This window comes from Schistocerca cancellata, chromosome 3 (assembly GCF_023864275.1).
Source record: "Schistocerca cancellata isolate TAMUIC-IGC-003103 chromosome 3, iqSchCanc2.1, whole genome shotgun sequence".
NCBI lineage: Eukaryota > Metazoa > Arthropoda > Insecta > Orthoptera > Acrididae > Schistocerca > Schistocerca cancellata.
The window spans coordinates 793141823-793261700 of NC_064628.1; the positions used below are offsets into that span (position 1 = coordinate 793141823).

Here is a 119878-nt window from a genome sequence, read left to right on the forward strand (position 1 = left end):
TTTTCTTTAGATTTTTGCCAGACTGACTCCACGTGATTTGTGGTTGCGTTTGTAAAGGGATCGACAAAACAAAGCGAATGATTAACAGTTCATAAATAGGTACTCTTCTCGTGATCAGTGCATGTACCCTCTAAACCGCGTAAGTGCTCAGTTTCCAAAGGAACAAGTGAGGTATACAGTTTCCGGCATTGAATTTCAACCATTCAGAAAGATAAGAGTGTTTCGCAGAACGGTATCGTAATTTAACTGAGGAATCTAGTGTTGTTTGTTACAAACAGGGTAAAAACTATTTCAAGCTTCTCGAAATAATTTCTATTGAATCAAGAAGAAACTGGTAACGACATTGCATTTTGAATTAATGACTGCAGGAATATTACACTATTTCTTCAAACATATAAATTTTTCACCACCAGATGACTGGACGAAGCAAAATCTACTTTACCTTTTCGAACGCAAAATGCGCAACACAAAACAGGGGCAACAATAAGTTCTCCCCCAGCCTGTGTTTGAAATACGAGCGCTTTACGGGCAATCAAAGATTCGACTGACGTAAATCCATAGACTGTGCAACACCAATCGAGCGAATATTCTGCTGTAAAAATTATTCGTTTTGTAGCCGAAAAAAATTGTAAATACTATCTTTACCTGTGATAAATCTACTTTCCTCACTAACTGTTATCCTACATTTTGATTAATAAATAAGTAAATTGGTAGTTAATCTGACATCTTTGAACAGGGTTGAGCACGTGGGTTTGTTTATTTGTTAGTGATTAGCAGTGTAGCATTGTGGTGAAATAGCAGAAGGAAAATTGTGTGTGTGGAACAAAGTTAAAATGAATTCCGTTCAAGAGCGTCATCGACCTGGTGTACTTAAGCAACAAAATAAATCCCATAAACATGGTCGTCATCGGAGTAAAGGAGCTATTCACGATGCTCTTAAGGGTAGGTAAATGTTTTCGTACTACAGGCAAGATAATTAAACGCCTTGCGACTTGTATAATGGATTTGTACTGAGCAAAATGTGAGCGTGACGTTGTAATCGAGGGTACTAGTTTGTCACTATTATTCCAGCGTATGGTATTCATTGGTTTACATTTGGAATCCGAACTACAGTAAGGTTTCTCGTATCGATTTAGTGAATGCTTTATTAAAGAAGTTCATAGCATGATCAGCTCTTGGCAAAAACTGCAGTACGTCATGTAAAAACAGAATTATACAACACAGTAGACTATTATTAGAACATATGAATCTATATGATTTTTTGCAGTGTTCTACAACTTATAGGTAAATAGGCCCTATGTGAGAAAAGAATATTTTTGAAATCATAAATACCAGACGTCCTTACATACAGTATATCATTGGTTGTTAGTAATGATGCGTATTATTATTTCCAATCAACGCATGCATAATTTTCGAATAAGTGAATGAAAGAAACAGTAAGTATCAAATTTCAGATTTTTTTCCTCCAAGTATTAATCTTAGTAAAAATCATGAAACTATACACTTAGGAAACAATTGTTTCAATGCATAGAGTAGTATGACAGAGTTGTAGCCATGGGGTAACACAAAGTATGATATGACTGTTAACACAATGACATAGGTTTCCCAGATCGTCTCTCTTATTATGTACATCACATATTATAGATGCACCTACCTGCGGGAAAAGGTCAGGGCATGGGGTGCAATGGATGATGCCCCATCTCCAGGGGGCATCATACATTTAAGAGTGGACAAAAAATCTATTTTATATTAATGACAGTCTTATATGCTTGCATTGTCAAGGGTTTTACAAATACTAAAACTCAGAAAATATTTTTTTTCCAGTTTGTTGTTGTTGCTATATGCGCGCGCGCACACACACACACACACACACACACACACACACACACACACACACACACTCTCACTCTCACTCTCTCACTCTCACTCTCTCACTCTCTCTCTCTCTCTCTCTCTCTCTCGCTCTCGCTCTCGCTCGCTCCCCCCCCCCCCCCCTCCCCCCTGCATCTACAGTACTACATTGGTGATCCCTTGATGTCACAGAATCAAAAGCTTCTATTCTCTTCTTCTCTAAACTATTTATTGTACATGTTTCACCTCCACACATGGCCACATTTCATACAAATACCTTCGGAAAAGACTATCTAACACTTAAGTCTGTATTCAATGTTAATAAATTTCCCCTCTTTAGAAATGCCATTGCCAGTTCTACATTTTATGTTGTCATTACTTCGGCCATCATAAGTTATTTTGCTGCGAAAATAGCAAAACCCATCTAGTATCACCTGATTTAATTTGACTACATTCCATTATCTTTGTGTCACTTTTATTGATGTTCATCTTGTCTCCTCCTTTGGTGAAAACGTTCCCAGCTTTCTTTTACTTCTTCATTTGTTGTCCTCGGTGTCGATGTCCTGGCTGAAAAAACAGGCGGTGGAAGTGCATTACTGTCTTCTGTAAATGATGTAGCAGACAGATGCACAGTTGCGTCTCACAGTCTTTTACTTTCACTGTTTTATAAAATTTGTTATATTGCTCACACCACAGTGACTGTTGGGCTACATCCTTCATTGTCACACTGGCTTTGCTCATTGTTCACAGACTTGGCAGATCATAGGCATTGTGAACAATGGAAAAATGTCATTTTGATGGGTTAAGAGGTAGAGTTGTGTTTGCTGAGTATCCAGTTAGCAGATGACTTAAACTACCTTGGTATCTCATGATAACTGCAAGAGTTCCTCAGCAGGGGAAAATGTGGTGAGTGAGGCTCCTCTTCACCCATAGTATTGTTGAACCCAAGAACTACTTCATCATTCTGTTTTGACACTTCTGTACTAGTACCATTTGCTGTAGATCCTTCTCAGTTATTCTTCATATGCAGAGCAATTGCCTTGCCTCACTGGACAGTCAACATTACACATTCAACTTGACACAGTCAAATGAGCCTGTTAGCTATGGGGCTGTAGAACAAGTATTCCTTTTTAAACCATATGCCTTGTTTGTACAAAATTTTATCAGCATCTCAGCAGTTTGTAAAAATGTAGGAAGGTCTTTCTACTTTCGTTAAAACCTGGTGCCCTTTCCACTGTAATTATGATATTGAATATCCACCTTTAGGTTTACATTAGTCTACTTGGCAGGAAGTATTTTCCACTATGTACTGTGTACAGAAGACTATGTTTTTGTATAGTAACATAGTTACACATGTAACATGTGCCCTTTCCACTGTAATTATGATATTGAATATCCACCTTTAGGTTTACATTAGTCTACTTGGCAGGAAGTATTTTCCACTATGTACTGTGTACAGAAGACTATGTTTTTGTATAGTAACATAGTTACACATGTAACATCATCTTGTTGTATTAAGTTCGTGCATAAGTTCATAGTGTTTTTTCATAGGTACAGTAAACAGAACGCACATATACACATAAGACACTTAAATCATTAGTAGTATATTTTCCTTCAATATTTACAATAGTCTACCAACGCTATGATAACATTTTGATTCTGTGACTAGAAATCTTACTCATTGTGCCATATTTGGAGCAATCATCTGGAAAGAAGTTCCTTGAAGGCTGTTGGATATTGAGTGGAAAAGGTGAAAAACTGAGAGCACAAGATCAGATGAATAGGGTGTTTGCGAAATGTTATCCCAACCCAACTCCTGTATAGTGATATTTATAAGTCTAGCAGAATGTGGTTGGGCATTATCGAGGAAAAGCATCACCTCACACAGTCGTCCTGGTTGTTGTTCTGGACTGTGTCTGCAAGACGTCTCAGTTATTGGCATTAAATGTCAGTGTTGATGGTTACAACTTGGGAAATCAATTCATAGTACACCACACCATTTGTGTTTCACCAGACGCATAACATTATCTTTTGTGGATGCGCGCAATTCTTAGCACAGGTAGTTGCTGCTTTGTTTGGGGTCAACCATTCCTTTCTATTCCTTATATTAGCATAAAGACACAGTTTCTCGTCACCAGTAACTACATAGGATAGGAATGCCCAGTCTTGTTCACGAGCTAATTGATGACAAGCAGAGTTGCATATAGGGCCTATCGCTGATTTTTGTAGTTTTAGCTTGGAGTTTGTGGTACCCATACACTAGATTTTTTAATCTTTCCCATTGCATGCAAATGTCTCATGATAGTGGAATGATCACAATTCCTCACATTTTCCGATTCTGTAGTACAGAGACCCATTTAAATCATCTCCATCTGACCCTGAAGGTCTTCCTCAACGTGGAGAGTCACTAATGTCAAAACAGTTTGTCAAAACCATTTTGTTGCTATGCTCTGTCCAAAGGCATTATCCCCATACACGGCAAAAATGTTTGTGGCGGACTCCATTGTTCTCGCCTCTCTATTGAACTTGAGCAGAAGAGTATGTCAGAAATGTTCCAATTTCTCCACTTGGCACTCCATTTTCTAGAGTCGCTCACTATCTCCAAATTGCAAAATTACAATATGTGAACTCAAATAGCATGAGGAGACTACAAATAAAAAATTACATTCGATAAATAAATTCACAGCAACTGGAATATCAACATGCAAAACTAGAATGCTACTGCTACTAACTTATACACCAACCTAAATTAAGTACAGGATTATATGTTTCATTGTTACAAAGGTGTAGGAATGTTTTCCATGCCTGAATGGACAGAAAGGCATTATTTGTGCCAAGAAGATAACAGATCAGTCAGCTTTAGCAGTATAACTGGATTAAGTAACTTTACAATGCCTTGCATAGTTACAAGTGAAAGAAAAATATTTATTTACTCACATTTTGGGCACAACTTTCATTGTCAATAATTACATTACTCTGTGTATCTGCTGTACATTTCACCCAAGTCATTTAGTGTTGCTGGTTACTGATGCGGAGTTCCCACTGATCTGGAATGGGATTCATTCAGCCTTGAGAGACCAGCTGAGAGGCTGTTTGATTGAATACACTGTGGTACTGAGACACACAAAACTACGGGAATGAGAAATTGGAAGGCTTGCGCCAGACTGAGAGTAACATACTGTTTGTTTATGTGTTTGCAGAACAGTATACATGAAGTGACTTAATATCATCATGCTTCACTGCACTACACCACTAGACACACTACAGAAAACACTAATAAATCTTATGTTATTTATCACTCTCCTTACCAAGTCATGTAATAATGTACTGCACTTTCACTCACCGTGCACAGAAAGCTGGACATCACATGGTGTGAAGTCAGTGTGACTGCAGCATCAAATGGGGCTGGCACCACAACGAGTCAGTTGAAGGAATGGGAAAAGATAGTGTGTGTGTCAATCAGCAAGTAGTCACAGTGCACTGTCGTGGTGTTCTTCATTACAACATCATCTGGAGACAGCATTTGAATGACTTCACATGGGCAAAAATCATTGGGAAACTGGGAGGACAAGAAAATGTGACAGGCACAGCCCAGGAGTATGGTATTGCTCACAATATTGTTGCACATGCATGAGGAGTGTTCTGAACCATGGGCACTGCTGCCTAAAACAAATGAGATATTGACCACAGTTCACTACAGCACCAACTGATCACTAAATTGTGCAACAGGCAAGAAGGGACCTACATCAAACAGTGGTAGCAATTACAACCACATTTAACAGAACTGCAAAGCATGCAATCTGAAGCTCCCCAAAGGCAGGGTGACTGCATATGGTGGTGTCTAGCACTGAGGTCCAGTACATATTCTGTTGACATCAGCACATTGTGAAGAGCATAGGAATTGGACCAGCAAATAGTGGGGGTCACATGCTTGTCTCGCATGATAGCATATTCAGTCTGAGTAGTAATTCTAGATATACCCTCATAAGGAGAGATGTGGGAACACATAATACACCAAGTAACATTGTCAAGTGTGATTGTTTTTGTGGTCCAGCTGTTACGGTGTGTGAAGACATAATGCTGCACAGGCGAACTGGCCCTCAGATCTTTGAAAACTGTACACTCGGCTGTCATCGTTGTTGTGGCGCTTTACTGCTTTTCCACGCATGTCTTTTCGGGGGTGCATTCATCCTTAACTTCATTTTTATGGATGATACTGCACAACCACATTGAACAGCACAGGTGAAGAAGCTCTTTCAACAAGAGGATATTCGGCAAATGAATTGGCCTTCCCGTTCCCCCGACTTAAATCCCACCAAGCATGTGGGAGATGTGTTGGGGGGACATATTACAGCATGTCCACATGCACCAGTGACCATATAACAGTTGTCAACCACACTAGTGGAGAATTGGAACACCCTACTTTAAGGAATCCTTACCGACCTTGTGGCCAGCACTGTAACACGTTGCAGAGCACGCATTGCAATTCATGGTGATAACACGCCCTATTAATAACCATTACCTACTTTGTGTAATGTACAGGTGGCCATTATGAACTGCAGTGACTTCATTGTAATTATTGGTTTTGAATAAAAGTGTCATTTCTTTTCATTGAATTGTATATTTCTTTCAATTACCTTTTGCACTATACTGTTGCAGTTCTTTCTATGTTGGTTTAAATTTCATCAAGTTATGTCACCTGCCAGCGACATATGATGCAGAACTTAATTTGTCCTTGAAGTTTTTCACGCCAGTGTTTAATAATATTGTGAAAGAAGAGGAGGATTGTACATTATCAGACTTTAAATCCAGTAGAATGTCTGGTATATGAGGATATGTTGGATGGAAATCTCTGGATTTCAGAGAAACTAGTACCAAGTTGTAGGATCCAAATAGCCTATGTGGTGCACCAGTACTTAGGTCCTTAGAGTCATGCTATAATTGCTGTCTACTTTTTCAACACAATTTGCTTCTACAGTGAACTGTAACAGCTTAAGTGACAGCCAATGAAAGTGCCATACCTGAACACCAGCAGCCATGGCCAGTGTCCTACTGACAGAAGAACCCTCTTGTCTTGTGCCCACTTCTCTTGTCATCACACTTCCACATGCAGATGACCTGGGATGTTGAGTGGCCTCCAGGAAGCTTCTGCAATTTGACAGACATCGGTCTGTCAACAGATAGATGCTGCTCATCGACCTATGTTCCAGACTTCTCTGCAGTGGTACACACAGGTGCCACCCTTCCACGAAGTCAGTGCTGCATTTAAACCCCAGACCAGCAGAGTACGTCATGATTGGCATGACAGGGCCACACTCAACACCTGCTGCATGTTGGCCATTGCTATGAGTCTGCTGCTGCAAGTCTGGAGTCTTCACTATAACTCAGATGCCACTGGGCCATAATGCATAAACCCCCACATACCTGTACAGCATGAGCAGCCATCACATCACCAGCTGCTCACTCCTGCTCTTCAGCAGTGGTCCAGACTTTGAGTGTGGCCAACACCATCGCCATGTCACTGAGATGCCGCAAACTGCTACAAAGATTAAGATGTTGCTGCCATCAAATAACAGTGCCAAGTCAGCATACTACTGTATGAGCAACTCGCATCACTGGGCCTCTGGTCATTGCTATGCTTGCCGCTATCATGCCTGAACATTATGTGAAGACGGAAACACACAAACTCAGGGCTGCACGAGTTGGATGGATTAATTGAAGACTTGTTTGTGTTCATCCTCATGCCTGTCCGCAGCCGCTTCTGACAAGTTACAAGGTGGAGTCCAGTAGTGACATCCAATCAATGTGGTAGCAACATTGGATTCCAGACCATGAAGTTTAGTTAGTTTGCTAGAGTGTTATTGTTCCATGCTAACACACTGTTCTGTGTCTGCTTGTTGAGTAATTTAGTGAAGTTACTCACCATTTTACTGTGTTGTTCATATTAACTAATCAGCTGACAAAGAAAGAACTATCTGGTGCATATTATCGAAAAAGAAAAGCATAAGAAAGGAAGGGAAAAAAAGAAACAAGCCAAGATCACTATAATTGTGTCTTCAAGAGTTGAACCATTGCTGGTAAAGGTAAGAGCTCATGTTGCGTAATAGTTGCTAAATCAGGTTTTTGTTTCTAAAGAATTGTGAACTATATATGAAAATAGTATTTTATTAGCGAAATTCTTTATTATTACAATCAGCAAATAGTTTGTTATCGAATAAGTAAAATTAACACGATCTTTAAGAAGCGAAGAAAGTATGAAGTCTCGAGTATGTGGCTAACAACCATCCAACCCTCCACACTACACAGCCATCAGCCTTAAAAAAAAACACAGATTTTTAAGTGCATTGTGAGTTGGCACCTGCTTTGATCCCTCAAGTACAGTGTGCAAACCTGTTGCATAATGAAAAGGGTGGATTTCCCTCTGTACCATGTCCATCATTTCACACTTCATGTAACTAAGTTAAACATTATAACATTTGTCTTAAAATGTGTGTATTATTGGCTTTGCTATTCTGTAATCTGTTTTAAAACATACACTGCAGTTTATTAAAGTTGGTACTAGCTTGTACGAAGAGGTTATAAGGTATGAATCTGAGTAGTTTTTCTATAACAAAAACATCAATGATCACATGCAGTTCCATTTGTTGGGTATATTGACCATCATCAGTAGTAGCTATAGTTTCTTTTCACAATTTTATTGGCATGTTTGGTTCACAATCTCTTGTATTAGTGCTGACATTTTCAGCTATGTTTCTCTTCACACTTTTGGCAATCCTGACATTAGAGGTAGATGTTGTTGAAACACCAGGAAACAGTTGATGAGAGCCAGTTCCTTAGAAACAAACTTGCAGAGAAATCTCCATCAAAGGCTATGAAATCCTGACTGTTTTTAAGTAAGTAGGATATATTTTTATTGGTACGTATGGTTCAGGTAATGACAAACTATAGAATTTTAGCTTGTTGAACTTTTTTTGTCCAGCCTGCCCTTTTGTGATGTTGTTCCAGAGTGTCCATAGTTCATTCTATGCTGACAATGATTTCCATTGCTCCTTGATGCCCCAGTATTGTATTACCTGCCATATGTTGCCATCCCTTTTTGTGTAACGTTTTTGGTGCTTATACAAGATGTTAGTGTTTTGGAAAAATATTTATTGTGACAGTCTCAGTTGCAATAAATATTTTTCAGGATATACAGTTGTGGCATCTCTCATGACAATATATTGTATATTGTCAAAATTGTGTTGGTTTTTGGGGTCATAAAAATATTTTTCACACATGGTAGTATTTTATCATTACCAAAGAATAGTTTTTGGTGCTATACACATCAGTTTCATTTGGAAAACATGACAAAGTTAGTCCCCAAGACCACATTTAAAACAATGCAGCAGGCTTGTCCAGGGAGCTCTTTAGCTCAGCAGTGTAGAGTCATATTAGCCATAACATCTGCAGCTCGTGATTGATATCAGCACACCATGCAGCGGGCACAGATAATGTTTGAAGGACACCATTTAAACCTTTCCTTGGTCTTGGACAAGGCTAATCTCTATATAGTATATTGTTCTAAAAGTATATACTACATGAAAAATAGGTTCAGATTGCTCTGGCAAAACAAACATACTCACATCATTTTATTAGACTGTTGACTATGCTGCCCTTTGATGTCCCGGTTTTTAGAAGACAGGACATAGATTGAATCCAATTGTCTGTTTCCAGTTTGAAGTGTCACCAATGCCAGTGACTATCTTTCGTCACCAGCATCAGTCATTTCAGAGGAGTGGCAAATGTCATCAATGTGCATTAATAAAGAAAGAACTTGTGTGACCAAGTTAATATTAGCAAAAACTAAGCGTCATGTTTTACTTATCAAAACTTGGCGTCTGTTGTACACTGCGCTTTAGTGTATGAACTACTTCTGTGGAAAATTTTGTGATTTAGACTCCGGCGTGTATAAGAGAAAGAAAATCCCCTGCAGTGAAAAGGGCATCAAGCTTATACAAGTTGTCATTTATGTTCTCATCATTCAACAATATAAGTAGGAACTCTTTCTTGGTTTCGCAGTTGCAGTAGAGATGCATGGACAAATCCTCCCTCGCCACTCTCTCGAGGCATATACCCTAGGTACTCATTAGTACACACATCTCATGTAGTACTGTTGGAGTAGCCAGCAGTAAGTTCCCTGTATACCATCAATCTCGTTTATCGGTATTGCTGTTACTCATTCAGGGGCTTAACAAATGATGTGCAAGGCTACAGTCTGGGTTTTCAAACTTGACTTCACTGAGAGAACAGTTCTCTTCATGCTGTGGGTATACGGACTTTCTTTGAATGGGCAAATAAATGTTTAATTACTTGTTAGAATTAATTTGCCCATTTATTGAGTAAAAAGAAACATTTATACAAAAATGTTTACATATCATGTGGGGCACCTGTAGGTTTCTTCATTTTCTTGCCCACACACTTCTCAGTTTTGCGTTTAGTATTAAAAAAGAATTTCAGCTGTGAGAAAGTCAACTATATTGAAGGAGGAAAAGTTTTGGACGTTATTTGCCAATTAGAAAGAAAGGTGTAAAGGCTATAAGATGCCTTGTAAATATTGTTTGATTTGTTTGTATGTACTTATTTTCTTGAGTAAATAAACAGTTATGTTTAATAATGTTTGAATGACACTTTTTGTCGCCTGTCAGTTTTCAGCTGTGTGGAGGGATTTACCTTGTATTTTTATCAAGAACATTCACCATGGACATGACTTTGTTTATTAACAAATTATATTATCCTTAATGATGTTACTATATTCTTTAAAAAAAAAAAATAAAAAAAAGCAGTCCCTACCTTAATTTCACAGCAAACAGTACTCGGAACACACGCAAATTTTGGCACCAATGTCTACTAACGAGGACAGCAGTTTATATACTTTTAATTCCCTCCCCCCCCCCCCTCCCCCAATCCCTTCCAGCTAGGTTTTCCATGGTTTCCATTTATCGCTGTATGCAAATTCTGGATCTGTTCTTTTGAAAAGAACATAACCACTTTCCTTTCACATCTCTCCACCTTCTAAGCTTGTACTCCATCTATAATGATCTCATCACCAAAGGGATGTTAAAACTTAATCTTCCTTTGCACCTAGAGCAGGGGCAGTTGTAGGACACATCGTTGGATATAAAGTCCAACACATACCTGTTCATAATTGCAGAAGGGCAAAAGAATGCTCAGACCCTGACCAGCAGGGGCAGTAGTTGTGCAAAATGCTCTATTAATGTTCGTGTGATTGATCAATATTTGTTATTGAATTCTATCAATAATGTTACTCAGTCTTTACATTGAATAAGCAGCAGAGAATACCAAGGAAAAACGTATGAAGGGAATTAGAGTTCATGGAGTAGAAATAAAAACTTGGAGGTTTGCTGATGACACTGTAATTCTGTCTGTAATCAAAGGGCTTGGAAGAGCCACTGAATGGAATTGATAGTGTCTTGAAAAGAGCTTATAACAAGAACAGCAACAAAAGTTAGGCGAGGGTAATGCTATGTAGTCAAATTAAATTGGGCATTGCATAGGGAATTAGATTAGGAAATGAGACACAAAAAGTAGTTCATGAGTTTTGCTATTTGGGCAGCAAAATAACTGGCGATGGCCAAAATAGAGAGGATATAAAAATGCAGACTGGCAGTGGCAAGAGAAATATTTCTGTAAAGAGAAATTTAGTAACACATAATATAAATTTAAGTATTAGGTGGACATATATGAAGATATGTGTCTGGAATGTAGCCTTGTACAGAAGTGAAACTTGGACGATAAGCAGTTCAGACAAGAGAGAACTGAACCTTTTGAGAATGTGGTGCTACAAAAGAACACTTAAGATTAGGTGGGTAGATCAAATAACTAAAAAGTAGGTACTGAATTAAAATGGTGTGGGGGGGGGGGGGGGGAGGAGATATATACCAAGGATTTGTCAGTTTGGTAATGGATGGGAGTGATTGTATTTAGACCTAGCTAGGCATGAATGCAGGAAGCAGGTTCGAATAGATGTAGGTTGGAGTAGTGATTCAGAGATAAAAGAAGCCTGCACAGGATGGACTTATGTGAAGAGCTTCATCATGTGGTCAGTCTTCAGACTGAAGACCTCGGTGGCAGCAGCATATAACTACACATTACTCACATTGGCCTTTACCTTTATTGCAGCTGCCTCGATAATCGCAGTAGAAAATCATGTATCTGCCAGTTCAAGTACACTGCAAACCGACCACCCTTACGTCAAAACTTTATAAAAGCTGTCACTCTTTCATAGCCTACTATGTTATGATTTATGAATATTTATTTCGTTTCATTTACATCTACATGGATACTCTGAAAATCACACTTAAGTGCCAGGCAGAGGGTTCATAAAACCACCTTCACAAAAATTCTCTTTTATTCCACTTTCGAACAGAATGCTGAAAAAATGAACACACTTCTTTCTGTGGGAGCTCTGATTTCCATTATTTTATTATGATGATCATTTCTCCTTATGTAGGTCAGTGTACTTTTACATTTGGAGGAGAAAATTGGTGATTGAAATTTGATGAGATGATTTCGCCGCAACAAAAAATGCCTTTGTTTCAATTATGTCCATCCCAAACCGTGTATCATGTCCTTGACACTCTCTTCCCTATTTTGTGGTAGTACAAAATGTGCTGTGCTTCATTGAACTTTCTTGATGTACTCCGTTAACCCTTAAGGATCCCCAACCGAACAGCAGTACTTCAAAAGAGGACAGACAAGCGTAGTGTAGGCAGTCTCTTTAATAGTATTTAAATGGAAAGGGATCACTGCTGTCAGTTGCAGCAGGAAGTTAAGCAGAATCAGCAGCGCCAAGTGAAAATGTGTACCGGGCTGGGATTTGAACCTGGGATCTCCAACTGACTAGGCAGGTGCAGGAACCACTGTGCCATTCAGAACACAGTGTGGCACTCGGTGGGAGTGTGGATTGGCCATGAGGCATACTGAGATATTCCGTGCGGTTGCAATAAAACTGTGTCCCGGATGGTGCAGTGGTTACCGCACCTGCCTAGTAAGCAAGAGATACCAGGTTCGAATCCCAGTCCGGTACACATTTTCACTTGGTGCTGCTGATTCTGCTTAATGTCCCACTGCAGCTGAAAGCAGTGATCCCCCTTTGATTTACATATAGTGTTTCACAGCTGTGGGCTTGCATGGTGTCTTGTTTTTCAAAGGGACAGACACCATGCATTCATAAAAAAAGTCTCTTTAGTAGATCTGTTACTTTTTCTAAGTGTTCTGCCACAGTATCCAGTCCTTGTTTTGCTTTTCCAACAACATATTCTACATATTATTTTCAATTTAAATTGTTTGTAATTGTAATTCGTAGGTATTTAGTTGAATTTACGGCCTTTAGATTAGAATGATTAGTTATGTAACTGAAATTTAATGGATTCCTTTTAGCACTCATGTGGATGACCTCACACTTTTCATTATTTAGGGTCAATTGCCAATTTTTGCACCATTCAGATATCTTTTATAAATCATTTTGCAATTTGTTTTCATCTTCTAATGAAATTACTAAACGATAAATGAAATCATCATTTGCAAACAATGTAAGACAGCTGCTCAGATTGTCTGCTAAATCGTTTATACAGATAAGGAACAGCAGAGGGTTTATAACACTACCTTGGGAAAACTCAGAAATCAGTTCCGTTTTACTCGATGACTGTCCATCAGTTACTACGAACGATGACCTCTCTGACAGGAAATCACGAATCCAATATTCCATAAGCATTCAATTTCACTACAAGTTGCTTGTGTGGTACAGTGTCAAAAGCCTTTTGGAAACTTAGAAATATGGAATCAATTTGAAATCCCATGTCAATAGCACTCAACACTTCATTTTGCTTTGACATTATGTCCTATCATTGCGAGATCTGTACCGCAACCCAGATGGAACTTCCACAGGACTCATTGGCTGAGTTTTGCTAACCACCTAGATGAATATATCTGTTTCATTTCATCAGGTCCTAAAAACTACCCTTGCTTCATTGGGGCTGTTATTACTACTGCTAAGTAGTTGATCCCTCATGGATACAGAAAGGAATAAATACCAGACTGGAATTAGCATTGTGAACAACTTTATGAACAGTATAACAACGACTGGCGACAGCGATATTGCAGATGACCTCCTCCAAAGTCTTGCTGCTGCTAAAAGAATATGATGGTGTGAGGTGGTAGAAAATGTAAATTGACTTCAGAGATTCAAGTTGAAAGGCATGCAGTCTTCTGCGTAACCTTGGTGGAGCATCCAATAAATTTGGGCAGAAACCTGGTATTTCAGGCAACCAAATCGCTGACCATATAGTTGCAACATCTACATCATTCTGTGACAAACAACATACCTCCAGAATAAAAGAACAGCTCACGTCTCTAAAAGCTCAGTGCCCAAATGAATTTTCTCCATTGACACTGACTGAATTGGACGAGACCTTGAAACAAATTAAACATGGTAAAGCACCTGGTCTGGATAATATACAGATGGAATTTCTGATAAACATGGGTAATGGTAGGAAAAAATTGCTGGTCCGCTTCTTCTCCAACATCCTAGATAGTGGATCACTGCCAACGAGCTAAAGAGAAGAAATATACTGACAATTTTGAAACCAGCTGACACCCTCATAGTTTCAGACCAATTTCCCTTTTGAGCTGTACTTATAAACTCTTAGAGAGGCTCATCTATAATAGAATTAGCAGATTTATTCTGGAACTTATCCCAGCTGAGAAAGCAGGTTTTGGGCCACGCAGAAGTTGCTGTGACCGGGTACTGGTCCTAACAACTTTCAGGGAGGATGGTTTCCAAGAAAACATGAAAACATCTGTTACATTCATAGACCTAACCGCGGCATTTGACACAGTCTGGAGAGAAGGGATGATGTACAAATTACTAAAAACAATCCGATGCTAAAAAACTGTAACTCTCATGAACACCATGATAAACAATAGATATTTCTGTGTTTACTTTGGAGAAATTGTGAGCAAGGAGAGGAATTAAAGTAATGGTCTGCCACAGCGCTCTGTCTCAGACCCTCCATTATTCAATCTACATATCTCTGTTCTCCCCAATACCAGGTCAACAAAATTTTGCTCTGTGGACGATATTGCTGTTGCTTGGATCTTGAATGAGTGGAGACACTTCTCACATAAGATCTGACTGTTGTGAGCACCTATTTTAGAAAGTGCAACATAAACCAGCACAAGTGAAACTGAAGTATGTACATTCCATCTGACAAACAAGCAAGCTAATGTGGAGGTCAGACTAAAACTTAATGGACACACTCTTTGCCATAACAAGTACCCTAAATACCTTGATGTCACCCTTGACCACACACTTTCATACAAAAAACATCTTGAAAATAGTGCTGCCAAGATAAAAACTCGTAACAATATTATTCAAAAATTGTGTGGAATGACATGGGGAGCTTCAGCAGATACCTTGCGTACATCATCCATTGCGCTGGTCTTCTCAGCAGCTGAGTATTGTGCCCTGGTGTGGCTAAACAGCTGCCACACCAACTTGACATCCAGTTGAACCACACTATGTGGTTAATAACTGGGGCAGTCTGACCAACACCAATTTATTGGCTTCCTCTGCTGAGTAACATCTATCCACCCGCAATCCGCAGAAACGAGGCATTGCTTAAGGAATACCGCAAGCTCCAGGAGAATCTAGATTACCCATACAGGAAAACATACCAAGTTTATGATGAAATAGAGTCCGTTCGAACAAACCCACCATTACGACAAGCAGAATGGCTAGATGCCAGTAGTACTGGAGTGAGAGACCTGTGGGACCAGAGCTGTCAACTTACTGAAAATCCTGAAGATTACACTTTCATATAAAAAACATCTTGAAAATAGTGCTGCCAAGTGAGTGATTTTGAAAGTATAACTGTGGTACTGCTGGCACAGAACTCAACAGTGGGTCAAATTGAACAGATGTGCAGACTCTCTTTACAAATGGGGTGCTACAGAGTCTTCTGTTTGTGACTGTGGGGCTCTGTACCAGTCAGTCAAGCACATTAGAAATGAATGCCTACTAGGGAGTTGGAGAAACCTCGTGAAAAATGATGATACGACTCTTATATGGATTAGGAACCTAGATATTGACATTTAGTTAGTTTTATATGTAGTTTTGTATTTCCATATTCCTGTTATACATAGTATTACTCCCCCTGTGGGCCCGAGGGTTAGAATAGGCCCCAGGTATTCCTGCCTTTCATAAGAGGTGACTGAAAGGAGTCTCACACCTTTTGGCCTTTAAGTGATGGTCCCCTGTAGGGTTTGACCTCCATTTTTCAAACTTTTTCCCAAAGAGCGAGCCAATTGGGGAAGGGTGCCTTACATGGTGCATCGTGTCCATCGTGCACAGAGATCTTTAGCCCACTTTCTTGTCGTGGAATTGCAGTCCCGCTCATGCAGTGTCGTTTTCTGCGCCAACGATGAACATGGAATTCTTTGCACCTCATATCCAGCATGGGAGCCAGTCTGTTGTGGGGCTGCCATGTACCCTGTTGGTTGGAGCCCCCTGATTACACAGGAATCGCTCTGCTGGTGCCTGTGCCATTAACTCACTATGTATGTCAAGGAGTAGATGCCTGTCACCGTGGGGCATCGGTACTCCCGGCAATGTCCATCGTGCCAGGTGGCCTTTGCTGTGGCTAGGTGGCACTGGTTGGGAGGGGCACTGGTCGGAGTGGGTTGCATCAGGGCGGATGACACACGATGAAGCGTACCACGTCATCACTTGCTGGTGATCAAATGCCAGCAGTCTCTAAGCGTTCCAAGTCTCATTACAATGCAAGGAAGTATGATCCTAAATCGTTCCCCTCCCTGGCCTCACCATGTGAAAAATGCCAGGCTAAGGATGCCAGCGAACCCTATTCGCCCCGGTACCTCGTAAGTATGAGAGCTGATGGGGACTCCTTTATCTTGATGAAGCCTCAGTTTTTTGTAGAGCATTTAGAGGACAAGTTTGGGGAGTTGGAGGGCTTGTCCAAAACGTGGTCAGGGTCAATTTTGATAAAAACGGCATCCTCTGCCCAGTCACAGGCATTACTTGCTTTTGACAAGTTGGTGGATGATTGCGTCGCCTCATATGGTCCAGAGTATTATCTTCCACAGGGACCTTCTTTTGCAGTCTGACAACGAGCTGCGCGCCAACGTAGAGTGACGAGGAATTCATTTCATCCGGTGCGTCCATCGGGGTCCAAGGAATAATCAGGTTGCTGCCAGTGCCTTCATCTTGACCTTAGAGGGTGACACATTACCCAAGAAGGCCAAGGTGATAGTCTAACGCTGTGATGTCAAGCCATATATCCCTCCCCCAATGCGGTGCTTTAAGTGCTGGATGTTTGGCCATATACCTTTCCACTGTACTTCCAGCATCACATGTCAAGATTGTGGACGTCCATTCCATCCCAATACTCCATGTGCCCCACCTCCCATCTGTGTCAACTGCAGAGAGCACCATTTGCCTTGCTTGCCAGACTGCAGGATTCTCCAGAAAGAAAGGAAAGTCATGGAGTACAAAACTCTGGACCGACTGATCTACACTGAGACTAAGAGAAAATTTGAACGCCTGCATCCTGTGCGTATGACATCATCTTACACTGCTGCTACAACAATTCTGGCACCATCAGCTCTGCCAACCCCAGTCACCCCTCAGAACTGGAAGAATACACCTGCCCCCTTGATTGTGGGGGGCATTTCCCTCCCTGTAGCTCCTGCACCACCTACTCCGGGAGCAACACCGCCCACTACAAGAACAGTTGTAGCCCCATCAGTTCCACAAGTTCCAGTTGGCTCTCAAAGCTGGAAGACTACACAATTGTGGGGGGGGGGGGGGGGGGTGTCTTTGCCTCCCTGATGCTCCCGCACCACCTACCCCTCAGGAGCACTGTCACCCCAACCATCGGGGCGCCAGTCCCCACTTCCCAGCCAGAGAAGTGTAAGTCTTCTTCAGCTCCTCTCTCTAGGAATGGGTCTCTCCCTTCCCGGTTTTCTGCTAGTAAGAAAGATGACACCTGCCACTGGCTGAAGAGCCCAAAAGCAGCTGGTCACAGGGCTTCACGATCATACTCAGTCCCAGAGACTGAATCAGTGAAGTCCTCCCAGCCAGAGAAACCCAAAGATCAACGAGAGAAATCCAGAAAGAAGACCCCCCAAGACCAAGGGAATTGCGGTGGCACCTTCACCACAGCTGCCTAAAAGCTCTGCGTCTGAGGATGAGATGAAGATTGTGACATCCACTGAGGACCTAGATCTCGCCATACCCTCAGACACAGTTGACATAGCCTGTTCAGGAAATAAGTCAGTGATAGCAGTTGACTCCGAGGCGTAGACTGCCTCATTGAGTATTTCATGCCTTCCCAGTCTCATGATCACGTCATCCTCCAGTGGATTTGTGGCAGTATTTTCCTCCACCTGGCTGAGCTACGGCATCTGTTAAGCTTTACACCTGCTTTCTGCATTGTCCTTCAGGAAAGCTGGTTCCCGGCAATGCAGACCCCTGCCCTTCGCAGCTACAGGGCATGTTACAAGAACCGTAGCAACTACAATAAAGTGTTAGGTGCCTCTTGACGCTGTGGCTGACAGGATATGGACGACGCAGGAAATAACGGACTACAACATATATCTCCCTCCAGATGGTGCGGTACCCCTGAACATATTGGCTGCACTGATTGATCAACTCCATAAACCTTTCCTACTTTTGGGAGATTTTAACAGCCATAACCTCTTGTGGTTTAGCACCATGCTTACTGGCCATGGCAGAGATTTCGAAAATTTACTGACATCCCAACTCAACCTCTGCCTCTTAAATACTAGGGCTGCCACACATTTCAGTGTGGCTCATGGTAGTTACTCAGCCACTGATTTATCGTTTTGCAGCCCAAGACTCTTCCCGTCTATCCACTGGAGAACACATGATGGCGTGTATGGCAGTGACCGCTTCCCCACCTTCCTGTCACTCCTCTGGCGTCATGCCCATGGACGCCTACCCAGATGGGCTTTAAACAAGGCAGACTGGGTAGCCTTCACCTCTGCTGTCATCTTTGAATCTCCCCCACATGGTGCCATTGATGTTGTGATTGAGCAGGTCAATACAACAATAATTTCTGTGGCGGAAAAAGCGATCCCTTGTTCTCTAGGATGCCCCCTGTGAAAGAGAGCCCCGGTGGTCACCGGAAGTCGCTGAGGCAATCAAAGAGCATCTCCCCTTCTCTGTATGCAGATGACTTCTGCATTTCATATTGCTCCTCCAATGCTGCTGTTGCAGTGCGGCGCCTACAGGGAGCTATTCACAAGGCACAGTCATGGGCTCTAGCCCACAGCTTCTAGTTTTCAGCTGTGAAGTCGTGTGTCGTGCACTTCTGTCGGCATCATACCATTCATCCGGAACCTGAACTTTATCTTAATGATGATCCACTCACTGTACTGGAGACGTATTGATTCTTAGGACTGTTTTTCAATGCCAGATTGACTTGGCTACCTCACCTTCATCAGCTTAAGCGGGAGTGCTGGCAGCACCTCAGTGCTCTCTGCTGCCTGAGGAACAGCAATTGAGGTGCAGATCGCTCTTGCTGCTGCGGTTCTACAGAGCCCTTGTTCAATCCCACCTTGACTATGGTAGTCTGGTTTATGGTCCAGCGGCGTCCTCAGTGTTAAGTTTACTCGACCCAGTGCACCACTGTGGTGTTCACCTAGGGACGGGAGCTTTTAGAACAAGTCCAGTGACCAGTGTCCTGGTGGAGGCCGGAGTCTCTCCATTGCGGATCCAACATGCACAACTGCTTTCCAGTTATGTTACACACATTTGTACTTCACCTGAGCATCCAAATTACCATCTCCTTTTCCCACCCGCGACCGTTCATCTCCCGCATCGGCAGCCCAGGTCAGGGCTCATGATTGTGGTTTGTGTGCAATCCCTTTTCTCCGAACTGGAGTTCTTCCCTTTAGAACTTCTACTTGAGGTCCATTCCCATATACCTCCATGGTGTACACTGGACGAAGCTTTGCCTGGACCTTTTGCATGGCCTGAAGGACTCCATTATCCCCACAGCACTCGGCTGTCACCTCCTCCTGATTCTTGACATGTTCTGGAGCTCTGAAGTTGTTTACACCAACAGCTCGATGACTGATGGTAATGTTGGCTTCGCCTACGTCCACAGAGGCCATATTGAACAGCATTCCTTGTCCGCTGACTGCAGTGTGTCCACTGCAGAGCTTGTGGCCATATCTCGTGCACTTCAGTATGTCTGTTCCTTTTCTGCTGAGTCGTTTATTCTCTGTTCTGACACCCTGAGCAGCTTACAAGGTATTGACCAGTGCTACCCTCACCATCGTTTGGTAGCAAATATTTGGGAGTCCATCTCTGCCCTGGAATGGTCCAGTTGTTCAGTGGTGTTTGTGTGGACCCTAGGACACGTCGGAATCCCTGGCAGTGAACTTGCTGACAGTCTGGCCCAGCAGGCTACGCGGAAACTGCTCCTGGAGATGGGCATCTCCATAAATGACCTGCGTTCTGTCTTACGCCGCAAGGTTTTTCGGCTTTGGGAGATGGAGTGGCGTAACAGTATGCACAACAAATTGTGTGTCATTAAGGAGACTGTGAATGTGTGGAAGTCTTCCCTGCAGGCTTCACACAGGGAATCAGTTGTCCTTTGTTGGCTCCGCATTGGCCATACGTGGCTCACACATGGTTACCTCCTCCGTCACAAGGACTCACCTCAGTGTCACTGTGGCTCCCAAATGACAGTCGTCCACCTCTTGCTGGACTGCCCACTTTTAGACGCTCTGTAACAGATTTTTAACTTTCCCAGCACCCTACCTTCATTGTTGGTTGACAGCGCCTCAACAGTAGCTTTAGTTTTACATTTTATTTGTGAGGGTGGGTTTTATCATTTGATCTGAGTTTTAGCGCATGTCCTTTGTCCCTCTGTGTCCTCTGCCCTAGGGCTTTTAGGGTTTAAGTTTTAATGTGTTGCAGAGTGACTGGCTTCTCCTTTTTTATTCCCGTGGTCAGCCAGCCATGTTAATCTGCTTTCTTGTTTTTAGTCAGTTCTCCCTATGTCTTCCATCTCTCTGTAATTTTCTTGTCCTGTTTTGTCCATTGTAGTGTTTGTTGTCCTTCTGTCATTCTTCTGGTGCTTCCTTTCTGCTGTTATTGTGCTGTACGTGTTCTTTGTTTTCTTCTTTCCCTCTGGAAATTGTTTTACTGGGAACAAGGGACCGATCATCTTGCAGTTTGGTCCCTTTCCCCCCTTTTAAACCAACCAACCATAATATTACTAATGTCGTATATTTGTAATTTTAAGCTGCATGTGAACCATACAAATAAATAAATAAATAACCATAGTAAATATTTTTAACAACGAAGTCACTAACAATAACTGAGTTCTCTGTGTTTACCTTAATACATATCAAACCTTTATTCATAATTTATAGTAATAAACATTGACAATTCTGTTAACTGTTTTAAAATTTCCTTCATCTTAGGGTAAATGCTGAACTCTATTTTCAAACGTTCCTTTAAAAAGGAAAATCTTTCAGAATTGTCCCAATTTCATCCTTATAAACTGGAAAAATGAATGAAATAAGTATTCGTCTTCAGTGTTGTTGAGAAACAGCTAAACTAATTAAAATTGAACAAAGGTTGGGGCCCAGTGAAAATCTGTCAGATTCTATAGTGAATTTGCAGATGAATTAGTTCCTCTTCCAACCATAATCTGTTGTAGGTCTCTCTCATGTCACACCCATTTACAAGAATAATGGTAGAAGTGATCATGACATAATGAAAACTTTGGATCAAGGCAGTCAGGTAGATGCATTATGTCTTTATATCCAAAAAGCATTTTAACTCAATACCATATCCACACTTATTGTCAGAAGTACTACCATATGGCGTATCAGTCAAAATTTGTGAGTGGGTTGAGGATTTTTTTTGCAGGGAGGACACAAAGGTTATCTTAGTTGGAAAGTCGTTGTCAGATGTAGAAGTAACTTCAGGTGTGACCCATGCTGTTCATATTGTCATGTTGTATATTAATGACCTTGTGGACAATATTAATAGGAACCCCTGATGTTTTTGCAATTGATGCAGTTATCTCTAATGGATTACTGTCCAAAAAAAGTTGCATAAATATTGATTCAGATCTTGATAAGAATTCAAAGTGGTGCAAAGATTGAGAACTTGCTTTAAATGATCAGAAATGTGAAACTGTCACAAAAAAAGGGGTGGGGGGGGGGGGGTGTCTGAATCGGCCTAATCACAAATACATGAAGTTGAAAGACCACATAGGTTCAGTTGTATGTAAAATGGGTTGAACTCATGTGACCCATTGTAGAATATTGCTCAGGGGTGTGGGACCCACCCCAATTAGGACTAACTGGGATTACTGAACACATGCAGTGAAGGGCAGTACAAATTTTCACAGGTTTATTTGATCCATGAGAGAAAGTCGCAGTGATTCTGAAGAAAATGAACTGGCAGACTCTTAAAGATAGGTGTAAACTATCCCGAGAAAGTCTACTTACAAAATTTCCAGAACTGGCTTTAATTGATGACTCTAGGAATATACTACAACCTTCTATGTATTGCTCACATATGGATCACAAGGACAAGATTATACTAATTACAGCACACACAGTCAGTTAAACAACTATTCTTTCCACACTCCATCTGTGAATGAAACAGGAAGGAACCCAAATAACTGGTACAGTGGGACAAACCCTGTCTCATGCACTTCACCATGGCTTGTAGAGTACAGATATAGATGTAGACCAGAAGCCGTGGTCTCTAAGGCAGTACAGCTTTTTACTATCTCATTCATCTTCCTCTAATTTCTTTTGTTGTCTCAACTGGCAGAACACATTTTGCCATAGCTAATGGTGCTCTTTTTACAGTTAGTGCACATTCTCACTTCTATTGTAGTCTCATCGGCCTATGAGGTATCCAAAATTTCTGACTTTCAAGGTTTCTGAAGTTTCAGGGAATGTGGGCATAATACCTGTTGGAAATGATATAAAGTGTTCTTTTTCATTTTAGTATTGTTTGTTGTTTCTAAGATATTTGTCACATTTCCATCTTTCCATGCCTAGTCTCAATAGTTTGTTCATGGTAAATTATCTCCATTTCACTACTTGCATCATTAAATGAAACATGCTTGACACAACTGCATTTTTTTTTTTTATTTCAATTTTCTTATAATTATTTCCTGGCTCTGATTTGGCTATCAGTTATGTTGTACTTATGTGAAATACTTAACCGCAAAAATACTAAAATGTGAAGATTTTTTTATGGTCTCTCTGTCACGTGTTTCATTACAATGATGTAGCTTTCATTTATGTAGAAATAATGTGCCACACAAGTCATCACAGTACTTTTTTTTCCTCCCCTCTACTCGGGGAGGGGGGGGGGGGAGGGGGAGGGGGTGGAGGTGGACTCCTGGTTTCAAATACACCACATTTTAAAGGGCCTCCCATATTTGTGTTTTTTTGTGCACTCTGATACTTATGTAGTGGTTTTCTTCACCATTTGTTTCAATAATAGGAGTTGTTAAATATGTGACATGATAAAAATGTGCATTTGTTTAATTTACCATAAATGGGAAAATTTCAGTATCAGTAGTCATCCTCTCATTTTTTTAAAATAAATACTGCCATTTAAACTGTGTGCAATTCTGTATATTTACAGGACGTGTCTCTGCAAAAGCAACCACTAAAAAAGCTTCACGCGAATTGCACAGAGAAGAAAGACGCAATCAAGCCATGCAATTACGGCAAAAGAAACGCGAAGAAATGCTTCTTAAAAAACGTTTTTCATCTGGTGTCGGCAATAATCACCCTCTCCTACTATCAGTCGTGCCTTTATCAGAAAAAATTGATCCATTAGGTGTGCTTGAGCTTCTTAAGCAAGCTGATTCTGATGCTGTGATCAACAACAGTTCCACAGGCAATGTTCATATAAGGTTGGTTTTATGTTGCATAGATCTTTTAAGTAGTTAATATAAGTGTGTGTGCATGTGTATAAATTGGTCTGATAAGACTTGATCAGAAACAGAATAGCACAATGACCGTCAGATTGAGTATATCCTCATTCCAATTCTTTCTACAGTTGTCGTTTGTTAGGTTAACCACTTTTTGTTAAATTCTTCAGATTTGATTACATAGTGAGATATAGATTCCATTGTTATTTATAATTATTTTAAGAACACCATAATGCACCAGAGATAAGCAAGCATGTTTATGGTGTCACCCACATGCATTTGTTTTGGTAAAGGATCCAACTACACAATACTCGTTCAGGAAAGTACACTGTCCAGTGACATTAATGTGACCACCTGTCGAAAGACTTTGGGAGTGCGGACCATTGCGGGACTTGCAGGAAGAGACTCAGTGAGGTTCTGGTAGGTACCGGGACAGGGGATGTGTAGCCATGCCGACTCCAGTGCTGTGGCCAGCTGTGCAAGGTTTCACAGTTGAGGATCCATGGCAGTGAACAGTCTGATCGAGGGGGCTCCACAGATTCTCAGTTGGGTTTAAATTCGGGGAGTTCGGTGGCTAGGGGAGTATGGTAAACCTAGCCCGGTACTTTTCAAACCACACAAATACACTGCAAGCTGTGTGACATGTCGCATTGTCTTGCTGGTAGATACCATCGTGCAGAGGAAAAACAAAAGGACATAGTCCCCAAAGATAGATTCATAGTTGTGTTGATCCATTGAGCATTCCCCAAACCCTCATGCACACAGGGTGTTTGCTTTTAGACATTTCACACTGTACACACCCACAGCCATCTGCCTGATGGAGCATAGGAGGTCTATTCAGAAAATTCCAGAACTTTTTCCACAAAACTTTTCTCCTCTTACTATTCACTTATTGTGCATGGTGTCCTTTGAAATAGTCTCCTCCGCAATTGATACAACACTCCCCAACGCCATTTCCATTTCTGGAAGCAGTCTTGGTACTCCTCTTGCTGGCTGGTGCAAAGTTCCATCTGGAGATTTTCTTTTATCTCATCTATCATTGCAAATCTTTGTCCTTTCAACGGAGTTTTCTACTTTGGAAATAAAAAAGAAGTCTACAAGGGTGACGTCTGGCACGTATGAAGAATGAGGCAGCACAGTGATTTTGTTTTTTTGCAATAGTTGTGCACCAACAGGGATGAGTGTGCGAGTGCCTTATCCTGATGCAAAAGCCATGAATTGTCTCTTCACATTTCAGGCAGTTTCCTTCTCACATTTTCTTGCAACCATTGGAACATGTCCCAATAGTACCATCAACTGACAGTTTGTCCCAGTGGCACAAATTCATGATGAACTAATCCTTCAAAGGCAAAGAAAATTAGCAGCACGGCATTGGCATTTGACCTGACCTGACAAGCTTTTTTTTTCTATTATGTCTTGGAGAACCTTCCCCGATCCAGTGTGGAGATTGAACCTTGGTCTGTACGTCATAACCTTAGACCCATGTCTCATCACCAGTTATGATTCTCTTAAGGAACATCTCGTTCTCATTTGTGTGATCCAAAAGCTCTTCACAGATCACAAGGCAAAGGTCTATGTGGCGAGCCATGGGATGAACTTGGCAGCAACATGATGCATTCCAAGATGCTGTGTCAGGATTTCATGACGTGATCCAACTGAAATGTTACATTCTTCTGCAATCGCTTGGACAGCCAGTATTTCATTGACGTGCACAAATTTGTTGATGTTTCCGACATGAGCGTTGTCAGTAGACTTCGAGAGGTGTCCTGAACAAGGATTCATCTGTTAACTTGCATCCAGTCATTTTTAACCCGTGTGAACAATTTGTAACACCAAGTATGCCTTTAACACTCATCACTGTTGGCTTCCTGCAGCATTCGGTGTGTCTCTGTGAAGGTTTCCTTGAGTTTCATGCAAAATTTAATGCAGACACATTGCTCCTCTAACTCTGCCATCTCGTAATTCACAAATTGTGTGACACAATGTTCTACTCAACACAGCACTGAACAATAACTAACAGACATACGACAGTGAAAACAATCAATCTTTGTCAGTATAATTTAATTGAATGGATAAAAATCCACTCACCAAGTGATGCCAGAACACATGTCCTTTTCATGTCGAGCATTCCCTCCCATACAGCCTTGGCATTTGAGGCAAACATATTTGTTCGGATGATGACTCTTTACAGCAGTACACCACTATTTTCATCTCAGCCTTCACTGGATATAATTACCCTATCAGCCTAGTTCAGAAGGAAGATTTTGCTGGCCATCACATTCACTCCTGGTGTTGTTGACCCCTCCCAAAAACAACTTCGGAGCACATCACTGGTCGCTCAGTATTATCCTGGCCAGTTACTCCAACAAGGCCATTACTTTCTAAAATCGTGTCCTGAAATGAGATCCATTCTGTCTGATATTTTGCCCACCCCAGCTAGAATAGCTTTTTGTCACCTCCCACTCTCCGCAATATTCTTGTCAGATGCTATGCTCCTTTTGCACTCATCTCCCACTGAGACCGTCCCCACACTGCAAGAGTTGCTCTGTGCACTCTCCTACTACCAACTGTATGAATCCTGTGACTGGCAAAATGTATACTAACAAAGAGAGAGCCGCTTGTGAAAGGACACATGTCGTATACCATCTGTTATGTAAACACTATTTGGCCATTTACATCAAAATGAGTTAGGATGAATGGGCATAGGCAGAGGGTGTATGCTGGCAACACACAATATCCTGTTGCAGAACATGCTCTCCAACATAACAATCATGACCTCGGTACCTGTTTTCACCACACGCACCATCTGGATTCTTCCCCCAGTTCTTAGAACTTCACTGGTGGGAACTAAACGCTACAACATGTTCTTGGTTCTTGCCACCCACCTGGCCTTAATTTACATTAATTTCTTTGGTCTCAAGATTTCTTTACATTAACTACTTAACTACGTCTTTCTTCACTCTGTTTTAGTTTTCTACATCTCTCTCTCTCTCTCCCCCTCTCCCTCTCCCTCTCCCTCTCCCTCTCCCTCTCCCTCTCCCTCTCCCTCTCCCTCTCCCTCTCCCTCTCCCTCTCCCTCTCCCTCTCCCTCTCCCTCTCCCTCTCCCTCTCCCTCTCCCTCTCCCTCTCCCTCTCCCTCTCCCTCTCCCTCTCCCTCTCCCTCTCCCTCTCCCTCTCCCTCTCCCTCTCCCTCTCCCTCTCCCTCTCCCTCTCCCTCTCCCTCTCCCTCTCCCTCTCCCTCTCCCTCTCCCTCTCCCTCTCCCTCTCCCTCTCCCTCTCCCTCTCCCTCTCCCTCTCCCTCTCCCTCTCCCTCTCCCTCTCCCTCCCTTCCTCCCCCCCTCCCCCCCTCCCAACACTGTTATGTACAATGGACTCAGCTTTTCACTCTTATTAACTCGTACACAATGTTTTAGCAGTAATCTCTGTCCTCTGCGTATTAACCTGTCTCCCACGCTTAAGCTCTCAAGTTTTCAAATCTCGTCCAGTGCAGTCCCCAACAATCAGTCTTTCCTTCTCGTCTTGTCCGAAAGTCTCCCTGTTGTGTGGTTCTGGGCGACTTTTCTGAAATCTACTCCTTTTCCTAGACCTCACTAGTCATTTTCTTGCACCCCTCTTCCTTCCCATTCAGTCTTTATGCCTGAAGAAGGAGCCACTCGCTCTAAAAGCTTGCCTGATATAACCTTATTTTATGTGTGTGTTTTCAGCCACCGCTTGGTGAGTAGAATTTTTTAACTGTACATTTACATTATATAGACATAAAACAATGAAACTTCTGGCAGTTTCATGTTAAACACAGGTGTGTGCGCATGGATGCCAGCTGCATTTCGCTCCAACACATCATTGGTGCGAAACTATGAATGTTCTGGAATTTTTTGAACAGACCTTGTAAACTGTGATTCGCCTGAAAAGGTGTGTCACTACTCAATGGACCGAGTGAGGTGACGCAGTGGTTAGCACACTGGACTCACATTTGGGAGGACGACGGTTCAATCCCATGTTCCGCCATCCTGATTTAGGTTTTCCTTGATTTCACTAAATCGCTTCTGGCAAATGCTGGTTCCTTTGGGCATGGCCAGCTCCCTTCCCCATCCTTCCCTAATCCGATGAGACCAATGACCTTGCTGTTTGGTCTGTTCCCTCAAGTCAACTCCAACCCAACCACTCAGTAGATGTCCAGTTGTGGTACTGGCATGCAAATACCAGCCTTCATCGGCAGTGAACAGCAGTCAGCGTGGGTGCATGAACCAGGTGCCTGCTGTGGAGGCCTGTACGTAGCAACATTCGCTGAGTAGTCATTGAGGAGAAGAGACTGTTGGTATCCCCTTGGTTTGTCTGGGCAGTCAGTTGCTCAACAGTCGTATGTCTGTTTGCCTGTTCACATCACTGCAGCTGTTGTTTCCCCGTGTCACCTATGCATGGTTGTGCACAGCAGTTGCCTCGTAGCCAGTTTTGGGTAATGCCATTTTGCCATGCACGATAAACTTCAACCACAGTGGCATGTGATTAGCTTACAAACTCACCTGGGCAGTCAGTTGCTCAACAGTCGCATGTCTGTCTGCCTGTTCACATCACTGCAGCTGTTGTTTCCCCGTGTCACCTATGCACGGTTGTGCACAGCAGTTGCCTCATAGCCAGTTTTGGATAATGCCATTTTGCCATGCACCATATACTTCAACCACGGTGGCATGTGATTAGCTTACAAACTCACCTCTTTTGGAAATTTTTTCACCCTTGGCCCGAAGCCAATAATATGCCCTTTTGGACGTCAAATAAATCACTCCAATTCCACATTACAACAATGACTTTACTTTTTTCCACATACCCCAACACATACCCCAACACATTTTATGTACCCTTCACTGCTAGGACTGCCAGCAGCTGTCTGTGAGTGGTTATTGCATGTTGTTGTCAAACATAGGCGGCGGTCACATTTATGTGACTGAACTGTGTATGATTAGGTATATTTCTTAAGTGAACGGAGTGTATGTACATTAGCTTCCATTGACAACAACAGTCTGTGAGCAGTAATGGTTCAAGTAACTCAGGAGAGATAGAGGTGACCGTGTGAGTATGATAGTTAATAAAAATACATAAAAATTAAAGTACACAACACTATCCTACTTTTGGAACTGTTAGGGAAGGAGAGAACAACAGAGTGGGGAAGATTAAAAAGGAAGGACAGGTCACTAAGACCCAAGGATAAAACCACCTGTGATCAGAATAAGGTAGCTATGTGTCTGAAATATTTCCCATCGTGAAAGGAATCACAGGTGAACAATTCTGTTACATTATTAAATAGTATTCTCGATTAAATTTTACTGTTAATACAATTAAGTGTGTTATTACACATTCCTAAGACACCAAGAAGCTATATAAATGAGTTCCCCATGAATGCACTGATGCATCTCCTGTAAACATTACATCTGTAGACAAAGTAAAGACATGATGAAAAATTCGTTCCAGTACACTTCATAACTGCTAGACATTGCTGGAGACATGAAAGTATGTCACAATGACCTAGTGATTGTCAGGGGTACATTTTACTGCTTTAAAACACTATCAAATCCTGCATGTCAAGCATAATAGTGCAGAAATTGTGGTTTTGTATGGTGAGACTCTGCCTCATGTACTGTGTACACAAATTTCTTCCAGCTGACTACCATGTTTTAAGCTTTAGGAATAACTTACAGAGAAAAAAATATCTCACTACAAATACTTTTGGTTTAATTATATGGGATACTTATATGTAAATCAAAGTATAAAGCTACTCTGATGCTTTTCTCCTAATGCTACAATTATAGACACAAAAAAACCAGTACTGACTTTTAGAGGGCCACGATATTGCTATATCGACTGGTGTTACTGAAATTTTAATCAATTTGTTATTGATGCTTATAATTACTTTAAATAACAACAACTAATAATAATACAACCAGTGCAAAGATGAAATCTGTATAAAGGATATCCTAAACCTATAGAGTTACATCATACAGCTAATAGTGACCTTATAGCTGTAAGAAACATATGGTCACAAATGAGTATTTTTGGTATTATGAGTGGGGCATGTGGGCTATTTGTTTACAAAGTGCTCATGTTCTATAGCAAATAACTTCTTGCCACATCAATACTGGTGGTTCCTCCTTGAAAATAGGTACATGATGAATTTTATGTGCCCATGGTGGAGTTCAACACCTTTAACATATAGTAATAGATGGAGCATTTTGCTCATGAAATGAACTTTTAGACATGCAAGTATTTACATATGCTACTGCATTGTGCAACAGGATGTAGTGCCAGGAAAGCTGAACAAATATAGAGAGAAAGGGTTTTTAACAGGCATCAACCTAATTTGAAGAAATTTACCACTGTAGAGTAGAAACATATGAGAAAATGAGTCATTCAAGCTATAGAGAGCCAGACAGATATCTCAGTAAACAATTACTCATATAGTAGCAGTTGAGAAAACAGTGTTTATTCTTGTATCATGTGGGTAAGCTTCATCACTAATTACGTGTCAACTATCTCATGAAATGAACACTTTGAAGGGTATGGTGATCATAAACAACACGTGCAAGCTATGGAACCAAATTATTTTGAACTGAGAGTATAGTTGTTTAAAAGTTATATTTTATCTAAATTATAATGTGTGCTTAGTGACTGGCAGTTGTCACTTAGCTTAGTATCCTTTGCTGTTTGTTCAGTTGTTATCCTGAGACTGGGGCCACATTGTGCAATAGTCTGACAAATCCAAACCAATGTTTTTCTTGAAAGTGACACTGTACAGGTGTGTTATTGAGGTAATGCATGATATCAAGTGTGTTTCCGTTTTGGTTAATGGAAGTTACAGGGATTGGAGACAAATTCGGAAACACCATGAGAAATGTATGCTTGAACACAAATGTAGATGCTAGCCCAGCCTGCAGATTGTGCTGTTATATTTGATCATGAATGGTAGCTATGCAATGTCCTCAGTAAGTTGCAAGAGTTAGGCACGGTCAGAACAGTGTCATGTGTAGTTATGAGTATATTATGTCAGAGCTATGTGACTTAAAATGTGGGTAATTTGTTAGTGCTCACATGGTAGGTGCTTCCATAACCAAAGTAGCTAATGTGTTTGGAGTTTCAAGAGACACCATATTGAAGATTTATATCGCGTACCAAGAAAGTGGAAAAGATAATCATCTTCTATGTCACAACATGGACGAATTTGTGTGTTGAGCAATTGTGACAGACAGTTATTGAAGAGCATTGTTACAAAAAAAAATAAAGAGGACAACAGCTGCCAAAGTCACTGCAGAACTGAATGTCACACTCACAGACACCTTCAACATCAGAAAATAAAGAGAGATTATTAAGCAGGGGTTTGCAAATTGAGTTGGAATCCCAAAAGGACTCGTCAGTAGTGCAAATGACCGTAACTGGAAAACATGCTTCTGAAAGCCTTTAAATCTGGTCTGTGGAGCAATGGAGGAAAGTAATTTGTTTGGATGAGTCTTATTGCACACTGTTTCCAGCCTCTGGCCACGTTTGCCCCAGGAGTGAACCACGGTGGGAATTGGTTGATGATTTTGGCGGCCATATTGTGGTATTCCATGTGTCCCATGGATACTCTGAAGATACATTACCGCCAAGGATTATGTGGTCATTTTGGCTGATAATATCCATCCCATAGTACAATATTTTCTCTCCAGTGGCAATGCTGCTATCCAAGATATGGCCCTTGTCCACATAGCTTGCATTGTCCAGGACTGGTTTTGTGAGCACAAGGATGAATTTTTGCATCTCCTCTGGCCGCCAGTCACCAGGTATCAGTATTGTTGAGCTTTTGTGGTCTACATTGGAGAGAGGGGTGACTGATCACTATCCACATTCCTTATTAACTGAAATTGCTACAAATTAATGTCTAGCTTTGGGAGGATTGGAACAAGAAATGGCTCACTGTGGCCATTATGAACAAGCTACATACCATAAAACAATCCACAATTGCATGACGATCTTCTTTCACCTTTCTCAGAGGGAACATGCACTGTCCAATCACATTAATGTGATCACCTGTCAAAAACTTGAATAATCACCTTTTACATATAGGATCTGTATTTATCCGTTCCAAGATGACTGGGAGTTGTTTTGAATGCCAATGTTTTTCCTATGCCATATTAGGCATGTTAATATGTTGTGTTTATGGTGGTTCTACATTTTTGTCCAGACCTGTATCTTGCCAGTGTCTCTCTCCGCCACAGATTCCAATAAACATGCTCCATTTATAGATATCTGTCTAGATGACATCTCAAGTTACATGAAACAGCTTCATTCCACTTCTTGTGATGATAGTGGCTGTAAATTTTCCCAAATACAATGTTACCTTAAGGTAATATTGTGATTACCCTAAAATTTTTCCGTAATATGTTTGAAGCCTGATTTAGGTAGCATTTTCTCCCCACAGTTTTGTCAAACTGCGTTACATGACCAAGTTAGGTGGTGTGATGTTGAAGGCACTCAGACTTTCATTCAGATGAGGACTGTTCAAATCTCCAGCCAAGTATCGAGAGGTTTACCATGATTGTCATAAATGTTTTAATGTTGAATGGTGAGATGGGCTCCCTTGACAGGACATGGATGAAGTTGTTCTCCATCTTTGCCAAACCTGAGCTTGTCCTCACTCTCTAATGGCCTTGTCGACAGAATATGAAACTCTGTTTTTCCTTCTTTCATTTTGCATCCTGAATACTGAAATGAGTCCTCAATAAAGGCAATAGCTTATCTCAGTTTTATTTATGTAGATGGTTGTGGCACTAGCAGTATTTCCTGCCACCTCTTGATGCCCAGCAAATATTCATATTTTTTTCTTTTAATAGTTATTTAAGTGTTTTATGTCAGTATCTACATCTTGTATCAAGTGTTGCAGCTATATACACCTTTTTGTCCCAGAATAATGTACAGTTATTGTCACTGCTGCCAGAAAAGTTCAAGTGACATACATAAAAAAGTAATTGTATTGTTTTTGTCCTGTCTCTAGCATTCCTCGACTGAAACAGCGGTTTACTATAGTATGCCCAAGACATGGTGACTTGTATGGTGTATTGGATGCCTTGAAAGTATCAGACACAGTATTGTTTCTCCTATCAGCTGATGAAGCTGAAGGCTTAGATACAACAGGAGAAGTACTACTCACGGCTGCAATGGCTCAAGGATTGCCCACACCAGTTGTTGCTGTAACACATCTAGACACTGTACCAATTAAGGTATTTACTGATACTGTACTGAATAATTTTCATAGAAATGGTGATGAAATCAATACATAAACTTGTTTTTCTGGCTCTACAAATTGTCCCCTTGACTGCTCGTTTTAGCTCCAAGACCACTCTTTCTGGATTGGTTAGAAGATTTTTCTCACTAGCCCTTGTACTCTTCTGGTAATTGTTTCCAATAAGCAGCTCCCTTCATTTATTATTTTTAGTACAATTTCATTTCATTATCCATCAATTTAATTGTTAAAATCCCTCTGTACTTCCACATTCCAAATATTTCCAGTTTCATTGTTTTCTGATTTTTCCCACAGTCTGTGTTTCACACCCATACAAGACAATACTTTTGGCATTTTGTTCTAGAAACTTATTCTTTAATTTTGTGTCAATATGTGATGATGCCAACAGATCCACTTTTTTAAAGAAAGTTTTCTTCGCCTGCACCAATTTATTGTTGATGTCACCCTTCTTTTGTCTGTCTTGTGTAACTTTCCATCTTAAAGATGAAAAAAAAATTGTTTCCTTTCTTATATGTTATTTCTAAGTTTGATATGTAAGAAGTCATTATTCTCCTTTCTGTTATTTTATTCACTTTCATACTTTTCACTATCTGTAACCCAAAATCAGTGCCAGCTAGTTGTACATTCCATTTAATATTTGTCATGTGGTTTGCTTAGTTTTGAGTAGAAATGCAGTGTGTTATGGGAACCATAATACCAATATATGTTGCCCTTGCACCTTTATTTCTATTTTGAAATTTTCATCCTGTTCCTTCATTGCTTCATGGTCAAAAAAATTAAAAATATTATGAGAGGTGTTCAGTAATTAATGCAGGCATTTTTTTTTCTAAAAACAGGTTGGATTTATTCCAGATTCCAATACATCATATTATTCCCCAATCTTTTGGCTTCAAGACCTGTTTATCAACATAGTCTCTGTTCAATGTGACAGCCATACGTCACCATCCACTTACTGCCTGCAGATTGCTTTCTTCATTGGCCCAAACAGTTGGAAATCGGGTGTGAGATCCAGGTTGTAGGGTGGATGAAGAAAAACAGTCCAATGAAAATTTGTGAACTCTTCTCATGTGTGGAGATCTATGAAAGGGCTTGTGTTGCCATAGAGAAGAAAAAGTTCATTTGCATTGTTGTTGTGACTAACATGCTGTCCACCTGCGGGTCCGGGGGTAAGAATACGCCCGAAGTATTCCTGACTGTTGTAAGAGGCGACTAAAAGGAGTTTCACACATTTCGGCCTTTGTGATGGTCCCCTGTAGGGTTTGACCTCCATTCTTAAAAATTTTCCCGAAGAGTGAACCTATTGGGGAACAACGCCTTACATGGCGCATCGTGTCCATTGCGCATTGATATCTTTAGCCAACTTTCTCTCCATCGCATTGCGGTCTTGCCCATTCTCCATCTCTTGAGTGAGGACACCTCCCTGGGTGTGTTTCCACCATTAACTATGCAATGATGACCATGGACTTCTTTCCACCTGATATCCAGCACAGTAGCCAGTCCATTGTGGTGGGGCCGCCATGTACCCTGTTGGTTGTAGCCCCCTGACTACCCAGGGATCGCCCTGCTGATGCCTGCACCGTTAACTCCCCACGTATGCCAAGGGGTAGATGCCCATCCCCCTGGGGCATCGGGACTCCCAGCAATGGCCATCCTGCCAGGTGGCCTTTGCTGCGGCTGGGTTGCGCCCATGGGGAGGGCCATTGGTCAGACTGGGTGGCATCAGGGTGCATCACATGTGATGAAGCATAGTCCATCATCTCTTGCTGGTGGTGAAACACCAGCACACTCTAAGCATTCACGAGCTCAATTCAGCGCACAGAAGTATGACTCCAAATCATTCCCCTCCCTGGCCACACCATGGGAGGAACATCAGGCTAAGGATGGCAGCGGATCTTATTCGCCCCGGTACCTTGTATGTTCAAGAGCTGTTGGGGGAGGGGGGGGAGGGGGAATCTTTCATGACGATGAAACCTCAGCTTTTTGTTGAGCATTTAGAGGAGAAGTTTGGGGAGGTGGAGGGCTTGTCCAAAATGAGATCGAGGTCAGTCTTCATCAAAACAGCATCCTCTGTCCAGTCACGGGCGTTACTCACTTGTGACAAACCGGGGGATGTTTCTGTAACCATCATGCCCCATAAGAGCTTAAATATGGGCCAGGGTATCATATTTCACAGGGACCTTCTTTCGCAGTCTGACAATGAGCTGCATGCCAATTTAGAGTGGCAAGGTGTATATTTCGTCCAGCATGTTCACTGGGGTCTGAGGGATAGTCAGGTTGCCACCAGTGCCTTCATCTTGGCCTTCAAGAGTGATACATTGCCCAAGAAGGTCAGGATGATGGTCTACAGCTGTGATGTAAAGCCCTATATCCCTCCCCTGATGCGGTACTTTAAGTGCTGGAAGTTCAGTCTTATGTCTTCCCGCTGTACTTCCAGCATCACATGTCAAGATTGTGGATGCCCATCACATCCCAATAGTCCATGTGCCCCTCCTCCCATCTGTGTCAACTGCAGAGAGCACCATTTGCCTTGCTTGCCAGACTGCAGGATTCTCCAGAAAGAAAGGAAAGTCATGGGGTACAAAACTCTAGACCGACTGACCAACGCTGAGGCTAAGAGAAAATTTGAATGCCTGCATCCTGTGCGTATGACATCATCTTACACTGCTGCTATAACAATTCTGGCACCATCAGCTCTGCCAACCCCAGTCACCCCTCAGAGCCGGAAGACTACACCTGCCCCCTTGATGGTGGGAGGCATTTCCCTCCATGTAGCTCCTGCACCACCTACTTCGGGAGCAACACCGCCCCAACCATTGGTGACGTTCGTCCCCCCTTCTAAGCCAGAGAAGCATAAGTCTTCTCGCTAAGAAGGGGTCCCTTGGCTCATTCCCTTCCCTGGTTTCTGCTAGTGGGAAAGTTGACACCCGCCAGTGGCTGAAGAGCCCAAAAGCAGCTGGTCATAGGGCTTCACGATCATCCTCAGTCCCGGATACTGAGCCAGTGAAGTCCTCCCAGCCAGGGAAACCCAAGGAGCAGCGAGAGAAACCCAAAAAGAAAGCCCCTAAGACCAAGGAAATTGTGGTGGCACCCACACCACCACTACCTACAAGCTCTGTGTCTGAGGATAGGGTGGAGATTCTGGCATCCGCTGAGGACCTAAATCTCACCAGACCCTCAGACACATTGGTTATAAACTGCTCAGACAGTTAATTTGGTGGCAGCAGGTGACTATGGGGTATGAACTACCCCATTGAATGTTCCATGCCTTCCCAGTCTCATGATGATGTCATCCTCCAGTGGAATTGTGGCAATTTTTTCCACCTCCTGGCTGAGCTACGGCAACTGTTAAGCTTTACACCTGCTCTCTGCATTGCGCTCCAGGAAACCTAGTTCCTGGCAATGCGGACCCCTGCGCTCTGTGGCTATATGGGATATAACAGGAACCGTAGCGACTATAAACAAGTGTCAGGTGTGTGTCCTAAACTCAGCCTCTAATGAAACTGTGCCCCTTAAAACCCCTCTTGAAGCTGTGGCTGCCAGTATAAGGATGACACAGGAAATGTCTCTCTGCAATATGTATCTTCCTCCGGATGGTGCAGTACCCTTGAATGTGTTAATGTATTAGCTGCACTGATTGATCAACTCCCTAAACCTTTCCTACTTTTGGGAGATTTTAACGCCCATAACCCCTTGAGGAGTGACACCGTGCTTACTGGCCAATGCAGAGATGTCGAAACCTTACTGTCTTAGTTCGAGCTCTGCCTCTTAAGTACTGGGGCCGCCACACATTTTAGTGTGGCTCTTGGTAGTTACTCTGCCATTGATTTATCCATGTGCAGCCCAGGAATACTCCCATCTATCCACTAAAGAGCACATGATGACCTGTGTGGTAGTGACCACTTCCCCATCTTCCTGTCACTGCCCCGGCATCAGGCCCACAAATGCCTGTCCAGATGGGCTTTAAACAAGGCAGACTGTGGGATACTTTCACATCTGCAGTCACCGCTGATTCTCCCCAACATGGTAACATTGATGTGATGGTTGAGCAGGTGACTACAACAATCGTTATTGTGGTGGAAAACGCTATCCCTCCCTCTTCAGGGTGCCCCAGCGAAAGGCAGTCCCTTGGTGGTCACCGGAAGTTGCTGAGGCAATTAAGGAGCGCCAGCGAGCTCTACAGCACTATAAGCAGCACCCTTCCCTGGAGCGCCTCATAGCCTTTAAGTGGCTCCATGCCCGCATTCACCAGCTTATCAAAAGATGAAAGCAGGAGTGTTGGGAGAGATATGTCTCGACCATTGGGTCGTCCCGAGTCTGGACGAAGATCAAACGTCTTTTTGGGTACCAGACCGCAACAGGTGTCCCTGGCATTAGCATCAACGGCATGTTATGTACTGACACAAACATGATTGCTGAGCATTATGCTCGAGCCTCTGCGTTGGAGAATTACCCCCCAGCCTTTTGCACCCTCAAACGGCGGTTGGAAAGGAAAGTCCTCTCATTCGCTACATGCCACAGTGAACCCTATAATGCCCCATTTACAGAGTGGGAGCTCCTCAGTGCCCTTGCACATTGCCCGACACAGCTCCTGGGCCAGATCGTATCCACAGTCAGATGATTGAACATCTCTCGTCTAATGATAAGCGACATCTCCTCGTAAACTTCAACCGGATCTGGCGCGATGGTGTCTTTCCATCACAATGGCAGGAGAGTACCATCTTTCCGGTGGTAAACCCAGTAAAAACCCACTTGATGTGTATAGCTATCAGCCCATTAGCCTCACCAACGTTCTTTGTAAGCTGCTGGAACGTATGGTGTGTCGGCGGTTGGATTGGGTTCTAGAGTCAGGTGGTCTACTGGCTCCATGTCAGGGTGGCTTTCGCCTGGGTCGCTGTACCACTGATAATCTTGTGTCCCTCAAGTCTGCCATCTGAACAGCCTTTTCCAGACACCAACACCTGGTTACCCTCTTTTTTTATTTACGAAAAGTGTATGACACCATCTGGCGACATCATATCTTTGCCACATTATACAAGACGTATCTCCGCGACCCGCTCCCAATTTTTATCCACAATTTCCTGTCACTTTGTACTTTCCGTGTCCAAGTTGGTGCCTCCCATAGTTCCCCCCATTTCCAGGATAATGGGGTCCTGCAGGGCTGTTTATTGAGTGTATCTCTATTTTTAGTGGCCATTAATGGTCTAGCAGCCTCTGTAGGGACGTCCGTCTCACCTTCTCTGTATGCAGAAGACTTCTCTGCATTTCATACTGCTTTACCAGTACCGGTGTTCCTGAGCAGTGCCTACAGGGAGCCATCCACAAGGCGCAGTTATGGGCTCTAGCCCATGGTTTCCAGTTTTAAGTTGCAAAGTCGTGTGTTATGCACTTCTGTTAGCGTCGTACCATTCATCCGAAACCAGATCTTTACCTTAATGGTGGTCCACTCACCATAGTGGAGATATATCGATTCTTAGGAAAGGTTTTTGACACCCGATTGACTTGCCTTCCCCACCTCAGTCAGCTTAAGTAGAAGTGATGGCAGCACCTCAGTGCCCTCCGCTGCCTGAGCATCACCAACTGGGGTGCAGATCGCTCTACGCTGCTGCAGCTCTACAGAGCCCTTGTTCAATCCCACCTTGACTGTGGGAGTGTGGTTTATGGTTCGGTGGCACCCTCAGCATTTTGTTTACTCGACCCATTGCACCACTGTGGCATTTGCTTAGCGACAGGAGCTTTAAGGACGAGTCTGGTTCCCAGCATCATGGTGGAGGCCAGAGTCCCTCCATTGCAGTTTAGGCATGCACAGCTGCTGGCCAGTTATGTTGCACACATTCATAATTCTCCTGTGCATCCGAATTACCATCTCCTTTTCCCGCCCACCCCTAAGGACTCAGTTAACCCTGCGACTCTGCACTGTCACTTCCTCTCGATTCTCGACATGTACCAGGGCCATGAAGTGGTTTACACTGATGGCTCGATGGATGATGGTCATGTTGGCTTTGCCTATGTTCATGGAGGACATATAGAACAGCATTCCTTGCCAAATGGCTGCAGTGTTTTCACTGCAGAGCTGGCAGCCATATCTCGTGCTCTTGAGCACGTCTGCACATGCCCAGGCGTGTGATTTCTCTTGTGTACTGACTACTTGTGCAGCCTACAAGCTATCGATCAGTACTACCCTCACCTTCCTTTGGTAGCAAACATCCAGGAGTCCGTCTCTGCCCTGGAATAGTCCAGTCACTCAGTGGTGTTTGTCTGTACCCCAGGTCACGTTGGAATCCCAGGCAAGGAACTTGTCGACAGATTGGCCAAACGGGCTATGCGGAAACCGTTACGGAGATCGGCTTCTCCGAAACTGACCTGCATTCAGTATTATGCCACAAGGTTTTGCGGCTTTGGGAGATGGAATGGCATAACCTCAGTATGCACCACCACCTCGATGTCTCTGTGGTTCACAAATGACGGTCGTCCATCTCTTGCTAGACTGCCCACTTTTAACCACTCTGCGGTGGAATTTCAACTTTCCCAGCACCCTACTTTCAGTGTTGGGCAACAATGCCTCAACAGCAACTTTAGTCTTACGTTTTATTCGTGAGGGTGAGTTTTATCATTTGCTCTAAGTCCTAGCACACCTCCTTTGTCCCTGTGTGTCCTGCACCCTGGTGCTTTCAGGGTGGAGCTTTTAATGTGTTGCAGAGTGGCTGTCTTTTCCTTTTTACCCTCATGGTCAGCCAGCCGTGGTAATCTGCTTTCTTGTTTTACCCTCTTGTACCTGTATTTGTGTCTTTGTGGTTTTCTTGTCCCATTTTGTGCATTTAAGTGTTTGTTGCCCTTCAGTTGTTGTTGTTGTTGCCCTTCAGTCATTGTTGTTGCCCTTCAGTCGTTGTTGTGGTTTTTCCTTTCATTCTGTTTCGTGTTGTAAGTTTCATTGTCCTATTCCCACCTTTGTGGCATTGTTTCCTTCGGAACAAGGGACCGATGACTTCGTAGTTGACCCCTTCCCCTTTCTTTTAAACCAACCAACCAACCAACTAGCCTTTTCCTCATTAGTGTGTTGCTGCACTTCCTCACAAGCATCATACGTATGGTGTCTTTTAATTGTGAACCATACTTGGTGATGGGGAAGCAAGAACCAAAATACATGTGAAATTATTTAGATTAGAAATTGAATGACAGAAATGCAGAACATAATAGAAATCTCACAGCAAAAGAAGGTTAATATGTGTTGGGAAAATATTTTAAACTAATTCTGATGATAAAATTGTGCTGAGAACCAGAAAGAGTGGGTGTATTGTAAGAATAGTATGCTGAAAAAATACATAAAATAAGGGAAAGGCAACCACGTAGGCCTACCTATAGAGGACTGGTTCATGATGCATAGAAACAAAGAACAGAAAACAGTTACCTCTAGTTTCTTAACTTTTACTCTTTTTCTGATAGGAGTATATTGTTTGTTGTAAGGAAGTTCACTGATGCCATTACAGCTCTTTGTCTTACTACTGTGGAGGCCCCATTTAATTGCATATGTGTTGACAGCTAGTTTGTATAGCATTTAGAAACAGTAACTTAGAAACTTTTGAGCGTAAATGCTGATAACACCTTCGATAACCTTGCCTTGACAGAAAACAATGCAGGCTATTCCTGTGGCTATTGCAACTGCCTGCAATTAGTGTATCCTGCTGGTACATCATACATTCAATACAGTGGCAGACGTGAACTTGGCATAACTGTACTAAGGATATTGGGGAGTTTTTTTAATTACAGCCACATTAATTTTATGTTTCAAAAATGATTTTAATTGTGTGTCCTTAGTGCATTTGTGAATACTTCAAAACTGTTTATCAAACTATTTGATCAATGTCATCTGGCTGGTGGACATGTTCATCATCCGAATCCAGCAGTTGTTCTTCAGCCACATAATTTATCATCTTTTCAGCCAACTCATCATCTGTGCAGATGAAGCTGTCATATGCAGAAAGAATGGCTGTAGGAATGTTCCTCAAGAACTTCAAAGTCAGCTGTATTTGAATATTCTATTCAAAGTTTAGACTAGTGTACTGAAGTGTTTTTAAAATTCTCATTCCATCTAATACATTAAAAACTTGTATCGTAATACAGGGTACATAACGTTTGGAAACACTTTCAATTATTTATTGCACAAACATTGCACATATATCATACATATGTCAGTTTGAAGACAACCCCTGAAAGTTTTTTTTTTTTTTTTTTTTCCCATGTATACTGCCACAGCGTAGTTCGGTAATTTGCCAATTGTCAGCGCTAGTCGCAAACATGGTGAGTTCAGGTGCGTAGCATGCTGTTTCATGAAATGAAATGGCCTCCCCGATCACCAGATCTCACTCTATGTGACTTTTTTCTGTGGGGACACATTAAAGATCTGGTGTATGTACTGCCTCTACCACGTGATGTAGCAGAGCTCCGACAGAGTATGGGAAGTGACTGCCACAGTCAATAATGCCTTGCTGGGACGAGTATGGCAAGAATTTGATTACCATATTCACGTCTTCCAGGTCACTCATGGTTCGCATATTGAATGTTTATATTAAAAAAAAACACTTTCATTGTTTCTCTTCAAAATGCAATATGTATGACATCTGTACAATGTTTAGTTCTTGTGCAATAAATAATTGAAAGTGTTCCCAGACTTTACGTACACCCTGAATAAGGACAACAAGCTGGTGGGTTGTTATGGGTCGTTACCTGTGACACCACCACATGCCAACAATGGTGACAGCAATGTTAAATTAACCAAATTGCTGTTCCATTAATAGGTGCTTATCTCAACTGTAGGATGTGTTACTTTTGTCTTTGCAATTATTAAACTTGATATTTGTTTTAACTTCCATTCATTTGAGAAATGTGCGAGTGGAACAACACAAAAGTCAGTCTCCACAAAGACAAACTCAAAACAGTGTCTACCAGACTAAAAAAAAGTCCCCAGATAGTTTTCCAACAGCCTGAACCACACACTACTATATGGTTTTGTGATGATTGGTACAGTAAATTTCACCATTAGTAAATATATCGTGATTACATCATAGTGGTATTACAAACTGTTACACTCTATAAATTATTCAATTTTTCTGTTATTTATCAACAATGTTATAACCATCTTGTGGTGTTCCAGTTCTTCTTATGTCCGTACTTGGTATAAAAATAGGACAAGGAATTCTGCCCTATACAAGACACCTTTTCAGTTTCATTTTACCCAGAAATCTTTACGCACTTTTTGTGTTATTTTCAGTGGGTTATTTTATTTTCTTACTGTAAAATTGTTGTTACATGTTAACATTTAGAGAAACTTTTGGTACAAAATATTTACAATTGTGAATGAATAATTGTTGTAAAATATTATACATCATTTGTTTACAGTTCACAGTTGAAATATGTATTAACGACCTGATGCACTATATGTTGTTTATTACATTATATTTTAAAGTTGTAGTTAAAGCTTAATTGGATGTAACATTAGTTTATATACCTTACATGAAGCTATTGGGTATTTATGTTGGTAGCTACACAATGTACAACTTATCATCTGCAAACAGCAAAATTAAATTTTTATTTCTCTGTTTGTTATGCATTTACAAATGGAAACGAGTATATATCACATTTCTTTGTGTGTAACTTATGGCTATGATGTTCTAGTGTTTTCTCATATGTTTTGGCGGGGTGAATGTGCTGATTTTTGTGACTTATGGTCGTTTGACAACACACTTTCTTACAAATTTTCAAACACGGGCAGAGTTTATGCCGCCATTACATGTTGTTGTAACTGTGTAGTATAGTTAATTTTTTGTATAACCTGCTACTGGTTTTAAGGATCTGTAAGTCAGTGTCAGTGTTTGTTAGGTTGTGATTGAGTGCTATCAGATGATCTGCGAAAGTTGGGTGTGAGCTGTTGCTTTTCAGTACTCTGAGATGTTCCGTATACCTGGTTCTGAAATTCCTGCATGTTTGACCCACATGTAGAGACTGACAGCAGTTGCAAGTAAGTTGGTATTTACCGGACTGGCTGTATTTGTCAGTGTTGGTGGTATTTCTTCCAAGCCTGCTTTGTATTGAGTTATTGGTTCTATATGCTATGTTGAGTCCTTGTTTCTTTAGTATATTACCCAACCTGTGTGTGTCTTTGTTGTTGTAAGTCATTATGTGCCATTTGTTGCTTACTATCTGCTGATTTGTTGTGTTGCATTTGGTTGTGTTTGTGTTTCATGGTTTTGTGTTGTTTTGTGTATTTTGTGGTTTATTTTATCTACTCTCTTTGCATCATACCCATTCTCCAGTGCAATTTGTTTTATTGTGTTCAGCTCTTGTGTGCAATCATGTCTGTTCATGGGTGGTTTGTTCAGTCTGTGTAGTAAATATCTGAAGCTGGCTTCTTTGTTAGTTATGGGGTGATTGGATTGGTCATGAATAATGGTGCTGGTGATTGTGGGTTTACTGTAGATTGTGAATTCATATTTGTTGTTTCTCTTGTACATAGTGAGATAAAAGGAAACACAAGGACTGCTGAAGAAAAAACCTACAGAACAAATTGACACAGGAAAAAGCCATTATCACAAAATCTGACAAGGGTAATTCGATCGTAGTCATAAACAAACAGGAGTACATTGACAGATCATAAGCAACATCATCACAGAATTAAGAAGTGACCGAACAAACTGATAGCTAAGTAACTTACAGAACACTCTATAAAACATAGAAATGGTGTTTACAGAAACACAGATTAAAAGAATTATACAGAAAAATTCCAAGGCCCCCACCCTAAAATCATTGTCTCAAGTTCACAAACCTGGAAGACCTATACGTCAATTGATAAACTTTACCAAAGCACCAACATACTACTCAGCCAAACACGCACACACTCTGCTGTAGGCAATATACAAATACAGAGAAAACAGAAGTCTAAAGAACTCAAGTGACTTAATAGAAAAAATAAGAAATGAATACATACCAAACACAGCAACATTAATTTCACTTGACATAATTTCCATGTACACACATTCCAACAGAAGAAACCATCAACATCACACAAAGAAACCTCCAACATACAAGAAATATCAGTCACACTCAGGCTCATCACAAAGCAAAACTACTTCACATTCAACAATAAATTTTACTCTCAACAAGATGGACTACCTATGGGATCCCCAGTCAGTGGCCTTATAGCTGACATTTTCCTCAGTCAGATAGAAAAACAAATCTTTGACAAAATAGTTATACCAAAACAGTACAAAATAATATATTGCTACTAGACAGATATGTAGATCACTTAGTTTGCTTAATAGACAAACCACAGCCCTGCATGAAAGAACTTCATGACAACATAAACTCCATCCACCCACAAATACAGTTCACCACTGAAACACAAACAGAAGTTTAATTTCTTAGATCTTGCCATACAGAAGAGAAACAACAAACATGAATTCACAATCTGCAGGAAACCCACAATCACCAGCACCATTATTCATAACCAGTCCAATCACCGCATGACTCACAAAGAAGCAAGCTTCAGATATTTACTACTCAGACTGAACAAAAACACTCATGAACAGACACGATTACACACAAGAACTGAACACAGTAAAACAAATTGCACAGGAGAATGGGTGTGATGCAAAGAGAGTAGATAAAATAGCCCTGAACAAACACACACACACACACACACACACACACACACACACACAAAATAAAGAAAATGATGCTTTGCTGTTTGCACATGACAAGTTGTAGACTGTGTGGCAGACTAGCTACCAACATAAATACCCAATAGCTTCAAGTAAGGTATATAAACTAATGTTACATCCACTCTTTTGCCAATTAAGCTATAACTATAACTTTAGAAATAATGTAATAAACCACGTATAGTGCATCAGGTTGTTAATACACATCACATCTGCGAACTGTAAACAAATGATGTATAATATTTTACAACTACTATTCATTCACAATTGTAAATATTTTGTACCAAAAGTTTCTCTAAGTGTTAATATGTAACAACAATTTTACAGTAAGAAAATAAAATAACCCACTGAAGAAAGCACAAAAAGTGCTGATACATGTCTGGGTAAAATGAAACTGAAAAAGTGTCTTGTATAGGGCAGAATTCCTTGTCCAATGTTATAATCTTCTATAAATACTTTTTCCCGGTGTAGTGCAGCAACTCAACATGGCATGGACTCAAGGAGTCATTGGAAGTCTCCAGCAGAAATATTGAGCCATACTACCTATGTAACCATCCATACTTGAGAAATTTTTGCCAGTGCAGGATTTTATGCGTGAACTGACCCCTCTATTACGTCCCATAAATGTTCATGTGATTAATGTTGGGTGATCTGGGTGACCAAATCCTTCAAATTGTCCAGAATGTTCTTCAAACCCATTGTGAACAAATGTGGCCTGGTGACATAGCACATTGTCATCCTTAAAAAAAATCCATTATTGTTTGGGAACATGAAATTCATGAATGGCTGCAATTTATCTCCAAGTAGGCGAACATAACCATTTCCAATCAATGATCAGTTCATTTGAACCAGAGGACTATGTCTGTTCCTCTTGACAACGTGGTTGCATGGCTTCATGGGGTCTGCACCACACTTAATTCCTGCCATCACCTCTTACCGATTGAAATCTGAACTCAGCCAATGAGGCCACACTTTTCCAGTCATGTAGAGTCCAACCTGTATTATCACAAGCCCAGGAGAGGTGCTGTAGGCGATGTCAGGCTGTTAGCAAAGCCATTCGTATAGGTCATCTGCTGCCATAGCTCAGTAATGCCAAATTTTGCCACACTGTCCTACCAGACATGTTTGTCATACATCCCACATTGATTTTTGCGGCCATTTCATGCAGTATTGCTTATCTATTAGCATTGACAACCCTATGCAACTGCTGCTGCTCTTGGTCGTTAAGTGAAGTCCGTCAGCCATTGTGTTGTCCATGGTAGAGGTAATGTCTGAAATTTGGTATTCTTGGCACACTCTTGACACTGTGGATTTTGGAATATTGAATTCCCTTATGATTTCCGAAATTGAATGTCCCATGCACCTAGGTCCAACTATCATTCTGCGTTCAGAGTCTGTTAATTCCTGTGATTCGGCCATAATCACACTGAAAACCTTCTCCCATGAATCACCCGAGTACAAATGACAGCTCTGCCAATCCCTTGCCCTTTTCTGTCTTGTGCATGCAATACTTCTGCCATCTGTATGTGTGCGGTGAATACCATCCTGGGATGTGCTATTTGACATCTACTGGACATGTTCACCGCAGTCCTGTAAGAGTTGTTGGTTGATGAGTCACTTCTCTTCCCATCTATCCCACATATGTTCGATTAGAGACAAGTCGGAAATCATACTGGCCAGGGAACTTGCTGCGCATTGTGCAGATCATGTTGAGTGTCACAGGAGGGTGTGGATGAGCATTATCCTCTTGGAACAACACTGCACCTACCTGTTGCAAGGATGGCAAAAGAAAAGGCTTAAAAACATTCTGCACTGACCGATCACTAGTTAGCATCCCCTCCAGAGACACCGAAGGTGAATGAATGTTGTATCTTATTGCATTCCAGATCATAAGCTGTGTCTTATTGTACACCAAACCATAAAACTTGGGATGCGGTCAGTATGCCATGGATAACTGCACTCTATGTTGTACGTGCAAATGACCATCACTTGCGTGCAGGCAGAATCTGATTTTATCACTGAAGACCATGGTGCAGCATTCCATCTTCCAAGTGATTCTCTGATGGCACCATTCAAATCATGCATGTAAATGCTGTTGAGTGATTGGAAAGTGAGCTATAAGTTTGCATGCCTGTAGTCCCGCTGCACCTAAGCGGTGCGCAACAGTCTGTGTTGACACTTCTGGGTTCACAAGCACTCTTATCTGTGCTAGCTGTACAATTTGCCACCATTGTCCTTACAATATGACGATCCTTTCAGGTGTCTGCGTTGGGTGGATGTCCAAAGCCTCACCTATGGGCATGAGAATGTTCTCATGTCCACTGCTACCAGCATTGTTGGACAGATGATGCATCATGTCCATCATGCGTCACAATTCTCTTGAAAGGACCATCCTGCCACACAGAAGGCCACAGTTTGGCCGCTATCAAACTCGCAGTAGGCTGCAGGAAGCATGAGTGCATCCCCATGGCATGGTTGCATGCTTGCTGCACACATTTGCACCACACTGAGCCTTCTGACTGTGAGCATTCCCTGTTAAAGGAGTCTACTGTCCCCCAGGTGGCGTATGCCACCATGGGATCGAAATTGAAGTCATCTTTCTAGATGTACTATCCTCCCCCCCCCCCTCCCCCCCCCCCCCCTCCCACACACACACACAAAACACTGTTAGTTTTGCTAAACAAGACTTTCTGCATAAAAAATACAGTATTTCATGACAAACATTCTCAAACTTGAATGTGATATTACTCTAGACATAGACAGATGGGGTACATCGATTCAGTCCTGGGTGGGAGCGGGGGGGGGGGGGGGGGGGGCATGAGGAAGGGCACGCAGCCACCAACTGTGACTATCATTGCCATAACACATATAGCAACGCTGAACCTATAGAGAAACAGGGAAAGGAAAAGATGATGACATGAGATGAAGTGTGTATTATCACAGTATTATTATTGAGCACATACAATATAAAAATTATATTTTCTGATTTCAGTTTGAATTAATAAACACTCATTTACTTCTACATTCATCAACTTTATAACAACCAGTACTCTGGAATATAGTATCCCTTCTTTATTTCAGAAAAAGTAACATTTTCAATAACTCGTGCTTGGCTAACATATGGTTCATAATACATTGGTGTTTCTCAGTTAATTAGTTCCTGTTGTGAGCTTACACACAATGCATTAATTTCCACAAATGTCTGTGCCATAAATTCACATATTATGTCTGTTCATTTTACTATTCACAAAAATGTTGCATCACCACTAAGGACAAGTTTATTATGAGAACCATCCTGTTCCATATACTATTGTTTTCATTTAGAAAAGTCAGAGCAACTTATTTTCTTGTCAAGCAGAAATATTTGTAGCAGTTGCGAGCAGTGAGGTTTATGCTTCAATCATTTCTATGAAATGTTCCAAATAAACTACATAAAATATAGTATGGAATAGCAGTTGAATTCAGATAGAGTGCCACTTGCTACAGAAAGCCAATGCTGAGCTGCAGGCAGGCACATTTAAAGGAAGACTGCAGTTTTTGTTTTAAGAAAAGAAAGAAAGAGAGAGAGAGAGAGAGAGAGAAAAAAAGGCGACAGCCTCTGTTATCCCTGATGTCTGGGTGTTGTGACCCGACTGTTGTGAGATCAGCTGGAGTTGATAATGAGGACACAGGAATGGTGTGGTATGGTGAGGGAGTCGGTTAGCAGGGTATGTGTGTGGAAGAAGCTGCAATGCTGCCTTTTGAGAGTGGGCAGGTGGGAGGGGTGCTAGATGTAACTTCGTGAGGCTGTGTTTGGGGGAAAAAAGGGGGAAGATTGTAGTAGAGTAGAAAAAAACTATACAGGTGAAATGAGGTGTGGGGGGGGGGGGGGGAGATAGGAGGATTGTGAGAGTCTGTAGTGGGAGCAGGAGGGCATAGGAGTAGGTTAGGGACAGGGACTAGGGAAGGTTACGTGAATGAGGGAGAGCTTCTACCTGTGCAATGCATAAAGCTCATTTCGATGGGAGAATCCAGATGCACCAGGCTGCAAAGTAGTTTTTGAAGTTAAGCACACCATGTTGCGCAGCATGCGAGGTAACTGGATGGTCCAGCTGTTTCTTGACCACAGTTTGGTGATGGGTATTCATGCAGACAGGTAACTTGTTAGTGGTCATGCCCATGTAGAATACTGATTAGTTGGTAGACTACATAGTTGAATTTACAGGTGACCCTGCCTTTGATGGGAAAGGAAATGCATTGACAGGAATGAAGCAATTCTAGTGGGCGGATGTATGGAACAGATCTTGCATCTAGGTCTACTGCAGATGTAAGCCATTGGGTTAGAGCGGGAGGGAGGGGGGGGGGGGGGGGGTAAGGATGGACAGTGAAATACTGCTTTGTGAGGTGTTGGGATGATATGACTCATTTCAGGATATAACAGGAGGTAATCGATAACTTGGTGGAGAACATGATTCAGTTGGCCTATTCCTGGGTGGTAATGAGTCATGGAGTACCTCCCGTTGTGGCTGGCCATTAGGTATCTAAGGAATGGTAGGCGATGGAGACACAAGGCACCAGAGATATGTTTATGGACAATAAGTGGAGAGTAATTTCAGTCTGTGAGGACCTCACTAAAGCTCTCAGCATAATTGGAAAGGGACTGCTTGTCCTTGCAGATGCAGCAACTATGGGTGGCAACACTTTGTGGAAGGCACTTATTGGTATGGAACGGGCAATTGTTCTCACAGTGGAAGTATTGTTCATTATTGATAGGTCTGATGTGGATGGTGGTACTTATGAAGCCACCCATGAGATGGAGGTTAATTTGAATAGGTGTTCCTCATTCTCAATCCAGATCATAAATATGTCATCAGTGAATCTTAACTAGGTCAACGTTTTGGGATTCTTTTAGATGGCTCATGATCAGGTTAGCATAAGATGGTGCCATGCGGGTGACAATGACTGTACCACAGATCTGTTTGTTGGTGCTGCCTTCAGATAGAAGTAATTATGGGTGAAGATATAGGTGGTCATGGTGAGCAGGAAAGAGGTTGTAATTTTGGAGTCAGTCGGGCACTGGGAAGGTGATGTTCATTGGTGGAAAGGCCATAGGCTTTGGGGATATTAGTGTAGAGGGAATTAGCATTGGCAGTGACATGTAGTGCACCAATTGGTTAAGGGACAGAAATAGTCGAAAGACCGTAGTGTAAATGCTTAGTCTGTTATGTAAGAGGGTATATCTTGAAAGCACATGTCTGAGTGCTCTTATCATGGTAACATTCTCAACATTTCAGTTCCAAAATTTGCAGATAGTTTTTTGTGCACACATATGTTCTTCAACACCCAAAAAGAGTTATGATAATGTAAGTAACATCTGTGACATTGAAGGTGAGATTTGAGACAGTAACGCCTCTTGACATGCCACTTTATCTTTCTTTCTTCTTAGGTATATATTCAGTAAGAATTCATACCTTTATACTTCTTATTTACTGATGTACACGTTATCATCATCTTCTCCTTCTTTGTTTACTTTTTGTAGTCTGTAGCTTGTAACAGAAGTGTCTCCATGTTTTCCTTTCCCTCTCTTGCAAATTCTTATCTTTTAAATTAAGTTATGCTGTGAACAAAGAGACTGGTTTGCCTTTACACTAAAGAAAACACTAATAAATGCATATTCACATATTGCATGTAACTTGGGATCTAACAAAGTTAGAAATTTCTACAAAAACTCAGTTTGAGAAAAGTAGTTCAGATTAAAGTCCATAAATATATTATTGATTACAGCCATGGTTTCCAAGTATAGTGCAATTTTTACATTTCATTGTTGTTATACTTATTTTTAAAACATACAGTTTAGCAGATGGTTGTTTAAATAATAGTTCTGAGATATGTTAGTGGTGTGCTTCAGAAACAGCATGATAGGAAGAATCAGCTGCAAAAGATCTTCTCTCGTTGGCTGCCAGATATGAAAATAATGGCACTAGATAAGTGTGATGAGGCAGTGAACGTATTACGCCGTGCTGGGAGCCAGAAGCTTCGTTCAGTTACTTATCGTGACCGTCGGCCACATATGCTGGTGGAAGAAATAGAATTTGTTGCAGATTCACAGGTAACAACTTGCCTCGGTTTATTTTCATGTATTCATTGCCATATGTCTGGTTGTTTAATGTGGATCGGTACACATGTATATGTATACCAGTTTTTGGCCCATGTTTGCTAATAATTGTATCATTATTGCGTTCATATTAAATGTGGTGTATATTAGTGGACTAGATTTCAGCTTATAGCCGTGTTCTAAATTAACTACAGTTATACAAGCAAAGATAGAATACAAGTAATTTAAATAATCATATACCTTTGTTAAGATAGTAATCTTTGCTGCATGTTTCTTTTTAATATATGGGTTGACCAAATTTCATCAAATCCGGAACATAATTATTCTAATGCTAGAAATGAAAAGAGTAATTTGGTTGCACGAAGCCTCATAGGAATCTAAAGCCAGAAACTTTATACACCCATTCATCTACATATCAACTCTGTAATTTACAGAAAGAAATAAAAGTAAGCGGGAAATGCTTTTGAATGTGTTTGTTTATGCCATTTGTCAAAAAATCTCTTATTAGTTTGCAACCATTCTAGAAGTTGTTTATTTTCATCCATGAAAACCAGAATGAAAAATATTTTGGAAGTTATTGAAAAAGGTTTAAAACCATGGCCATTAATGAGTATTTACTGCAAACTAATAATCCACTTCCCCAAACTTCATACTTCTGTCATAATCTACTGTATTAAAGCTTAACTTCTTCCTGTTTGTTCTGTAAGTTCAATAAAAGTTTGATCATTACCTGAGTTCAGTAACATATTAATACAAACAGATGAATTTTATGTGATTGTTCTCCCCATTTCAGGAGGTGGACCATGGCACATTGAAGGTGTCAGGATATCTACGTGGTCATGCACTGTCAGTAAATGGTTTGCTTCATATTCCCAATTGGGGTGATTTCCAGATGGAAAAAATTGAGGCTCCATCAGACCCATACCCCATTTCTGTACCCCATAAGAAACATTCAGAGTCAGAAACACGTTTGCTGGAAGAAGCAGATCCATCTAAGCAGGTACATGTATAAATTTCTGCATTTTTGTATAATATTGTTTCTTATTCTTTCTTAAAGACAGAAGAAAATGTATGTTATAATCATCGGCAATTATTAGTGATCTACTTGTGTGTTTGATGTATAATGTTTTTAATCTGTTTAAGTTGTGGAGACCATCAATTGCTTTTCAGAAATAAATTCCACAAGGAAATTTCATTGAGGGTATGGCAATTTATGTCTATTTTTAGGATTTGTTTTGTTGTATCACCTGAAATGTTGTAGGGTACAAAGTGTTGAAACAGCTGCAGTTTGTATTTGACCTGTTCCTCTGCAGCAGCGTCAAATTTGTGGAATGGTGGAGTTGATCAGTGTCTGCTGCCATTGTCGTCAGCCTGGCTGATGCATTGAAGAAGGGCTTGCTGCAGGCGCTGTCAGTCCTCCAATAACAATGTCACCTTGTCCATCAGTTGTGCGAATTGCATCGACTGAAACTTAAACAGCTCACATAATGCTACAGGTTTCTAATGTGGAATGGCCAAGCCCAGAAAAGAATAAGCAACAAGTTGTGACAAGAATAACCACCAAAAAAGAGCTCCCTCAAACTTAAAGCTAAACACTGTTCACTCCTGAAACAGGAAAAAAATAAATAAATAAAAATATTGAATGGCAGTCCCCCATCGGAGGTGATCAGACACAGTACTGGAAAATTAGAGGGTGCCACTTCTGCTCTTGCAATACAGTTGTGGAGATAGTAAAGTAGTGCCAGAAAATAGAAGACAATAGAGCAACCAGCCTCTGCCACCAGTAATTTATTGTATCCATGATTGGAGGTACAACAGATAACAGATGACGTGAGTAAGCAGCACAGTTTATTCCTCCACAAAAGAAGACAGAAACGGAACTATATGTAACTTCAGTGACTGGGCTAGTATTGCCACTGCTACTGCAGTTAGCAAAGTCTGTGGATGAGTCTGATGGTCAGATTGCTGAATAGTAGAAATCACGAGAAATTCCAGTTTCAAGTAGAATTGAAGTCCCGATGGCTGACAAAAGTGCCTTTGCTAACAGCACAACATAGCCTGCAGCACCTCTCCTGGGCTCATGACCATATCGGTTGGACCCAGATGACTGGAAAACATGGCCTGGTCAGACATGTCTTGATTTCAGTTGGTAAGAGCTGATGGTAGGGTTTGAGTGTGGCACAGACTCCACAAAGCCATTGACCCAAGTTGTCTATAAGGCAGTGTGCAAATTGGTGGTGGCTCCATAGCAGTATAGGTTGTGTCTACATGGAATGAACTGGGTCCTCTGGTCCACCTGAACCTATCATTGACTTGAAACCATTATGTTCTGTTACTTGGAGACCATTTGCAGCCATTCGTGGACTTCTTGATCCCGAACAGTGATGGAAGTTTTGTGGATGAGAAAGCAACATGTTGCAGAACACAATTGGTTTCAAGAATATTCTGGACAGTTCTAACAAACGATTTGGCAACTCAGATTTTCCAAAATGAATCCAATCGAACATTTATGGGATGTAATCAAGATGTCAGTTCACACACAAAATCCTGCACTCGCAACACCTTCACAATTGTGGAAGCTACGGAGGCAGCATAGCCCACTGTTTCTGCAGGGGGGCTTCCAACAACTCGTTGAGCCCCTCCCATGTCGAGATGCAGCATTACGCTGTGCAAAAGGAGGTCTGATATATTAGGGGGTATCCCGTGGTTTTTGTCAGCTCAGTGTATGCGGGTTACAAAAGTGTTGCAAATGGAGTTAATAGTGAAGAAATACTAAAGCAAAAGGTACTGCTTGATGCCAAAGTAGTAAGCAATAAACTTATTCCTTTAATTACTTTGTGGTGGTGTCAATGAGAGAAATTATCAAAAAGGTTTGAAATTATGTGTTAAGTTTATTGGAAGTCATAAAGTGCTCTCAATCTCAAATATTGGATGAACATAGTGTGGATAGGTAATTTGTGTGTGATGAGTTACAGTGCCTCAAGACATATACACAGTTTCTAACTTTAATTCTTAACTTATTGTGTTAAACCTTTAGCATTAGATTATAGCTCTCAGTGAGTAAAGTATGACAGCATTTTAAATTTTTAAGTTCCGTTGCTAAGTATATGAAACACAGAAATTTAAATTTTTGTTACTCAAAGAAGCTGTTAGATACACAACATAATTCTGGGACTGTTTGGATTTAGCCACGTAGGACTATAGATGGTTCACATAACCAAAGATCTTGGAAAGGTCACAGAATATACCTACAGGAGCCTTGCCTTAAACAGCAGCACAATGTCACTGGAATAAAGGCAGTGACCACTGCTTTGAGAATGTGAAGACGAATCTGTTATTTGTCAGCATAAAATCATAATTTCATATTAATGATATGATACCTCAGAGAACACTTGGGGGAAGGCACGTGGTATGTTTTGTTAGAATAAGTGGATTCGGTCTTTGCTACAGTTCATCCTCAGATCCATCCTGTTCTGCAAAGTGCAGGAGTTTCATTTGTGGATATTTGTGGATCTGAAGGTGAGATATATAAAAAAAAGCCAGAACCACTTATTCTAATGAAACATACCAAATAACCCAGACCCCACCTTTCTTTGTTATAAAACCGAAAGATTAAGATTGGGAGCTGTGCCCAGAGAGAGAAGTGAGTCATGTTTTCCAGCACAAATGGGGCAGGCACAGTAGCAGCACAAAATAGTCAGTTACGAACTGATGAATTTTGTGCTGTGAGAACTCTCTACAATTTGTGTAGAAAAGAGTTTTTCCCTTCTACCTGTGCCATTTTTTTATATTTATGTGGATTTTGTGGTTAAAGTAGATGGATGTTAAACAAATACGTTTCATAAATAGATGGTGTAGTTATCAGAATTCCTACAAAATAGTTTAGTGAGAACTAGATTCTAAGTTTTGTTTGTTGCTAAGTTTGCTTCATTGTTCAATGATAGTTTTAGTTTTTACAATTCTTTGTCACTCTGTTTCTAACATCTTCGATAACACTGTAGGAGTCACTACTGAGTGAAAATCCTATAGATCCAATGGATGCAGAACAAACATGGCCCACTGCAGAAGAAATAGCTGAAGCTGAGAAGGAGCAAAAGGCCCAGCGATTGGTTAAGAGAGTGCCAAAAGGCATGTCTGACTATCAAGCTGCTTGGATTCCCGACTGTGATGCAGGTGTGATATTCTTCCACTTTTTCCTTTTGACATCACAAATGTATTCTTTCACTGTGTGATTTGTTATTATCTGTTAATAATGTTTTTGGGTGTAATCCAAATTGTAAACCATTTTGGGGCCCTAAATTACAGAAGTTGACAGTGATGATGAAAGTGATATCAGTGAGAATCCAGCAATGGATGCTCAGTCAGAAATGAGTTCAGAGAATGATTATGAAGAAAATGAAGATGAGTATGAAACAGTATCAGTGTCTGAAGCAGGAGAGGATGCTGAAAAATATGATGAAAAAATGGACATGGAGGAAGAAAAAGAAACATTAAAAAAATTAAAAGGTGTGTATTTCTTTACTTTATTCAGCTGTAAGTATTATTGTGCAGTGCAACTACGTTTACTGTCCTGTCACCTCTGCCTGCCATCATTGCAATTCCACAGCAATTTTTTCATGAAAACCCTTGATAATATTCTGCTACTGTGTTTTTAGTGCTATATTTATGTAATAAAAACATGAAACTAGAAGTGAGATTGAAGTGTTTATTTAATTGCCATTGTTGAGATGCATGTCATGAAAAACATAAAGTAATTAAGTAGTGTGGGCGACAGAATGTGATTCCAAACAGTTGGGAATTATTTATTCTGTATATGGCAAGTGGATAACAGTGCTTGTGACAGAAGAGCTGAATAGATAACTCATACAAAGCGGTAGTTAGAAAGCAGTTTTGGTGATATGTGGTATGATGACAGAAATAGGAAGTGGTCAGAGTGAAGATGTAGTTCACCATGTAACTGATGCTCTTCACTACTTTCTGTAGAAAGCAGATTGTACAAAATAACTACATAGGCATGTTGTATAGGATTAATTTATTCAGGAACTTGATTCTCCATTTCACATACACGTTAAGCCTGAAGTTTGGTTAGAGAAAAAATTTTCAAAGTTGTTAGCTGTTCCTTAACATTTCAGATTATTATTATTATTTCTTTTCTTTCTCAGACGTTATGTCTGGTTAAAAAATGGAAAGTGACGCGGATCTTGATCAAGCGTGACTTCCTTTTAACTGTACGGTATATACAGGGCGTTTCAAAAAGAAAGAGCAGATTTCAAACATTTATTTCTCAAAAACTACAAATGATAGAAACACAATTCCAACGGTCCTTCACTCAATATGAGTACCAAATGTTACACAACAAATATCAAAACTGTACCTCAATATGAGCACCATTTGTTACACGACAAATATCAAACCGGTATCTCATTTCTTGCCACACACGACGCAACTGGTCTTTAGTTACCGAATTCACGGCCGCAACAATTCGATGTCGTACCTCTTGAAGAGTAGCGGGCATAGGTGGGACATAAACACAGTCCTTTATGTACCCCCACAAATAAAAATCGCAGGGAGTAAGGTCTGGTGACCTGGGAGGCCACAGACGATGACATTGATCTTGTGCTCCTGCTCTTCCAATCCACCGTCCTGGAATGGTGTTATTTAGGTACCGTCGTACAGGTTCAGAGAAGTGTGGTGGGGCGCCATCTTGCATGAAGATGAAGTGATTTGAATCTTCCTGAAGTTGAGGAAATAGCCAGTTTTCTAACATGTCCAGGTAAATGGTTCCTGTGATAGTTTTCTCCATGAAAAAGAAAGGTCCATAAACTTTGTTTACCGAAATTGCACAAAAGACGTTAACCTTTGGTGAGTCTCTTTCATGTTGAATAACGTCCCTCGGAGTTTCACTCGCCCAAATTCGTACGTTATGCCGATTAACTTTACCAGAAATGTGAAACGTTGATTCATCTGAAAAAATTAATCGTTCGGCAAAATTGTCCTCTTCCATGTCCTGTAGAATTGCAGTTGAAAATTCGAACCTTTTGTTGTGGTCGTCAGGACGCAATGCTTGCAATAACTGCAGTTTGTACGGCTTCATGTGCAGACGGTTACTCAGAACGCGCCATACCGTTGTTTTAGACATGTTTAGTTCGTGACTTGCCCGTGTCGTGGATTTTCTAGGGCTCCTTTCGTAAGCTGCACGGACACGCTCGACATTTTCATCCGATGTGCGTGGACGACCCGTGCTTTTTCGCTTGCAGATGCAACCATCTTCTACGAATCTGTGATGCCACTCATAAATTTGCTTATGACGAGGCGGCTGTTTGTTGAATTGACGGCGGAATGCACGTTGCACACCAACAATGGACTCTAACTTTGCAAATTGCAGCACACAAAATGATCGTTCCTGTGGTGTCGTCGCCATTTTCCTACAAACAAACGCCAGCGCCACTGCGGATTTGCATGGAACTTCTGCGCGGACCATTGAAAAACTTTGAACCTTTCTCTGACAAGAAACGTTTGAATTGTGTTTCTATCATTTGTAGTTTTTGAGAAATAAATGTTTGAAATCTGCTCTTTCTTTTTGAAACGCCCTGTATTACATTGCATTTGGGAACTTTCGGGTAATTGAACAAATATCAATAATTACAGATTTCTGTAGTTGTATATATAAGTTTGGATGTAGCTGTATTGCGTTGATGTACTGGTGGGTATTGTGTGGTATGACTCCTGTAGTTGATAGTATAATCGGTATAATGTCAACTTTATTCTGATGCCACATGTCCTTGACTTCCTCAGCCAGTTGGATGTATTTTTCAATTTTTTTCTCCTGTTTTCTTCTGTATATTTGTTGTATTGGGTATGGATATTTCGATTAGTTGTGTTAATTTCTTATTTTTATTGGTGAGTATGATGTCAGGTTTGTTATGTGGTGTTGTTTTATCTGTTATAATGGTTCTGTTCCAGTATAATTTGTATTCATCACTCTCCAGTACATTTTGTGGTGCATACTTGTATGTGGGAACGTGTTGTTTTATTAGTTTATGTTGTATGGCAAGTTGTTGATGTATTATTTTTGCTACATTGTCATGTCTTCTGGGGTATTCTGTATTTGCTAGTATTGTACATACGCTTGTGATGTGATCTACTGTTTCTATTTGTTGTTTGCAAAGTCTGCATTTATCTGTTGTGGTATTGAGATCTTTAATAATATGCTTGCTGTAATATCTGGTGTTTATTGTTTGATCCTGTATTGCAATCACGAATCCTTCAGTCTCACTGTATATATTGCCTTTTCTTAGTCATGTGTTGGATGCGTCTTGATCTGTGTGTGGCTGTGTTAGATGATACGGGTGCTTGCCATGTAGTGTTTTCTTTTTCCAATTTACTTTCTTCGTATCTGTTGATGTTATGTGATCTAAAGGGTTGTAGAGGTGGTTATAAAATTGTAGTGGTGTAGCCGATGTATTTATATGAGTGATTGCTTTGTGTATTTTGCTAGTTTCTGCTCGTTCTATAAAGAATTTTCTTAAATTGTCTACCTGTCCATAATGTAGCTTTTTTATGTCGATAAATCCCCTTCCTCCTTCCTTTCTGCTTAATGTGAATCTTTCTGTTGCTGAATGTATGTGATGTATTCTATATTTGTGGCATTATGATCGTGTAAGTGTATTGAATGCTTCTAGGTCTGTGTTACTCCATTTCACTACTCCAAATGAGTAGGTCAATATTGGTATAGCATAAGTATTTATAGCTTTTGTCTTGTTTCTTGCTGTCAATTCTGTTTTCAGTATTTTTGTTAGTCTTTGTCTGTATTTTTCTTTTAGTTCTTCTTTAATATTTGTATTATCTATTCCTATTTTTTGTCTGTATCCTAGATATTTATAGGCATCTGTTTTTTCCATTGCTTCTATGCAGTCACTGTGGTTATCCAATATGTAATCTTCTTGTTTAGTGTGTTTTCCCTTGACTATGCTATTTTTCTTACATTTGTCTGTTCCAAAAGCAATATTTATATCATTGCTGAATACTTCTGTTATCTTTAGTAATTGGTTGAGTTGTTGATTTGTTGCTGCCAGTAGTTTTAGATCATCCATGTATAGCAAATGTGTGATTTTGTGTGGGTATGTTCCAGTAATATTGTATCCATAATTTGTATTATTTAGCATGTTGGATAGTGGGTTCAGTGGGTTATTATTATTATTATTATTATTATTATTATTATTATTATTATTAATTTTATTATTTACTTTGTGCCTTTTGAGTCAAAAACAACGAAATCAATATTCATGTATTTGGAGTTCAAAGAAAAGCAACGAAATAATGTGGGGATGTTGTACTAATTAATATTCAAGAAATTAAATAATAAGATATAGTGGTAGATTCATCATTTGTGAGTTTAACACCTTGAGTGCCAATCACGTCAAGTGACGGGATGCGGGAATTTCTGTGGAGTGCCGATCACATCATTTGACATGATCTGCTTTCTCCTACTTTTAAATGCGAAATCACGTTCATTGACGGGCTCGATCAGCCTTCATTGCCGTACTTGGTACATGTAGTGTCCAAAACAGCTGACAGATCGCGTACATTTAGTTCCTCAAACGGCCGATAGATCGCATTCGCTGTATGAACCCACGCAGGTAGAAAGTGGCGTCTGCTCGTTGAGTACATAAGTAAATGGGCATGGCTTCACGCTCTCTTACAGATGACGAAATTTTGTGTGAATATTTATGGACTTAGGATACCAGTTTTCTGTTAATGGATGTAAAACCGCAGATTATGAGGAATAAAATGTCAGTAAAACATGTTATTCATTTCCGTAAACTTTTGTATATTTTGTAAAACCTTACAATCATTAAAAATATAAGGGGAAAAAAAACGAAATGATCAAAGGAGCTGCATATACATTTTTTTGAAGATGATGATGCTGGTTTTCATAAAAAGTTAGTACCACAACAAAATGTTGGCTAGTTTTCTGTAAAACAAATGTACCATATTAGCAGAAATGCTGGCATTCTAAGAAATGACACAGTTTACATTACCGGCAGGCAAAGTGTTAGAAGGCACTATCTTAATATTTCTCAATCTGTAACTCAAAGAAACAATGTAAAATGTAACTAATGTTTTTTCTTATGTAACACCTAATAAATTAACAAAGAGATTGCAAATTTAGCGGGATATATTAGAAATTAGAGTTGGAAATAACATCTCTCCTTTACTCAAAAACTAATGAAAGTAGGATGAGAAAATAGTATCCATGTTATGTCACCAGATGCAACACAACCATTAGACAAGGGCTATAATAGTGTAAAACACAGATGTGATCAATATAATTTACAAACACAGTTTACTATGTGACAAATTTTTTCATAATGAATTTCATTGTATTTTAGATGGCAACTAAAATTCTGGTTTCACAGTAAATACAGCCACCCCTGCTTTTTTTTTTTTTCAGTGTATAACGCAGCTATAACTTTTAGCTTAAAATTTATATGTATCCATTTCATAAAATTTTAGAAGCCCGAGAAGATAAAATTTTCCCTGATGAACGTGACACGCCGCAGGACATACCAGCAAGAACACGATTTCAAAAGTATCGAGGCCTGCAGTCATTTCGGACATCACCATGGGATCCGAAAGAGAATTTGCCTCAGGACTATGCTCGTATTTTCCAATTTGAAAATTTTGAAAGAATGCGAAAAAGGCTTTTGAAGGAAGATGATATGGAGGGAGCTTTGGTAAGTTGAAAAGATATTACTGAAATAAATTACTTCATGGTACTGATGTCATAGCATTTTTCCTCGGTGAATGTATGATTTTTCCTAAATATTGATAAGATATCATTGATCTTAAGTAAGGTATCTTCATTTATCAGAAAGTTTACCAACTTTTTATCTGACTTTGCGCAGCTGTAATATATCCCTCAAAGAATGAATGTGTAGTAATAAAATAAAGGTGGGAATTTAAGGAGATAGGACTTGCATAAACTAACTAAACCAGAGGTTGTACAGTGTTTCAGGGAGAGGGTAAGAGAACAAATGGCAGGAATGGGGGAAAGAAATACAGTAGAAGAAGAATGGTTAGCTTTGAGGAATGAAGTAGTGAAGGCAGCAGAGGATGAAGTAGGTAAAAACATGAGGGCTAGTAGAAATCCTTGGATAACAGAAGAAATATTGAATTTAATTGATGAAAGGAGAAAATATAAAAATGCAGTAAATGAAGCAGGCAAAAAGGAATACAAACGCCTCAGAAATGAGATCGACAAGAAGTGCAAAATGGCTAAGCAGGGATGGCTAGAGGATAAATGTAAGGATGTAGAGGTTTATCTCACTGGGGGTAAGATAGATACCGCCTACAGGAAAATTAAGGAGACCTTTGGAGAAAAGAGAACTATTTGTATGAATATCAAGAGCTCAAATGGAAACCAAGTTCTAAGCAAAGAAGGGAAAGCAGAAAGGTGGAAGGAGTATATAGAGGGTCTATACAAGGGCGATGTACTTGAGGACAATATTATGGAAATGGAAGAGGATGTAGATGAAGATGAAATGGGAGATATGATACTGCGTGAAGAGTTCGACAGAGCACTGAAAGACCTGAGTCAAAACAAGGCCCCCGGAGTAGACAACATTCCATTGGAACTACTGACGGCCTTGGGAGAGCCAGTCCTCACAAAACTCTACCATCTGGTGAGCAAGATGTATGAGACAGGCAAAATACCCTCAGACTTCAAGAAGAATATAATAATCCCATTCCCAAAGAAAGCAGGTGTTGACAGATGTGAAAATTACCGAACTATCAGTTTAACAAGTCACAGCTACAAAATACTAACTCGAATTCTTTACAGACGAATGGAAAAACTACTAGAAGCCGACCTTGGGGAAGATCAGTTTGGATTCCGTAGAAATATTGGAACATGTGAGGCAATACTGACCCTTATCTTAGAAGCTAGATGAAGGAAAGGCAAACCTACGTTTCTAGCATTTGTAGACTTAGAGAAAGCTTTTGACAATGTTGACTGGAATACTGTCTTTCAAATTCTGAAGGTGGCAGGGGTAAAATATAGGGAGCGAAAGGCTATTTACAATTTGTATAGAAACCAAATTGCAGTTAAGAGTTGAGGGGCATGAAAGGGAAGCAGTGGTTGGGAAGGGAGTGAGGCAGGGTTGTAGCCTCTCCCCGATATTATTCAATCTGCATATTGAGCAAGCAGTGAAGGAAACAAAAGAAAAATTCGGTGTAGGTATTAAAATCCATGGAGAAGAAATAAAAACTTTGAGGTTTTCCGATGACATTGTAATTCTGTCAGAGACAGCAAAGGACTTGGAAGAGTATTTGAACAGAATGGATGGTGTCTTGAAGGGAGGATATAAGATGAACATCAACAAAAGCAAAACGAGGATAATGGAATGTAGTCGAACTAAGTTGGGTGATGTTGAGGGTATTACGAGGGCAGTTCAATAAGTAATGCAACACATTTTTTTTCTGAAACAGGGGTTGTTTTATTCAGCATCGAAATACTCCAGGTTATTCCCCAATCTTTTAGCTACACAACACTATTTTTCAACGTAATCTCCATTCAATGCTACGGCCTTACGCCAGCTTGAAATGAGGGCCTGTATGCCTGCACAGTACCATTCCACTGGTCGATGTCGGAGCCAATGTCGTACTGCATCAATAACTTCTTCATCATCCGCGTAGTGCCTCCCACGGATTGCGTCCTTCATTGGGCCAAACATATGGAAATCCGACGGTGCGAGATCGGGGCTGTAGGGTGCATGAGGAAGAACAGTCCACTGAAGTTTTGTGAGCTCCTCTCGGGTGCGAAGACTTGTGTGAGGTCTTGCGTTGTCATGAAGAAGTAGTTCGTTCAGATTTTTGTGCCTACGAACATGCTGAAGTCGTTTCTTCAATTTCTGAAGAGTAGCACAATACACTTCAGAGTTGATCGTTTGACCATGGGGAAGGACATCGAACAGAATAACCCCTTCAGCATCCCAGAAGACTGTAACCATGACTTTACCGGCTGAGGGTATGGCTTTAAACTTTTTCTTGGTAGGGGAGTGGGTGTGGCGCCACTCCATTGATTGCTGTTTTGTTTCAGGTTCGAAGTGATGAACCCATGTTTTACCGCCTGTAACAATCTTTGACAAGAAATTGTCACCCTCAGCCACATGATGAGCAAGCAATTCCGCACAGATGGTTCTCCTTTGCTCTTTATGGTGTTCGGTTAGACAACGAGGGACCCAGCGGGAACAAACCTTTGAATATCCCAACTGGTGAACAACTGTGACAGCACTACCAACAGAGATGTCAAGTTGAGCACTGAGTTGTTTGATGGTGATCCGTCGACCATCTCGAACGAGTGTGTTCGCACGCTCCGCCATTGCAGGAGTCGCAGCTGTGCACGGCCGGCCCGCACGCGGGAGATCAGACAGTCTTGCTTGACCTTGCGGCGATGATGACACACGCTTTGCCCAATGACTCACCGTGCTTTTGTCCACTGCCAGATCACCGTAGACATTCTGCAAGCGCCTATGAATATCTGAGATGCCCTGGTTTTCCGCCAAAAGAAACTCGATCACTGCCCGTTGTTTGCAACGCACATCCGTTACAGACGCCATTTTAACAGCTCCGTACAGCACTGCCACCTGTCGGAAGTCAATTAAACTATACGAGACGAAGCGGGAATGTTTGAAAATATTCCACAAGAAATTTCCGGTTTTTTCAACCAAAATTGGCCAAGAAAAAAAATGTGTTGCATTACTTATTGAACTGTCCTCGTAGATTAGGAAATGAGACACTTAAAGCAGTAAAGAAGTTTTGCTATTTGAGGAGGAAAATAACAGATGATGGTCGAAGTAGAGAGGATATAAAATGTAGACTGGCAGTGGGAAGGAAAGCGTTTCTGAAGAAGAGAAATTTGTTAACATCGAGTATTGATTTAAGTGTTAGGAAGTCGTTTCTGAAAGTATTTGTATGGAGTGTAGCCATGTATGGAAGTGAAACATGGACAATAAGTAGTTTATACAAGAAGAGAATAGAAGCTTTCGAAATGTGGTGCTACAGGAAAATGCTGAAGATTAGATGGGTAGATCACATAACTAATGAGGAGGTGTTGAATAGGATTGGGGTGAAGAGAAGTTTGTGGCACAACTTGACCAGAAGAAGGGATCGGTTGGTAGGACATGTTCTGAGGCATCAAGGGATCACCAATTTAGTATTGGAGGGCAGCGTGGAGGGTAAAAATCGTAGAGGGAGACCAAGAGATGAATACACCAAGCAGATTCAGAAGGGTGTAGGTTGCAGTAGGTACTGGGAGATGAAGAAGCTTGCACAGGATAGAGTAGCATGGAGAGCTGCATCAAACCAGTCTCAGGACTGAAGACAACAACAACAACAACAAAATGACTGAACTTTAATATTCCAAAAGCTAACTGTTAGGATACTGAACACATCACAATGATCTCAGCAGGAGCACATTAAAAAGCTTGAATAAATACAATTTTAATGTTAACTGGTATTAAAACTCCTGCTAGGCTGAAGATGGCTTCATTACCTCCTATTTCTGGATGTCTTTGAGTCAGACACAGAGTCGTCATTGGAGAGCGAAAAGCTTGGGGACGGCAGACCATGACGATATAAAGTATAATGCAGCAAATGCTTTGCATTATGCAGAAACAGTAATTGGACTATATAATAAGAAATTTAGATTGCAAGGCTCGGCTTGTTAATGCAATTGTGTATATAATAGCGTAGTGATGGTGCACAATTGACACATTACCAAACCAGTCGCTTCCCAGTGTAGTAAAATAGCTGAAAGGTAAACAAACTCTGTATACGTAATTAGTAAAGGAATATGGACCAGTTGGCTCTAAATAAAAATATAAATGAACATAAATAGAATCATTGTTGTAACTAAAATTACAGAGGACAAGGAAATGCATCCTTACTCAGGGTGCATACAGCCTGAGACAACTGGGAAATCTGGGAAAAATCCAGGAATTTTTTACAATTCCTTAAATTTTTCATAGTTTTAGTTTTCAGTTAAATTTTTGTAATTTTGATTGGTGGAAGCTGATATGCCAACAAAGAATTTTACTCTAGCCACTGCTGCAGAATAATACTGCAGCAATGAAACAAACAATGAATCACAGTGCACACACAGGCGTCTGTTGACAGCAAAATGTGTCAAAGACTGTGTAGTACTTAGTAACAAGGAACTGCTTTTGATGTATCTTTCTCATGGGCCTTGTTTTGATGATCTTGATGTCCCAACTATTAACATTTCTAACAGCTCACAGGAAAATATTGCGAATGGAGGCTTGGGTGTTACTTTCAAAGTAAATTTCCGTTCACACAAGATGAATTGTTACGTGTAAGAAACTGTGATGTGTGTCTTAAATCACACACAGCATTAGACTTTCATTCAAAACTTAAAGCTGAGGACCAGCTACTTAGAAAAATTTTGGGGCCATAAGACCAGCCATTTATGTCATTATTTAAAATTTTGCTGGCACATTTGTGTTTGATGTATCTGAAAGGGAACACACGCAAAAAAGACCAATATTATATGTGCAAGCTTAGCTTTCCTTGTAGCTGTAGGGTGGGTCCAGACCCCCTCCCCATCACCTAAATGAAATTACACATGAGCTGGTTGCTTGTAGTAACATAGATGAATATTTTGATTTTCAATCATACGATGAAAAAGGGATACACGCTACCATTAGTCAGCAAGGCCAGCTAGAGATTTAAGTGATAGTTTATGCATAAGTTTGTACCAAGAAAGAAGAGAGAGACTGGCTTTGGCAAGTTAAAAATATGTATCACTACTGTAATAGCCTAATTACCTATCTATAGCAGTTTAATGTGAGCACTGAGTCATTAATTGGAGGCTGGTAGGGCTTTTGGGCTGAAATGTTTCAGTATTTCACTAGGCAGCAGAGCAATAAATATCATTACAGATAACATTAAATTAAAATCGGTGTATAAAAGTACACTTTGATTTGTCTGCATTACCCAAAAATCGCATTGGTCAACAAAGTATCATCCAAACGGCCATGGTTGCATTTATATTGCTAAATATCATCCAATCTGATCACAGGTGGTAACTCAGTTGTGAAAACCAATTCCAATCCAGAAGGATGGGGAAGGATTTGTGAAGAGCGGAAGAGGTATGTGATGATGACAGCACATTCTATAGTTTGTTCATTTGTAAAAGAGTTTTTTCAGCGGGCTGCTTCTCAATTTAAGGGGAAGTGGCAGGTTCAGCTTGGTGCTGTAGGCCAAAGCCAGTTCTTTCTGAATTCCTTTCCTTTCGTAACAGATTTCAGATCCATTAAAGATCAGCAATTCTGCTTAAATGAAAAGAGCTGCATCAAAGGCAAACCGAGCTCCTCTTTGGGGACTTCTGGCTTAGGCTTTTGCATTTGTCGGCTGGGACCTTCTTTCATGCAGAAAATGATCTTTCCTACATTTGCAAGATGTTGCAGATGCATAAGTAAATTAGGAAATTTGGGAAAATGTAAGTTTGAATAATTCCAGATCCTTTGCATTTTCACCACCAAAATTTGTTCTACCTTCTCTGTCAAACAGAGATCTCTTTATTTCAAAAGTCCTTTCAGTAATAATAAAGGTTTTCTAAAAAGTTAGTTCCCATCTGCCCCTGGTTGTTTCCTCAGCTCAAAATCAGACTTAAAGAAGAGTGTAAAATGACCTTTGAGGGTGAAGTAAGATTGGAACATGACTGCTTCTTAGTGGTTTGTCAAAATACAGTTCTCATAAGTGACACGATTATATCCCCACTTGGTGAAAGCTCAGAGTTCATTTTTGAATAAATTGGTTTTTGTTCTTTATGGAAATTTACAGAATAAATTAAAAACATGCCTTTCTGTAAGATTGTCTTTAACAAATCGAACCACCACCCCCTTTGACAAAATCCTGGCTATGCTCTTCCCATTAACTTTTCCTAATTGTGTGTTCGCGTTACTTAACAACGATGTTACTATTAGCCGACCACATCACGTTTTCAGTCGAATAGGTACGTGGCATGATGGAAACTGATTAATAATTGCTTGAATAATTGGAAAAATTGATTGGAAAGAATAGTTGAAAGAAATTTGAAGGTAATTTATGAATCTGTGCACAATCCTGGGCGAACTTTAAGTGAAACAAATATCAGCAGACCTTTAATATCAATATATTCAAGGTCAAGGAACACTCCTCCAGATACTGCATAAATTCTTCTTGTCTGCACCGAACCTCTTGATGCAGGATCTCGGTGGTGAGTGAAAAGACGAACAGATAGGAGTTGACCTCTTAACCATGAGAATAAATATTGCTTTTCCAATTACTTTTTATAACACTTTTAATGAACAGTTGAAATTCACATTTTTAACAATGCTGGGATGATGGATATGTCCGTACGCTACCATTTCTCGAAACAAAAGGGGTGAAGATACAGGAATTAATAAACTGAAGAGTGTATTTCTTACTTTGTGTCATACAGGTATTTAACGATGTATCAAAACATTATCCTTACCATAAAACAACTCTTTAATTTACCTTTGGCGATGTCTGTAACTCATTCACTGTACATTTAGCTTATAGATAAGAAAAGAAAAGAATGAAAAAAATAATATCATTCAGCACACTGTGCTCTGAATATCTGCTGTCATTAGCCAGCGATATCATTTGATGGAACTTCAGTTTATACTTCCATAATATAAAAATGTGCAGTTTAAGTTTTGCCACACTTCAAAGATCTTTCCAAAATACATTGTTTTTTTCTGGGTTTCATTTCCTAAAGTGCTAGTTATAGAACCTTCACCTTTCAAAGGACTAATAAGTTTTACAGCTTCCAGGATCCATGTACTGTTACTTAACAGAGAAAAAATCACCAACGGTAAGATGTATTTACACCTGGGAAAAAGTGTATTTTTAAACAGGAAATCTGGCAAAATCTGGAAATTCTTTTTCATGTCCACCTATACACCCTATTACATGAAGACAGTCGCAAGATAATAGTTTAATAAGAAGGGTACTTCACTTGCATTTTTTTTAAAACAGAAGGTGAATGAAAATCAAAAAGATACATTTAGTATAATTATATAAGTTCGGCTAGAAACTCAAAATGATTAGTTCACTGATATTACAAATACAGTGCTTTGCTGCTAGGTGTATTTATTGTTTCAGCATTTGATGATGCTGTTGCAAGTACATAAAATGATGTTAGTATTTGTATGAAATGTTGCAGACTGTCGTATTACACAAACTAAAATGATGAGATGGTTCTATAATATGTTACTAGGCACACAATTTTAAATTATAGTTGAATATATCAGCTTTTGTATTTTTTTAAATATCCCACCTAACGGAGTATACCAACAAGAAATAATAAAAGGCTGCAAATATCTAAATTATTAAGTGTGCATTGTGATGATAACTTAAACTGGAAAAAGCATATAGTAAACATGCTGAAACCTAAGATTTGGTTACTTTTGCTGTAAAATAAGCATCAACTTTGTGAATATGGAAATCGGTAAGCTACCATATTTTGCATATTTTAATTATGTCTTATGGAATATTGTCAACAATACATCTGAGTTTGAAAGTAATAAAAATATTTTGAAGAACAACACTAAAAAGAAAAATGGTGTGCTTATCATTTAGCAAATGGAACTTCATCACTGAATAAGATGAAATATGCAGTTGTAAAACTCTCAATCTGTCCATGAAAATAAAATATATGACAGTGCTTCTTTTATGCAATATATTAATTCATTAATATACATAATAATTCATTTATACAGAAAGCATATAGCAATGTAAATATTTTTCTTTCTTTTTAAAATTATATGTTCAGTTAATATGTTCCACATCACAACAGTTGTGAATGTAATCTACGGAATGCACAACTGACTGACCCCCCCTGCGGGTCCGGGGATTAGAATAGGCCCGAGGTATTCCTGCCTGTCGTAAGAGGCGACTAAAAGGAGTCCATCCCCCCCACGGGGGTAGTTAGCGCCTGCGTCCGGAGACGGACGGTTCCACGACCTATAATTGTGGTCTTTTTGGTTTTTCACTTCTCGTTTCTTCCTTCCTTTGTTGGTTCCTTTCTTTGCTCTTCTCCACCTCACTGTCTTCCTTACTCTTTCCCTTGACTTCTCCTTGCCTTCTCATTGCCTTCTTCTCCTTGCCTTCTCATTGCTTCTTCTCCTTGCCTTCTCATTGCCTTCTTCTCCTTGCCTTCTCATTGCCTTCTTCTCCTTGCTTTCTCATTGCCTTCTTCTCCTTGCCTTCTCTGGTCTCCGCCTCGGCGTTTGAGACAGTCTGTCCTTTTTCTCCCTCTCTCTCTTGTTTTTCCTCTTCTTCCTTCCTCCCTGTGCGTGCCTGAAGGCCGACCCACGCGTTCGCACGCGTAGCCGGTGACGGGGTAACGCGTAAGTCCCCGCCCTGGGTAGACATGTAAGGCACGCGCGTACCCCCTGGTAAAGGCCAGGCCCGGGGAGGGGTGATTGCCTGAGCTGATACCTTCTGACCATGCCGATTGGTCCCTCCGTCTGTTTCTCGGGAGGCGTGACCTGAGGTGTAAACATTCACCTAAGGCGGGAGTGCCCTCTGAGAGGGTCCCCACAAGGAAGGAGCGCGCCATCGGTGACACTGGCAATCATGGGGGATTCCTCCGCAATGGATTCTACTCCATCTCTTTCGACTTCTGCCCAAAAACGGAAACGTGACCAGCCACCAGTGACAAAAGTACTACCGCCTGCCCCACAGTTCCTCGTCGTTTCTCGATCTGAGGACGGAAAGGATTTTTCCTCTGTCAACCCTTTCGTTATCCAGAAGGGTGTAGATGCCATAGCCGGATCTGTCAAATCTTGTCCCAGGTTGCGTAACGGTACCTTATTACTAGAAACTGAGAGTGCCTTTCAGGCACAAAAACTGCTTCGGGCCACACTCCTGTACACGTTCCCTGTCCAGGTGGAGGCCCACCGAACTTTGAATTCGTCTCGTGGTGTAGTCTATACTAGCTCCCTCGACGGATTGACTGACGAGGAGATTCAATCTTTCCTCGCTGAGCAGGGCGTGACGGCTGTCCATAGGGTCATGAAAAAGGTCAATAATGACCTTGTACCGGCCCGGACACTTTTCTTGACCTTCGATAGTGTTAAGCTGACATCGCGCATCAAGGCGGGCTACGAGGTTATTTCTGTTCGCCCCTATGTCCCGACACCTACGCGCTGCTACCAGTGTCAGCGTTTCAATCACACTCGACAGTCTTGTTCCAATGCGGCTAAATGTGTCACTTGTGGCAGGGATGCCCATGAGGGTGACTGTCCACCTCCGTCTCCTCGTTGTGTGAACTGTCAGGCTGACCATGCCGCATCCTCCCGCGACTGTCCTGTCTATAAGGAAGAACGCTGTATCCAAGAAATTCGGGTCAAAGAAAAAGTGTCCACCTCGGCTGCTCGCAAGCTATTGGCTAGTAGGAAGCCCGTGCTGCTCCCAGCGGGGAAATACAGTAGTGTCCTCGCCTCTCCTCGGACTACCAGGGAGGTAGCAACCCAGACATTCGATCTGACCTTCAGCACTACGGTCGTCCGTTCGGCCAGTGCTAAGATCGCGCGGTCGACGTCTCCTCTTCCTCCCATCACCCCACAGACACCAGCCCCTTCATCAGCTTCTGCTAAGACGAAGACCCCGAAGTCAGATGCACGGGCCTTCAAGAAGGAACCATCCCGTGCAGACTTCCTACGTACCTCGACCTCCCAGCCTTCGACCGGTACTTCCACCAAACGTCCTTCCAAAAAGGCTCATCGGAAGCACAGTTCTCCTTCTCCGCCACGGCGCATTTCTTTTCCTGCGCCACCCAGCGGTTGCCGCCCCAGGCCGTCATCTGTTTCGCCTGGCCGCACCGCTGGTAGCCGTACATCTGACCGTTCACCGGCGGAGGAAGCTCCCCCTCCCGGCCATCCTCCCGAGATGGCCGATGAACCTATAGACACAATGGACGATGACTGTCCGCCTACTGATAGCGGCGGCAGTGCTCGCTCGAAGCCAGGCCCTCAGCGGCCTTCGAGGTGACCCCTTCTTTCATCTTCCTTTTCTTACGATGGCACTTATTCACTGGAATATTCGCAGCATTCGCTCCAACCGAGAGGACTTGCAGTTGCTGCTCCGCTTGCACCGTCCGCTCGTCGTAGCCCTCCAGGAAACGAAGCTACGCCCATGCGATCACATTGCCTTGGCACACTACACATCTGTGCGTTTTGACCTACCCCCTGTGGTAGGTATCCCAGCTCATGGAGGGGTTATGTTGCTGGTCCGGGATGATATTTACTACGATCCCATCACGTTGCCCACCGGCCTGCAGGCAGTAGCCATCCGCATTACTCTCCCTACTTTTACGTTTTCCTTTTGTACCGTTTACACTCCATCGTCATCTGCCGTTACCAGGGCAGACATGACGCAACTTACTGCTCAGCTACCTGCACCATTTTTGTTAACTGGAGACTTCAATGCCCACCATCCCCTTTGGGGCTCTCCAGCATCCTGCCCGAGGGGCTCCTTGTTAGCAGACCTTTTCAACCAGCTCAATCTTGTCTGCCTCAATACTGGCGCCCCTACTTTTCTTTCGGACACATCTCACACCTATTCCCATTTAGACCTCTCTATATGTACTCCCCAACTTGCACGCCGGTTTGAGTGGTATGCACTTTCTGATACATATTCGAGCGACCACTTCCCGTGTGTTATCCATCTCCTGCAGCATACCCCCTCTCCGTGCTCCTCTAGTTGGACCATCTCCAAGGCAGACTGGGGGCTCTTCTCTTCCAGGGCGACCTTTCAGGATGAAACCTTCACAAGCTGCGATCGTCAGGTCGCACACCTCACGGAAGTCATTCTCGCTGCTGCTGAATATTCCATCCCTCACCCTACTTCTTCTCCACGTCGTGTACCGGTCCCCTGGTGGACCGCAGCATGTAGAGATGCTTTACGTGCTCGTCGACGTGCTTTACGCACATTTAAATGCCACCCTACAGTGGCGAATTGTATCAATTATAAACGATTACGTGCTCAGTGTCGTTGCATTATCAAAGAAAGCAAGAAAGCCAGCTGGGCTGCTTTCACAAGCACCTTCAACAGTTTTACTCCTTCTTCTGTTGTCTGGGGTAGCCTGCGCCGGCTATCTGGCACTAAGGTCCACTCACCAGTTTCTGGCTTGAAGGTCGCGAATGACGTCCTTGTGGCCCCTGAGGCTGTCTCCAATGCCTTCGGCCGCTTTTTCGCAGAGGTTTCGAGCTCCGCTCGTTACCACCCTGCCTTCCTCCCCCGCAAACGGGCAGAGGAGGCTAGGCCACCTAACTTCCGCTCCTCGAATTGTGAAAGTTATAATGCCCCATTCACCATGCGGGAACTCGAAAACGCACTTGGCTGATCACGGTCCTCCGCTCCAGGGCCTGATTCTATTCATATTCAGATGCTGAAGAACCTTTCTCCTGCGGGTAAAGGTTTTCTTCTTCGTACATACAATCGCATCTGGATTGAGGGACATGTTCCCGCATGCTGGCGCGAGTCTATTGTTGTCCCGATTCCTAAGCCGGGGAAGGACAAGCACTTGCCTTCCAGTTATCGACCTATCTCGCTTACCAGCTGTGTCTCTAAAGTGATGGAGCGAATGGTTAACTCTCGATTGGTTTGGCTGCTCGAGTCTCGACGCCTACTTACCAATGTACAATGTGGATTTCGTAGGCGCCGCTCTGCTGTTGACCATCTGGTTACCTTGTCGACCTTCATTATGAATAACTTCTTGCGGAAGCGCCCGACCGCGGCTGTGTTCTTTGATTTGGAGAAGGCTTACGACACCTGTTGGAGGGCAGGCATTCTCCGCACCATGCATACATGGGGCCTTCGCGGTCGCCTCCCTCTTTTTATTCGTTCCTTTTTAATGGATCGACAGTTCGGGGTACGTGTGGGGTCTGTCCTGTCCGACACCTTTCGCCAGGAGAATGGGGTGCCACAGGGCTCAGTTTTGAGCGTCGCTCTCTTCGCCATCGCGATCAATCCAATAATGGATTGCCTCCCAGCTGATGTATCAGGCTCCCTTTTCGTGGACGATTTTACCATCTATTGCAGCGCGCAGTGTACACGTGTCCTGGAGCGCTGTCTTCAGCGTTCTCTTGACCGTCTTTACTCCTGGAGTGTCGCCAATGGCTTCCGTTTTTCTGCCGAGAAGACGGTCTGTATTAACTTCTGGCGCTACAAAGAGTTTCTCCCACCGTACTTACGACTCGGTCCCGTTGCTCTCCCAATCGTGGAGACAACAAAATTTTTAGGCCTTACATTTGACAGAAAACTTAGCTGGTCTCCACATGTGTCATATTTGGCCGCCCGTTGTACCCGTTCTTTAAATGTCCTCCGTGTTCTCAGTGGTATGTCGTGGGGAGCGGATCGAACCGTCCTACTTCGTCTATATCGGTCGATCGTCCGCTCCAAGCTGGATTATGGGAGCTTCGTATACTCCTCTGCACGGCCATCCATCTTACGCCGCCTCAACTCCATCCAACATCGGGGTTTACGACTTGCGATCGGAGCATTTTATACTAGTCCCGTAGAGAGTCTTCATGCTGACGCTGGCGAATTGCCACTCACCTACCGGCGCGATATACTGCTTTGTCGGTATGCCTGTCGGCTACTGTCAATGCCCGACCATCCGTCTTATCGTTCCTTTTTTGACGACTCTCTTGACCGTCAATACGGGTTGTATGTCTCTGCCCTGCTACCCCCTGGCGTTCGCTTTCGTCGCCTCCTTCAACACCTTAATTTTTCACTCCCTGCAACCTTTCGAGTGGGCGAGAGCCACACGCCACCTTGGCTCCAGGCTCAGATCCGCATTCACCTTGACCTCAGCTCGCTCCCAAAAGAAGTTACCCCCGCTTTGGTCTACCACTCCCGTTTTTTGGAACTTCGTTCGAAGTTCATCGACGTGACTTTCATTTATACAGATGGCTCTAAGACCAATGATGGGGTCGGGTGTTCCTTTATTGTCGGGGCACAAAGTTTCAAATACCAGCTCCATGGCCATTGTTCGGTCTTCACAGCTGAGCTCTTTGCCCTCTACCAGGCTGTTCTTTACATCTGCCGCCACCGACATTCTGCTTATGTCATCTGCTCAGATTCCCTGAGCGCCATCCAGAGCCTCAGTGATCCGTACCCGGTTCACCCTTTTGTACACCGGATCCAATGCTCTCTTCAGCAGCTGGTGGACTTCGGTTGTCCGGTTAGCTTTATGTGGGTTCCTGGCCATGTCGGTATCCCTGGGAATGAAGCTGCAGATGCCGCGGCCAAGGCTGCGGTCCTCCAGCCTCGGACAGCTTCTTGTTGTGTCCCTTCGTCCGATTTTAGCAGGGTCATTTGTCGGCGCATTTTATCGCTGTGGCATGCCGATTGGGCTGCACTTACAGACAACAAGCTTCGGGCCTTAAAACCTCTTCCCGTGGCTTGGACGTCCTCCTCACGCCCTTCTCGGCGGGAGGAGGTAGTTTTGGCCCGGTTAAGAATTGGACACTGCCGGTTCAGCCATCGCCATCTGCTGACGGCTGCGCCGGCGCCGTTCTGCCCATGTGGGCGCTTGCTGACGGTTAGACACATTTTAATGTCCTGTCCCGATTTTAACACACTGCGCCTAGATCTTAACCTGCCAAGTACTTTCGATGCCATTTTAGCGGATGACCCACGAGCAGCTGCTCGTGTTCTTCGTTTTATCAATTTGACAAACCTCGCTAAGGACATTTGATGATGCTGTTTTTTAATCCTATGCCTGTCAGTCTGTCTTTTATCGTGTTTTCCTTTTTAGTTGTTGTTGTCAACTTGTGCCTCGCGGTGCATTCTTAGAGTAGTCAGGGCGCTAATGACCATTGAAGTTGTGCGCCCTAAAACCACAAAAAAAAAAAAAAAAAAAAAAAAAAGAAAATGACTGACTAAACTAAATATTGTTATAAACAAGTCAAGGCATTGATAACACAATCATATTGTTGGCATTATTCATAATTATTTACTTTTTTAAACTGAACTGGAATTAACTACTTCGAGAATTTGCTTGATTTTGGAAAATTCAGGAAGTGAACTTCTCCATATAATAATGTAATCTTGTTTCTATGGGCAATAAAGTGCGAAATAGGGAGAGATGATGATAGCATTTCTGTGTAAATTAATTCAGTACGAATCTTGCTGCACTATTTGTAAGGTTTACTGTAATTTGCTCATCTACAGTTGTTAATCCAAACCAGCACAAAATTTAAAAATCTCTCCAGCTACATGAAGTATTATATCAATGGTAAGTTTTTCATAGATTCAAATTTTCTAATCAATTTTACATAATTCAAATAATTTAAAATATATTATGATGTAGCCCTCCTTATGCACAATTATAGCTTCTGTCTTAGATATTTATATTTGCAAATAAATCCTACTTCAGAAATGGTTCTATAGCCATTCAGCAAATGAAAACGTACCAGTCCAAGAATTCTGTCATATATATTCTCTTGTATTTTTGCAAAAAGGATCATGTTGAGAAATATTTAAACATATTTCCTTTCTTTTGAAGGTTGGATGGTACATAACTGTACATGTGAAGAATGTTCCACGGCATTTCGTTGAATCCCATAAATCATCTGACCCATTGACTATTTTTGGATTGTTGCCACATGAACAAAAAATGTCACTGCTAAATGTAGTGTTAAAACGGCCAAATACTCTGGGTGGCCAGTTACCTATAAAGTCAAAGGAGCAACTCATAATCCATTGTGGCTACCGCCGTTTCAAAGCATGTCCGATATTCAGCCAACACACTAATGGTACCAAGCACAAGGTGAGATTTTTGGAGTAATAAGTTCTGTTATTTCATGTATGATAAAACCATTTGCTCCCAACAGCAGTAAAAGAAAGTGCTGTTATGTTTTGTGTCAGTTTTGGTCATTTTAGGCTGACTAAAATTACACATATAAAGAAATTTTAAATTGCAGAAAAGAATGTAATAGTCTTAACAGTTGCTGGATTTGATTTAATGTTGTGTAAGTGCATCTGGCAATGGGGAATGAGTAGTAAATATTCAGCACCCTGCTCAACAGTATACTTCATCATCAGGCTTTTTATCATGCTTGATCTTCTTAAGTTGAATGAAAAAAAAGTTCATTCCTGTGGCACATTAATATTGTGTGCTGGAATGGGACTTGAAACTTGGTCTCTAGCTCTCACTACTTGTATACTATGAATTATGCTGTCCATGCTTTCTTTTCCTCCATAGCTGCCAAGCTACACATTGTATGGTTTGTATGGTAACAAGCGACAAGTTGAAATTCTAAGAGGTGTACTAATATCTCAGTTTATAGTGCTCTTCTTGCAAAAGGCAGATGTCTGGATCTGAGTCTCTGTATTGCACTTAGTTTTAGGAAAACACACACTAGATTGTAGTGTGTACTCTGCTACAGAGCAGAGAAATGTTACCTAAGAACTCGTCAAGGCTGTCAAACTCTTTACTGTATCATTTCTGTCACATACTTTAGGTGAGTTTGCTCTCATATTAACTCCAGAAATATCCTAGGACTGGCTGGGTGTCACACTTTGGCTCTGGCAGTTGCAGTTTGGCACTTACATACTCTGTCATTAAGCAATTTTCTCTCCATCATATCATAAATCTAATACGGAACCAGTCTCTCGGTTATCTTGAACTGAGTTCTGTTTGCTGTGAGGTCATCATCGCTGTCATATATCTGTTGTGATAACATATGTACGTACAGTATAACCCCACTTTTACATTCCTGCAATTAATGTTTTCCTACGTTAATGACATTTTTATTGCTCCCATCAAATTTCATGTGTCCACAGTGTTAATTCGCACCCAATTTTGTATCAACAAATACATAATTTTCAAATGAAAAAGTGTTGGTATGTTGATAGAGACAATAAAAAAACACACATACACACACACAAATTTCAAGCTTTCGCAACCCAAGGTTGCTTCATCCGGAAAGAGAGAAGGAGAGGGAAAGACGAAAGGATGTGAGTTTTAAGGGAGAGGGTAAGGAACCATTCCAATCCCGGGAGTGGAAAGACTTACCTTAGGGGGAAAAAAGGACACACACACACACACACACACACACACACACACACACACACACATATCCATCAGCATATATACAGACACAGGTAGACATATGTAAATGCCAAGAGGTTGGGCAGAGATGTCACTCGAGGCGGAAGTGCAGAGGCCCAGCCTCTTTGCATTTACATATGTCTGCCTGTGTCTGTATATATGCTGATGGATATGCGTGTGTGTGTATGAGTGTATACCTGTCCTTTTTTCCCCCTAAGGTAAGTCTTTCCACTCCTGGGATTGGAATGGCTCCTTACCCTCTCCCTTAAAACCCACATCCTTTCGTCTTTCCCTCTCCTTCTCTCTTTCCGGATGAAGCAACCTTGGGTTGCCAAAGCTTGAAATTTGTGTGTGTGTTTTTATTGTCTCTATCAACATACCAAGTCTTTCTCGTTTGGTAAGTTACAGCATCTCTGTTTTTATATATATTTTTCCCACGTGGAATGTTTCCCTCTATTATATTCAATACATAATTTTCCCGTGATTTACACTTTATGAAAAAATGTTTGTGGAGAAAAAATTTACGTAAAATGTCGTTGGCATGATGTTGGACATCAAGTAGTGTTTACATACATTATATGGCCAAGTTTCTTGACACCAGGATGCTCTACTCAGCGGATTTAAACTGGTACCAATACCAAACTCTACTCTGTGTGGTGGCTGATAGGAGTAACTGTTTGTTCGAATAAAGATATCATGACCAATCAAAACCATTTCCAAACTCTCTGTACTCTGTCAAACCATGTTTAGCAAGCTTCATCTTTTGGCCGCTTGTAGCGCATGTTGACACCTTCATTCAGCTTGCGTTGCTCAAATGTTTTTGGTTTAAACACAGCGCAAATTACATATATTTTCAGGCTGAGCAAAATGTGTTCCAAGAATTTATTCTTGTTGTTAAGTGGAATATTTACAAATGTGTTTTTTGTGATGTTGCACAGAAAAAAAGAGTGATAATATGCATGTGTGTGGTTTTCTACATAACTGAGGCGGCACGGTACTGGGTAACCTCAAAAAGACGACTACACTTCAAGAGATGCAGGACAACACACATGGAAACACCATAAAAAATACTTATGTAAATATTTGCACTTGATATTGAGAAAAAATTCTCGAAACACACTGTGCTAAGCATGAAAAAATATGTAAGTGTTGCAGTGTTTCATTATTTCGATACTGAATGACAGCTGCAGGCATTCCAAAAACATCAGTTATGATGTATGAAATTGAATCAAATGTTTCTGCTTCCCACTTATCAGTTCCCATTATATCAGCAATTTTTATTAGATAATAAGCCTGTATTAGTAAACAAGTGCCTGACGAGTATTTTGATGCCTATTACTCGCACATACATAAAGTGCAAGGTGGGTATCCTATACGTAGCTTTTACAGCTTAAAATGTTATTTCCCACACTTTACATTTTCCCGCATTTTACACCATTTTTTTAAAGTCCTCTGAAAAGCGTAAAAGTGGGGTTTCACTGTATTTTGTTTATGAGGCAGTGGTATGGAACAGTATCTGAGGCTTTCTGACAATCAAGGAAGACGTCTTCAATTTGAGTTCTGCTACCTGCTGCCTTCTGGATCTCATGAGTGAACAGATTAAATTGTTAGATGTGAGTGGTACTTACATAAATGATGATGCTTGAGTTTTTAAGGTTTAGGTACATCACCACCTTAGCCACTGCTTAAAAAAAGATCTTAATTTTCACTGCTGATTGTGTTCATTTGAATATCACAAGTGACAAATACCTGGGACCTCGTTACGTGTTTTGCCACACATAAAAACAGTTTCATGCTACCGAGTGAGGTGGCGCAGTGGTTAGCACACTGCATTTGCATTGAGGAGGACAATGGTTCAAACCCGTATCTGGCCATCCTGATTTAGGTTTTCTGTTATTTCTCTAAATCACTAAAAGCAAATATAGGAATGATTCCTTTGAAAAGGCATGGCTGCGTTCCTCCTTCATCTTTCCACAATCCGAGCTTGTGTTCCATCTCTAACAACCTCAATGTCAACAGGATGTTAGACACTAATCTCCTCCCTCCAGTTTCATGCTACAAGTTCCAAAGCACGTGCACTCAATGATATTCAATTAACGCTATTGGTAGTGAAAAATTAAGCCTGTTTTAAAACAGCAGATGAGATAATAATTTACATACACCTTAAAGTATCAACAAATGTGGCAGCACAAATGTCCACAATGTGCTTAAAATGATTTCGTGCTGATTGAAGCTTTCTGGCAAGTTAAAATGGTGTGCTGGTCTTGGTATACTAACCTGGGACCTAACCTTATACAGTGAATGCTCTTGGCATCTGGGCTACCTAGCGAAAATCCAACACCTGTTGTCATAGGTTCAATTCTGCCAGTACCTCTCTTGCATTTTCAAAAATTAACAGAAACACTTCTGCATACTTTGCTGGACTGGCACTCCCAGAAGACAGGATAGCACAGGCGTTGTAAATGAGTCTTCCACTCAGCAGTGGAGTGTGCGCAGTTTTGAAGCTTGGAATGTAGGAGAGAGGTAGTCGTGGAACTGAAGCTGTGAGGGCGGATCATGAGTAGTGACCAGTTTGTAGGAGCATTTCCCCCAAAAGCCAAAGTTCTGGATTTGTGTCCTGGTTTCACAAAGAGTTTTAATCTACCAGAAAGATTCAAACCAGCAAATATCTTGCTGCCTAGTGAAATATTCATTCTAGATCATGTTAATTCCTACATAGGAGTTGTTCTGCCACCACTATAGTCATTGTATACAAGCACAATGGATGTTCCATAATATTATAAGAAATTTATTTCAGTGATTTACTGTTTTGTTTTTGTATTTTGTAGATGGAGTCACCTTAAACAGATTCTGCTCAACTAGACTATTTTGGAGTCGTTCTGTTGAATGGGCAAATGAGATGCTACTTCAGAAAACATTGTGTTTGTAATGAGAAACAAATTGACATTTTTCCTTGACACTGGGAGTTGCATGAAATGTCTAATAAACAGTATTTGTTTGGTCTAGCTACATATACTCATTGCAAAACTGGAATTATCAGTGTCCACCAAAACGCTGGAGGACAGTTGATTGTTTTTGGGAGAGAGACACAATAGAAGCCACCACCTCCTCACTTGTTTCTGTACTGTAATTTTTGCCTTTGTTCAATAGTCAAATGTAAGAAATGCAGTGTGAAGTTAATTATTAAAATAGTTGTAGAAGACAGAATTTGATATTCCACTCTTCATTTTATCATCTTCCATTTCAGCACCATTATATTCAGTGAGCATTTTGATAAGTGATATTGTTCCCTTTGCTGTGGTTTCATAGAACCAAATCTTTTCAGGGGTTTTTGACAACTGAGCAAGTAAGATCTTGTTGTTGCAATCATTGCAGAAATCTCATATAATTGTCCTTACATTTTTGTTTACTCTGTTCAACTTTTATTTGCCAGCTCTCTCTTTGTTTTCGTAGCGTAGTAGCATCCTAATATTGTTATTGAACCTTGAATGGTTCTTCCCAGTCAGTATCTTCCGTGGCGCCAGTCTCTCCAACACATGCCGTACAGTACATCTGAATTTGGGCTGGATGTCCCTCATGTTCTCTTCCCCAGAGCTGAACATTTACTGCTCACTTATCAGACAGTTTATAGTTTTGGTGTGCTGTGTGGTACTTTTAAGCGTAGAGATTATTATGAAAGATGACTGGTTAAATGCAAGAGGACATTATGACTCTCATCATTACACATAAAATAAATACATTAAAATTCACATATATTTGCAATATTCTGTCTTGTTCCAGTGTGAGCGCTTCTTCCAACCAGATACCACTGTGGTTGCGAGTATGTACGCACCCATCATATTTCCGCCATGTCCTGTACTTGCTTTTAAGGAAACAAAACAGGGAACTCAAGTAAGTATATAAGTAACTGTGCCAGGTACCTTGCGTGCTATCATAAAGTTTAAGAAAATGTGTCACATTTTACTTAGAATTAAACTACTTATTAAATTTTGTTTGGATATTGGCGGAAATTGTACTACATTTCCAGGAGCGGATGTGGACTGTGACCACAATTAATTGCTTATGAACTGTAAATTAAAACTGAAGAAACTGCATAAAAGGTGGGAATTTAAGTAGGCGGGACCTCTAGAAACTGAAAGAACCAGAGGTTGTAGAGTGTCTCAGAAGTAGTATTAGGGGACAATTGACAAGGACAGGGGAAAGGAATACAGTAGAAGATGAAATAGTGAAGTCAGCAGAGGATCACAAGGTAAGAAGAAGAGAGAAATAGTGAAGAAGAAGAAGAAGAAGAAGAAGAGAGAAATAGTGAAGTTAGCAGAGGATCACAAGGTAAGAAGAAGAGAGAAATCCTTGGGCAACACAGGAGATATCGAATTTAATTGATAAAAGGAGAAAATATAAAAATGCAGCAAATAATGCAGGCGAAAGGAAATACAAATGTCTAAAAAATGAGATTGACAGGAAGTGCAAAATGGCTAAGCAGGAATGGCTAGAGAACAAATATAAGGATTTAGAAGCATATATCACTAGTGGTAAGATAGACACTGCCTACGGGAAAATTAAAGAGACATTTGGAAAAAAGAAAATTAAACCAGTCCTAAACAAAGAAGGGAAAGCAGAAAGGTTGCAGGAGTATATAGAGGCTCTATACAAGGGAGATGTACTTGCGGGCAACTTTATGGAAATGGAAGAGGACGTCGATGGAGATGGGGGAGGTATGATACTGCTTGAGGAATTTGACAAAGCACTGGAAGATCTAAGTCAAAACAAGGTCCCAGGAGTAGACAACTTTCATTAGAACTACTGATCACCTTAGGAGAGCCAGCCATGACAAAAGTCTTCTATCTGGTGAGCAAGATGTGTGAGATGGTGAAATACCCTCAGAGTTCAAGAAGAGTATAATAATTCCAATACCAAAGAAAGCTGGTGCTGACAGATGTGAAAATTACCGAACTTTCAATTAAATAAGTGACAGTTGCAAAATACTAACATGAATTCTTTACAGAAGAATGGAAAAACTGGTGGAAGCAAACATTGGTGAAGATCAGTTTGCATTCTGGAGAAAAGTAGGAACATGAGAGGCAATACTGACCGTGTAACTTATCTTGGAAGATAGGTTAAGGAAAGGCAAACTTACATTTAGAGCATTTGTAGACTTAGAGAAACCTTTTGACAATGTTGACTGGGATACTTTCATTCAAATTCTACTGGTGGCAGGGATAAAATACAGATAGTGAAAGGCTGTTTACAGTTCATGCAGAAACCAGTTGGCAGTCGTAAGAGTCAAGGGGCATGCAAGGGAGTGAGATACGCTTGTAGGTTGTCCTGGATGTTATTCAATCTGTATACTGAGCAAGCAGTAAAAGAAACAAAAGAAAAATTAGGAGTAAGAATTAAAATCCAGAGAGACGAAGTAAAAACATCGAGGTTTGCCAGTGACATTGTAATTCTGTCAGAGACAGCAGAGGACTTGGAAGAGCAGTTGAATGGAATGGACAGTGTCTTGAAAGGAGGATATAAGATGAACATCAACAAAAGTAAAAATGAGGATAATGGAATGAAGTTGAATTAATCAGGTGATGCTCAGGGAGTTAGATTAGGAAATGAGACACAAAGCAGCAGATGAGTTTTGCTATTTGGAGAGAAAAGTGACTGATGATGGATGAAGTAGAGAGGATATGGCAATTTCAAGAAAATCATTTCTGAAGAAGAGAAATTTGTTAACATCTTCTGAAGGTATCCATGTATGGAAGTGAAACATGGATGATAAACAATTTAGGAAAGAAGAGATTAGAAGCTTCTGAAGTGTGGTGCTACAGAAGAATTTCAGAGATTAGTTACGTGATCTACCCAACTGATGAGAAGCTACTGAATAGAATTGGGAGAAAAGAACTTTGTTGCACAGCCTGACTAGAAGAAGGGATTGCTAGGTAGGACACATTCTGAGACATGAAGGGATCACCAATTTAGTACTGGAGGAAAGTGTGGAGGGTAAAAATCATAGAGGGAGACCAAGAGATGAATACAGTAAGCAGATTCAGAAGGTTGTAAGTTGCAGCAATTACTCAGAGATGAAGAGGCCTCCACAGGATAGAGTAGCATGGAGAGGTGCATCAAACCATTCTTCGTACTAAAGAGCATTACAACAACATTGGTCTCTCAACAGTTTTGAATTTTCATGCCTTGTAAGAAAGACCAACATTGAAATTATAAGAAAGAAACAACAGTGTAACATTTTAGTGCTTGTTTTAACTTGAGACAACTAAATATCTCAGAAATGATGCATCATACAAAAAAAATTATAAATGAAAAGTTAGTATTAGTAAGAGGACATCTGTGTGTGCTACAAGTGGCCACCTCCTAATACCCCACCTTCGTGGGCAGGGCCAGGTGTGTTTCCTATTTTTATAGCATATTCAAATTCTACATCAGAAAATGTATACAGTTTACTCAAAACATTGTTTCCCATTCATGGTAGATCACATAGTAATCAACAAATATTGAGTGTGCCAATTTTTACTATTACAAACCGACACATTTTATTTTACATTTCATTTACGATGCAGATGTAAACCTTTGTGTTCTAATGGTTAATGCTTATGTTTGAAATTTACTTCAGTAAATTTGATTATACAGTACAGTTAGCTGTTTCAGAGATTGGTTAGAAACTACATTTAGTGTGACCAGGAACAGCAATGTGAATTGACTCAACAGAATCAAACATCCATATGGTGAGAGGCAAGGGGAATCACCAGTGTCAAGCATCATTATGGGAACAGAAAACTATTATATCCACGTCATTGTTCCTGGATCACACTAAACTGTGTTTCGGAACAGACATTAAAATGACTGACAATACTGGATTGTAACAGTCAAATTTGCAACACTAAAGTAAATTTCAAACATAAAAATCAACTATTAGAACACAAAGGTTTACATTTACAACATAAATGAAATGTAGAATCAAATGTTCGGTTTGTAATTACAAAAACAGGCACACTTGATATTTGTCGATTGTAGTGCCATCTACCACGAACGGGAAACAATGGTTTGAGTAACTCATATGTATTTTTTTATAGGCTCTAAATACATCAATAGCAAATGCTGTGAGTAAAAGGTAGAAGTTTGTTTCTAGATAAGAAACACACCATATACTGTTGACATTTGGCCTGTTGGGCAGATGTTTTCTGAGCAGTACCTGGAGACCACAGTTCCGTTATACTAAGAGAGTCAGAAAATATCCCTCAACAACCTCCGAAATTTTGTTGATGGAGTTCAGGTTCTGTTGATGGAGTTCAGGTTCGCACTGTATGAACATATTTTTTCAACTTGAAATTAAGTATTGTATCATTAATCATAATTGTTTTGTTGGGGGTTACTGAACTTCAGTGAACTATTCATGCTTTAGATTTTTGGAGCCCGTTTGTTGATAACTGAAACTTCCTGTGGTAATATGTCACGTATGATGTTAGGAATTGTATCACCCACAGTTACAGATTCATTAATTATTGCATAGTGAAAATTGGATTTTTTTAATGATAGACAATTCCATACTTCTCGCATTTATAAAAAGCTCTATGAAACTTCCTGGTAGATTAAAACTGTGTGCCCGACCGAGATTTGAACTCGGGACCTTTGCCTTTCGTGGGCAGGTGCTCTACCATCTGAGCTACCGAAGCACGACTCACGCCAGGACCTCACAGCTTTACTTCTGCCAGGTTCGCAGGAGAGCTTCTGTAAAGTTTGAAGGTAGGAGACGAGATACTGGCAGAAGTAAAGCTGTGAGGACTGGGTGTGAGTCGTGCTTCGGTAGCCCAGATGGTAGAGCACTTACCCGCGAAAGGCAAAGGTCCCGAGTTCGAGTCTCGGTCGGGCACACAGTTTTAATCTGCCAGGAAGTTTCATATCAGTGCACACTCCACTGCAGAGTGAAATCTCATTCTGGATAAAAAGCGCTCTCCATTATTTTTGGTTTAGACTGCAAATTTGTTTCACATGAAGGTACCAAAGCTCTGGACACAATGTTCTTAATCTTGGTTTTTACGTTGAATACCAGATCAATAATTTTAGACCTTGAAATTGCACACTTTTATTTTAATTGTTTTTTTAATAGAAATGTGCACCCGAAGATATAAAAATGATGCACTACGAAGGAGTTATCCAAGTTGGATGGAAATTGGGAGATATGATGTATATGTAACAGACAGACAAATGAGTACACTTTCAGAAAAATGGGATGATTTATTCAAGAGAAAGAGCTTCAAAAAATTATGAAGTCCACAATGTGTTGGTCCACCTCTGGCCCTTATGTAAGCAGTTATTTGACTGGGCATTAATTGATAGATTTTTTGGGTGTTCTCCTGAGGGATATCATGCCAAATTATAGTTGGAGTTTGCTGCCCATAACGCTCCAAATGTTCTCAATTGGGAAGAGATCTGATGACCGTTATGGCTAAGGTAGGGTTTGGCATGAAGAAAAACAGTAGAAACTCGCTATGTTCAGGTGGGCATTGTCTTGCTGAAATATAAAAAGACAAAAAAATGGGGCATAGAATATTGTCGATATACTGCTGTGCTGCAAGGGTGGCATGAATGACAACAAAATGGGTGATGCTGTGAAATGAAATGAAATGGCATCCTAGACCATCGCTCCTGGTTGTCAGGTTGTATGGTGAGCAGCAGTCAGATACATGCTCCACCACTGTCTGGGGCACCTTCAGGCATATCTTCTACAGCTACATCTACATCCATACTCCGCAAGCCACCGACGGTGTTTGGCGGAGGGTACCTTGAGTACCTCTATCGGTTCTCCCTTCTATTCCAGTCTTCAGCTGAGAATCTCATTGTCTGGAGAGGAATTGTCTTCAGTGATGAGTTCTGCTTCAAATTGGTCCCCAGTGACCAGCAAAGATGTGTCTGGAGACACTCCAGATAGCTTTGGGGTACGAACCTGACAGTTGCCCATCATATGACCTGACAATGAGGAGTCTGGGGTGGTATTTCTTTTCATAGTGGGATCCCGTTGGTTGTCATCTGTGACTCCTTTACAGCATAGCATTGTATCAACAATATTCCACTCCCTGTTTTATTGATTGTCATGACAAGCCATTCTGGGCTTACATTTCAGCAAGGTAATGCCTGTCTGCACACAACGAGAGTTTGTGCTGCTTGTCTTTATGGTTGCCAAAGCCTAGTTTGACCACCAATGTCACCAGGGAGCTCCCCAACTGAGAATGTTTGGAACATTATGGGCAGGGCCCTCCAACAAGCTCAGGATTTTGATGCCCAGATGTGCCAATTGGACAGAATTTGGCATGGTATCCATCAGGAGGATACCCAAAAACTTTATCAACTGATGCTAAGATGAATAACTGCTTGCATAAGGGCCAGACGTTGACCAGTGTGTTATTGACTTGCCAAATTTGTGAGCTCTTTCTCTTGAATAAATCATCCAGTTTTTGTGGGGTTGTAATCATTTCACGTCTACCAGTTCCCATCCCATTCGGATAATTCCTTCATTATGTAGTGTTAGGTTTCAGATTTCAGTACTCTAGGAACCAAAGTCAACTTATAATATTCTAAATGACCAAGAGAAGCAGTTTCTAAAATAATTGCCATTTTTCACAATCATGTGTTACAATTGCTGCACTGATAATGACTGCAATGTTTCTGGTAACGTACATAGTGCATAACTATCACAATAAAAGTAGGCAAAATATTCCATATTGTTATCATAGTTTAAGTATCCATAACCTTAACAATCATAACTATGCAGTTGTTGGTTTCTTCTAAGCACCCACTGAATATTCTCTATTTTGTTTGATTATTATCTGCATCCAGTTGCTCAAAGGTTTCATCTGTATGTGAGGTACACAAACGATTTTGTGGCTCATTTAGTCCTTGTCCTGTCTGAAGCCCAGCACATGGCTTTGATAATCACCATTGACACTATCTCTCTCTTCAACAACATTCTCTATGTATCTGGTTTGTTTGCTGCTGAATACTTGATCAGTCATCTGAGGGCAAAATAAACATCTATTCTCATTTCACTCAGCAGTGCCTTTCATCATGGAGAGGCAGACATGCAAGGAGATTGGGGGTGTAACCTGTACCGCCAACCTTTTCCATTGGTTCACTTAGAGTACATATGCTGGAGTAAACGAACATTCAGCACTTCATCTGTTCTGGCTTCATGATCTGTTTTCATCATCTAGATCCATAACTTAAGGAATTCATTTTTATAAGTAAAATTTATGCCACATTTCTCGAAGTTGATAATCGGTTCACTAATGGATAACTACATAACAGTGACCAGGTTTGAGTTCTGACATGTCACTCTGTTACCGTCTGTCATAACTGTGGACAGATTACAACAGAGTGAAAGAATCTGGGAGCGTTAACATTACTGTGACACATGCTATGGCATCTCTCTGTGACAGAATGCTTACCTATTGTATGATGTTGCGCCCAACTTTGATGAAACTTGAATTTTCATATCTTGCTGTACTGGAAAAAAAAATCCTGGAAATTGATGTTTTTAGGGAGAATGCCAAGAGATGTAGATTGGCCAAAAATAATTTTTAAAGGTGGTTCATTGTATTTTATTTGCCACTTTGCCATAGTTGATGGCCAGTTCCAGCTTTACAATTCACAGTTTATACAGGTAAAAGGACACATATGTCTTCCTTTGCATATACATGCAGAAGAGGAATCACGCAATCATTAAACACTATCACAGTATTGGTTAAAGTTCACAATGGCATAATGTACAGAGATGGACACTTGAAAGTAACAGTGCACCCAAATAATTTTTAGTAAGATGATCAGCATTAATAATACTGTCCAGTTAATAGTGATGTGATATATGCACTCTGAAATTACATTTACTGTTTCACACAAGGTGTTACGGAGCAAAGATATTTCACAATTGCAGACACTTTACATTAGACGCCATATATCTGTTGCACATAAAAATAGTGGCAGCAGAGTTTTACATGGAACGACATTATCAGTGTGCTGGCCATTTGCTGACTTTTTCATGAACTGACATAATGTATTATTGGTATGACCTCCAGGTCCAGACTGCCAATTTTGGCGAAGGGTGGCTATTTAAAGACAAGTGTAAGAACATGGGATTTGTGAAAATACTTAATGCTTTGAAATTTGGCTAGTTTAGATTTTACTATATTGCACATTTGGTTTATGAAAAATGTTTCAGGTAAGTAATTCACAAAACTTCATGGAACATTATTATTACGTGCCATCTGAAATCCCCTGTTTAGTTGGCATCAATTTCCAAATAAGTATTGTATGAGCCTAAATTATTTCAAATCTTAATTACTGAGTTAACTAGTAAGAGGTATTGTCTGATTCAGAAAAAAATGCATCAGCAAAGTTATAGTGCCAATACTACACTCATTTAAGCAAAATAGGTGATTAAAATTTTGAGGATCCTGATTTTTTATGTCAGTTATTGCATAAGTTAATTGATTTCAGATAATTCCAAATATGTTCTTGGAAAGTCAGGAATGTCTGCTTTTGAATGATTAGTAACAATACCTCCTCTATGGCTTTTTTGCTCATGGTATTTTGCCATTGTACGACATTGTTGTAACTTCGGTTAGCTGTAATTTTTAATAACTCAGGCTGCTAGTAAAATGAAATGCATCATAGTAATCAGGTAGACAAATATAAACAAATAACTATAAGTTTAAATGAGAGTTAATGCAAATATCAATTTTATGCTCCTGTACACATTACCTATTACGAATGCATCTGCATTAGATATAGAATGAAAGAGTGAAAATGTTAGTTATTCTTGGGTGCCAAAAACATAACAGATGGATCAGATTCCAACTTCCTGCGTATCACCTTCCCCTCTCCTGTTCCAGTTTTGTGACATGAGGCGAACATATTTACAAATGCTGATTTATTCCGTGAACACACAGCCATCCTCAAAGCAGTTCGTATCAACTGGCCTCAATATCACTAATTTTTAAAGTATTTCTTTCCCATTCAATGCTTCCTAGCCTTATATATACCGGCCAGTTTCTGAAGCGATGTCCTAAAATGAAGTCTACTTATCAATGCTCAATCCATGGAGATTGTTATTGTTTCTGTTCTTAGACTGGGTGATATATTGTTCTTGTTTCTATTCTTAGATAGAGTGTTTTATTGTTCTTGTTTCAATTCTTAGATGGGATGTTAATATTATGTGCTTGTACTGATATGAATGACATTGTTCTTTTCATTGTTTTATTTAAATGTGTGTTATACTATTGAAAATAAGTTTCTTTTGTTTCCATTGCTTTATACTTGAAATTTGAGTATCGTGTAATAAATTAAAATCTGTCTCCATAGGTTGTTGTTGTTGTTGTTGTCTTCAGTCCTGAGACTGGTTTGATGCAGCTCTCCATGCTACTCTATCCTGTGCAAGCTTCATCATCTCCCAGTACCTACTGCAACCTACATCCTTCTGAATCTGTTTAGTGTATTCCTCTCTTGGTCTCCCTCTACAATTTTTACCCTCCACGCTGTCCTCCAATACTAAATTGGTGATCCCTTGATGCCTCAGAATATGCCCTACCAGCCGATCCCTTCTTCTAATAAAGTTGTGCCACAAATTTCTCTTCTCCCCAATTTTGTTCAATACCTCCTCATTAGTTATGTGATCTACCCATCTAATCTTCAGCATTCTTCTCTAGCACCACGTTTCGAAAGCTTCTATTCTCTTCTTGTCCAAACTATTTATCGTCCATGTTTCACTTCTATACATGGCCACACTCCATACAAATACTTTCAGAAACGACTTCCTGACACTTAAATCAATACTCGATGTTAACAAATTTCTCTTCTTCAGAAACGCTTTCCTTGCCATTGCCAGTCTACATTTTATATCTTCTCTACTTTGACCATCAGTTATTTTGCTCCCCAAATAGCAAAACTCCTTTACTACTTTAAGTGTCTCATTTCCTAATCTAATTCCCTCAGCATCACCCGACTTAATTCGACTACATTCCATTATCCTCGTTTTGCTTTTGTTGATGTTCATCTTATACCCTCCTTTCATGACACTGTCCATTCCGTTCAACTGCTCTTCCAAGTCCTTTGCTGTCTCTGACAGAATTACAATGTCATCGGAAAACCTCAAAGTTTTTATTTCTTCTCCATGGATTTTAATACCTACTCCGAATTTTTCTTTTGTTTCCTTTACTGCTTGCTCAATATACAGATTGAATAACATCGGGGAGAGGCTACAACCCTGTCTCACTCCCTTCCCAACCACTGCTTCACTTTCATGCCCCTCAACTCTTATAACTGCCATCTGGTTTCTGTACAAATTGTAAATAGCCTTTCGCTCCCTGTATTTTACCCCTACCACCTTTAGGATTTGAAAGAGCGTATTCCAGTCAACATTGTCAAAAAGCTTTCTCTAAGTCTACAAATGCTAGAAACGTAGGCTTGCCTTTCCTTTATCTATTCTCTAAGATACGTCATAGGGTCAGTATTGCCTCACGTGTTCCAACATTTCTACGGAATCCAAACTGATTTTCACCACCGTCGGCTTCTACCAGTTTTTCCATTCGTCTGTAAAGAATTCGTGTTAGTATTTTGCAGCTGTGACTTATTAAACTGATAGTTCGGTAATTTTCACATCTGTCAACACCTGCTTACTTTGGGATTGGAATTATTATATTCGTCTTGAAGTCTGAGGGTAATTCGCCTGTCTCATACATCTTGCTCACGAGATGGTAGAGTTTTGTCATGGCTGGCTCTCCCAAGGCTATCAGTAGTTCTAATGTAATGTTTTCTACTCCCGGGGCCCTGTTTCAACTTAGGTCTTTCAGTGCTCTGTCAAACTCTTCATGCAGTATCATATCTCCCATATCATCTTCTACCTCCTCTTCAATTTTCATAATATTGTCCTCAAGATCATCACCCTTGTGTAGATCCTCTATAAACTCCTTCCACCTTTCTGCTTTCCCTTCTTTGCTTAGAACTGGGTTTCCATCTGAGCTCTTGATATTCATACAAGTGGTTCTCTTTTCTCCAAAGGTCTCTTTAATTTTCCTGTAGGCAGTATCTATCTTACCCCTAGTGAGACAAGCCTCTACATCCTTACATTTATCCTCTAGCCATCCCTGCTTAGCCATTTTGCACTTCCTGTTGATCTCATTTTTGAGACGTTTTTATTCCTCTTTGCCTGCTTCATTTACTGCATTTTTATATTTTCTCCTTTCATCAATTAAATTCAATATGTCTTCTGTTACCCAAGGAATTCTATTAGCCCTCGTCTTTTTACCAACTTGACCCTCTGCTGCTTTCACTATTTCATCTCTCAAAGCTACCCATTCTTCTTCTACTGTATTTCTTTCCCCATTCTTGTCAGTCGTTCCCTAATTCTCTCCCTGAAACCCTCTACAACCTATGGTACTTTCAGTTTACCGTATTTACTCAAATTTAAGCCGCACTTTTTTTCCGGTTTTTGTAATCGAAAAAAACACCTGCGGCTTAGAATCGAGTGCAAAGTAAGCGGAAGTTCTGAAAAATGTTGGTAGGTGCCGCCACAACTAACTTCTGCCGTCAATACATGTAGCGCTACACAGGCATGCTTTGCAGGCATAAAGATAAATATGGGCCCAAAACCTCCACGTCAGTAAATAAATTTAAAAACAAAAGGTGGAAGACGAGCTTTTTTCTCCGCCCCGAGTTTCGACCACTGCATTTTCATACATTATCCAACGAAGTAAATACAAATTCCGTATTGTTCATCTTCGAATGTATCAGCATTTCAATCTACTACGAAAATCCGGCTGGGCAGACTGTTTGGGATGTTTGTCAATATGGCCAACTCTACGTTCTGAATTTTTTCCTACCTGTGAGAAAGATGATTGCCAATAGGAACTTTTATGAATTGTGAATCACATGCAGTATTCTCTTCCCCATAAGAATAATACGAATATAAACATTTTGCCATGTATTCTTTCGTGTTTGCTGCTATCTCATGTAAATCCTGTCTGCCTAATAATCTATGAATGTAGAGTGAGACAACAGCAAAAGCGGAAGAATATACATCCCATTGATGTTTATATTCGTCTTATTCTTATGCCTAATAGTGATACAGCCAGAAATGGAGCACGAGAATTGACTAGATTTTTAAATCTACGATGACTCTAATTTCTGTGCAGAATGTAATGTACTAAAGAGGTGTCTGCAAAGAATTTCAAACGGAGAAAAACTCTCGTTCAGAACATCTTGTATCATACGCAGTCTATTATTTGGTTCTTGATGAGCATTATCAAAGAAAGCAGCAGTGTAAATAACAATAAATAGCAGTCTCTTACCATTGTTTTGTTACTGAGACAATTCCTCTCGTTTTTTATTGTAAGCGGCGGTAGCGCCCACAAAAGCAAGCCACGCCGCGAGCGGCGACAGGTCGTAAACAGTCATTATCAAGTGCGACAAACAATGCATGACACAGTACAGTAATGCATTTTCAGCTTAGAGTGACGTAAACACCTATAACAAATAGAACGGTACTTATCAGATCAAAGAAAAATAAGCAATCAATTCAAACCAGACGAAGGATGTGAAAAAGGAAGGGTACCCGTATAAATATGGATGGAGCGCCTGATGCATAGCAATGGCTACCTGGTAAAGCTTAACTGTTAAGCGAAGGTTACGACTCAAACCAAACTACTATAGCTGTATCGTCATTCATTCGACCTAAATTGTGTCTCATATTCCAATGGACCAACTTTGTTTCGATCTGGAGGTGCGATCTAAAACTTTTCTCTCCCCTTGAATTTCGAGTCTCAAATTACAGGTGCGGCTTAGATCGGTGATAATTTTTTTCCTTGATTTCGAGTCTCATTTTTCAGCTGCGGCTTAGATTCGAGTGCGGCTTAGATTCAGTAAATATGGTATCCAGGTCCCATTTCCTTACATTTCTACCTTTTTGCAATTTCTTCAGTTTTAATCTACAGTTCATAACCAATAGATTGTGGTCAGAGTCCACATCTGCCCCTGGAAATGTCTTACAATTTAAAATCTGGTTCCTAAATCTCTGTCTTACCATTATATAATCTATCTGACACCTTCCAGTTTCTCTAGGCTTCTTCCATGTATACAACCTTCTTTTATGATTCTTGAACCAAGTGTTAGCTCCATAGATACTTATGCAAAAGTACACCCTCACATTAACAAATATGGATATGAAAACACAGTAAAGTTGTATCTGATTATTTGTTTCAGTGTATGTGTAATGATATTTTTCAGATGCTTGTTGGAATTGGTAGTGTGTTGTCCATAAATCCCGATAGGATTGTTGTGAAAAGAATTGTCCTTAGTGGACATCCAATCAAGGTGAACAAGCGGTCTGCAGTTGTGAGGTATATGTTTTTTAACAGAGAAGATATAAACTGGTTTAAGCCTGTCGAGCTTCATACAAAATATGGACGGCGAGGACATATCAAAGAGCCTCTAGGTAAGTCTGAAGACGAAAAATAATTCATAAATGACATATTAGTCTAAGGTGAGTGTGGCACATTAAACATATACTAGGGCTGGAAATGCTTGTATTCTGTCACACCTACCTGTGAAATAAGAAAGTTACAGAACTTCAGTGCTGTCCAAGCTTCATCTTTAGAACTTTTCTTTCTTCATTTCTTCATACCCTTTGTGACTGTTGTGTGTATGTGGAAAGGGGGGGGGGGGGGGGGGTTCGTTTCCAGATAGTTACCACATTCCTTATTTGTCTCCATTCTGAAAAATTCATTAGTATAATATTCCTTTCCCTTATAAAAATTCAATTCAAAAGTGAGGTAGGGGTTCATTGTTTCTCACAGCACTTGTATTTGAGAAGCAAAGTTAAAATCCCGCCACCTATCTGACCGTCAAGATTCATTGATATCCCTAGATTGCTTAAGCGAAATGACAGGATGTTACATTGTGAAAAAGTCTGGTCACATTTCTGCCCATCAGTGTGTTCCACATTTGCGTTCTGTTACTAATGATCATATTTTGTCTGTGACATTAAACCTTAATCTTTTGTCATTCTGTTTTTCCAAAACAAGAAACGTCAGTATCATATTTGTTGATCAGCATCTTTAAAAAATATGAAATGTCAGCAGACAGTGAAAGCTGTTGGTTCCCAATTAGTGAAACAGTCTTTACAGGTAATGTGTCAAGCTTTGTAAAATAATGTCTGGATATAATTTTCTTCATTGTATCTTATAACAGAATAGGAAAAATGTAGGGGTGCAGAGGAGAGAAAAGAGGAAGAAGGAAAGAAGAGTTGGATCTCTAAGTCATGCACAATTCATTATGTGCATGACACATTACCATATCTCCCCCCCCCCCCCCCCTCTCTCTCTCTCTCTCTCTCTCTCTCTCTCTCTCTCTCTCTCATTATGTTGGAAGAAACTGCCAGGTTGTTTCTTCTTGCAATAGTTGTAGTTTATAAAAGCCTCTTGCTTTTGTTCCTATTGGTTGTTGCTATTTGTTAGTGTGGAAGCTACTGATTGTGTATACTGTTCCTGCTTCGTGGAACTGTTACTTATTTGGCTGTGCTGTGGTGAATCATCTGCACAGCATGTCTGGCCTCAAGGTGATGTGTGCCAGTGTGGTTTGCGGTTGAGCTCCCATATGTCTCAGTGCTTTTGTAGGAGGTGGCTGCCACATCGTAGATCCTGTCTCTCAACATCTTGATGTCAGTGATGTGATGCAGCTTCTCGGTGGGGAAGTACCTTGGAAGATAGAGTGCCATCTGGAGTGCTCTTTTCTGGAAAGTTCGAAGTCTTTTGTGGTTGCTGTCACCTGTATTGCCCCATACAACTGCCACATGTTCTAGTAGTGGTCGTATGGTGACTTTGTACAGCATGAGACTGGCATGTTCTGGCAGCATGGTGGTGGGGCTTAGTAATGGGTAGAGCAACCTCATTCTGCCCAGTGCTTTTCCTGTGATGTTCTCAACATGTTGTTGCCATGTTAGCTTCCTGTCTAATGTGACGCCAAATTACTTTGCTCTAGCACCTCATGGTACAGGGTCACCCCCCACCCAGTCTCTGGGCATGTTTGGACTGATGTGCCAACGAGCAGTGATCAGCACCTGACTCTTCTCATTGTTGTAAGCCAGCCTCCACTTCACGGCCCAAGTTGTAAGGGAGTCACGGCTTGTGTACAGGGAGTAAAGTGCTGAGCCGATGACCAGCCCTTGAGATACTCTTGTAAGTATTCAGCACTCCATGGAAAATTCCCTGCCCCGTCGTGAAATGACTTTCCTCCAAGATAACTCTGGAGGAGACTCATGTGTGACACAGGTATTCCCAGCACGAGTAGCTTGTACAGGAGACAGTCAGGCCACAATCAATCAAACGCACGTGACACGTCGAGCAGAAGATCATCAAATACTCATGTCGGTCAACTGCTGTGAACACTTCCTCTGTTAGGCACAGCAGCCGGTCTGTTGATGAGTCCCTATCAGGGAGTACGGCTTCTGCTTCTAGGCGAGCCAGCAGGTGCATCAGGTATAGCTGCTCAAAGATTTTCGACGGTGTTGGTAGTAGGCTAATAGGGTAGTAATTCCTTGCCAGGCTGGTGTCTTTGCCTGGCTTCGGAATTCAACTATCTCAGCATGTTTCCAGCACATTGGAAATTCACTGCTAAGCAGCACCTGATTTAAGACTGCAGATGGTCAGCTGTTAGTTGTTTCAGCAGTTGGTTAGTGTTGATGGCTTGTCCATATGCTTTCTTGCTGTTACAGCAGTGATGTTGAAGCTGCACTTCCTCAATGGTAATGGGCTGTATTGTGTTGTCTTCTGCGCGACGGCTGAGGAAAGCAGTGAGACATTCTGCCACAAGCCTCATATGGTCATTATCAGCGGGATCGTCCACTCATGTGAAATTTGCCGTGAATATGTCCATTTCCTCAGAGATCTAGGCCACAGTGATTTGCTAGCCGGATGTTAGTGTTTGTGGTCAAGATGACTGGCACATGGTCCAGGGAGAGTGCTGCATGCATGCTGACCACACTATTGTGGCTGATTCCCTTGACGATTACAATGTTGAGGACATCTGGTCGTCTTCTCGCTGGGTAGACCCCAAAATCCCATGACTAGAGATACGTGCTGTGTGCATAGCTGCGTTTAGATGACCAAAGCCACATATTTTAGTGATAATTATTGTAATTGGGCCTCAGTATTATAAAATGATAAATTATTATGTAGAAATTATGTTGTTTAACCTATTTGCTTATAAAATTGTTTGATGCACCCAATACTTCAGCTGGAAAATGTCAATTAGTCCACAAGCAAAGAGTAAATACTTAAATTTTTCTATATCCTCCATGCGTACCACCTCCATTTAGTATCTGATGAAGAAATTAAATTTAAAGTGTGTTTTTTGTCTTCATAAATATTATAAACAATAAATATTATTTGATAATCGAGCTTTTTGTTATTTCCAGGTACTCACGGACATATGAAGTGTGTCTTCGATGGCCAGCTTAAATCACAGGACACTGTTCTCATGAATTTGTATAAACGTGTGTTTCCAAAATGGACTTATGACCCTTGTGTGAGAGTGCCGCATTCGTTGTACAATTATTCAGACTTAATGTCTGTGGATGAAGTAGATTAAAGATTTTATATTACCCGTCATGAGTATAAATGTTTATTTATTGGCAAAATATTGCTGAGTCATTTGTTTGGTCATTTCTTTGAAAGGAGACAGTATTGTGTGTATCTCTGGAGACACAGTCTTAGCACCTGTTGGGCAGGCAGCTTTGCCAGTTTAGCAGAATTTTTGATCACCTCTACCTTATGCTGAAACACACAAATACAGTTCTTTGTTATAGATACACTAACAGTGAGTTCCTGACAAGCACAGAGAACATCGTTGTATAGCAGATGTGAATGAAGAAAGAAGTGCAGGTTATTGCCCAATGTGAGTGTATGTATGGAACTTATTACCGATAAGTTTGGTTGTCAACTGAAAGCATACAATATTGCTTGATCTGCACTGATAATGTTGGTGGTTCCACGACATGTGTAAGAGTATGTTGATAATGTAATAACAGGAGACTGAGTTATAGCTCCAGAAGGTGGACCACTTACCACAAGTTCTTTAAATATTTCAAAATGACGGTCATAGTGAAGCAAAAGACAGAAAAATATATGACAGAAGAAGGTAACTTTGTGATTTGAATCAAAGGATTGTAAATGATCATTCACAGATAGCAGGTATTTTTAATAATCATATCTTAAAATGTCGTAGAGACATAGAATCAAAGAGCTCAGCAGTAAGATCAAAGTGGTATGTTGAGGAAGCCGCATCCATAATAATTGATGATATATTTCCTTACAGTCTTCCCAAAGTTATAGCATTTTCAATAACCAAAGAGTTGTTGCCATATAGTAAGTACCATCCTTTTTGCAGCGTGTGATGCATTACAAAGCTAGGACGTTATTGATTTATTCCCCCCGCCCCCTCCAGAGATTAAAATACACCATTGCTGAACTCTGTTAGAAATATGATGGGAGTGATGTCAGTAATTAGTAACTTGTTATACTCCTTACACAATGATCTAAAATTTGTGAGAAAGTAATGTGCTTAAGAATAGCGCCTTGGTAGTAATATTATGTGTAATAAATCACAATTTAGTTTTCGGAAATATTGCTCAAGTTATAGTGCCGTATACAGTCACCAATTTTAAGAGGATGTAAAAACAACAAAGCATCCTGTCTGTATTTTCTGTACCCTAAACTGTATAAATTGCAAAACGTTAAAAAATTGAAGGTTTTTTGGAATTAATCATGTTGCTAATGAATGTCTCGCATCGCACTTAACAAAAATAATGCAGGGAGTTTTGCCGCATAATGCAACAATTGCTGACAGGGTGGGGGTGGGGTAACCATTAATAGAGTTCCACAATATTCATTATTGAATGTGTTTCTCTTGTTTATCAATTCGATGTAATACATATATAGTGACACAGGTTTGTTTTGCAGGTGACACAAGTATTGTAATCAATCCCTAAACATATAGCACTAGGGAAATTGTAAATACTATGCTGTATTTATTGACTGGTCATGCAAATGGACTCTTAAATGGGAAAAAATACAGTACATTCAACTCTACACTTCGTGTAGATAATTAAAAAACTGACCAGAGGGCCCAGTGCCTTAAACCTCCCAGTAACTAACAATACAAAACATTTTGAATCAGTTACTGTAGAAGAGGGCATCAGACAGATTGTGATATCATCAGTGATTACAGATGCCATAAGGTGTGTTAAGAAAGACATGAAAATATTTTAATTAGCAAAAGTGAGGGGATACAGACTACACACTATACGAGTAGTCAACAGCAAATACTCAGATCTGAGGAGGAAGTTGTGGAACACACATGTATAAAATTCAGAAGCATTCTGCAATACATCTTGCACCAGTATGTGCTGGCCACTTTGTGAGGGATGGAAAAGGCCCACAACAATTCTATAATACTCTTAGAAAGTTGTTATGATAGCAAAGAACACTTCATCATGGACATAAACAAAGTCAAAGCCTAGTTGACAGAGAAAAGCTGAACAAAGGCAAAATGAGCAGGAGATTAATGCAAGAAGCACTCTCTGAATTCAAAGTAAAATTTTGGCAATAGATTTGATTGAAAACTCGAAGTAGTTTTTGTGTTATAGAATGTCAGTAAGTGTATCAAAATCATCTGCACAGTCACTCAGTGGCCATACTTGCATTAAAAAGGATGATGACTAAGAGAAGGCCAAAATACTGAATTTGATTTTCAAAACTGTTTCACTGCAGAAGATCGTAACAAGATTGCTCCTTTTAGTTGTTGCTTGAATGCCTAAATGTGAGGTATTGAGGTATGTGATAGCAGAATAGAAAATTGACTAATCAGTTTACATTGGAATGGCATCTGGTCAGGTGGGATACATGTGAAATTATGCAAAAGAACTTACTCCACTTCTAGCAACAGTTTATCGTGGGTCACTAGAGCTAATAAGGGAATCTAGCAATTTGAAAAAAAAGTGTAGCTATTACCCATTTTCAAGAAGAGTCATCAGACAAATGCGCACAGTTGTGGGCCTATATCTCTGATGTCAGTCTGTTGTAGAATTACAAAACATGTTTTATGCTAATGCATAAAGTTTTTGAAAATCAAAAATCTCCTCTATAAAAACCAAATGGAGTTTGCAGACAGAAATCTTGTGGAACTCAGCTCCATTTGTCCATGAGATACAGAGTGCCATACACTATAGCATCTAGGTTAATGGCATATGCCTTGACTTTCAGTACTGTTTTCTGCTATCATTTAGTGGACAAAATACAAACACATCGAGTATTGAACTAGATTTGTATTGGGTTCAGGCTTCATTGCAGATAGAACTCAGCACGCCATCCTCAATGGAACAAAATTGACAGAGTTAAAGGTAAAAGTAACTACCATGAAATACATAGATGTAACCATCTGGAGTGATCTGTAGTGGAATGACCAAAGAAGTTGTAGGAAAAGCAGATGCCATACTGAGTTTCTTCAGGAGAATCTTTAGGACATGTAATTCATCCATGAAGGAAATGGGTTACAAAACACTGATTTGTCCGACTCTAGAGTATTGCCGGTTTGTCTGGAACTCTTACCAAGCTGGATAAATAGAAAAGATCCAACTAAGAACAAGTTTATTTAGTAGGCATGAGAATGTTGTGGAGATGCTCAATAAACACCAGAGGCAGACACAGCAACAGAGACATTATGAGACACAGAGAAGATTACTGCTGAAATTCCGAGAGTCAGGTAAGGTATTACCCCCCACCCCCACCCACATGTGTGTTGCAAAATGATTACGATAAGAAAATCTGAGAAACTAGAGCTCATACAGAAGTTTACCAACAATCATTATTCCTACATATCATTTGCGAATGGAGCAAGAAAGGGGGAAAAAAGTTAAGAGGTATCAGACAGCCTTTCGCCACACACCATAAGGTGGCTAGTAGAGTAAAATTGTAGATGCAGGAATAGTGATCAAGCAAAAGGTCCAAAATTTCTGTGTGTACATATTGATGAGAATTTAAATTGGGAGGGGGGGGGGGGGGGATTTTCAAACTTAAACAGTTCAGTTTATCCATTTATGCATTTCATGTCATTCAAGTCTTGAAGAGAAACTGATCAGTCACATAACATTTGCTTAATTTAATTTGACAATTTCCTGTAGAACAGTGTTCCGGAATATCTAATGTGGTGTATTGTAGCAAATCTAGTTCACAAATTATTAGTTGTTTATTAAAACTTGAACATGGTAAATTCTTAGCTTTGGAAACAAGTAGTGTTCATACACACGACATGAAACTGATGCTGTCCTTGACACTTATAACATTTAGCACTTCATTACAGAATGATAATTTCACAACAGAGAACAATAGTCTTTAACTGGATTTAAAGTCCAGAATAATTCTTCTATCCACACATAGACAGATCTGCACTGTAATGGTAATGTTGTTGTAAATGATAATTACAATTGACCATTGGGTTGAGGGGCACTGCGCCCAGACATCTGGCTGTGGCAGCATAAGGAAGCCCTAGGGGGCACCTCTACTTGATGTGTCTGATCCATTGCTGCATTTGGCAGTGAATGTCTTTATTTGTGGTGCAGTCTTGAAGTACCAGCTTCTGCATGATACCTCATTCTGCAGACAGTGTATCTAATCGTGAGGAAAGTAAATTTTCATTGCTCATAAGTGCACCACAAGAATGATTATTGCTCACCAATATCATCTTGCAGGAAGTTGTTTAAATAAGTCAGTATTTTAACTGCAGGAACACAATACATTTTTTACTCATAGCTTTCTTTTAAGTAACCTCAAATGTTTTGCCTGGAGTGTGGCACTATATGGGGCAGAAACATGGACGCTGAGACGAGAGGATGAAAACCATTTGCGATGTGGATGTGGAGGAGAATGTAGAGAATGAGCTGGATGGAAAGAGTGAGTAATGAAAGAGTATTGGAAAGGGTTGGTGAGAGATGATGTCTGCTGAAGGTTGTAAGAGAAAGGAAAAAGAACTGGTTGGGGCATTGAGAAGGGAGTGATTGCTAGCAGATACTTTGGAAGGATTGGTTTGTGGGAGAAGACTGAGAGGAAGAAGGAGATACAAGATGATAGATGACATAAAGGGAAGAGGAAATCATGCAGATCTGAAGAGGATGGCAGAAGACTGGTCAGCCTGGAGAACTACCGTGTGAAAACCTGCCTTTTGGCAGAACACTGATGACTATATGAAATACTGTAACCAGCCAAATGTTTTCTTGAAATAATTTTGTTATACCATAGTTTCGGTCCTGATCTCGTTGTCAGATGGTAGTGTTGTCTTCTAACAAGTTTTACATTTATGTCTTTGTGAAATGCCCTGCTTTACATATTGTAAAACAGATTTGTGTTGTAACCGCAACAAGAACAGTTGCGGGGTTGCCGCTAACAAAAACGCGGCGGGACCGAACGGGAGAAGCCTGTGAACAAACACGACAGACGAACAGGAATGGAAGGACAAGTACGATGTCAGACAAGCGAGCAAGACACCAAGAGCAACAACAAAGTATTAAGCAACAGGGTCAGAAGAGATAACCTCACAAAATCGAAACAACGTCCACTTGTAAATGGGATGTAAGCACACGCAACGTAAACACGATGTCTGTAAGCCAGATATCAGCTGACTCAATGCGAATACCAGACTGCCTCGCTGAGTGAGTGGCAGCCACCTAAATACACGATAGTTGCTATTGGCTGCTGGGACCATGTGCTCCACAGTGGTGCCCTCACATTAGACTTGGGGCCAGGAGCCCACGGAGCTAGCTGTACGGTTGAAAACAAAAAGGATAGACAGTCAATGAACTGTCTTTAACAATAGATACTGGGCTTACACAAGTTGTATTTAATTCTGCGGAAAAAACGAAGTTGTAATACCATTTACACAGAAACAGCCAATTTTCTTTGTGTATGGCGGAATGAAAAGGGCCTCTTTCTTTTTTCTCTGTGTCCTTCTTTGGAAGGGGACAGTTTTGGGTATACAATTTTCCTTCATAGTTCCTTTGCCCTCAAAACCTTGCTGTCTAAGAAAAATTACAGTAGCACTAGTCATGATAGAGTAACACACAAAAATTATGAAAGTGATGTTGTTAGTGCCAAGCATTACTTTTATGTAACACTGTAAAATTATCATGTGTGTCTGTGATAAAACTAATGTTGCATAAATTTATATAAATGATGTGATTTTTGATTTATTAATGAACTTTTTGCATTTTTTGATCTGGAATGATAAAATTATTTTATTTGTTGTACTAACTCTAAACCCATGATGTGATGAGATTCAGGCTGTAAAAAGATACTTTTAAATTCAGTTACTAAATGCTCCCAGTAGTGAAATTCTTCTCAGAACTCCAATACAGGAATGAAGGAACAGATGTCAAACAACTCTTAAACAAGAATAACAAGAGTATAGAAGGATAGATTGCTACTCATCATATATAAGAGATGATGTGTCGCAAATAGCCACAAGAAAAACACTGCTGTACATTTTAGCTTTCAGCCAAAAGGCCTTCTTTGGAAATAGAAAGCACACACACATTCATGAAAGCACAACTCACACATGTGACCACCATCTCTGGTCACAGCGGCCAGAGATGGTGGTCGTATGTATGTGAGTTGTGCTTGAATAAATGTGTGTGCACTTCTACTTAAGTCCTTTTCACAGAAAGCTAAAATTTACAGCAGTCTTTTCATTGTACCTGTCTATGATTCAGTATCTCATATATGTGGTGAGTAGTACTCTATCCTTTTCATAATATAATTGTTATTCCATCCTGGACATTCCATTGCAATATGAGAGAAGTTCTTTGTTGCCAAATAATCAGTAAAAGGCCAGTCCTGTCACATTTACCATTAATGTAACGCTGGGGACTAGTGGGTTAAAATTGACTAATTCAGGAAGGAGTGAATAATGCTGCTATCAAAATCTTTGATCACTTCCCCAATGAGCCATTATTAAGCTATAAGAGCTCTGCTCAAAAAATTCTGGAACATTCATAATTTTGTGCCAGTGGTGCGTTGGAGTGAAATTCGGTTGGCATCCCTGCACATGCCTGTATTTAACATGTAACTGCTGTAAGTTTGATTGTCATATGTCTGTTAGTTACAGTTCAGTGCTGTATTGTGTAGAACGTTGTGTCGCACAGTTTGTGGATTTCAAGATGGCAGAGTTAGAGGAACAACGCGTCTGTATTAAATTTTGCATGAAATTCAAGAAAACGTATACAGACATACACCAAATGATGCAGGAAGCCTATGGTGATGAGTACTTAAGCCTTACTTGGTTACGAATGGTTCACACGGTTTAAAAGTGATCAGACGGAAGTTAAAAATGGCCCTCATTCAGGACCCCCTTAAATGTCTACCAATGACGCTCATGTCAGGAACATAATGAAATTCTGCATGCCAATAGAAGACTGATTGTCCAAGAGATGGTAAAAGAATGTAAAATTTCAGTTGGATCAGGTCACAAAATGCTGACACAGCATCTTGGAATGCATCGTGTTGCTGCCAAGTTCATCGCACAGCTCATGAGTCAAGACCACAAAGACCTTCGCCTAACAGTCTGTGAAGAGCTTTAGGATCATGCTAATGAGATCGAGATGTTCCTTAAGACAATCATAACTGGTGATGAGACTTGAGTCTGTGGTTAAGATGATAACAAGGTTCAGTCTTCACAGTAGGTCATGAAAGGTTGTCCAAGACCAAAAAAAGCTCATCAGGTCAGGTCAAATATCAAAGCCATACTGATAATTTTCTTTGACTTTGAAAGATTTGTTCATCATGAATTCATGCCACAGGGACAAATCATTAATCAATGGTACTATCAAGATATGTTGCAGCGCATACAAGAAAATGTGAGAAGGAAATGACCTGAAATGTGGTAAGACAATTCATGGCTCTTGCAGCACAATAATGCACCCACACTTTCATCCCTGTTGGTGGGTGATTATTGCACAAAAAATTAAATCTCTGTGCTGCCTCATCCTCTGTACTCTCCAGACCTGGCCGAGGCAGACTTTTTTTTATTTCTAAAGTTGAAAACCCTGTCAAAATGTTGAAGATTTGGAACAACAAATGAAATAAAAGAAAATTCGCAGATTGCACTTTGCATGGTTCAGCAAGAGCCATACCAAGAGTGCTTCCAGAAATGGAAACGGAGTGGTGTATCAATAGTGGAGCATAGTATTTTGAAGCAGAACATGAGCAGTAAGTAAAAGGTAAGCATAGAAAAACTTTGTGGACAAAGTTCCAGAATTTTTGGAGCATAGCTGGTACATTATATCCTGTTGCGTGAAATCTACATCTACATCCATACTCCGCAAGCCACCTGACGGTGTGTGGCGGAGGGTACCTTGAGTACCTCTATCGGTTCTCCCTTCTATTCCAGTCTCGTATTGTTCGTGGAAAGAAGGATTGTCGGTATGTCTCTGTGTGGGCTCTAATATCTCTGATTTTATCCTCATGGTCTCTTCGCGAGATATACGTGGGAGGGAGCAATATACTGCTTGACTCTTCGGTGAAGGTATGTTCTCGAAACTTTGACAAAAGCCCGTACCGAGCTACTGAGCGTCTCTCCTGCAGAGTATTCCACTGGAGTTTATCTATCATCTCCGTAACGCTTTCGCGATTACTAAATGATCCTGTAATGAAGCGCGCTGCTCTCCGTTGGATCTTCTCTATATCTTCTATCAACCCTATCTGGTACGGATCCCACACTGCTGAGCAGTATTCAAGCAGTGGGCGAACAAGCATACTGTAACCTACTTCCTTTGTTTTCGGATTGCATTTCCTTAGGATTCTTCCAATGAATCTCAGTCTGGCATCTGCTTTACCGACGATCAACATTATATGATCATTCCATTTTAAATCACTCCTAATGCGTACTCCCAGATAATTTATGGTATTAACTGCTTCCAGTTGCTGACCTGCTATTTTGTAGCTAAATGATAAAGGATCTATCTTTCTGTGTATTCGCAGCACATTACACTTGTCTACATTGAGATTCAATTGCCATTCCCTGCACCATGCGTCAATTCGCTGCAGATCCTCCTGCATTTCAGTACAATTTTCCATTGTTACAACCTCTCGATACACCACAGCATCATCTGCCTCAGTGAACTTCCGATGTCATCCACCAAGTCATTTATGTATATTGTGAATAGCAACGGTCCTATGACACTCCCCTGCGGCACACATGAAATCACTCTTACTTCGGAAGACTTCTCTCCATTGAGAATGACATGCTGCGTCCTGTTATCTAGGAACTCCTCAATCCAATCACACAATCATCTGTGAATGTCAGCATACAGCCATATAGTGATTGAATAACCAGTAAATGGACTTGTTCCATACTGTTGCAATATAATGTGAAAGTATTCCGTGGAAAATTACTAATTAATAATTGAATACCAATTTTTCAGTGCAGAGTTTGTTAACTGCCTCTCAATTTGCTTTTCGAAAGGCATCACAATACTGGAAGCATAATTCAACCTAACAAAGAAAGCCTGTCAGAGCTGATCAAGAAAATTATCTTGGTATATTTTGTGACGTTGTTGAACCTATTGATACAGAAGACTATAAAAGTCTGGGAGAGAAAGTAAAATATTATGATTGTAAAGATATTCCTTTTGAAGAGATGATGTTCTATATTCATAATGGAATGTATCGGGTCTCCTCAACAAACTTCACCACAGGATAGCTGAATAGACCTACAGATGGCTTCCAGCGATATGTTTATTCTGCTCCGACAGAGACCCAAATTATTTCAAGCAATTAAAAATGATCAGTGTCGCAGAAATAGATGTTAACTATCACAACTAGAGGAAACACTAGATATAAAATTTCTGTATCATACAGCCGTCTAATCATACGAGGGGCGTTTGAAAAGTCCATGCAAAAATAAAAACTACTTACATATTTGGAGTAAACCTTTTTTATTTTTCGACATAGTCTCCTTTTAGACTTATACACTTCGTCCAATGCTGTTCTAATTTATTGATCCCTTCCAAATAATAGGAATTGTCCAATTCTGCAAAATAGCTTTTAGTTGCTGCAATCACCTCCATGTTTGAATAAGATCTTGTCCCACCAGCCACTTCTTCAAATTTGGTAACAAATAGTAGTCTGTGGGAGTCAAGTCTGGAGAATAGGGGGGATGTGAAATGAGTTGGAATCCTATTTCCATTAATTTTGCGACCACAACTGCTGAGGTGTGTGTTTGTGCCCTGCTGTGAAGGAAAAGGACTTTTTTGTGGTCCAATCACCAGTGTTTTTCTTGCAGCTTGGTTTTCATACAGTCCAATAATGATGTATAATATGCACCCTTTTCCAGATAGTCGATTATCTGGATTATCCCTTGCGAATCCCAAAAGACAGTCGCCATAACATTTCTGGCGGAAGAATTGGTCTTCACCTTTTTTTGTGCAGATTCTCCCTTGGTAACCCATTGTTTAGATTGTTGTTTGGTCTCAGGAGTATAGTGATGTGTCCATGTTTCATCCACAGTGACGAAATGATGCTTAAAGTCCTGTGGATTCTTCCTGAACAGCTGCAAGCCATCCTTGCAACGCTTCACACGATTCTGTTTTTGGTCAAGCCTGAGCAATCGCAGAACCCATCGTGCAGATAGTTTTCTCATGTCCAAATGTTTATGTAAAATATTATGTACACATTCATTCGAGATGCCCACAGCAGTAGCAATCTCGCACACCTTAACTCTTCTGTCATCCATCACCATAGCATGGATTTTATCAATGATTTCTGGAGTTGTAACCTCCACAGGGTATCCAGAACATTGAGCATCACTTGCACCCATATGGCCACTCCGAAAATTTTGAAACCCCTTATGTTGTAGTCTTCAGTCCTGAGACTGGTTTGATGCAGCTCTCCATGCTACTCTATCCTGTGCAAGCTTCTTCATCTCCCAGTACCTACTGCAACCTACATCCTTCTGAATCTGCTTAGTGTATTCATCTCTTGGTCTCCCCCTACGATTTTTACCCTCCACACTGCCCTCCAATACTAAATTGGTGATCCCTTGATGCCTCAGAACATGTCCTACTAACCGATCCCTTCTTCTGGTCAAGTTGTGCCACAAACTTCTCTTCTCCCCAATCCTATTCAATACTTCCTCATTAGTTATGTGATCTACCCATCTAATCTTCAGCATTCTTCTGTAGCACCACATTTCGAAAGCTTCTATTCTCTTCTTGTCCAAACTATTTACCGTCCATGTTTCACTTCCATACATGGCTACACTTCATACAAATACTTTCAGAAATGACTTCCTGACACTTAAATCTATACTCGATGTTAACAAATTCCTCTTCTTCAAAAACGCTTTCCTTGCCATTGCCAGTCTACATTTTATATCCTCTCTACTTCGATCATCATCAGTTATTTTGCTCCCCAAATAGCAAAACTCCTTTACTACTTTAAGTGTCTCATTTCCTAATCTAATTCCCTCAGCATCACCCGACTTAATTAGACTACATTCCATTATCCTCGTTTTGCTTTTGTTGATGTTCATCTTATATCCTCCTTTCAAGACACTGTCCATTCCGTTCAACTGCACTTCCAGGTCTTTTGCTGTCTCTGACAGAATTACAATGTCATCGGCAAACCTCAAGGTTTTTATTTCTTCTCCATGGATTTTAATACCTACTCCGAATTTTTCTTTTGTTTCCTTTACTGCTTGCTCGATATACAGCTTGAATAACATCGGGGAGAGGCTACAACCCTGTCTTACTCCCTTCCCAACCACTGCTTCCCTTTCATGTCCCTCGACTCTTATAACTGCCATCTGGTTTCTGTAAAAATTGTAAACAGCCTGTCGCTCCCTGTATTTTACCCCTGACACCTTCAGAATTTGAGAGAGAGTATTCCAGTCAACATTGTCAAAAGCTTTCTGTAAGTCTACAAATGCTAGAAACATAGGTTTGCCTTTTCTTAATCTAGCTTCTAGGATAAGTCTTAGGGTCAGTATTGCCTCACGTGTTCCAGTATTTCTACGGAATGCAAACTGATTTTCCCCGAGGTCGGCTTCTACTAGTTTTTCCATTCGTCTGTAAAGAATTCGTGTTAGTATTTTGCAGCTGTGACTTATTAAACTGATTGTTCGGTAATTTTCACATCTGTCAACACCTGTTTTCTTTGGGATTGGAATTATTACATTCTTCTTGAAGTCTGAGGGTATTTCGCCTGTTTCATACCACCAGATGGTAGATGGTAGAGTTTTGTCAGGACTGGCTCTCCCAAGGCCGTCAGTAGTTCCAATGGAATGTTGTCTACTCCGGGGGCCTTGTTTCGACTCAGGTCTTTCAGTGCTCTGTCAAACTCTTCACGCAGTATCGTATCTCCCATTTCATCTTCATCTACATCCTCTTCCATTTCCATAATACTGTCCTCAAGTACATCGCCCTTGTATAGACCCTCTATATACTCCTTCCACCTTTCTGCTTTCCCTTCTTTGCTTAGAACTGGGTTTCCATCTGAGCTCTTGATGTTCGTACAAGTGGTTCTCTTATCTCCAAAGGTCTCTTTAATTTTCCTGTAGACAGCATCTATCTTACTCCTAGTGAGACAAGCCTCTACATCCTTACATTTATCCTCTAGCCATCCCTGCTTAGCCATTTTGCACTTCCTGTTGATCTCATTTTTGAGACGTTTTTATTCCTCTTTGCCTGCTTCATTAACTGCATTTTTATATTTTCTCCTTTCATCAATTAAATTCAATATTTCTTCTGTTACCCAAGGATTTCTAAGAGCCCTGGTCTTTTTACCTACTTGATCCTCTGCTGCCTTCACTACTTCATCCCTCAAAGCTACCCATTCTTCTTTCTACTGTATTTCTTTCCCCCATTCCTGTCAATTGTTCCCTTATGCTCTCCCTAAAACTCTGTACAACCTCTAGTTCTTTCAGTTTATCCAGGTCCCATCTCCTTAAATTCCCACCTTTTTGCAGTTTCTTCAGTTTTAATCTACAGGTCATAACCAATAGATTGTGGTCAGAGTCCACATCTGCCCCTGGAAATGTCTTACAATTTAAAACCTGGTTCCTAAATCTCTGTCTTACCATTATATAATCTATCTGATACCTTTTAGTATCTCCAGGGTTCTTCCATGTATACAACCTTCTATCATGATTCTTAAACCAAGTGTTAGCTATAATTAAGTTGTGCTCTGTGCAAAATTCTACCAGGCGGCTTCCTCTTTCATTTCTTAGCCCCAATCCATATTCACCTACTACGTTTCCTTCTCTCCCTTTTCCTACACTCGAATTCCAGTCACCCATGACTATCAAATTTTCGTCTCCCTTCACTATCTGAATAATTTCTTATATATCATCATACATTTCTTCAATTTCTTCGTCATCTGCAGTGCTAGTTGGCATATAAACTTATACTACTGTAGTAGGTGTGGGCTTCGTGTCTATCTTGGCCACAATAATGCGTTCACTATGCTGTTTGTAGTAGCTTACCCGCTTTCCTATTTTCCTATTCATTATTAAACCTACTCCTGCATTGCCCCTATTTGACTTTGTGTTTATAACCCTGTAGTCACCTGACCAGAAGTCTTGTTCCTCCTGCCACCGAACTTCACTAATGCCCACTATATCTAACTTTAACCTGTCCATTTCCCTTTTTAAATTTTCTAACCTACCTGCCCGATTAAGGGATCTGACATTCCACGCTCCGATCCGTATGACGCCAGTTTTCTTTCTCCTGATAACGACATCCTCTTGAGTAGTCCCCGCCCGGAGATCCGAATGGGGGTCTATTTTACCTCCGGAATATTTTACCCAAGAGGACGCCATCATCATTTAATCATACAGTAAAGCTGCATGCCCTCGGGAAAAATTACGGCCGTAGTTTCCCCTTGCTTTCAGCCGTTCGCAGTACCAGCACAGCAATGCCGTTTTGGTTATTGTTACAAGGCCAGATCAGTCAATCATCCAGGCTGTTGCCCTTGCAACTACTGAAAAGGCTGCTGCCCCTCTTCAGGAACCACACGTTTGTCTGGCCTCTCAACAGATACCCCTCCGTTGTGGTTGTACCTACGGTACGCCCATCTGTATCGCTGAGGCACACAAGCCTCCCCACCAACGGCAAGGTCCATGGTTCCCCTTATAAACTACCCTAATCGAAGGTGCAGAGTCACCGTAATGTTTATCAAGCTTCTCTTTAGTCTCCTGAGGTGTTTTGCCTTTCATAAAGTAATGTTTAATCATCACACGAAATTCTTCTTAGTCCGTTTTTTGACAATCACTCGACTTCCTTGATTCACACGAATGCCAAACACAAAGAAATAGACTAATATGACTGAAACTTGGTGTACGTTCTTTCCAAAGACGCTACTAACTGAACATGACCTCAATAAGTGCCAGTGGTGCCATCTGTCGGACTTTGCACGGACTTTTCAAATGCCACTCGTATGTACATACGTACTCTGCAAATCACTGTTAAGTGTATGATGTGGGGGAATGTTCCCAGCATAGTACTAAATGTTTCAGTTCTTTCCATTTCCAATCACTTGTGGAGTGCAGGAAAAATGATTGCTTAAATACCTTTGTCTGTACTGTAATTAGTCTTATCTTGCCCCTACTGCAGTGATACATAAGGAGATGAAGAATATATCTAGGTTCCTCACTGAATACTGCTTCTTGAAACTTTAAGTAGGCTTTCATGAGGTAACTGGCAGCTCTCTTCAGGTGTCAACCAATTCAGATTTTTTAACATTTCTAGAAGCTCAAATCTAAGTGGAACAAACCTTTGTCCATTTATGCAGCAATTCTTTGTATATGTTCAATATTCTCTGTCAGTCCTATTTGGTTGTGTGTCACACACTGGAATAATACAATATTCTAGAATTGGTCATAAGGGAGTTTCTTAATGAATCTCCTGTGTAGACTGATTTAATTTTCCCAGTATCTGGCCAGTGAACTGAAGTCTGCCACCTGCTTTACTTGCGAGTGAGTCTATGTGGTCATTCTATTTCACATCCTCACAAATTGTTACAGCCAGGTATTTTTACGAGTTGACTGATTTCAGTTGTGGACCATGAAAATTGTAATCATAGGGTACTATGCTTCAGAGATTTTTGAAGTACATTTTTAAATACTTAAAGCAAGTAATCAAGCTTTCACCATTTTGTAATCTTATTTATGCAACTTTTATGGGGAAGTACTTCATTACAGGTAACTACATCATCTGCAAAACGTCTGAGGTTACTATGAATCTCACTCATCAGGTCATTAATACACAACATGTGCGAGTCCCAGTACTCGGCCCTGGGGCATGTCTGAAACAAAAACTACTACTATTAACTACTTTTGTCAATGACTCTACCTTGGATAACATGCTATCTTCCTTCCGTACAGCTGTACTTTCATTAATTAGTGTTGTTTTGGCAGTGAGTCAAATGCTTTTTGAACTCAATAAATACTCCATGTACCTGATTGCCATAATCTGTGGCCTTAAGGATGTCGCGTGAGAAAAGCATTAATTGGGTGTGGCATGACCAGTTCTTGGAATCAGTGCAACTTTCTGTAGGGAGAATATTCTATTCGAGGTGCCTCATTACATTTTAGCTCATAATAGATCCACAACATATGGATGTCAGTTATATTGGATGGTAATTTTTCTGGACTTCTGCTATCAGTCTTGTTGACAAATATGGCTGGTGCCTTCTTTCAACTACAGTGTACAGTTTTTAGGTCATGTATCTGTGGTTTATTGCCATCCCATAACCAGAATAGAGTCCAAATCCAAAAGTAGGACCATCAATGAAACAAATACTGAAAATATGTGTATTACAAACACCAATACACAGCCAGCAGAGCAGAACGGAACTGAATTCCTGGACAGAGAGTGCTGCTATTTCTAAATATAAATACAAAATATTCCCAAATACATAAACATCACATACATAAAAACTCTCGAGAACCTTCCAGAATGATAAATACTAAATAACTAACTGCTGGTGGCAGGTTTCAAATGGCAACACACATCACACCAGCAATTGGTGCTAACTGCTTTGCCACACTGCATGCAGTGCAGCTCATGGTAATTTTATGATTAAAAGAGGCCCTAACTCAGCCTACGTTTCTGTATAGAAGCTAATGGAGATTCCATTAGAACCTGGGCCCCTGTTCAATTTTATAAATTTTAACTGTTTCTCAGTGCCAATGACATCTCTGTCACTCATTTTTACAGTGTGTGATGTCACCACTGCTGCATCTCGATTGATAGGAGAACAAATAACTTCTGTGATGTGCAACAGTCAACTGTTTAGTGTCTCTGAGCACAACAATTAATTTTATAGTGGCATGTTTTTCAGTGCACACCAGCACTGCAGCCATGAGACTTCATAGATGAGGTCAGTCGTGAACAGTCATTCGGAGGAGGTATTTGAAAGAAATCTAAGTAGTTTACTGAAATTTGTGGTTATGGATAGGAAGGATATAGAACAGTAGGTAGCAAATAGGGAACATCATCCAAGATTGAAGCAATCTTGAGAGCTGAAGTTTTATTCTTATCTTGTGGCATAATTTCATTACTGTAATTCAATAATACCATTTGACAAAGGCTGTAATGTGCTAGTAGTATCCTCTCAACCCATTGTGTGTGGCTCATGGTCTAGTGGCTAGCATTGTTGTCTCTGGATCACAGGGTCCTGGGTTTAATTCCAGGCTGGGTTGGAGATTTTCTCTGCCCAGGGATTGGGTGTTCGTGTTGTCCTTATCATTTCATCATGATCATCAATCCATTGTGTCATATGAACTACACCAAACTGGTCACCAAGTCATACTAATTATGAAACACTCCATCATTGACAACAAAATGAGTAATTATTAATGAAGAAAGCCAATGAAAATAGGACTGCAAAACTGACAATACGTGTGTCAGCTGACAACTTTGGAGATCGCCAGTACAGCAGAACTACAGTAAATGGTAAGTGCACAGCATTCTAGCATAGTGGTGCGTTGATTTCCTAAACACTATGCTGGAAAGGAGTGATGATTAGTCACCTATAAACTGTGAATAGATGTGACTTTTAGAAACAATAGGCCATATGCATATGCATAACAATGAAGGCTAACAATGAAGACATTGCTTTGAGTGCAATAGGTATTAGTAACCAGGACAGTATAACTGAGAATATTGATTCTGAAAATGATTAGGGAATTTTGTTAAAACAGTAATTTAAATTGTGATAGTAAAAGGTTTTGCGAACTGGAATTCACTTCAGCTGTGGACTAGCACACTAACGGTTAGTTGTGACCAGTAATGTTTGGACTAAGCCAGCTGCTTGAGTGTTTCAAAGCAATAAGTAAGGACCTTCAACAGCAAACTTATGATCTCAAATGAGAATTACATCAAGTGGAAAAGAATGCACTAGAATTTTGGAAGCATTAGGAAATTTCTGAAAGTAGCTCATCAGTACGTTCATGGGAAGACAGGATAAATTACATAACAAAGTTACAGTTTAATCTCAAATAAGAAGTTTAAATATTAAAATCTAAGCAAGACAAAGATTGTACGCACCGCAAAATCATACTTGATCAAGTGGAAGGTAAATTCAATGATCACAGTGCAGAGAGCATAGTGGTAAAGAGTGATTGTTCTGAGTGTAAAAAGTTACTCATTAAAATGATGACTATCTTAACAAGAACAATGCATGGTCTGGCTGCTAAATTTGAACACATGCAGCAACTCACTTTAGACAATCTTATGCCAGAAGAAAAAAATCAGTATTGTATAACAACAAAATCCATCCTGGACTTTCCATTGTTTAGTGCAAGATAAATATTGTGATATCCTCATTGCAATGCCAAACATGATTTTTTATATTAGTATTGGTACACAAAAATTTTGAGAGTGCAAACTGGCTCAAGGGTTGCATCCCATTGCTTTCATGCACCAGTTCGAACATGCTTTCTCAACACTGCACTCTGAGGAACAAAAAAATAGATCTCTGCATGGGCAGTTTGTAAGATTGTGTACGCATGTCGGTCATGTGAGAGCCTTATAGCTACCATAATTTCAGTGATTTTTTATGCTGCCTTTTTGAATAAATTTTGGTCTGTCGAACAAATAGTGATCAGTCGAGTAAATAAATTTGACGCCATCACTGCACAGCTACAGTAATTGTACCATTCATGAATCTTTGGTGAGATATTATGATTGTAACATAATTTGGATAAGCCTGTCAAAGACACAGAATTCATAGAGATTCTTGTGCAGCAGTTAACATTTTCTGTTCATGAGAGATTAGCAATCGCAAGATACAAAGACCTTGTCAATGTATATTTGGTTGGTTCAACAATGAGTTCTGTGGTGGCCTGCTTTTAAGCAAGCACCAGCACTGAAGTTGTTGAAGCAAAGTCTATGGATGTGGTTGGTCATGGTCACTTGGTCAGAGGAAGTATTCAAAACAAATCCAAGCAGGAATAATCTTGTGGTTTTGCAGTTCTTCTTATGTCTGTGCTTGCTATGAAAATAGGATGAGGAATTCCACCTTACGCAAGACACCTTTCCAGTTTTGTTTTACCCAGACATGTTTCAGCACTTTTTGTGCTATCATCAGTGGGTTATTTTATTTTCTTGCTTACATGAAGCTATTGGGTACTTATGTTGGTAGCTGGTCTGCTACACAATCTACAACTTGTCACGGCTTTGATGTTGTAATGTTTTCTCATATGTTTTGGCGTGCTGAATACGCTGATTTCTGTGCCTTATGGTCGTTTGACAGTGCACTTTGTACGAATTTTCGAACAGGTGCAGAGTTTTTACTGCCAATGTGTCTAGTGTACTGAGTTTTAGGGTCACTTGTAGAAAAAACATTGATCAGTAATTTGCAAGTAATGATGTTTTCCGAGGTTGATGCATTCTTAAAAGTTGCAGTTTCATTCAAATCTTTGGTCATAATATTGTTACTATAATTCAATAATATCTTTTGACAAAGGATGTAATAAACTAATAGTGGTACCTCAATTCACTGTTCTTAATGAACTCCACCCAAGCAATCATTAAATAGCAATAAAAGTTAAAAAATCCATCATTTGTTAGGAAAAGAGTAATTATCAGTGAAGTGAGAAAACAAAAAGAGAACCCCACAAGGAGTGCTAAAATTAAACTAAGGTAGTACTTATAGGTGCTCCTTTCCAAAGATATTCTTAAATAGGGAGTTAAGAAGAGCTGCCTTTCCTTTGCTATTCTCAGTTTCATTTCCCTTGTCATCTATGAGTGTCTGAATACTGATGTTGGCACCACCAACAGCCATTACATATGATTAGATTCTCATTTCTCCAGTACCTGGTCAATTATTCTTTTAAACCTGAGCCACAGTTCCTCTACATGCTACTACCCAGATCTGATTAGTTCAAGTTCCTCATTGAAATATGTTGTTACTGCCTCTTTATGTAGTTACTGAACCTACAAATCTTCCTACTTGATTTAATTATCCTTTCTACTTTGGTAACCATTGTTGTTACAGCTGCCTCATGGGCACTGGCACCAGCTTGTTTGAAATTGTATAAAATGGGTCTTTGTGAGCTAAACTGTCCTGATTACATTTTTGCCCTTTGCAATAACAACCAACAGTATTATCATTCGTGCATTTCTGACATAGTTTTCTGTTTGTTCATGCAAATAATTGCACAGATTGTTACTGTATAATGGAATAGTTCCAAACTGAATGAAGTTACCAGCTGCAGGAGAACATATTTTTGTAGTTGTACGTAAAATGAGGGAGAGGCAACCACTCACCTATGGTGGATTGATGCATGGAGCACAGAAACACATAACAGGAAACTGTTATCACACTAGCTTTTGAACACTAACTTTTTCTCTAGCAGAACTAAACACATTCACACACATAACCATACAGACACCCAAACGTATACTCCCATGGGTACAGAAGTGTACATTTGGGTATATTGTGTGGTTGTGTGTGTGAATGTATGTACTTTGATTAGAAAAATAGTTAGTGCTTGAAAGGTAGTGTGAATGCGGAACTCTGTTACGCGTTTCTGTGCTCCATGCATCAATCCACTGTAGGTGAGTGGTTGCCTTTCTCTTATTTTACATATTGCTCCATCCTGGAATTTCCCTTGTTGTTATATTTTTGTAGTTAGTTAAAATTGCGTTAGAATGGTACATCTATTTGATGCAGGTGTTGGATAAAAAGTGGTGGCAACATTGTTATTATTCTACCAGACTTTACCGACATACGTTCACTGTACTACATGCCCTCAATATAATCACCCCACATCTCTATCACCTACCACCATACAGATGGAAGGTGTTGTACACTGTCAGGGCATTCTTCTCTCTCAATGTCTCACAAGGACTATGGCATGGATGAAGCTGTCTCTTGCATTGTAGCTCATGCTGCAAAGAGTTTCCTTCATTTTGGTGAATAGATTGTAGCTGCATGGACTCATATCAGTTGAATATGGTGGATGTTCCAGTATCTCCCATCCCCACATACACAGGAACTCCTGCATGGGGTTCGCTCCGTGGCATTTTGCATTGTCATGAAAGATTATGGCATGGAGTCCATTTGCAATCCACATATAACAGGGAGGCAAGGAGCTCAATTGTCCTGTTGTCCATGGTGAACTGGGGGGGAGGGGGGACATCCCGAACAGGTACAATCTTGAATGATATCCTTGCCATGTCAAAACACTTTCACCTATCCCGGCACCATACAGTACAGCAACGTTGCATCACTACATGACTCCAACACTCCCTAAAAACATTGTTGTGCATACTGACCACCACACACCTCAATCTTGATCCATGCATGGTGTTCGTGTTTTCTGAAGATGCTGTAAGGGCACTTCAACTAGCTTCTCCCACTTCCAGACAGTACACATTGCAGACACAGCCATTGTAACTCATTGTGTTACTTCAACTGACCTCCTGCTATCAGATACAGATGGCATGCATGCCACTGGATGCACATCCTTCATGTTATGGCAACGTTTCTTTTTATCCAACTCTAGTATTAAATTGTCCTTGTTCATTTAGTTTTGAAGAGATAAAAAGCAATTCTACAATGTTTCACAGCCAGTTTTTTGTTAATAAGCAATATCTATACTACACAGGCAGTTGTTAATACATTCCACAACTTCTCAAAACTAGCACATACTTTCATCTCATGTGCTGTGTTATAAAAATTTGTACCATCTATGAAAATAAATCTGTTTTCCATAGGCCTTGAAAACGTGCAGATGCATATCCCCATGGTCACTCACAACAACCAATTTGCCCTTGGAAACATGCTACTGACACTCTGTCATAGCAGATGAGATAAGTCATGAAAGTTGAAAGCTGTTTGTATATTGGGCTCAAATGCTTCCCCCACCATTGCACAAGAGCTTCAGTAACTACTGTTAAGTGTAACTGCTCTTATTCTACTTATGTCCATTTAACAGCACAGGCCTTGAATCATTTTTTCCGTATGTGAACAGTTAGAGCTACAGCAAAGAAATGGACTCCTTATTCAAATAAGTAAATAAATACTTTATGAAGTGGCAAAATGTTCTTAAACTTTGTGATAGGTATTTCATTCTAGTCTACAGAAATTTCTTTTAATCACTTATTAGTATGAAAGTAACACAGTAACATTAGTAATAATGCTAAGTATTCCAAAAAATATTGTGATTTTGAGTGTTGACATCCTGAGGTTAAGATTTCTGCATAATTTCCATTTTTTAAAGGTATTGTAGTGATAGTAATTTTTGCTTTAGTCATTTAGTGTAAGCATTACAATGAAGTGGAAACAGAAAACTTATTTGTACATTCTAAGATTTAAAAGTATAACTGCATGTAAAAGCAGTGGTGTTCTTATTGGCACAACCACTGAATGTTGACCTTTTTTTTCTGCACACTGACTCAGAATTTGATTACAAAATTAAGTAAAGGAGAAGTAATCCTGACTAACTGAGAGAGAGAGAGAGAGAGAGAGAGAGAGAGAGAGAGAGAGAGAGAGAGAAACGGAAACTGTTGACGTAAGTCCCTTACTTCCTGATGTGTCTTCAGGATATTGTAAATAGCAACCAATAGTTTACATAAAAGTTCAAAATTTGATTTTAAGAATGTGGTAAGTGTACTACATTGATAATAGAGTGTTTCCAATTACAGCTACATCAATGTGACTTGTTAGTTAAAAATGAGCTGACATAGCATCCCGCTTTGTCTTTTATTAGCATGTTTGATACCCCGAATGACATTTATGAGAAATCTGATTTTATTTTCTGTTTTGTCTTAATATGTGTGTAAGTTCTTGAGTCAGCAATAATGCTGACACATATTACTTGCTTAAGAAGCAGGAATACTTTTTAAAAATAAATTATGTCAGTTTTTATGGGTTTGATATTTCTGTCCATTGATGAGTTTGTGAATGCAAGTAATACCTTAAACATACCCACAATTTTAAAATATAATATTCTTACAACTTATTATCATTTAATCATTGTGTCTGTTTGTATATGTACTGTATAGGTGGTATCAGCCCAGCAGTACCACTTATATTCGGTCTGTTGATCTCTAGTTAATATTCCAACTATTATAAAAGAATATAATAATAATTTATTATTATTTCATTTGACACAATACAAGGATCACTCTAAAAGTAAAGAATGTTTTAGTTGCAGAATTTTCTACCTCCCACCCCGGCCGCTGTCCAAATAAACCTTCGTAATCATTGTGCTTGTTTGATGCTATGCCAATAGTGCTCACTGTTAATTTGTGCAATTTTAAACTCTACTACAAAATAAACAATCACACCATGCATCAGGTTTGTAGTGTAATACAGTTTCTGAATGCAAAGAAAGTCTGCCCTATCGAAATTCACAGGCAGATAGCCAAAGTTTATGTAAATGTGATGTATGAAGTTTCACTTTGAAAATGATGCATTATGTTTAATGGCAGACGATGCATGATGAGGATCAATCAGGTCAATTTTCAGTTGTGTATGGCAAACTTAAATCGAGGACTGAGGAAAAAATTGAGCAGGTTAGATATTTTACTGTTGATGGTCTGAGCTTTTGCTTTTCTGAAACTTATAATCAGTTCTTAATGCAATTGTTAATGGTGATTTGGGCTATAGAAAAGTGTGTGGTAGGAGGGTTTCTCGATTTTTGATGATGAATACAAAATACATCGAGTGAGAGTTGCACCCACTTCTCTCATTCGGTACAATGAGCACATCAAGGAGATTTTTAACTACCTTGTTAGTGGTGACAAAACCTGGGTTTTGCATAAAAGTCCAGAAACAGATTGCTAGTAAATGGAATGGTGTCATTCATGATCCGTGTCAAACCCAAAAAAAGCCAAATTTTGAGTACCAAAAAGGTTATGGTCACTTTGTTTTGCAGTTGAAATGGCACCCTACTCAGTGGGGTGAAACTAATATAGAACATCCAGTAACATGACCTGTGTTTGCTGCCAGGCCACTCAGTGCACTGCAAGTTTATAAATCCATCATCTCTGTTTCTTATTGGGTGATTCCATATTTGTTTTGGTTTCATTCAAGACAAAAGCTGGTTTCATAGCACTGTGTTCCTTTTCACACTTTCATGCCTGTATTGTCATCTTTGAATTGCATTGTGAATATGTTGCTCACATTCTGCTCAACATTCATTCACATCCTTATTATTTGGTGGAGTAAATGGTTCCAT

At 40.4% G+C, this 119878-nt stretch overlaps 1 protein-coding gene across 1 annotated transcript; it reads left to right on the forward strand.

Moving 5' to 3' along the window:
* The first annotated feature begins 665 nt into the window (after window positions 1-665).
* LOC126175846 (pre-rRNA-processing protein TSR1 homolog) lies at window positions 666-96753 on the forward strand. The gene is made up of 12 exons (XM_049922853.1): window positions 666-942; window positions 23585-23858; window positions 32893-33118; window positions 50737-50937; window positions 51737-51943; window positions 54945-55116; window positions 55249-55449; window positions 60460-60680; window positions 75548-75811; window positions 80876-80986; window positions 93374-93581; window positions 96561-96753. Exons 1-12 carry the CDS (start codon window positions 834-836, stop codon window positions 96731-96733), a joined length of 2367 nt encoding a protein of 788 aa, XP_049778810.1. The 5' UTR covers window positions 666-833; the 3' UTR covers window positions 96734-96753.
* Window positions 96754-119878: the final 23125 nt, after the last annotated feature.

What these genes read in the sequence shown, in the direction of transcription:
- LOC126175846 (XM_049922853.1), top strand. Translation starts at nt 834, where the DNA reads ATGAATTCCGTTCAAGAGCGTCATCGACCTGGTGTACTTAAGCAACAA. An exon ending in GATTCCCGACTGTGATGCAG is followed by an intron (nt 55,117 to 55,248) that starts GTGTGATATTCT and finishes CCTAAATTACAG; the next exon opens with AAGTTGACAGTGATGATGAA. An exon ending in CTAATGGTACCAAGCACAAG is followed by an intron (nt 75,812 to 80,875) that starts GTGAGATTTTTG and finishes GTCTTGTTCCAG; the next exon opens with TGTGAGCGCTTCTTCCAACC.